At 38.7% G+C, this 142342-nt stretch overlaps 8 protein-coding genes and 1 long non-coding RNA gene across 12 annotated transcripts in view; 6 read left to right on the plus strand and 3 right to left on the minus strand.

Annotated features, from left to right (window-relative positions):
- LOC310718229 (transcription termination factor 1-like) overlaps nucleotides 1–4374 on the plus strand; it is a 16284-nt gene extending 11910 nt beyond the window's left edge. The window contains exon 10 of the mRNA XM_083526965.1: nucleotides 3904–4374. Coding sequence (XP_083383091.1) covers nucleotides 3904–4115 — 212 coding nt within the window. The 3' untranslated portion in view covers nucleotides 4116–4374. The remainder of the gene's footprint in view (nucleotides 1–3903) is intronic.
- An 84-nt stretch (nucleotides 4375–4458) lies between these two features.
- Nucleotides 4459–9945, minus strand: LOC310718212 (gelsolin-like). The gene is made up of 16 exons (XM_083526869.1): nucleotides 9793–9945; nucleotides 9382–9575; nucleotides 9133–9287; nucleotides 8886–9047; nucleotides 8638–8787; nucleotides 8377–8466; nucleotides 8152–8284; nucleotides 7743–8047; nucleotides 7101–7234; nucleotides 6815–6905; nucleotides 6248–6418; nucleotides 5993–6167; nucleotides 5784–5905; nucleotides 5058–5135; nucleotides 4917–4977; nucleotides 4459–4665 (listed from the first exon to the last, which is right to left on the minus strand). Exons 2-16 carry the CDS (start codon nucleotides 9572–9574, stop codon nucleotides 4496–4498), a joined length of 2190 nt encoding a protein of 729 aa, XP_083382995.1. The 5' UTR covers nucleotide 9575; nucleotides 9793–9945; the 3' UTR covers nucleotides 4459–4495.
- A 1412-nt stretch (nucleotides 9946–11357) lies between these two features.
- LOC310718605 (ras-related protein Rab-14-like) lies at nucleotides 11358–17831 on the plus strand. Its single transcript, XM_083527504.1, has 8 exons — nucleotides 11358–11496; nucleotides 12176–12234; nucleotides 12327–12380; nucleotides 13971–14148; nucleotides 14314–14380; nucleotides 15821–15908; nucleotides 16011–16041; nucleotides 16542–17831. The coding sequence occupies exons 2-8, from the start codon at nucleotides 12183–12185 to the stop codon at nucleotides 16717–16719; spliced, it is 648 nt and encodes a 215-aa protein (XP_083383630.1). The 5' UTR covers nucleotides 11358–11496; nucleotides 12176–12182; the 3' UTR covers nucleotides 16720–17831.
- A 3461-nt stretch (nucleotides 17832–21292) lies between these two features.
- Nucleotides 21293–34864, plus strand: riok2 (RIO kinase 2 (yeast)). 2 transcript variants are annotated; one of them, XM_083526997.1, is made up of 10 exons: nucleotides 21293–21484; nucleotides 22532–22670; nucleotides 22755–23086; nucleotides 23124–24010; nucleotides 26455–26543; nucleotides 27674–27865; nucleotides 28023–28115; nucleotides 28198–28593; nucleotides 28727–28823; nucleotides 34620–34864. In XM_083526997.1, the coding sequence occupies exons 4-10, from the start codon at nucleotides 23801–23803 to the stop codon at nucleotides 34779–34781; spliced, it is 1239 nt and encodes a 412-aa protein (XP_083383123.1). In that variant the 5' UTR covers nucleotides 21293–21484; nucleotides 22532–22670; nucleotides 22755–23086; nucleotides 23124–23800; the 3' UTR covers nucleotides 34782–34864. The 2 variants fall into 2 exon arrangements, with proteins under 2 accessions (XP_083383123.1, XP_083383122.1); XM_083526996.1 differs by having other exon boundaries at nucleotides 22755–22871; nucleotides 23835–24010.
- A 4012-nt stretch (nucleotides 34865–38876) lies between these two features.
- On the plus strand, nucleotides 38877–68933 carry epg5 (ectopic P-granules autophagy protein 5 homolog (C. elegans)). 2 transcript variants are annotated; one of them, XR_014531061.1, is made up of 46 exons: nucleotides 38877–39039; nucleotides 39347–39457; nucleotides 39591–40490; nucleotides 41407–41650; nucleotides 41755–41885; nucleotides 45197–45304; nucleotides 46056–46129; nucleotides 46354–46465; nucleotides 47444–47558; nucleotides 47787–47937; nucleotides 48050–48211; nucleotides 50260–50417; nucleotides 50667–50821; nucleotides 51969–52109; nucleotides 52415–52576; nucleotides 52671–52793; nucleotides 53812–54077; nucleotides 54218–54358; nucleotides 54649–54793; nucleotides 54922–55119; nucleotides 55583–55693; nucleotides 55833–55955; nucleotides 56263–56429; nucleotides 56540–56773; nucleotides 57191–57314; nucleotides 58495–58642; nucleotides 58921–59092; nucleotides 59700–59862; nucleotides 59978–60120; nucleotides 60270–60426; nucleotides 60781–60975; nucleotides 61170–61383; nucleotides 61528–61658; nucleotides 62645–62852; nucleotides 63582–63657; nucleotides 63760–63863; nucleotides 63973–64148; nucleotides 64485–64670; nucleotides 65409–65618; nucleotides 65707–65851; nucleotides 66006–66248; nucleotides 66397–66616; nucleotides 66721–66936; nucleotides 67251–67365; nucleotides 67645–67914; nucleotides 68028–68933. XR_014531061.1 is itself a non-coding variant. In XM_083526776.1 (45 exons), the coding sequence occupies exons 2-45, from the start codon at nucleotides 39401–39403 to the stop codon at nucleotides 67825–67827; spliced, it is 7707 nt and encodes a 2568-aa protein (XP_083382902.1). In that variant the 5' UTR covers nucleotides 38877–39039; nucleotides 39347–39400; the 3' UTR covers nucleotides 67828–68933. The 2 variants fall into 2 exon arrangements, 1 of the variants encoding a protein (XP_083382902.1); XM_083526776.1 differs by having other exon boundaries at nucleotides 67645–68933.
- Nucleotides 68934–81408: 12475 nt separating this feature from the next.
- dnajb5 (DnaJ heat shock protein family (Hsp40) member B5) lies at nucleotides 81409–95754 on the plus strand. 2 transcript variants are annotated; one of them, XM_083526534.1, is made up of 4 exons: nucleotides 81409–81500; nucleotides 83094–83344; nucleotides 85800–86437; nucleotides 93597–95754. In XM_083526534.1, exons 2-4 carry the CDS (start codon nucleotides 83134–83136, stop codon nucleotides 93828–93830), a joined length of 1083 nt encoding a protein of 360 aa, XP_083382660.1. In that variant the 5' UTR covers nucleotides 81409–81500; nucleotides 83094–83133; the 3' UTR covers nucleotides 93831–95754. The 2 variants fall into 2 exon arrangements, with proteins under 2 accessions (XP_083382660.1, XP_083382661.1); XM_083526535.1 differs by lacking the exon at nucleotides 81409–81500 and adding an exon at nucleotides 82026–82129.
- A 16200-nt stretch (nucleotides 95755–111954) lies between these two features.
- On the minus strand, nucleotides 111955–122271 carry vcp (valosin containing protein). The gene is made up of 18 exons (XM_083526853.1): nucleotides 122018–122271; nucleotides 121614–121730; nucleotides 119849–119960; nucleotides 118857–119029; nucleotides 118589–118731; nucleotides 118353–118483; nucleotides 117077–117208; nucleotides 116895–116997; nucleotides 116674–116807; nucleotides 116257–116392; nucleotides 115736–115848; nucleotides 113900–114064; nucleotides 113653–113775; nucleotides 113351–113563; nucleotides 112905–113213; nucleotides 112607–112762; nucleotides 112355–112509; nucleotides 111955–112256 (listed from the first exon to the last, which is right to left on the minus strand). The coding sequence occupies exons 2-18, from the start codon at nucleotides 121628–121630 to the stop codon at nucleotides 112151–112153; spliced, it is 2421 nt and encodes an 806-aa protein (XP_083382979.1). The 5' UTR covers nucleotides 121631–121730; nucleotides 122018–122271; the 3' UTR covers nucleotides 111955–112150.
- On the plus strand, nucleotides 114045–117174 carry LOC310718333. Its single transcript, XR_014531110.1, has 2 exons — nucleotides 114045–114355; nucleotides 114463–117174. It is a non-coding gene; the product is annotated as an uncharacterized lncRNA (long non-coding RNA).
- A 4794-nt stretch (nucleotides 122272–127065) lies between the features above and the next one.
- fancg (FA complementation group G) lies at nucleotides 127066–140970 on the minus strand. Its single transcript, XM_083526964.1, has 14 exons — nucleotides 140755–140970; nucleotides 139503–139587; nucleotides 137028–137153; nucleotides 136735–136925; nucleotides 132403–132538; nucleotides 132179–132309; nucleotides 131400–131546; nucleotides 131127–131287; nucleotides 130953–131016; nucleotides 130555–130874; nucleotides 130422–130462; nucleotides 130099–130245; nucleotides 129130–129244; nucleotides 127066–128985 (listed from the first exon to the last, which is right to left on the minus strand). Exons 1-14 carry the CDS (start codon nucleotides 140815–140817, stop codon nucleotides 128886–128888), a joined length of 1827 nt encoding a protein of 608 aa, XP_083383090.1. The 5' UTR covers nucleotides 140818–140970; the 3' UTR covers nucleotides 127066–128885.
- Between the last annotated feature and the right edge of the window lie 1372 nt (nucleotides 140971–142342).

A 142342-nucleotide genomic window follows, 5' to 3' on the forward strand; every position in this document is an offset into this window, starting at 1 on the left:
CCTGCCTGCACTCTTTTCTTTACTTCCCTAACACACTCTCCATTACTTTGCACTGTTGACCCCAGGTACCTGAACTCCTCCACCTTCTCCACCTCTTCTCCCTGCAACCGCATCACTCCACTGCCCTCCCTCTCATTCACACACATGTACTCTGTCTTACTCCTACTGACTTTCATTCCCCTTCTCTCCAGCGCATATCTCCACCTCTCCAGGCTCTTCTCAACCTGCTCTCTACTCTCACCACAAATCACAATATCATCTGCAAACATCATAGTCCAGGGAGACTCCTGTCTGACCTCGTCCGTCAACCTGTCCATCACCACTGCAAACAGGAAAGGGCTCAGGGCCGATCCTTGATGCAGTCCAACCTTCACCCTGAACCAGTCTGTCGTACCTACTGCACACTTTACTGCCGTCACACTGTCCTCATACATGTCCTGCACCACCCTCACATACTTCTCTGACACACCTGACTTCCTCATACAATACCACAACTCCTCTCTCGGCACCCTGTCGTACGCTTTCTCTAAATCCACAAATACACAATGCAATTCCTTCTGTCCTTCTCTATACTTCTCCATCAACATCCTCAAAGCAAATAAGGCATCTGTGGTGCTCTTCCTCGGCATGAAACCATACTGTTGCTCACAGATGGTCACCTCTTCTCTCAGCCTGGCTTCCACTACTCTTTCCCATAACTTCATGGTGTGACTGATCAACTTAATTCCCCTGTAGTTACTGCAGGTCTGCACATCTCCCTTATGCTTAAAGATCGGTACCAGCACACTCCTTCTCCATTCCTTAGGCATCCTCTCCCCTTCCAGAATCCTGTTAAACAATCTGGTTAAAAACTCCACTGCCATCTCTCCTAAACATCTCCACGCTTCTACCGGTATGTCATCTGGTCCAACCGACTTTCCATTCTTCATCCTCTTAATCGCTGCTCTCACTTCCTCCTTACTAATCCTATCAACATCCTGCTTCACCAACTCCACATCCTCCAACCTTCTCTCTCTCTTAATTTCCTCATTCATCAGCTGCTCAAAATACTCCCTCCATCTTCTCAACACACTCTCCTCACTAGTCAACACATTTCCCTCTCCATCCTTTATTGCTCTAACTTGCAGTACATCCTTCCCAGCTCGGTCCCTCTGCTTGGCCAATCGGTATAAATCCTTTTCTCCTTCCTTAGTGTCCAACCTCTTATACAGTTCCTCATATGCCTTTTCCTTGGCTTTCGCCACATCCCTTTTAACCTGCTGCCGCATCTCCTTGTACTCCTGCCTACTTTTCTCATCACTCTGTCGATCCCACTTCTGTTTTGCCAACCTCTTTCCCCTAATGCTCTCCTGCACTTCCTCATTCCACCACCACGTCTCCTTGTCTTGCTTTCTATTTCCAGATGTCACACCAAGTACTTTTCTAGCTGCCTCCCTCATCACTCCTGCAGTAGTTGCCCAATCATCCGGCACCTCTTCACCACCACCAAGCCCCTGTCTGACCTCTTCCCTGAACCTCACACTACACTCTTCCTCCTTCAGTTTCCACCATCTTATTCTTCTTTCAAACCTTACTTTCCTCCTCTTCTTCTTCGCCTCCAAAACCATCCTACAGACCACCATCCGATGCTGTCTAGCTACACTGTCCCCCGCCAACACCTTACAGTCTCCAATCTCCTTCAGGTTGCATCTCCTACACAGAAGATAATCCACCCGTGTGCACCTTCCTCCACTCTTATACGTCACCCTATGATCCTCCTTCTTCTTAAAATACGTGTTCACCACTGCCATTTCCATCCTTTTAGCAAAATCTACCACCATCTGCCCTTCCACATTCCTCTCCTTAAAACCATACCTACCCATCACCTCCTCATCACCTCTGTTCCCTTCACCTACATGCCCATTAAAGTCTGCCCCAATCACCAATCGTTCTTTCCTAGGTACACCATCTACCACTTCATCTAATTCACTCCAGAATCTTTCTTTCTCCTCCATCTCACAGCCAACTTGTGGAGCATAGGCACTGATGACATTTATCATCATCCCTTCAACTTCCACCTTCACGATCATCACCCTATCAGAAACTCTCTTCACCTCCACTACACTTTTATTGTACTCTTCCTTCAGAATCACCCCAACACCATTTCTCTTCCCATCCACACCATGATAAAACAGTTTAAACCCACCTCCAATGTTCCTGGCCTTACTCCCTTTCCACTTGGTCTCCTGAACACACAACACATCTACCTTTCTCCTCTCCATCATATCAGCTATCTCTCTCCCTTTACCCGTCATAGTACCAACATTTAAAGTACCAACCCGAACCTCTACTCTCCTACACTGCTCCTTTTCCTGCCGTCTCTGTAGACGCCTTCCTCCTCTCCTTCTCCTCCTTCGGCCAACAGTAGCCCAATTTGCACCGGTACCCTGTCGGCTAACGATACCTGTGGCGGTCGTTGTTAACCCGGGCCTCGACCGATCCGGTATGAAATTCTCATTTGTGATCCGCATATTTGATTTGGCACATGTTTTACGCTGGATGCCCTTCCTAACGCAACCCTCCCCATTTACCCGGGCTTGGGACCGGCACTAAGAGTACACTGGCTTGTGCCCCCTCTAATGGCTGGGTTTTGGGCCATTCAGGATGTTTGAAGACATAATCAAGCCATGATGCAATGACATCTTTTTATATAGATTTTATTTTTTTTTATTCTCCTCTTTAACATTTGCATAAAAAAAAAAGAAGCTGCTAAAGAAGCTGCTGTTCACGGAGTGCTGTATCCAAGCACTTGAATGGAAGGAAAAAAAATAGAAAAAGGTGTAAGGGAGCTCATTCAAGAATTTGGGAAGATTCACAAAGAGTGGACTGCAGCTGGAGTCAGTGCTTCAAGAGCCTCCACGCACAGACGTATCCATAGGTTACAACTGAGGCATTCCTTGTGTCAAACCACTCCTGAACCAGAGACAACGTCAGAGGTGTCTTACCTGGGCAAAGGACAAAAAGGACTGAACACAGTTGCTCAGTGGGACAGTGGTCTTTTCAGATAAGAGGAAAGAAAATTTTGTATTTCATTTGGAAATCAAGGTCCCAGAGTCTGGAGAAAGAGAGGCACAGAATACAAGTTGCTTAAGGTCCAGTGTAATGTTTGCACAGTCAGTGGTGGTTTGGGGAGTCATGTCATCTGCTGGTGTTGGTCCACTGTGTTTCATGATCCCTCTGCTGACCATCTTTATGGAGATGCTGATTTAATTTTCCAGCAGGATTTGGCACATGCCCAAAAGTTGGTTAAATGACCGTGGTGTTGGTGTGCTCGACTTGCCTGCAAACTCACCAGATCTGAACCCCATAGAGAATCTATGGGTTATTGTCAAGAGGAAAATGCGAAACAAGAGACCAAAAAAATGCAAATGAGCTGAAAGAAACCTGGGCTTCCATACCACCTCAGCAGTGCCACAGACTGATCACCTCCATGCAACGCCGAATTGAGGCAGTAATTAAAGCAAAAGGAGCCTCTACCAAGTATTGAGTACATATACAGTAAATTAACATACTTTCCAGAAGGCCAACAATTCACTAAAAGTTTTTTTGATTGGTCTTATGAAGTATTATAATTTTTTGAGATGGTAAATTGGTGGGTTTTAGTTAAAAAAATAGATTAAAATAAATACACTTGAAATCTGTCTGTCTGATGAATATGAGTTTCACTTTTTGTATTGAATTACTAAAATTATTCAACTTTTAATGATAATAAATTTAAGTAAGATGCACCTGTATTTAAACATCTAAAAAAAAAAATTGTTCAATTAATACATTTAAATTTGTTTCTGCATTTCAACTAAAAACCTCTAAAGAAAATACATCATGCTGAGTCTCTTACAACTTTTATTTTGAAATGTTTTCCAGATACCATTGACTTCCTGTATGAGAACATTCTGCCAAAACTTGAGCAGAAGCTGATGTCCTATCAGGACTTGGATGAGACTCAACATAAAGAAAATGAGGAGAGCTATCTTCTCTCAGACATATTCCAGGACATTAATGAGGATGAAAACGTTGATGATGATGAGGAGGAGGGCAAAAACAAAGGGAACAAAAGAGAAAAAGGAACTCAGTAGAGGACAAAAACACAATGGTTTCATGCTTAAATTTGTTTTTTAACAATGTCCAATTTTTGTATAGAATAAAATGTGTTCACAATTGAAAGTAATTGTTTTATAACTGGGCTTTATAAATATGAATTTTGGTAAAGATTATTTTAAATGTAAATCTTGTTTAGACCAAATCACCCACTTTCTAATGATATTCTCAATCATAATCATTTAGAGCAGTGTTGAGTATAATTCAGAAAATTAAATGTTTTCTTCTGATTGCAAATAGTGTGATTCATTGTGATTATTTTCACTACCGGACTGCTTATGCCCTTAGCAAAGAATGCACCAAATAACTGCAGTGTTTTTGTTTTTTTTATTATTTCTGAAATTTAATACCAACAGGTTCAGTGCATCAGATCAGCTGTTGCCCGTTGCAATGTGTCCAAACTCCAGTAATCATAATCCCATCCCAGGAACCACCCTGTGAACGTAGCAGGCTCAAACCCCTGTGATATCTTCACAACAGGAGTCCGCTTATCTCTGACTGCAGGATGGGTTTCGATGTATCTGACAGCTTAAGAGAAATTGGATCAAGTTAGCAATTAGTCATCATAGTCATGTGGGAAAATGTTTGTGGTAATTGGACTTTATGGGCTACTGTATTTGTAGAAAGCAAACAAATGTTCTAAATTAAATACTTTATCAGAGTTGAGAAAGAAGGAGTCAAATTGAATAAAAATATAAATTCAGCTAGTATATGAAAAAAGGTAATTTTAAAATAATACAATACAACCTGAAAGTCTTATAGGGGGAAAAAAAACAAACCTGATGCTACAGCTTCATTTTTTTCTTCTTCATTGGCCTCTTTTCCAATCCATACAAAAACCTTAGAAGCAAACAGAAGCATTAACACAGTTATAGCTGTACACAATTTAGCTTTGCTAATGGGGCTGCTAGAGCTTTTACCTCATCCCAAGTGTCCAGGATCATGACATCGTCAGGAGCCAAATCCTCTTGTGTCATCTCCCCTGGGACTTCCTCAATCTGATAGAAAGATGTTTTTTTACTGATAGTGATATGAAGTGATATGTGGCCCTATAAAAGGACCAGCAGAGGATGTACTTTCTATGCCAATTGAGGAAGTATAGTCTGTCACAGGAACTGTTAATACAATTCTACACTGCAGTCATTGAATCAGTCTTGTGCACATCCATCACCATCTGGTTTGGAGCAGCAACAAAACAGTACTGGAATAGACTGCAGCAAACTGTAAAAGCAGAAAAATCATTGGTGCTCCCCTGCCCACTCTCCAGCACTTCTACTTTACAAAAACCAAAAAACTGATAGGAAAAGAATTACTACTGACCCTTCGCACCCTGGACACAACCTCTTTCAACTTCTTCCTTCTGGCAGGTGCTACCGAACTTTGTTCAACAAAACTACCAGGCACAGGAACAGTTTCTTTCCTCATGCAATCACCCTCATTAACAACTGACCTTAATTCTATGCCCTGCTTCATATCACTAAATACTGTATTATAAAACAGTCACTCATCTCCATATGAAACACTATTACTGCTGTATATTGTACAAAAGACCTAGAGTAACCTCTTTATAATCTAATTCTGATGTGTGCGCCCCACTTCTGGCTATTTTAACCTCATAGAAATGGAAAGGTTGACAAGTCACTCACACGGAACTGTCCTGTTTTGTTAGAGCAAGCAAACAGACGGGGAGGATGAGTGTCCATTTTGCTCTTAAGCCTTTTAGATGTGCAGTATTCAGTTTTCCCTCCAAGGGCTTCCCAAAAGTCACCTTCAAATATAAGCAGTGAGCATATATAATAAACAAAACCATTTTACAATAGTCGCAACAGAATTTAAGTTCAGGCAGCTGCCATACCTCCTTCTTCACCTTCAGTCACTTCAGAAACCTGCACTCCTAAAATCTCACTGAGCTGTTTAGCTCCATGCTTCTCAACATCACTGCCACCTTGACCAACCCATAGCACAGAGTCTGATGGCTTCAGCAAAATGAACGCATCATTGGAATTAAGGTCAGAGGCCACTGGATTAACCTTTATTGGAAGGAAATAGATTTAATTTTCTTCACAGCCAGCCCAGAATAGACAATTTTTAATCCATTTTAACAACTTACTTCAACTGCTCGTGTTTTTCCAGCAGCATTGGACCTAACTTGAAAAAGACGGATGGGTGAAGCTTTTGACTGACCACCTTTTCTGGAAGTCCCACCTTTGTAAACCACCATTGGTTGTGTTCCAAAAAGACTCATGAGCTGGACAGGCTCCTTGCCTTGAATCACTCGGACCTAAGGCAAGGAGATAACTACATGAGTATATTTAACTCCATTTTCCACAATTTAATTAAACGGAAAATATAAATAGGTGCTTGTCAATCTGCTTGATATTTTCACAATGTCTGTGTTTTAGATGGTGATCATTTTCACTGAGGCACCTTATTGCATATTATAGTAAAGTGTAATCTTCCCAGCATGCATCATGATTTTGCATGCATCACTGTTATTTTGGGACTGAGGAACAGGTGTATGAATAAAGAATCATTGCAGAAACAAAGTACTAATTAATAAACCATGACATTATGAAACCAAGTCGTAAACAAGCTGAGCATTTAGTCAACATTGATTATAGGTTATATAAATCCATAAAAGACATCAAGTAATAATATCATCCTGTCGTTGTGTAACCTGCACTGCTCCTCCACCCAGTTCCTTATCCAGCTGAGTGGCCAAGATGGAGGAAGCTCCTTTCTCATCCTGGCTGGAATCCTCTCCCTGCCTGTGTTAAACAAAACATACTTGCAAAAAGTCTTTCAAGTAATTAAAGGACCTCACACAACAGTGTTAGCAATACCGTTATCTGAGCTCTTTGGATACTGTTACTTGTAACTTGAACAGACCAAGTGCCTGGTCCACACCCAAAGCTGGCCTTTCAAAATTAACTCATCACCGCCATGAGGAAGGTGTTGCTTACCAAATGTAGATTATCTGTCCCCGACGTTCCCCATGATGATAGTTGTACAGGATGATGTAACTGTCTCCTCCATAGAACTGCCCATAGGTTGAGGGGTCGATGTCCACTTTGTTTGATCCTTCAATACGCCAAATCTTCATACGCAAGTAACAGATATTGGTAAATATACATTATACACACACACTCGCTGGCCACTTAAATGAAAACTCTGGTCATTCGTACACCTTATCAAAATCAACCATTTATGTGGCAGCAGCAAAGAATTGAACTAAAATCATGCGAATACATGACAAGAGTTCATCCTTATTAAACAGAAGATTGAAAAAAAAAAAAAAAAAGTGGTTTTAAACCAATCAGCAAAGTTTCATTGAACTGATGTCCACTGTAGCCTTAGATTCCTTTATTTGGCTGACAGGAGTGAAACCTGATCTGGTCTTCTGCTGGTGTAGCCCAGTTCTACGCATTGTGCTGCTGCTACATGATTGGCTGTTTGGATAATTGCATAAATAAATTAAGCGTATAGTAATTCTAATAACGTAATCAGTTAGTGTAGATGTTTAATGTTAATAGTTCTTGTAGCATGTTCAATAACTTCTTTAATTATCTAAATCTGATTTTCCGGGTTATTTCATATATTTTCACCTCTTTCTCTCCATCCCCGTCGTCAAGCATCCCATGCTGAGCGGCCATAGCACTCGAGGCATGGAGCGTCGATGCATCAAAAGGAACTTTCTTAATTTTGGCGATCTTGTTGGACACGTAACCCTTTCCCATCCCTTCAGTCTGGGCAATGTCATGCCAAGATTTGAAGAACTGTTTGAAGAGAGGGGTCTCTCCATTTTCAGGCAGGATCTGAACCTGTGTGTGTTTTGGGTAGCCCATTTTTTTAATGAACTCTTCTGCAGCCTTCATCCCTGCACGCTTTTCCTCTGGGCTGGCTTCTTTACCTGTAATTGATTCATTAATACTTAATCAGTAAGGTGTCTTTCCTAACGTAAAAGGTGCACACTAGATCATAAACGGTTGTACAAAAGTAAAATTATTTTAAGACCTTTCCAGACAAAGATCTTGCCATTGCAACCATGGTCCAAGATAAAACAATCAGTCGACTCCAGTGCACCCTGAGAGAATGGATTCTCTGCTGCAACCATTGTGATGGACATATCCCCACTGGCATCTGACACCTAAGTTTTGGATATTAATAATTTTCCATTTATGCATTTTCAGTTAATATTAAGTCAGATAAAAAAAAATAAAAAGATGAATTGAGAATTACCTTGTATAACGTGGCCAACTTTTTATTCGTTGAATCCGTCTCAGAGTCATCACAGTTGGACTCAGGAAGTTCAGGCTTTGGTCCAAGAATCTTAACAATGCCATTATAGCAGTTTGTCATTTATGAAAATTATTTTGGGATTCAGGATGAGGCAAATAAACTAACACAGCTGAGCAACTGCTCTGAAGTTACTAGACATTATATGTTCGTACATCGCTTTCTGAATTCAATCCAATGAACAGTTTTAAAAGACCAACATACCTCCAGCATTTTTTCAGACTCCAACCCCTCCTCACATATATACAATGTTGCTCTTCCAGCTCGCTCGTTATCACGGATGCCCTTAGAAACATTGGTGGCTTTTAACCTTTCAAAGTGATTGCTCTTTGTGCCACACCATTGGTAGAGCTCCTGTGGTATATCATAACAAATGAAAGGGCAATTTAATAAAAAAGTAAATATCACAATTTGTAAAATCTAGCCCTGTTGGCATTCCACGAAGGCCTTACATCTCCAAGGTCCAGAATGAAACAGTCTCCCTGGTTGAAGCTGTCCCAGCTCACAGGAACCTCAGTAGCCCTCACCGTTCGCCTGCCTGTAACATGGAGGACTCTATGCCTTCCTGCTGCATTAGACACCACATGTCTAAACCCTGATGCCACACCACCTTGCTGCAATTTAAGAAAAACTCTGTAAAGTCATTGTCAGTTCAAAGTGTGCACAATTAATAATATTTATATGTACAGTCCTGCTTACCAAGTACTTTAGACCTGATTTGAAGTAACCTACAAATGTTTTAGATTCATATCCCTGGACCTCTCGATACTGAACAGGTGTTCCCCCAAGATAGTCATCCATCTGGACAGCAAAAATGGCTGCTGCAGCACTTTCGTCTATAGTGCAGGCATCACCTGGACAACAAGCGGAAATTAATCACTGAACTAGAACATAGGAACAAAATGGTCAATCGAATAAGTTAGAAGTATTTTTAGCTAATGGTCTCACCTTGCCAAAAATGAAGATCATATTGCAGACTATTTAAACGTTGCTTGATGGTATTGAGGACAATGTAGGTATCTCCTGTATAGAAGCTCCCGTACAGATTCTGAGGGAGTGCCACCAAATTCATTTTCTCTATCCTCCATACTTGCAGACCAGGCTTTTCTCCTGCCTTTTTAAACTCAGGATGATAAGCCATGCTTCAAAAGAGAGAATTGTGACTTTTAGACAGTCTAAATGTACACTCTACATGTACATTTTCCCAAATCCATGTAAAACCACCAAGAAGCTTAACTGTGTATTATCATAAGGCCCCACAACCTTTTGTGGAAGTCATTAATGCAGTAATGCTCAACTTAAACAAATACATCAAGCAAAGCAATCCTTTGTTTTACATATAAACTCTGATTATCCTACCTTTTGCTGATCTCAGATGGTTTTTGTGTTGTTTGAATGCACTTTTTAGGATGTGCCGAAGAGAAAAAGGAACAGCAGGCACTCCTACTTAACAAAAGTCTGCTTTCTCCATCACAATTAAAGACAAGCCACACCCATCACACTAATTTTCCACAGCCAGGTGTCACGTTTCCAGCCACCTTATCACTTTACACCTACACCTCTTTACTAACTTTTGCTCTTTTTTATTTTACGAATATACCTACAGAAACTTACTTTTAATACTCATTTTCTTTAATGCCACAAATACTTTTATCATCTGTAGCAACAATCAGGCCAATACTAGGGTATAAGTTTATGTGGGGGGTTCTGTAATTGAATTTTGTTTCAAATGCATGCATTACAACTACATTTGCATTATAGGTATTCTACACTTTATTTTCAACTGTGCATAATAAAAACATTTACACACGTCTGCTTTTCCAGCTTGCTTGTTATCATGAATGCCCTCAGAAACCTTGTTGGTGGTCCAAAGAGCGATTGCCTTTTGCCTGAGATCTTTTAGGGCTGCTTGACTGGTACCACCCTACCACCTTAAGGGTAAGAGGTAAGTATACCTCAAAGCTCTTCTCTGTTCTGCCACCGAAGTGGTAGAATTAACTTCCCCTAGATGTCTGAGCAGCAGAGACCCTGGCTATCTAGCACTATTGTACGTCACTCTGGACAAGGGCATCTGCTAAATGCTATAAATGTAAATGTTTGTGCCACACCATTGCAAGATTTTCTGGGGTACATCCTAACCAGTGGAGGGACACTTCTTTGATGGGATTACATAATTATGCCACCACGGCTTCCATCAGCATCCATTAATATAAAAATAATAAAAGTGTAAGTGTATCTGCAACCAAATGAATTTCTTCTCCTCTGTCATGAAAAACAGCAATGAAATCCACACATATATATTTGAGCTTTTGCAGTTTGATACACATGCGAGTTGCGAGTTCTGATTAGCGTGTGCTCTGACCATCCGATAAGAGGATGTGAAAATGCTGACGTGTTTGGACGCCTGCTAGAAGGCCTAGGAGTAACCAAAACACAGCTTCAAGCAACCTACGTACCTACCTACTTTTTTATTGTTAACCAGTGATCACAGTGCTGGCCTTACAGCAATACTTGATGTGAAGGCTGAAATCTTATTGGATAGAAATGTACGCTCTGTGGCGCAGCAGCAGCAACACACAATAGAGAAACTTTATGAAATGAAAAGGATGGACTATTGGGAAGAATTTAATATATATTCATAATGAAAAAATATTAAAAAGTGAAAGTGATTCTGAGAGGGTTTAGACCAGTAGAGAAGGCTTTTCTGGCCCTGATGGCCTTTCACTGATCCTAACAAATAAAAGGCTAAATAAATAATATGAATAAATATTTAATTAATTGAATGATTAATAAATATTACATCTATTTTATTATTGCACCATAGTGCTGAATAATATCATGCCTGTCATGGCGTGCCCAACATGGAGCCAATCAGGCTTAAGCTGGACCAACCACGTGACTTCCGGGTTTAGTCCGTGTGCGCCCCTCAACCTTCTCCTTTCCTCATGTCTGTCCACTAGAGGGCGCCGAAGTAACTGTTTTGAAAGCTGTGTAGGGAAGAAGGTGGACGCCATCAGTGTGCGAAAATCAGCTCAGGAGCCGGCTTGAGTTCATCATTTTAGGGTAAACGATTTTTATAAAAAATATTTGATTGTAGGATTCTTGAAAAATGCTCTCGGGGTGGTGCATATTGCAGGGTGTAACATCGTCGTGTTTCCTCCCTCCTTGAGCTCTGTGTGACGCTAGGCTAAGGAAGCTGAGCTGGGCTAAGACGTCCAAGATTCACGATTGTTACTATAGTTTAATAAATAAACCCGATATTGTATTTGATCGGACCTGAAACACTGCGCTGATTGATAATCCACCATCCCGGGTTCTTGTCATGACTGTGCCTTTATTGTACAGTGAAAGGTTAATAGCGAGACACATGCTAGGCTAGCTAGCAAGCTAACTAACGGCTATTTCATTTCACCGGCCTGCATCACTCATCTGTTTACGTGCACGACTTGCTTCATAAGGTGTCGGTTGGGAGGTTTAGTTTCCCCGACAAGTATTTGTGAGACTTCTTTGGACACGTAAATCATCTTTCAGTTGATCATTAAGTAAATATTTGGTTTTATGTAGCTATTTACAGCTTGTTAGCGCGCTAGGCGTTAGCCCGGCTCATGCCAAGACAATGGTTTGTCAGCTGACTAGCCTTCAGTGAAGCATCAGCAAGACTCCAATCTACCCTTTTTATTATTCCCATTTCTGTCATTTACATACCATTATTTATAAATACATCTGTTTTTCTACCCTACAGAAACAAAATGACGGCTGCACCGTATAATTATTCCTATATCTTCAAGTATATTATTATTGGTGAGTGCGTATTGAGATTTCCATCAGCCGTTTCAATGGATTCAGACTTTCTTTCATTCTTCCCTGACATGCTTTTGTGTTTAATTCCCCAGGAGATATGGGGGTTGGAAAGTCTTGTTTGCTCCACCAGTTCACAGAAAAGAAATGTAAGTAATGCTCCATGTTAATACATAATAATGCTTACAAACAGGTGAAAAGAAAAAATGAACCAGAGGAGCTTCAGGGTCTCGACAATCCACTCGACATGTCTGTGGAAGTGTACTGGAGGGATGAACGTGAAGATGTGCAATCTGTTTGTGTTTGCACGTCTTGATGTTTACAATGGTGGTCAGGGAGAAAAGATCTGTCGATACTGAAGGCCAGGGCAAATATTTTTTAATCCTTTCCATCCTTATTAACGTATTTATTGAGCCCCTGTAATCAAGAAGAGGGATGAATGTTTTATTGTAGGATGATGGAAATATATATATATATATATATATATATATATATATATATATATATATGATATCTCACACACAGAGTAGATCTTTTTAAGAGACAATACTATAGAAATGAAACGTGGATATATTTTAGAGTCGCCGATATGCAGCTTGTATAGCAGTTCAGATTTACTGTCCTCTGAAAATAACATACAGCCATTATAGTCTAAATAACTGGCAACTACAGTGACTACACCCTAAGTGTACAATAAAAGTAAATAAAACTGTACAGTAAATGAAATTGTTTATTATTGCAGGATTCACAGAACCACAACTTTGAAAATAAAGCGGCATCAGTAAAGCAGATCAGAGATGTTATTTTGTTTCCGTATTTATTTATTTATTTGGTTTTAATTACTATAAAATTATAAATGAGAGAAACCATGGCAACCTTAATTTGAATATAATGGTCGGTATAATTCAACATTTATTTTTGGCCCATAGGCATGAAAAAAATTTGTTTTGTGGCCCTTCTTAGAAAACGTTTGGGCACCTCTGATTTAAAGATAGACAGATTGACTGATAGATGGGGACAGACAGACAGACAGACAGACAGACAGACAGACAGACAGACAGACAGACAGACAGACAGACAGATAGATAGATAGATACTCAACAAACCTGCATAACTGTCAGATGTTCTCGATTCACATGTAGCTTGGCTAATCTGCTGGGTTGTTTTAGGGGAAGTAATAAAACTGCTCTTTTGGTATTTTTTTCTGTTCTGGTGTTAAAGTTCATATCTATAAAACAAATTGTGTGACTGTTTTAGATGCACCAATCATTTAAAGATATGTCTTTGGTACTTTCTAACACACGACCTCTCTGCAGTTCTTTCCCCACACATTATAGTCTGAATATCACTGCTTTATGCAGATCCTGTTTTTAAATACAAATGAAAGTAATTGAACAGATTTTGCCATCTTCAGATGCGACTTATATAAATGTGTCAGGTTTTCTTGTAACAAAACCTCAGTCCATCATATCTGTAGTACTCTGGCAGTTAGAGGTGTGATTTTCTCCTCTACTGAGAGAACAGACAACTCATTGTTTTGAAATCAGTTCAATAAGCAAGTATAAGGCCAGGTAGTGATTTTTGCCAAAAAACAGCTACTGTTTAAAAATCAAGGATTACAACCAACATTGAAAGCCCATCCAGTGAGGTTTTGTGGTCTCCATATGCACACATGTACAAGACGTTTCCAGTGTTGCGAGCAGCATGTGATGCATTGTGTGTGTTTCTATCGCGATCAGTCATGGCGGACTGCCCTCACACGATCGGGGTGGAGTTCGGCACACGGATAATCGAGGTGAGCGGGCAGAAGGTGAAGCTGCAGATTTGGGACACGGCGGGTCAGGAGCGATTCCGCGCAGTCACTCGCAGCTACTACAGAGGAGCTGCAGGTGCTCTCATGGTGTACGACATCACCAGGTAGTGGATTATTTACAGTAAAGCATTAAGGCGGTATCAAGTAATGACAGAAGCTTTCAGGATTAAAACCCCAATAATATAAAATCCTGTAATATTGTTGAGTGAATATTTCACTTCCTATCCCTGTATTTAAAGTGGTACGTGATGCTGTTGTTTTTTTTACAGGCGAAGCACGTACAATCACCTGAGCAGCTGGCTGACTGACGCAAGGAATCTCACCAACCCCAATACAGTACGTCTGCAGTAAATCCTGTGAAATGTCAAATCTTGTAGTAACGATATATGATCTGATGTTGAGGTTTTTTGGAGATTAATGTTTTTTAATTAATTTATTTAATTTTATCATTATTTAAAGTAAAAATGCAAGAGGAGAAGAAGGGAAGTCTTTAAGAATGCCACAAGTTTACTTATGTCATCAAAGTTTCATGTGGCCACTTTAAAACATATGTGGACTATCTAAAACATAAAACGATTTATTCTGCACAGATTGCTCATCTCCAGACATCTATTGTTGCATATTCTATTCATTCTGCTATTTAATCTCGTTTTCTACCCAGCCTATACGAAATAACTGTACAGTCGTCCCTCGATTTATCACTGTTCGAATCTCACGGTCCCACTTTATCGCAATTTTTAGTTTGGCACATGACTATTTTGTTTTGCGAATGATCCTGATTTCAGTTTGTCCTAAGAAATGAGTAGCATTACAAGAAACCGCAGGTTTCCGCTTATTAATTGGTTGTAGATGGACAGGATTAGAAACGAGTTTATCAGAGGGACAGCTCATGTAGGATGTTTTGGAGACACGGTGAGGGAGGCGAGATTGAGATGGTTTGGACATGTGCAGAGGAGGGACATGGGGTATATCAGTAGGAGAATGCTGAGGATGGAGCCACCAGGAAGGAGGAAAAGAGGAAGACCAAGGAAGAGGTTTATGGATGTGGTGAGGGAAGACATGCAGGTAGGTTGAAAGAGGCAGATGTATAGGAAGGGGGGGGGGGGGTTGCAGACGGATGATCCGCTGTGGCAACCACTAATGGGAGAAGCCGAAAGAAGATGAACTTTGATTCAAGCTTGAAAAGTGAAATGATTATGATGAATATAGTATACCCGAACATAAAAAAAAACACCAAAATACCTTTATTTTTGGCTCCCGTTTTTTATATTTGTAATAAATAGCTTTCTTGAATCTAGCTCTTGACATTAATTAAATAAAACGACATTAAATAAATAATTGCTTAGACATAATCCCACCATCTTAGACACTACTATCATCTTCTTCTTTTTTTTTATTTAAATTTTTTTTTTTTATTTTGTAATAATTGGGAAGTTTATTGTAGGCACTTCTATTGTTTTTTGTAAAATGATAATAGGCAGGTTGGTATGGAGAATGTGGTTTCTGAACCTGTTTGAAATTTGAGTATAAGAGTCGGTTATCAGATGTTCAGATAACTGCGTGGAAGGACTTTGCTCGAAAAACAGGGTGTCATAAGTCATTTTCTCAGTTGCCTTCATTGGCGTATCGATGTTCATTAATAAAAGTGTTGATTTTTTTTTTCCCATTCAATATTTCATAATTGGATCTGAACTATGACATTAGTGATGTTACAGCTATTAAAATCCCTTTAAACTCGTTAAACTGCACAGTCCTAGATAATGGTTTTCTCCCCAGGTGATTATTCTTATCGGTAACAAAGCTGACCTCGAAGCCCAGCGTGACGTAACATATGAAGAAGCGAAGCAGTTTGCTGAAGAGAACGGTAAGAGGGGAAAATCTGAACTTTACTCGTTTTTGTTGTTGTTTTTAATTTCACGTTTGGCCGATTTAATCATTTTAAAATGCCCTTTTTGTTTTGTAATAGGCCTGTTGTTTCTGGAGGCAAGTGCCAAAACGTAAGTTTATTAAACAGTGGAGAGTTTGGTCTTAATTGCAGTCATGTTTGTTTTGATGTTTCAGAGTGGCGCAATAGATCTTGTACAAGCTCATATTTATGATTTAATAATCATTATTTATTTGAATTCAAATTTAATTCCAATTTGTGTCAAAAACACCTAACTGAAAAACAGTTCTAGATTAGATGCACAGATCAGACATAACATGATGACCACCTGCTGAATATTGTTTTATCACATATGTCAAACCCCTCAGACTTGCCCATTTTTCCTGCTTCTAACATGTCAACTTCAAATTTTCACCCACTAACAGATGCCATGATGAGATAATCGGTGTTATTCACTTCACCGCTCATAATGTTGTCAAAATGTTATGCCTGATCGGTGTAATAATTGCAGGTTTAAAATAGTCATTTCTATAGCATGGGTTCGCTAGAATGTTTATAATTTAGCAGTGGTTTAATTGGTCTCTCATAAAAACGTGTTTCTCCATTGAACAGTGGTGAGAATGTCGAAGACGCATTCCTGGAGGCAGCTAAGAAGATCTACCAGAACATCCAGGATGGTAGTCTGGACCTGAATGCTGCTGAGTCAGGAGTCCAGCACAAGCCCAATGCTCCACAAGGTGGCCGACTCTCCAGCGACACACAGCCTCAGAAAGAGGGCTGCAGCTGTTAATGACCATGGAGACTTCTTTTTGTCTCTCGTTCCATATCTTTCCTCCATACCCACACCACAGCTCTTCTTTCTTTCTTTCTCCCTCTCTCTCTTTCTCGCTCTAGCTCTCTTTCTGTATGATCTGTATGCACTTCATAGTCTGATTGGTCTGATGCTCTTCCCAGTCGGATGAGATTAGAGTTCGGGGCTGGGCGACTCTGAATGATGGCGCGCAGGCATTAGTCAGCTTCTGCCATGTTCATGCCTCTCCCTCCCTCCCTCCCTTTTTTCCTTTCTTCACCATCACTTATTTTATCTGTTCATCATGCACACAACCCAGTGCACTCAGCAAACATTCACAGGAGGGCGAATCCTCCATCGAACACTAATGTAGATGGGAAAAAAAAGATGAGTTTATCAGCAAATGGGTTGATGTGCATAACTGTAAATGAGACATCTTATGTACAGGAGCTGTTTAAATAGTGGGGTAATTTAAATCAAATGAAATTTTGATATGCGTTATTCTCGTTTAAGTGGAAATGAAGTTAACGTTTAGGCAGAATCTGATTTTAGAATGTGCTTAAGAGAAGATGCATGATAACCTGTTATTGTACATTTTGTTAAAAAAAAAAAAACACTTTTAATTAGGATTTAATGCAACGTCACAAGTAATCAGTCACCAAATGTTTATCATTGTTTGTACCTACTCCAGGCATATAATATACATGTACTATACAGGATGAGTATTGTCAAACAAATGAAAGCGCCATTGTAAAAATCCAGATTTTTTTTTTTTTTTTTCTTTTGTTGGGTCGGTGTGCTTTAGATTCAAGAAGTTTTAAGACCTAGAACATTAAGAGTAATATATTAAACAGGACCTGCATTTGAGTCTGTAAAAACGTTTTTTTTTTTTTTTGCACTTTGTAAATGTTTTCAGTGGCCTAGCCCTTATTTTATTTTAGTCTTGACACCGGTCAGCCTGCAAAGCATCCCATGTACTTTAGAGTTCAGCATTTGTTGGTCCTCACGTTCAACATCCCCAATTTATTGTTTTCAGCATTATTTATGTCAGGAACAGACCAGCACTATTTAATCCTGTCAAAGAATGAAACTAAGTAGTTGGTAAAAACAAAGTAATTCCGCAGCATATCAACAGATCTTCTCAGTTCTAGTTTCAGATGCCTTATGATTTGTTTCCTCTTTTCTGTAAATCGTGTTCGGTCTGAAAATTGCAAAAATGTAAACGCGTCACTTAACCCTAAAAACAAGCACTAAATTCTAGGCTTTTCCACCCCTTCAGATGCATTCCTCCGCTGTGTGTGTATAACCTTTTTTTTTTTTTTTTTACACTGAATTTAAGAGTTATAAAGCGTATTGTCGTGTAACGAGCTGACTCTTGGTTCAGCGTTAGTTTCAACTAATTGTTTTGACAAAGAGTGGATTCATCTCATCGATCTTAAAGGCACCAGTTGACATTTTAACAGCCCACTTGCTAAGTAAAACAATAAAAAAATACTGCCTTTAACTAAGGAATGCAACACCAACCTGTTTCACATCACCAATTTTGTCATTTCATTGGTGAGGCATTTCAGAGGGGATGAAAATGCAAAAGGAAGTGCTCCAAAAAGTGATTTTTATTCGATCTATAGGTTGAAGTGAGACTTAAAAGGAGTAGATGTGAAATGTTTTTTTTTTCTGTTGTTTTTTTGTAAACTAAAATTGTCCTTTTTCTTTATCAAAAACCATTTTCTTGCTTTTCTCTTTAATGTCTCATTGACCTAAAAAAAAAAAAGTATATAACATTTTGCTCTGAAACCTGAGGTATGTCTTCTATCAGTGGCGTTTGTAATTATGTTAATAAAGACAATGCTGTAGACTGTCTTTGATTATGCTTCATAGTTGTGTCTTTCCCTAATTATATTATATTTTATATAAATAAATATATATATATATATATATATATATATATATATATATATATATATATATATATATATATATATATAATGTAGCTACACCACACACGTGATAAAAAATTTGCTATTTGGAAATATCTTCTGAGAGAAAGAAGTGCAGATAATCATCCTGCTTTATGTGCTGTAATTCTGGAACATTATCCATCTGAAGTGCACATAGAGCCCACAAGTAGCTAATGTTGACACAAACCCTGATGTTTTCCCACATCTGTTCTGCACCACCTTAGGGCAAAGCTAATAAACATTACGGTGGATTCCCATATATTGGGACAAGAGAGAAATCAGGATTGAATCAGGGTTCCTGTAGCAGAGAGCAGTGCCAAATTTGGTCATTTTTGATATTATGGTTTGGATTAAATGAGCACAGTATAGTATATAAATTCAATGTGAGGAGTAGACCAATGAGAATACAGTGTGTGATGACATCAATTGGTATTTTCTTGCACTGCTATTGTCAGTTAATGCAGGTTGTAGATAGCATGTGCAGTATGAAGTAATAACAATAATAGAAAACACAATTACACAAAATTTGTGTTAATTAAAAATTTAACTATTGCAAGTAATAACATCCAACATCTTTTATTACAGACATTTAATGGGGCAGTGGCCCAAACCAAAAAAAGGGTCACTAAGGGGGGTGGGTGCTTGTTAATACAAATTATTAATTTGTTTTAAATATACAATTAAAATAGAAGACAGCAAACTGTAATAATTTCAGACTTTAATGTAGATCAGCCGATTAGGGTAAAAGGGCACTGGCTCTAGCCACCGTTTTTTTATAATGACACCAGGTACAGTGTGCTACACTATAGTGTCAATATACTATTTTTTGACTTATCTTTTGTTTTGCTCATAAATATATTACAGTTGTAACGGTACACGAATTTGTAGCAAAATGTTTCAGTACAGGGCTTTTGGGTTGGTACACGTGTACCGAATGCCGTACTTTTTACGTGCTGAACAAAGTTTTTTCAGAAATGTATCAAGTGGTGCACATTGAATGCATTATTGTTGTTATTTTTATTATTAAACTTGAAAACCTACAATTGCAGAGGTATTAAAAAAATAATAATAAAAAAAAAACTAGAGCGAGAGCAGCGTCACTGTAGCTACTCGCTCCTTACCGGAAATAAGATTTGTTTTGTGCATACATGAAAACGCTAAAAAAATCCATAACGCTAGCATTTAGCGTTTTATGTCCAGCTTGAAGAATTTCTCTTCAAAACAGAAAATCCTGACAATTCTGCATAGCGAGGGTGTGAATGAATGAAGGATGGAAGGAATAAAGACATTTGTTAAAGTATACTGAAATAAGTAGAACAGTTAAGGAGTTCATCATCATCTGTATTACCCAAATGGGGTCTAACAAATGTAAACTATTTAATTAAATTTTTCTATTTCTTCTTCTTCTTTTGGCTTCTCCCGTTAGGGGTTGCCACAGCGGATCTTCCTTCTCCATACCCCCCTGTCCTCTACATCTGCCTCTTTCAACCCAACTACCTGCATGTCTTCCTTCACCACATCCATAAACCTCCTCCTTGGTCTTCCTCTTTTCCTCCTTCCTGGTGGCTCCATCCTCAGCATTCTCCTACCGATATACCCCGTGTCCCTCCTCTGCACATGTCTAAACCATCTCAATCTCGCCTCCCTCACCTTGTCTCCAAAACGTCCCACATGCACTGTCCCTCTAATAAACTCATTTCTAATCCTGTCAATCGTCGTTACTCCCAACAAAAACCTCAACATCTTCAGCTCTGCTACCTCCAGCTCCACTTCCTGTCTTTTACTCAATGCCACTGTCTCTAAACCATACAACATCTCAGGTCTCACCACAGTCCTATAAACTTTCCCTTTCACTCTCACAGATACTCTTCTATCACAAATCACTCCTGCTGTCACTCTTCTTCACCCACTCCACCCTGCCTGCACACTTTTCTTCACTTCTCTAACACACTCTCCATTACTTTGCACTGTTGACCCCAGGTATCTGAACTCCCCCACCTTCTCCACCTCTTCTCCCTGCAACCGCACCACTCCACTGCTCTCCCTCTCATTCACACACATGTACTCTGTCTTACTCCTACTGAATTTCATTCCCCCTCTCTCCAGTGCATACCTCCAGCTCTCCAGGCTCTTCTCAACCTGCTCTCCACTCTCACCACAAATCACAATACCATCCGCAAACATCATACAGAGACTTCTGTCTCACCTCGTCCATCAGTTTGTGCATTTTTTTTATTTAATTTAAATGTATTGAATCAATTTAATTGATTACTGAATAAATCAATATAATCAAAAAGTTTATTTTTTTTTTACAAAAAAACAGCAGATGAGGACTAAATGTGGAAAGGGATGTTCAATAATCACATAGGAATCTAATTTTCAGGTGAACTTTTTGTCCATATCGTGTATAACCTGAAGTGAATACTTTGCCATTGCACTGGTAAACAATTATTATCCATTTCTTAATTTATATTCTTTAAATATTGTTTTTAAATGAAGAATAAATATTTATTCAATCTTGTTCAGTTCGTCACATGGATGAAATATTCTCCAGACCACCAGGGGGCGGAAAAACCCTAGAGCTGGTTTAGCTCCAAACCCAACACGGTAGTAAACGTTGTGTTTATTGCTTCCGGTTTCTCCATGTGTTTCGTGTACGTGTTTGGGCACACATGTAATCTAAATAACAATAGATGTTTTTTATTCTCTATAAGGTCCTTGACTAATCTTTATTAAACACTATGGGGAAATTAAACGTCGTTGTGCTGAGATATCTGTCTAGGGATGATTTTCGGGTGCTGACGGCTGTAAGTATGTTGTTTTATCCTGTGTTAATAGGTGACATGGCTGATCTTTCTCAGACAGACATGGGAAAACTTATTTTCATTGAATGATAAACGTTTACATCTTTTGATTGTGGTAGGAAAGACCACCTACCCAGTTTTGCCTGCTTCATGGCAGGAAGGTGATATTGATGATCTGATTGGAGCCCATGTGTAGGACATGGGTTCCTCCAGGACCAGGGGTTTTGACCAGTGCATTATGATAAGCCTTATACACGTATTGTATTGACACCAGGTCTGGTATGCGCTTTTTGAGCATCACATTCCACATTTTGTCCCAATCTGCTCTTCTAATTCCCTCCCCTCTTCAGGGAAGATGTTCCACTAGATGTTGAAGTGTACTTGTGGCCATTTTTGTGTTCATCAGACATAAGGGTGTTAGTAAAGGCAGGTAGTGATGTACATTTCCAATTCATCCCCAAGGTGTTCAGTAGGGATTAGATCAGATCTTTATAACAGGCCACTCAAGATCTTCCTCTCCAAACCATGTAAATCGTTATGGAGCTCACTTTGTGCACACCACTGGAACAGATGTTGGGTTTGCAAGTTCAAGTGAACGCAGAAGTTTATTATTCTGCATCCTATACAATTGTGTGCCTCCTGTTTTTAGAGTAACCGTTTGAAGAAGAAACACATATGGCAGGGGTCAGATGTCCCAATATTTATGTCTATATAATGTATCCTATATTATTTTTATATTATTTCTATATTATTATCTTCCAACGACAGGTGAAGACCTACCTCTTCCTGAAACACTCGGACTAGCATGTATTTTCCCTGTTTGTTTTGTCTTTACCTAAAAAGTGTGCTATAATTCCTCTCAACACTATCTGGGCTGATGGTATCTTAAGTTTGCAACCAAGTGACTTATCGTTTATTTATTCATCAATGGAAATTTCGAAGCGCTTTCGTACGCCGCTCTGGATAAGGCCGTAAATGTATTCCTCCAAATGTTACAAATCTCAGAGTTTTAACCGCTGACTGTTTTTTTTTTTTTTTTTTTCTGACCAGGTGGAAATGGGAATGAAGAATCACGAGATCGTACCGGTCAGCTTGATCGCATCTATCGCGAGTCTGAGACACGGAGGATGCAATAAAGTTTTGAGAGAACTGGTCAAACACAAACTGCTGGCCTACGAACGCACAAAAAGTAATCCCCTGCATGCTGTTAGCTCTCAGTCTGTCCTGCAGTGAATTGTGTTTGAGATGTTTGTTTTTGTTTGTTTTTTTCCAGCTGTGCAGGGATATCGCCTGAACTACGGCGGCTATGATTATTTGGCTCTGAAGGCGATGTCCTCTCGAAATGTCATTTTGTCGGTGGGAAACCAGATGGGTGTCGGCAAAGAGTCGGGTCAGCATTTTCTTTTTCCTTCCAGGCTACAGGTTCCCGAACATTGTCCTAGACTATATCTTGTGTTGCACATTTGAGTTTTTATTTATTTTTTGCTGTAACACACTGGTTTCTGATGTGTTTGGTTTAGGGAAACGACTCCAAAGGTCAGAAGGATGGTGATTTCAGTCAGAGTTCTTTTGCATTGTGTTTTTGGAAATTTCACCCTGATAAGAGTTTAATACATCATTTTGACACACGTTCACGGTTCAGAACTCGGGGCTCGGAAAATGCGGGTTCTCGGTTGGAACGTAAAAGTTGCTGATCATATTAAAGTATGCGGGAATCCGAATGTTTAGGAACGTTAGGAATAACATTGCATGTTTTTACTAACAAATTTCATAAATTTTTTTACAACACGTTATTTTATTATTCATTTCAATGTCCATTACTTTACATTTTCTGTTGACTATCCAGCAAAAAGGAACCAACTTACTGGTGTAAAGTCTAGATGAATTCACTAAGGTACCATAACGGCTGCGAGGGTGCGTCTTAGAACGTAACCCCTGCCAGATCCGGAGGACCAATGTATTGCAATTATCTCATAATAAGCTTTTGTAGACTGTTTCATACCTGCCGCAGATAAGATTTTTCTTTCTCTTTGTCAGCTCTGAATCGTGGGTGTAAATATGAAATGTATTATTGTGGGGTTTTTTTGCTGTCAAATTAGTTTTTGTGAAAGTGATGGTCTACATTTATACACATTTATATTCATGTACACATTCAAAATCTGCCCTAAATAAACCCATTTATACTGCTGTAGTATTCAATGCTGATCCTTTTGACCTCCGTTAATACGAACTGACCAGTCTTCAGTGGCGTGTTTAGTACTGGCCATCATGCAAAGCTAAAACGTTAACTGAAGAGAACAAACGAGCTAAGAGTTCTAAATGAGAATACTTTTTTTTTTTTTCCCAATTCCAGATATCTACATCGTAGCAAATGAAGAAGGGGAGCAGTTTGCTCTGAAGCTCCACAGACTCGGAAGGACGTCATTCCGAAACCTGAAGAACAAACGTGATTACCACAAACACAGACACAAAATGTCCTGGCTCTACCTGTCCCGGCTCTCCGCCATGAAGGAATATGCGTACATGAAGGTAATTCTCATGACTTGATTTCTTGAATGCAGTATTTAAAATATGTGCAGGATTCAAGTGATTTAAAGCTTTTTAAGACAGAGATGGAGCAGGTTCTGGGGAAGTGTTACTGGTGTTTCGTGACTAGAAGTATCCTTTATGTGTATGTGTAATATATATATATACACACACACACAGTGAGGAAAATAAGTATTTGAACACACTGCTATTTTGCAAGTTCTCCCACTTAGAAATCATGGAGGGGTCTGAAATTGTCATCGTAGGTGCATGTCGGTACAGTAGCCTTTGTTTGCAATCACAGCGGTCAAACGTTTCCTGTAGTTTTTCACCAGGTTTGCACACACTGCAGGAGGGATTTTGGCCCACTCCTCCACACAGATCTTCTCTAGATCAGTCAGGTTTCTGGCCTGTTGCTGAGAAACACAGAGTTTGAGCTCCCTCCAAAGATTCTCTATTGGGTTTAGGTCTGGAGACTGGCTAGGCCACGCCAGAACCTTAATATGCTTCTTACAGAGCCACTCCTTGCTTATCCTGGCTGTGTGCTTCAGGTCATTGTCATGTTGGAAGACCCAGCCTCGACCCATCTTCAATGCTCTAACTGAGGGAAGGAGGTTGTTCCCCAAAATCTCGCAATACATGGCCCCGGTCATCCTCTCCTTAATACAGTGCAGTCGCCCTGTCCCATGTGCAGAAAAACACCCCCAAAGCATGATGCTACCACCCCCATGCTTCACAGTAGGGATGGTGTTCTTGGGATGGTACTTATCATTCTTCTTCCTCCAAACACGTTTAGTGGAATTATGACCCAAAAGTTCTATTTTGGTCTCATCTGACCACATGACTTTCTCCCATGACTCCTCTGGATCATCCAAATGGTAATTGGCAAACTTAAGACGTGCCTGGACATGTGCTGGTTTAAGCAGGGGAACCTTCCGTGCCATGCAAGATTTCAAACCATGACGTCTTAGTGTTTTACCAACAGTAACCTTGGAAACGGTGGTCCCAGCTCTTTTCAGATCATTGACCAGCTCCTCCCGTGTAGTTCTGGGCTGATTTCTTACCTTCCTTAGGATCATTGAGACCCCACGAGGTGAGATCTTGCATGAAGCCCCAGTCCGAGGGAGATTGACGGTCATGTTTAGCTTCTTCCATTTTCTATTGATTGCTCCAACAGTGGACATTTTTTCACCAAGCTGCTTGGCAATTTCCCCGTAGCCCTTTCCAGCCTTGTGGAGGTGTACAATTTTGTCTCTAGTGTCTTTGGACAGCGCTTTGGTCTTGGCCATGTTAGTAGTTGGATTCTTACTGATTGTATGGGGTGGACAGGTGTCTTTATGCAGCTAACGACCTCAAACAGGTGCATCTAATTTAGGATAATAAATGTAGTGGAGGTGGACATTTTAAAGGCAAACTAACAGGTCTTTGAGGGCCAGAATTCTAGCTGATAGACAGGTGTTCAAATACTTATTTGCAGCTGTATCATACAAATAAATAGTTTAAAAATCATATATTGTAATTTCTGGATATTCTTTTTTTAGATTATGTCTCTCACAGTGGACATGCACCTACGATGACAATTTCAGACCCCTCCATGATTTCTAAGTGGGAGAACTTGCAAAATAGCAGGGTGTTCAAATACTTATTTTCTTCACTGTATATATATTGTGTATGTATATTGTATATATAAAGAGTGCAGGCAGGGTGGAGTGGGTGGAGAAGAAAAGTGATCGCAGGAGTGATTTGTGATAGAAGAGTATCTGCGAGTGTGAAAGGGAAAGTTTATGGAGAATCTATGGGGTATTGTAAAGAGGCAGATATAAGACACCAGACTCAACAACGTAGAAGAGCTGAAGGCCACTATCAGAGCAATCTTGGCTTCCACAACCGTGGAAGACAGATCACTTCACATGCCACTGCAGTAATTCATGCAAAGGGAGCCCTTATCAAGTATTGAGTTCTGTACATATTCATTCTTTTCAGTAGTCCAACATTTCTGTGTCCCTGGTGGTCTAGTGGTTAGGATTCGGTGCTCTGGTCAGGGAACCAAACCCAGCCATTAGAGAGGCACAAGCCAGTGCACTCTTAGTGCCGGTCCCGAACCCGGATAAATGGGGAGGGTTGCGTTTGGAAGGGCATCCAATGTAAAACGTGCCAAATTGAACATGCGGATCACAAACACGGATGATCGGCTGTGGTGACCCCTAATGGGAGAAGCTGAAAGAAAGAAATCAATCTGTGTGTGATGAATCTATTTAATGAGTTTCACATTTGTATTGAATTACTAAAATAAATCTAACTTCTTAATGATATTCTAATTTATTGAGATGCACTATATGTATGTGTTTATATATAAATGTACATACATGTAAGACAAAAGTCTAGTTTTCTGTGCTAATCTTTTTCATGTGATAGAATATATTTAAAAGTGGTTTAATTGTTTACAGGCCCTGTATGACCGAGGCTTTCCTGTTCCAAAGCCAGTGGACTATAACAGACATGCAGTCGTTATGGAGCTTATCAATGGCTACCCTCTGTGAGTTGATCATTAAATTACTTATTTTTATTAAAAAATATATATATTTTATTTTATTAAATGAAAAGAATTTGGTATTTTAATTGAAACAACTTATCCTTAAGCATGTTGCTGTTATGCTCAAAGCTTAGATTTAGTATCATGTTTGAAAAAAAAAAGAAAGAAAGAAAAGGTAAATGAAAAATAGGATTGCAGGAAAAAAGAAGAATAATTTAGAAAATTGGTTGTGACTTAAGAAACAATAACGCATAATGCAGTAATATTAATGTTAACGCAATCAGGGACTATCGGATTATTTTTTCCCACGTTTTGAGCCCCGCGGCTTAAACAACGTAGCGGCTTATTTATGAATTTTTCCTGGGTTTTTCCCGGTTTCACAAACTTCAAGCCAAAAAACTGAACCCTATAACATTAGACCAATGAAATTTCCGAACGGAAACGAAAAAACGTACCTCACCTGTGTTCTGAGCTGCACGGCATCGGGAGAAAAAAAGTTTTTTTTAAACCCACGACGATGCCAAAACATAAACTCCCGAGAGAAATAGTTGTGAAAGGAAGGAGGAAGACAGCGAACAATGACTTTCTTGGTCGGCTACTGTGTAGATACAAGCCGTTGTAGCACGTTGAGTCTGGGTGAAGGGAGAGCTCACTAACTCCAGTTGCAACAGAAATCATATAAGCACAGACAGGTTTCCAAAACTCGTGCTTTTTTATTATTTTTTTGGCAACAGCGTTACGGGTTAGTCAAAGAAACTTAGAAATCAGCATCAGAAAATAATAAGGACATATTCCTCGGTCTTGCACACATGCAGTAATAGCGGAAAAATGCGGCGACAGGCTGTTCCCAAAATACCGCTATGCTCGTAAAGGAGCCACAACATATTTTATTTTGTTTTTTCACAGCAATTGTCCAGCAGTTACAATTTTAATTACTCTGTGTATTTATTGGCAGCTTACTCAAACCTCATATCAAGTCACTGCGAACGAAAATAAACCTCAGATTTAGGATGACGGCAGCAACTATTATCAGAGATGCTGTTATAAATCCTACAAGAGCAATGATTGAAATGATAAATTCTAATTTTTATCCACACACTATAGAATTAACAATCTTTCTCTTTCTGTGCCAGGTGTCAGGTGCGTGAAATTCAAGACCCTGACTCATTGTACAGTGAAATCATGGAGCTGATAGTCAAACTGGCCAATCATGGACTTATTCACGGAGATTTTAACGAGTTCAACATTCTGCTTGATGACAACGATCACGCGACGATGATCGACTTTCCGCAAATGGTGTCCACTTCTCATCCAAATGCCCAATGGTGATTCACTTTAAGTGTTTTAAGTTAGGAGTTCGAAAAGGATTTAACAGATGCATTTTTCTATTGATGTTAAAACTATGGAATTAAAATCTGTAGCTTTTTTTTTTTCTCAAAGTTAGAGTAAAGCTGTGCTTATTGAATTTCTCCCCCCCCGCAGGTATTTTGACAGAGATGTCAAGTGCATAAGAGATTTCTTCATTAAACGGTTCAACTATGAGAGTGAACTTTACCCAACCTTTGAAGATATCAGGTGATTATTTCACAGGTTGTGTTAACAAATAAATATATTTTATTTTAAACGATTTAGTAATTTGCTCTTTCTTTACTTTCAGAAAATCCTGCTCTCTTGATGTGGAGATTTCAGCCAGTGGTTACACCAAAGAGTTGCAGCAGGACGACCAACTTCTCCACCCAGCAGGTCCAGAAGGTGAAGAAGACCTCAGTGAAGATGAAGACGACGCTCCTGAAGCACCTGAGCCTGTATGTGAGGAGCCTATTGACATGGAGGAATACAGACATGCTATTCTGGAACTTGATGGCCTAAAACACACTGAGGAGCAGCATGGAGCGACAGGCTCAGAGAAGGAGGGCTGTTCTGACAGAGTTGATGATTTAGTAGATGACCGTTTCAGAACCCTGGAGAGCAATGAGGAGCTTGAGGAGAATGAGGACGAATGCCCGGAATTGGTCGATCTTTCAGCTTACAACAAAGAGTTCAAGCCTTTCAGGTAACATTAAACCAAATCATGATTGGAGCAGCAGTTGATTGCATTGAATCTCTTGCAGCAGTAAACAATGTTCCATGTGTTTATTTGGCTAAGCACACAAGCTGACCATGTTTGCCTGCTCTGATTTTTATAGAGATCAAGACAGCTTACTACATGTGAATGAGCACAGACAAAGAACAACCAGTGAGACATCTATTGGAAGTGTCACCAGCCAGTCCACAATTCCTCCAGTGAGTAAAGCTACCAATTTATTATTAAAAAGTGTGTTTGTGTGTGTGTGTGTGTGTGTGTGTGTAATATATATATATATATATATATATAAAAAATGTGTGTGTATATGGTATGTGATTTAGTCCCAATTTGCTCTTTGCAAATGGGTATTATGAAAGGCAGGTGCTGATTATAGGTGAGGAGGCCTGGGGTTAGCATTCCAATTCATCCCAAAGGTGTTCAGAAGGGGTTGGAATCAGAGCTCTATAGCAGGCCACTCAAGCTCTTCCTCTCCAAAGCATGTAAACCAGGTCTTCAAGGAGTTCACTTAGTGCACAGGGGCATTGTCATGTTGAAACAGATTTGTGTTTCCAAGTTCAAGTGAATGCAAAATGTTATTATAGCACATCTAAAGACGTCCTGTACAACTGATTGCCTCCAGCTTTGTGGTAAAAGTTTGGAAAAGAACCACCTATAGCAGGAAAGGGAAGGCAAAAAAATACTTTTGGAAATATAGTATATGTATGTATGTATGTATGTACAGTGGGTACGGAAAGTATTCAGACCCCCTTAAATTTTTCACTCTGTTATATTGCAGCCATTTGCTAAAATCATTTAGGTTCATTCTTCTTCCTCATGAATGTACACATAGCACCCCATACTGACAGAAAAACACAGAATTGTTGACATTGTTGCAGATTTATTAAAAAAGTAAAAAAACTGAAATATCACATGGTCCTAAGTATTCAGACCCTTTGCTCAGTATTTAGTAGAAGCCCCCTTTTGATCTAATACAGCCAGAAGTCTTTCACACCTGGATTTGGGGATCCTCTGCCATTCCTCCTTGCAGATCCTCTCCAGTTCTGTCAGGTTGGATGGTAAACGTTGGTGGACAGCCATTTTTAGGTCTCTCCAGAGATGCTCAATTGGGTTTAAGTCAGGGCTCTGGCTGGGCCATTCAAGAAGAGTCACGGAGTTGTTGTGAAGCCACTCCTTCGTTATTTTAGCTGTGTGCTAAGGGTCATTGTCTTGTTGGAAGGTAAACCTTCGGCCCAGTCTGAGGTCCAGAGCACTCTGGAAAAGGTTTTTGTCCAGGATATCCCTGTACTTGGCCGCATTCATCTTTCCCTCGATTGCAACCAGTCGTCCTGTCCCTGCAGCTGAAAAACACCCCCACAGCATGATGCTGCCACCACCATGCTTCACTGTTGGGACTGTATTGGACAGGTGATGAGCAGTGCCTGGTTTTCTCCACACATACCGCTTAGAATTAAGGCCAAAAAATTCTATTTTGGTCTCATCAGACCAGAGAATCTTATTTCTCACCATCTTGGAGTCCTTCAGGTGTTTTTTAGCAAACTCGATGTGGGCTTTCAGGTGTCTTACACTGAGGAGAGGCTTCCGTCGGGCCACTCTGCCATAAAGCCCCAAATGGTGGAGGGCTGCAGTGATGGTTGACTTTCTACAACTTTCTTCCATCTCCTGACTGCATCTCTGGAGCTCAGCCACAGTGATCTTTGGGTTCTTCTTTACCTCTCTCACCAAGGCTCTTCTCCCCCGATAGGTCAGTTTGGCCGGACGGCCAGCTCTAGGAAGGGTTCTGGTCGTCCCAAACGTCTTCCATTTGAGGATTATGGAGGCCACTGTGCTCTTAGGAACCTTAAGTGCAGCAGAAATCTTTTTGTAACCTTGGCCAGATCTGTGCCTTGCCACAATTCTGTCTCTGAGCTCTTCAGGCAGTTCCTTTGACCTCATGATTCTTATTTGCTCTGACATACATTGTGATCTGGAAGGTCTTATATAGACAGGTGTGGGGCTTTCCTAATCAAGTCCAATCAGTATAATCAAACACAGCTGGACTCAAATGAAGGTGTAGAACCATCTCAAGGATCTTCTTCTTCTTTTTCTTTCGGCTGCTCCCATTAGGGGTCGCCACAGCGGATCATCCGTCTCCATACCACCCTGTCCTCTATATCTGCCTCTTTTACACCAACTACCTGCATGTCTTCCCTCACCACATCCATGAACCTCCTCCTTGGCCTTCCTCTTTTCCTCCTACCTGGTGGCTCCATCTTCAGCATTTTTCTACCAATATAATTCATGTCCCTTCTCTGCACATGTCCAAACCATCTCAATCTCGCCTCCCTCACCTTGTCACCACAACATCCTACATGTGCTGTCCCTCTAATAAACTCATTTCTAATCTTGTCCATCCTCGTCACTCCCAACGAAAACCTCAACATCTTCAGCTCTGCTACCTCCAGCTCCACCTCCTGTCTTTTACTCAATGCCACTGTCTCTAATCCATACAACATCGCAGGTCTCACCACAGTCCTATAAACTTTCCCTTTCATTCTTGCAGATACTCTTCTATCACAAATCACTCCTGTCACTCTTCTCCACCCACTCCACCCTGCCTGCACTCTTTTCTTTACTTCCCTAACACACTCTCCATTACTTTGCACTGTTGACCCCAGGTACCTGAACTCCTCCACCTTCTTCACCTCTTCACCCTGCAACCGCATCACTCCACTGCCCTCCCTCTCATTCACACACATGTACTCTGTCTTACTCCTACTGACTTTCATTCCCCTTCTCTCCAGCGCATATCTCCACCTCTCCAGGCTCTTCTCAACCTGCTCTCTACTCTCACCACAAATCACAATATCATCTGCAAACATCATAGTCCAGGGAGACTCCTGTCTGACCTCGTCCGTCAACCTGTCCATCACCACTGCAAACAGGAAAGGGCTCAGGGCCGATCCTTGATGTAGTCCAACCTTCACCCTGAACCAGTCTGTCGTACCTACTGCACACTTTACTGCCGTCACACTGTCCTCATACATGTCCTGCACCACCCTCAAATACTTCTCTGACACACCTGACTTCCTCATACAATACCACAACTCCTCTCTCGGCACCCTGTCGTACGCTTTCTCTAAATCCACAAATACACAATGCAGCTCCTTCTGTCCTTCTCTATACTTCTCCATCAACATCCTCAAAGCAAATAAGGCATCTGTGGTGCTCTTCCTCGGCATGAAACCATACTGTTGCTCACAGATGGTCACCTCTTCTCTCAGCCTGGCTTCCACTACTCTTTCCCATAACTTCATGGTGTGACTGATCAACTTAATTCCCCTGTAGTTACTGCAGGTTTGCACATCTCCCTTATGCTTAAAGATCGGTACCAGCACACTCCTTCTCCATTCCTCAGGCATCCTCTCCCCTTCCAGAATCCTGTTAAACAATCTGGTTAAAAACTCCACTGCCATCTCTCCTAAACATCTCCACGCTTCTACCGGTATGTCATCTGGTCCAACCGACTTTCCATTCTTCATCCTCTTAATCGCTGCTCTCACTTCCTCCTTACTAATCCTATCTACATCCTGCTTCACCAACTCCACATCCTCCAACCTTCTCTCTCTCTGATTTTCCTCATTCATCAGCTGCTCAAAATACTCCCTCCATCTTCTCAACACACTCTCCTCACTAGTCAACACATTTCCCTCTCCATCCTTTATTGCTCTAACTTGCAGTACATCCTTCCCAGCTCGGTCCCTCTGCTTGGCCAATCGGTATAAATCCTTTTCTCCTTCCTTAGTGTCCAACCTCTTATACAGTTCCTCATATGCCTTTTCCTTGGCTTTCGCCACATCCCTTTTAACCTGCTGCCGCATCTCCTTGTACTCCTGCCTACTTTTCTCATCACTCTGTCGATCCCACTTCTGTTTTGCCAATCTCTTTCCCCTAATGCTCTCCTGTACTTCCTCATTCCACCACCACGTCTCCTTGTCTTGCTTTCTATTTCCAGATGTCACACCAAGTACTTTTCTAGCTGCCTCCCTCATCACTCCTGCGGTAGTTGCCCAATCATCCGGCACCTCTTCACCACCACCAAGCCCCTGTCTGACCTCTTCCCTGAACCTCACACTACACTCTTCCTCCTTCAGTTTCCACCATCTTATTCTTCTTTCAAACCTTACTTTCCTCCTCTTCTTCTTCGCCTCCAAAACCATCCTACAGACCACCATTCGATGCTGTCTAGCTACACTGTCCCCCGCCAACACCTTACAGTCTCCAATCTCCTTCAGGTTGCATCTCCTACACAGAAGATAATCCACCTGTGTGCACCTTCCTCCACTCTTATATGTCACCCTATGATCCTCCTTCTTCTTAAAATACGTGTTCACCACTGCCATTTCCATCCTTTTAGCAAAATCTACCACCATCTGCCCTTCTACATTCCTCTCCTTAAAACCATACCTACCCATCACCTCCTCATCACCTCTGTTCCCTTCACCTACATGCCCATTAAAGTCTGCCCCAATCACCAATCGTTCTTTCCTAGGTACACCATCTACCACTTCATCTAATTCACTCCAGAATCTTTCCTTCTCCTCCATCTCACAGCCAACTTGTGGAGCATAGGCACTGATGACATTTATCATCATCCCTTCAACTTCCACCTTCACGATCATCACCCTATCAGAAACTCTCTTCACCTCCACTACACTCTTACTGTACTCTTCCTTCAGAATCACCCCTACACCATTTCTCTTCCCATCCACACCATGATAAAACAGTTTAAACCCACCTCCAATGTTCCTGGCCTTACTCCCTTTCCACTTGGTCTCCTGAACACACAACACATCTACCTTTCTCCTCTCCATCATATCAGCTATCTCTCTCCCTTTACCCGTCATAGTACCAACATTTAAAGTACCAACCCGAACCTCTACTCTCCTACACTGCTCCTTTTCCTGCCGTCTCTGTAGACGCCTTCCTCCTCTCCTTCTCCTCCTTCGGCCAACAGTAGCCCAATTTCCACCGGTACCCTGTCGGCTAACGATACCTGTGGCGGTCGTTGTTAACCCGGGCCTCGACCGATCCGGTATGAAATTCTCATTTGTGATCCGCATATTTGATTTGGCACATGTTTTACGCTGGATGCCCTTCCTAACGCAACCCTCCCCATTTACCCGGGCTTGGGACCGGCACTAAGAGTACACTGGCTTGTGCCCCCCTAATGGCTGGGTTAGAACCATCTCAAGGATGATCAGAAGAAATGGAAAGCACCTGAGTTAAATATATGAGTGTCACAGCAAAGGGTCTGAATACTTAGGACCATGTGATATTTCAGTTTTTCTTTTTTAATAAATCTGCAAAAATGTCAACAATTCTGTGTTTTTCTGTCAGTATGGGGTGCTATGTGTACATTCATGAGGAAGAAGAATGAACTTAAATGATTTTAGCAAATGGCTGCAATATAACAAAGAGTGAAAAATTTAAGGGGGTCTGAATACTTTCCGTACCCACTGTATATATAGTTGCAGTTTTGGAGATTCTATGCCGCAGTCATCTAGACATCACAATATGTAAAACTCGCTCAAATCCTTACACTCGCCCATTTTTCCTGCTTCATTCACATCAACTTTGAGGACAAAATGTTCATTTGCTATGCTTAATATCCCACCCACTAACAGGTGCCATGATGAAGAGATAATCAGTGTTATTCACTTCACAGATCATAATGTTATGCCTGATTGGTGTATATACTATTGTTTTGGGTTTTTTTAATTGATGAAATTTCACACAATTTCTTCAATTTATGTAGAAAAAATGAAAATGCTATTAATGTTGCACCGTTATCAATAGGAAAATGTTATTCTATTTGTTCCCTGTAAATTTTACTTGGTTCACCTGTTCAGGAATATACATCATGTGTTTCTAGTTTCAATAAAGTCATTTTGCTTCTCATTTGACCACCTGATCATACACCAAAAATAACCGTTTACTATATGTTTTTTCTACAGTCTGTGATCAGGCAGAAAGTGAAGACACAGCTAACTAAGCAGCAAAAGGCTGCTCAGAGGAGACGTCTGCAAAAAGGAGAAGCCAACCTGGTGACTAAAGAGAGGAGAGAAAACCAGAGCAATATCAAGAGTAGCCTGGAAGCAGCCCAGTTCTGGGGATAAAGACATAAAGGACTGCTTTAGCACAACCTCATCTTTGATATCTTACAGCTGCATGCCTCATTTAATAAATCCTTTATATTTAACTCCTAAGTGGTCTTCATTTCAGCCGATTATGCCTAATGGGGTTCAGTTGCAGCAACTCTAAAATGCCACTGTATTGTATGAGTAAAGCAAGTACCTGTAAAAAAGGCCTATAATATAATCGGAGTAGGAGAGCACTCAATGAAGTTTAATACTTTAATGCATATACAAGACTTCAGATTTCAGAGCTTCATGTTTTAAGGAAGTATTTCCACTTAAACACTGTCTACACCGAAATTTCAAGTAAAAATATTTCAGTGACATTCAAATTCCTGAAATCTTTCTAAATTCTTTAGCACATCGTAGCTGCAAAAATCATTCGTTTTAATAGAATTAACAAAGGATTATATAGCCATTGTGCCAAAGGTGTTTAAAGTCACTTGTTTTTTTTTGTTTTTTTTACAAAAATAAAGGAAATGGTTTAGATTAATGAATAATATACAATATTTTGTATTGTACTAAATATCTCCCATCCTGGATTTTTGTATTAGATAGTTTAGATTGCTTTTATGCCAAGTGTTCATACTTTATGTATTTAACATTTTAGGAATTTTGTCACTCATTGATAACCTAAAACTAATAAAGGTGTAAAGAATGTCAGGGTTCAGAAGGCATCAGAATAAAAGTTCTAAAGAGTTTCTGACTGAACATCTTAAAAAAAAAAAATCTATTTAAAATCTATTAAAAAATACATTGCTGCAGTCTGCGTGGATTAGCAATATTGTGGCTCAGTAGTTGTTTGACTTCTGATCAGAAGGTCTTGAGTTAAAATCTCAGAAACCCAAGCTGCCACTTTTGGGCCCCTGAGCAAGGCCCTTAACCCCTAAGTGCTCAGTTGAATAAAGTTACTCTGGATAAAGGTCTGCCAAATGCTGTAAATGGAAATTAATGAAAATGTTTTCTAAAGGGTAAAAATATCCTGGTTCTTGATTTTAATATAGAGAAGCAAGATTTTAAATTTGCTGCTGTTGCTCCATAATGGGAAAATTCAGTTGAGATTTGGGCCGCAGCTATCGATCATTTTAGTAATTGAGTATTCTACAGATTATTCCATCGATTCATCAATTAATCGGATGAGAAGTACTTTTTCTTTATTAAAAAGCAGTACTAAGTATACAAGAGAAAATAAAGCAGGTATCTTAAAATGAACAAGTGATTTTCCTTTTTAGAAAAATGTAGCATTTTTATTGCTGAAATTGCAATCTGTAAAAACTAAACCCATTTAAGGCATTTCATTGCCATATTACATCAAAATGCAATTACCAACATATAAATAAAAATAAAAAAACCTAAATAAAAATACATTTCTAATTACTTTAAAAAGGGCAAACGCACTGTACGGTGTTTGTTTTCATTTTAAATTATCCCAAACTCTTTTCTTTGGCCTGAATCACTGTTTTCCCGTCCATTTTTCATTCTGCAGCATCTTCTGTGTAAACCTGTCCAGCGTGGTACAGGGTTTAGCGGGTGGCGTGTCAGTAATAATGGTCTGTAGGGAAACAGTGCGCCGTGTGTTGTGGACTAAACGATAAATAATATGCCTCTATGCCTTTTTGTATTGGAATTACTCGAGTTTGTGAATTTAGAGAAAGCGTACGACAGTGTGCCAAGAGAGGAGTTGTGGTACTGTATGAGGAAGTCAGGTGTGTCAGAGAAGTATGTAAGGGTGGTGCAGGACATGTATGAGGACAGTGTGACAGTAGTGAAGTGTGCAGTAGGAATGACAGACTGGTTCAAGGTGAAGGTTGGACTGCATCAAGGATCGGCCCTGAGCCCTTTCCTGTTTGCAGTGGTGATGGATAGGTTGACGGACGAGGTCAGACAGGAGTCTCCCTGGACTATGATGTTTGCGAATGATATTGTGATTGCAGGGAGAAGAGGTGGAGAAGATGGAGGAGTTCAGGTACCTGGGGTCAACAGTGCAAAGTAATGGGGAGTGTGTTAGGGAAGTAAAGAAAAGAGTGCAGGCAGGGTGGAGTGGGTGGAGAAGAGTGATAGCAGGAGTGATTTGTGATAGTAGGGTATCTGCAAGAATGAAAGACTGTGGTGAGACCTGCGATGTTGTATGGATTAGAAACAACGGCATTGAGTAAAAGACAGGAGGTGGAGCTGGAGGTAGCAGAGCTGAAGATGTTAAGGTTTTTGTTGAGAGTGATGAGGATGGACAAGATTAGAAATGAGTTTATTAGAGGGACAGCGCATGTTGGACGTTTTGGAGACAAGGTGAGGGAGGCGAGATTAAGATGGTTTGGATATGTGCAGAGGAGGGACATGAGTTATATAGGTAGGAGAATGCTGAGGATGGAGCCACCAGGAAGGAGGAAAAGAGGAAGGCCAAGAAGGAGGTTAATGGATGTGGTGAGGGAAGACATGCAGGTAGTTGGTGTGAAAGAGGCAGATGTAGAGGACAGGGTGGTATGGAGACGGATGATTCGCTGTGGCGACCCCTAATGGGAGCAGCCGAAAGAAGAAGAAGAAGAATTACTTGAGTTACACGAGGAGAGATACAGAGGTTATAAAATTATAATTTATATTTTAGTGCCTATAAATTTAGACTCTATGTTTATTCCTTTGAGCAAGCCAGTGGCTACAGTGGCAGGGAAAAACTCCCTGAGATGACATGAGGAAGAAACCTTGAGTTGTAAGGTTGAGTTGGAACTCAAAATCTGGTTAGCACTGAATGTCTATTCATTATATTTGTATCATTCTTGAGGTGTGGTGTTCAGTGATGTGCAGACTGATTGGCAGACAATGTAGATTAAATAAGACAGGGGTGATGTGGTCATATTTTCTGGTTCTGGTTCATCAGTGCTCGAAACCCAGCCATTAGGGAGGCACAAGCCAGTGCACTCTTAGTGCCGGTCCCAAGCCCGGATAAATGGGGAGTATGCGGATCACAAATAAGAATTTCATACCGGATTGGTCGAGGCCCGGGTTAACAACGACCGCCTCAGGTATCATTAGCCGACAGGGTACCTGTGGAAATTGGGCTACTGTTGGCCAAAGGAGGAGAAGGAGAGGAGGAAGAGTGGCAGGAGGGATTTGTGATAGTAGGGTATCTGCAAGAATAAAAGGGAAAGTTTATAAGACTGTGGTGAGACCTGTGATGTTGTATGGATTAGAGACAGTGGCATTAAGTAAAAGAGAGGAGGTGGCACTGGAGGTAGCAGAACTGAAGATGTTGAGGTTTTCGTTGGGAGTGACGAGGATGGACAGGATTAGAAACGAGTTTATTAGAGAGACAGCCCATGTGGGACGTTTTGGTGACAAGGTGAGGGAGGCGAGATTGAGATGGTTTGGACATGTGCAGAGGAGGGACATGACTTATATTGGTAGGAGAATGCTGAGGAAGGAGCCACCAGGTAGGAGGAAAAGAGAAAGACTAAGAAGGAGGTTCATGGATGTGGTGAGGGAAGACATGCAGGTAGTTGGTGTGAAAGAGGCAGATGTAGAGGACAGGGTGGTATGGAGACAGATGATCCGCTGTGGCGACCCCTAATGGGAGCAGCCGAAAGAATAATAAGAAGAGGTTCATCAGTGCTCGAATTGGGTCAAATCTTATTGGGGGGGAGTGGGGCACTCACAAGAGAAACAGTTTTTTATTAAAACTTTATTGGTATTTATAATATATATTCATTTCCTATTTATTTAAAGACACGTCATAAAACGTATTTTTTTAATATCATTAATACAAGTGGGCATTAAGTGGGGGGGAAAAAACACTGCATCAGTTTTGCTGTTTTTGTTTTGTTTTTTTGTTTTCCTGGGAAACAAAAGCGAATTGAATCACGTGACACCCAACGCCATAAAATACATGAGCCAATAAATTTTCAGTGTACGTATATAAACCACGCCCAACGTGAAGAGTTTGTGAACGTCACAGTTTAGGTTTTTTTTGCTATGCATATTTATTACGTCAGCATTTCATGCCGAATATACGCGTTTTTAAAAAAAAAATAAATAAATAAATAAAAAAATTGGGGGGAGGAAATACAAAAATTACGTTTTATTTTTGTCTCTGCTCGGCTGCCGTCGGAGGGTGGAGTGTCACGTGATCCTCTGGCTTGCGATAGAGTTCCCGGAACCAACGAGATCAAAACAAACACAGACAGCAGAAGATCCGAAGGAGGATCTTATTGTTGCATATATACTCCATTATATACTTGTGTCACTTATGGTGAGTGTTTTCATTTTCTGATGATTCTCAAATGATTTTCGAGCGCGATCTAAAGCAGTGAAACTTTAACTAACTGAGCACTAACGATATAGTAGATATTATTCTTATTATTTATTAAACAGGATGATAAATACTGGAATTAAGCGACGGATCGAAATGTTGTCAATTAATTATATGATTATAGAAATTCGGGTGAAAAATCAGATGGTTTATTGCATTATAAATAGTATTTTTTTATTGTTTTTGTACACAAAATAATTGGTGTTCATCACCTATTTTATCACCTATTCTTATTATTGATTCACAGGGAGATGTGTAGATGTAATCAGACTGAACCGTGGAGATCTAATGTCATGTAAAAATGGCTGAAGCTGTGAGACCAAAAAAATCAAAGGCAAAATCTTCTGTCAAGTTACAGGTAAAACAAACAAACAAAAAGCCCTATCCAGTTGGGTCAACTGGGTTCATCTTATCTAATTTCTTATGGTTATTTTCTTTGGTATAATTGTCCAGGTTATAAAATGAACTAACATATTCCTTTACTACTATAGGATAAAAAACAGTCTCACAGCTCAAGAAAAGCTGCTGGACCTGTGTTACGAATCCCTCCTTCCCTTGAACCTACGTCTGAATTTACAGATGTTCCTCTCTGTGTTTCCTCTGAGCTGCCTGCTTGTGCTCAAGAAACTCTAAAGACACAGCCTTTGGCAGACCAAAATGAACAAGAGGTGAAGGATCAAAACAAAGATGTTTTGTTTGATAGATCTGATGCTGTGGAGACATCCTCTAACACTGACTATACAGCATCCAAACCCTTATCACAAGACCCTACGGCTGAACTGGGCCAGTATTCTGCATCATCTCACTTGATTTGGTGTGAGCCAAAAATCCTTAGCGCTAAACCTGAGCCGTTGGATGTTTCATCCTTTTATCCATCACTCCCTGTATCATGTGTGGATCCCCAGTTCCTGGATGACATGTCCTCTGTTACTTCTGATTTAGCACAGTCATCTATGTTGCCCTTTGTGGTTGAAGCTGCAAGCACAAACCCAGTTGAGCAAATCAGTCCAGCTCCAGCCATCCTTTCTTTGGCTGATCAGGAATCTTCACCTCCCAGCTTAGTTCCATTGGAGCTAGCTAAAGTGGAGAGACTCCAGGAAAGGCTTTATCCAGAGCTGCCTAGAACGTGCCAGATGCTCCAGCCGTTCACCAGGGAGCAGCTCAGGACATGGGAGCCAGGTTCCTGGCTGGAAAATGTCGAACTTCATGCTTTAGAGTTCCAGGCCTTGGTTCATCAGGAAGGCCACGAGCTGCACGAGCTTTTGCTGAATTACTGGAGATGCCGAAAGCAGCTGGTGCAGGCACAGACTGAGTTGCAGGCGACCATTTCGGACTGCAAGAGTGCACAGAACCGACTGTGGAGCTTCAAAGATGAACAACTCACACTGCAGGTTGAAATATGTGTTTCCATTTAGAGTAATGATTGGTCAGTTATGTTTCTCTGTGGTACAAAAATAAATCGTAACTATTTCTATTGGTGTTGTTATTAACTAATACACAATGCTTTTGCATAAATATTCTCAACATCCATCTATAAACTTGAATTATTATAAAAGGTTGGTTTGTTGAACAATAAAAAACATAGAACTGTGTCTAAAATTTGCATACCCTCCAGATAAAATGAATTTGTATCATGATATTTGGGATTGGGTGTGTTTGGGTTTGAGATGTTCTTAATTATTGCAAGTAGCACAATAGTAGTAGTGAAAAGGACTGGGATCAAAAGGAACATCTCCCATTCTAAAAGGGATATACTTTATTCTAATCACCAACATATCCATTTTGGCTTTATATTAGCTTCATAAAAGCTCATTTTGTGTACCTCGTTATAATTCGGAGCCTTAGTTACAATATGTATTAGCAACGTGCTGAAATGAAAATGATTGAAAACGTTTTAAAGGTTCAGAGGAGCGTATTTGATGGAAAAATGAAACCTAAAATGAGCTGGGTTTTTTATTTCTGCATAAATCTGAATTATTTGGCAGGTATGACTTTAAAAATTAAAATTGAAATAAAAAGAAAGCAGATTTCTTGCATACTTAGATAGATGCCATATATTAAAATAGAAAAGTATTTCAGCGAAAAGTAGGGAGTCTTCTTTGTTGTTCTGGGTTATTCTCTTGTTGCTGGTTACACTCAATTCGAATTGATGTAGATTTATTGTAAATGTAAATTCAAGTTTGTTGTTTCATTCAGAAATCAAGAGTAAATTTTTGCACCTCACACGCTTATGATTGTGAGCTTGTTTTGATGTATGCATGTATGTATGTATAGAATGCTTGTAACACGGGATCATTTACCCCACAGGGTGTGTGTGCTGACCAGGCCAAGGTGTGTGGCTATCATCGCTTCCAGCAGGTGGTCCTGAATGAGGCAGTAGTAACTGAAGTGAAGCATCTGTTCAAAACCAAGGCTGATCTTCTCCACCAGACCATAGCCCTGCACTCCTATACCTCAGTCCTGTCTCGGCTGCAGGTTGAGTCTTACCTCTACAACCTGTTGAGCACCAACGCCATCACCAGAAGTGTGGCTGTGCACAAGATCGGCCCAGGCAAGGCAATTCTTACATATAGATTATAATCTACGTATCAGCTTCTGACCTGCCTAAGCAAAATATTGATACTGATACTGAAATATACCACTTGTCTTTTCTAGATGGTCCAAAGTCACAGATTTCTTCTCTGAAACCGTTAAAAGAAAGCATCAGTGTGCTGTTCAGCTTTACTCGTCGGGTTCTAGACGACGCTCAGTTCCAGGAAGACATTCATCTGTGGTTGCAGAGATTGGTAAACATGCTACATTACATCGTTTTATGTTTTTCATTGCTATATTAATTTATATGTTTTATTAGTATTATGATTCCGTGGACATAAATAAACAATATGTCACATTTACACTATAGAGAAAAGTATACCTTTTCCTGAATATTCCAGCCCTGGGAGTTTCTTCCCCAAGAGTGGAGGTTATTATAACAGCAGATAGGGACTAAATGTGAAATGGGCTGTTTAAAAAGCACATACAAATCCTATCTTGAGGTGTTCACAAACTTTTGTACATATACCGTATTTTTCGGACTATAAGCCGATACTTTTTTCCCACGTTTTTAACCCCGCGGCTTAAACAGCGAAGCGGCTAATTTCTGAATTTTTCCTGGGTTTTTCCCGGTTTCACAAACTTCAAGCCAAAAAACTGAGCGACATAACATAAGACCAATGAAATTTCCGAACGGAAACGAAAAAACGCACCTCACCTGTGTTCTGAGCTGCACGGCATCGGGAGAAAAAACTTTTTTTTTAAACGCACGACGATGCCAAAAGATAAACTCCGGAGGGAAATAGTTGTAAAAGGAAGGAGGAAGACAGTGAACAATGACTTACTTGGTAGGCTACTGTTTAGATACAAGCCGTTGTAGTGCGTTGAGTCTGGGTGAAGGGAGAGCTCACTGACTCCAGTTGCAACAGTAATCATATAAGCACAGACAGGTTTCCAAAACTCGTGCTTTTTTATTTTTTTTGGCAACAGCGTTAAGGGTTAGTCAAAGAAACTTAGAAATGAGCATCAGAAAATAATAAGGACATATTCCTCGTCTTAAACACATGCAGTAATACCGGAAAAATGCTGTGCCAGGCTATTCCCAAAATACCGCTATGCTCCTAAAGGAAGCGCAACATATTTGTCTTTTGTTAAAGCCTGTGTAAAGTACATTAGTGTAGAGTGTATAGAGACAGGTGCGGCTTATTTATGTAAAAATAAAAATATTTGTAAAATTCAGTGGGTGCGGCTTATATATGGGTGCGCTTTATAGTCTGGAAATTACGATAGTATACAGTGGTGTGAAAGTGTTTGCCCCTTCCTGATTTCTTATTTTTTTTGCATGTTTGTCACACTTTAACGTTTCAGATCATTAAACTAATTTAAATATTAGTCAAATATAACACAAGTGAACACAACATGCAATTTTTAAATGAAGGTTTTTATTATTGAGGGAAAACAAAATCCAAAACTACATGGCCCTGTGTGAAAAAGTGTTTGCCCCCTATTAAAACTGTGGTTTATCACACCTGGGATAAATTTCTCTAGCCACACCCAGGCCTGATTACTGCCACACCTGTTCACAATCAAGAAATCTCTTAAATAGGACCTGCCTGGCAAAATGAAGTAGACCAAAAGAGCCTCAAAAACTACGCATGATGCCGAGATCCAAAGAAATTCAGAAACAAATCAGAAAGGAAATAATTGAGATCTATCAGTCTGAAAAAGGTTATAAAGCCATTTCTAAAGCTTTGGGACTCCAGCGAACCAGAGTGAGAGACATTATTCACAAATAGCAAAAACATGGAACAAAATGACCCCAGGAGCACAGCGATGACTCATCCAAGAGGTCATAGAAGACCCTACAACAACATCCAAAGAACTGCATGCCTCACTTGCCTCAGTTAAGGTCAGTGTTCATGACTCCACCATAAGAAAGAGACTGGGCAGAAATGGACTGCATGGCAGAGTTCCAAGACGAAAACAGCTGCTGAGCAAAAAAAAAAAAATACTCTGTGGACTGACGAGACAAAAGTTTAACTTTTTGGAAGGTGTGTGTCTCATTACGTCTGGTGTAAAAGTAACCCCACATTTCAGAAAAAGAACATCATACCAACAGTAAAATATGGTGGTAGTCTGGTTGTCTGGGGTGGTTTTGCTGCTTCAGGACCTGGAAGAGTTGCTGTGATAAATGGAACCATGAATTCTGCTGTTTAACAAAGAATCCTGAAGGAGAATGTCCAAACATCTGTTCGTGACCTCAAGCTAAAGTGAACTTGGGTTCTGCAGCAGGACAATAAACCAAAACACACCAGCAAGTCCACCTCTGAACGGCTGAAGAAAAACAAAATGAAGACTTTGGAGTGGCCTAGTCAAAGTCCTGACCTGAATCCTATTGAGATGCTGTGGCATGACCTTAAAAAGGGGGTTCATGCTCGAAAACTCTCCAATGTGGCTGAATTACAACAATTCAGCATAGATGAGTGGACTAATATTCCTTCACAGTGCTGTAACAGACTCGCAGTGCAAGTTATCGCAAACGCTTGATGTCAGTTGTTTCTGCTAAGCGTGGCCCAACCACGCTTTTTTTCCCTCTCAATAATTAAAACCTTCATTTAAAAACTGCATTGTGTGTTCACTTGTGTTATCTTTTACTAATATTTAAATTAGTTGGATGATCTGACACATTAAAGTGTGACAAACATGCAAAAAAAATATGAAATCAGAACCAACACATTTCACACCACTGTATGTTACAAAAATTCAGCGATACATCAGTGACAGGAAAAAGCCTGCGTATGTACACCACCGGCACCTCTTTCTTCCAAGGAAGTGGTGTAGTGGTGCTGTTCTGAATATTTTTGCGATCTCTGCCCGAGATGAAAAAGAGAACAGAGTACTGAAACAGAGTTGATTTGATTGCGTATAATTGAGTAAACAGTCTAATGATGTAACATTTTCTCCTTTGTACCCAAAAATAGCATTTGGTCCTATGTTTTTTTTTTTTCTGTCATCAAATGGCTTGGTCACAAAGGCTTATGCAGGCCATTACATGGAGTTTTATGGTGCTGCAATGTAAATGTACAAATCTGCACTTGGTTTCTAGGGTATTTTTAGTGAAATTGATTTATTTTTGTATCTTAATAAAAGGCTGGACTTCATTCTGTTCAAAGAAGTGCTTTTTAACTATGTTTAATGACAAAATATACCAGCCATAACACTACACTCAACAATATTTTATAGAAAACAAATCTGGCCCATGATTATAGCTGGTAGATTACAGATACCCCACCACAAACCTCTTCTTTTTCAGCACTGTAAACACTAACATAATGTCAGTGTCATGATTATTAGTCTAGAGAAGTGTTAAACAAATACAGTGATTAAAGCACAGGAGGTAGTCACCAGTGGATATGCACCATCACTCCTATCAGATCTGGTCAGTTGCTTAATGCTTGTAAGTGATCACTATTAATAGATGAACAGCTCTGGAGTAATACAGGAATGTAGTTCTCAATCTCCCCCCTCAGACACACTTCATCATCTCTGTGTGTCACTCATGCAGGTATCTGTTCTTCATCGAGTGGGCTCAGCAGGAGACCATCTGTACATCCTAAACCATCTGCTGTGCTGTCCTGCGGGAATCAGGCAATGGGCCGTGCCCTTTCTACAGGTAGGAAGTAGCTTTTGAACATGTAAAAAAAGCTAATTGCAGATTCCTTTATCAGAGTTTCAGCAGGGTCTTAAAAAGTCTAAAAATAAAATCTAAAATTACTCATTTTAGGCCTTTAAAATCTAAAATTCAATGTTTTGAATAATTTTAAATTGGTCTTAATTTTCTAATCTCCATGTAATGCTGCATCTAATTCTTATTGAATTTCTACCTTTTTCACCCTACTGTTTTCTTTTTGTTTCTTTGTTTCCTTGGTGTTGTCATTTTTTTTTCGATAGTCCAAATATAGTTCTCTGTATTACAACTACAAATAAGACCAACATGAAACAGCCAATCAGTTTCCTGTTATTCATGTGAATCTCTCTTGAATTTTACCACACATGAAAAACGCATTTTATTTTTCAACTATGATTATAAACTATCTGAAGTTTAAATATGAAGCGGTGCTTGGCTTGAAAAAAAAACATTAATTTAGGGCTTGGTTAAGGCCAGTTGCTAGCAATGTATTTGTGTGTGTGTGTGTGTGTGTGTGTGTGTGTGTGTGTGTGTGTGTGTGTGTGTGTGTGTGTGTGTGTGTGTTTGATGTGATATAGGTCTTAAATTTTATTCTTAATGGTCTTTAAAAGGTCTTGAAAGTCATACATTTGACTTGGTGAAACCTTCAGAAACCCAGTTTAATAGCAGCTAAAATGTGGGGAAAGAGAACCTGGAGAAAGGTACTGATAAAATGTTTTAATATTTCTCTCTTTAGATCAAAGTGCTGGATAATCCATCTGGAGTTTATCACTTCATGCAGGCGTTGGCCATTCTCATGTCTCCAGTAAAGTAAGGGGCTCTGCCTTTACAGAGCAAAGCTCAACCGTTCACAGATTACCTTAGCATGCTAGTAGGGCTGCATTACATAATGGTTATACTCTGGTTTAGTTAGACCAGAATATCAACTATTTAGTATTGATGAATTGAGATGATTATTCTGATTATTAAACAAAGCTGTAGTGTTTATACTATAAAACTCTTTTTTTACACACTGATATTTCTGTGATATTCAGAGACCGGTCTGATCTGATGTGCCATATGAAACCCTGTGATGTAAGAAGTAACAACAGCTATTCAGGTCCTCCAACTAGTATCTGGACCCTTGTAGATGAAGGTGGAGAAGAGGTCAGTACGTTAATGCTATTTAATAGTATTTCTGTTACCTCCTTTGGATTTTGTTCAGACGCACTCTGCTGAGTTTGTTTTCCGTTCTCACTGTAATTCACATGCCTGCCTGAAACTAAACCACATAAGCCCCTGTCACGTAACAGTAGCAGCACAAGACAATCACAAGGAAATCACTTCTTCCTGTCTTCATTTACGCAACACACTCAGTGCACTGTGCTAAACGATTTAACAGTTTCAGTTTCTGTTACTCCAAATGCATGAGGGTATTTGTGCCATGGCCTTTCACTGTATGTTTTTTCCTGTAGATATAATAAAATTCATTTTTGAGTTGTCTATTTAGCTTGACAAAGAGGACATCTTCGAAGTGTTATTTGGCTTCCAAATTAATTGTATTCATTTTTTTCTGCTCTTAGGAAAGGATTTATGTTCAAATTAGGACATATTTTATTTTTTGTAGTGGAAAAAATTATTTTACTAGAATTTTTCACTTTACTAGAACAACACAAACAATTTTTAAGTTCCCTCTTATAAGACAAAGATTTTTGGATGTTTGCAGACTTCGTTTTTATTTAAATTCTAGATTTTATGGTTACATTTTGGAAGAAAAAAAAATCTAGAAAATAAATATTACAGTGACAACCGTGACAAAAGAAAAATGTAACCTACATTATGAGCAGAAAAGGGGATGTTATGTACAAATGTACAATTAAGGAGACACTAGGGTATTATTACACTAATCATTTCCTTTACATTTCTTTTCCTAGTCCTGTTTAGTCATAATTCTAAGTATATTAAGACATAGATCAAATAAATCTTTCCATCTTAATATTTTCTCTTTGTTTTGTATCAGAAAATGAAGGTAAAAATCTCTGTCTCGTGCATGTCGTGTCAAACTCTGTGAAAAAGCATTGCATTAACGGCCATATAATTATCAAGTCTATATTTTATCATAGAATTTTTTGTATCTGCTTTCAGGATGAAGACCCAGAGACAAACTGGCTGCTGTTATCAGAAGACGACCTCATTGCTCTTCTTTCTCAGTTTCCATTTGATGAACTTTTTAAACACTTACTCGGGATGTCCTCAAAAGGTCAGCTATTGTCAACAATCTGCACTCACATCAATTATTTGCAATTATGATCTTCATTTAATATGTTTGATTTTAAGTAAAAAATTTCAGATGCATTCACTTAAATAAATTAAACAAGCCCCGATCAAAAAAGATGACACCTGCAATCCTGTGGCATTCAATTTATACCGAGTTTCTTATGTTCTTTAAAGTGCACATAAATAAATGGTCCATGTATGAATTCTGCAGGCAATTACCAACCCCAAGCCACTACAAGTCAGAAAATGATGAAGATATTTGCTTTCGGCTCTTCGCTTGTCGAGCTCCTAGCTGTTGGCCTACAGACCTACAACCGAGCATGTTACAGACAATTTGTGAAGAGAATTGGTCACATTATCAGGTTAGCTTATTGTTTTTTTATTTTACCAGTTAATCCATTTTTTGCTATTCTAATTTGTCTAATATATCCAGCTGAAGAGTCCGGTACATTCTGTCCTGTCTTGCGTTGCTAGAATGACTCTGTGCTATGTGAGCGATCACTGGGCGCAGTACGTCAGCTTAACTGGTGTGAGCAGAACCACAATGCAGGAGCAGTCATTCTCCATGGAAAAACTGCAGGTGGAGTTTGACCATCTCTTTCTACGTGCAGTCTTGCATGTCCTTAAGGCTAAAAGGTGAGATTGATTTATACATGCAAAGGACCCCTGTCTTGTGTCAAATAATTATGTTACGGCTTAAGAATTTATAAAAATGTAGGCATTATGATTTCAGGAATATGTTACTAAAGCTAGCCTAACAATCTACTTGAAACAATACTTAAAATGTTTTACAGTTTAACACAGTGATATTATGTGATGTGAGATTTGAACCTATACACACCTAGGGCAGCCAGTGTAGCCTGAATTCTCATAGAAAACAATCATCCTTGTAGTAAAAAGTTTTTTTAACTGTTTAATCAATTACTACAAACCCATATCGAAAAAAAGTTGAGACATTGTGTAAAATGTAATTAAAAACAATAGCATGACTTTGTAGTAGAAGAGTCTAGATGCTGAACTGGCCTGCCTGCTGTTTAGACCTTTCAACATTTGAAAACATTTGGCGCATCATGAAACAAAAAATCCGACAAAGAAAACCCAGAACTGCTTAGCAGTTCGAATTCTTTATCAAATACATATGGTACATCATTTCTCTCCCAAAACATCAGCAACTGGTCTCTTCGGTACCCAGATGTGTACGGACAGAAAATGTGATGCTACTCATGGTAAACGTGGCCCTGTCCCAAATTTGTGTTGAAGCCATCAATTTAAAATGACCCTATTCTGTCTTTAAAATTTCCTGTTTCCTATGTTCTTAAATATGATTTGAAAATCATTGCATTCTGTTTTCATTTACATTTCACAGTGTCGCAACTTTTTTTGGAATTGTGGTTATAGATTTCTCAAAGCGTACGATAGGGTGCCGAGAGAGGAGTTGTGGTATTGTATGAGTAAGTCAGGTGTGTCAGAGAAGTATGTGAGGGTGGTGCAGGACATGTATGAGGACAGTGTGACGGCAGTAAAGTGTGCAGTAGGTACGACAGACTGGTTCAGGGTGAAGGTTGGACTGCATCAAGGATCGGCCCTGAGCCCTTTCCTGTTTGCAGTGGTGATGGACAGGTTGACGGACGAGGTCAGACAGGAGTCTCCCTGGACTATGATGTTTGCAGATGATATTGTGATTTGTGGTGAGAGTAGAGAGCAGGTTGAGAAGAGCCTGGAGAGGTGGAGATATGCGCTGGAGAGAAGGGGAATGAAAGTCAGTAGGAGTAAGACAGAGTACATGTGTGTGAATGAGAGGGAGGGCAGTGGAGTGATGCGGTTGCAGGGAGAAGAGGTGGAGAAGGTGGAGGAGTTCAGGTACCTGGGGTCAACAGTGCAAAGTAATGGAGAGTGTGTTAGGGAAGTAAAGAAAAGAGTGCAGGCAGGGTGGAGTGGGTGGAGAAGAGTGACAGGAGTGATTTGTGATAGAAGAGTATCTGCAAGAATGAAAGGGAAAGTTTATAGGACTGTGGTGAGACCTGCGATGTTGTATGGATTAGAGACAGTGGCATTGAGTAAAAGACAGGAGGTGGAGCTGGAGGTAGCAGAGCTGAAGATGTTAAGGTTTTCGTTGGGAGTGACGAGGATGGACAAGATTAGAAATGAGTTTATTAGAGGGACAGCACATGTAGGATGTTTTGGTGACAAGGTGAGGGAGGCGAGATTGAGATGGTTTGGACATGTGCAGAGAAGGGACATGAATTATATTGGTAGAAAAATGCTGAAGATGGAGCCACCAGGTAGGAGGAAAAGAGGAAGGCCAAGGAGGAGGTTCATGGATGTGGTGAGGGAAGACATGCAGGTAGTTGGTGTAAAAGAGGCAGATATAGAAGACAGGGTGGTATGGAGACGGATGATCCGCTGTGGCGACCCCTAATGGGAGCAGCCGAAAGAAGAAGAAGAAGAAGTGGTTATAGATTTCTCAGTGATTATATGACCATTTTTTCTTTCTTTCTAAGTGTATTTTGTTTTAAACCAACTGTATTTGTCAATGTTCTGAATTCTTCTATTTAAACACTGATCATCCTCTGTCTCTTTCACCACTATATATATATATATATATATATATATATATATATATATATATATATATATATATATATATATATATATATATATATATATATATATATATATCTCAGACTTGGCATCTGGCTCTTCATGTCAGAGATGCCGTATGGAACTCTGTCCAGCTCAATGCTATGGAAGATTTTTTACATCATGCAGTGTGCTGAGATGGATGGTTTGGACAGGCTGGGCTGCAGTCTGAGTGTAGAGAGCTGCATCCAGAGCCTTCAAGGTGACAGAGCTTTACAAACCAAAAGTTTCTAGCACAATTCATTTATACATGGCTAACTAACCAATCAGTGTTGGATTTCATGAATCTAATTGGACAGTGTTTGAATTGGTTGCCTTTTATTCCATAAAAAGAAAATAAGATTAATATAAAAAAAAAAACTAAATAAAAATAATGATTCAAAAAGTTTAACTTGTAATTTGTTTTGTTGTGGGTGTGTTTGGATTAATGTCGGTGTGCTTATCTGTTCAGAACAAATTCACCAGGAGAAGTTTGAGGCCTGGCTGTCAGAGATAAATAGTTCAGATGGTATTTGTTTGCTGACAGCGTTTGCTCACATGGCTCAACCCAAACGCACTGACGCAGACCCAGAGTTTGTTAGGACCATTGTGCTGGAGATTTACAAGGTGATTTCCCATACTCCCATACTCACACATGGGGCTTTTTCAGTATTCCAAAAGTGTGCATCCTATTAATCTTTATTGTACAATTTAGCAACAAAACAGATTTCTATGTTTTTCCATTTTTTTTTATTGTACGAGGTGGTATCAAAAAGTGTCAAGTCTAGTTTTGTAACAAGCCAACGCATGGTATCACAAAGCTGCATGCACAGCCACAGGGAGCACCGAACTTCATAAAACAGTTTGCAAAAAACATCATCCTGTGTACATCGGGAGCTGTGCAACTGGTGCGTTACCACATCTGCTATTCTGACTATGTGTGCACTTTGTCACCGAGCTCCCCTCAAACGCGAGGCTACTGCGGAAGATCCAGCTCAAAGGTCTCCGTTGTGAGACCATTATGAAGATCCAGCGTGATTCGCAGAAGGTGCTTGACATGCTTTGAAAAGAAGCCTTTCAGGACACACTGCAGAAATAGCAGGAACACTGGGAGCAATGTCCTGCAGTGCAAGGGGACTATTTTGAGGGGTGACGGCGTGTAAACATAGATAAAGTATTTTCTTGTAAACTTTTTGATACCACCTAATATAGCAGATGCAGTTTAGTTAGCATTCAGACACTCTTATCAAGAGTTAAAGGTTAGGGACTTTACTCAAGGGCCCATAAGTGGCAGCTTGGTGGTGCTGGGATTTGAACACATGACCACCTGATCAGAAGCCCAACATCTTAACCCCTGAGCTACCACCTCCCCTATTATTAGTCAGATGTTTGCAATCTTGTTCACATGCTCTAGTTTAGTTAGTTGAATGCAGCTCATTGAACCCCACCACCACGTGTTTAAGTCTTATTGAAGGCACGAAAAGCTCAAAATCTCAATAACAATGCTGGTTCACTGCTTTAGGCACTGATCTGAATCAGAAGGTTGTGAGTTCAAGCCCAGGCACAAACAAATAGACTTGTGTTCTTAAGCCTTTCAGCTCCACAGGCACTGTATTTATGGCTGATCATGCAGACTTCAGCTGCTATATATCAAAAAAAGGCTTTCACTGTAGTGTATTTGACTGTAAAGATAAATCCGCTGTACAACCTTTATTATTGCTGTTGCGAAATCACTTGAAAATCTGTTTAGGTTATGCTCTTTATTCTTTCTCAGGTGTCTTATGTGAGTGTGGCTACACGGGAGATCTTCTCTAAAGTGGGGAGAGAGTTATTAGCTGCTATAGCCACAGCTCACCCTGGTGTCATTTCCATTCTGCTTGAGAGGATGAAGAAGACAATCGACAAAGTGGGCATGGTGTGTGTTACTCCAAATAACTTGACTGCATCACTTTATTACCACTATGATTTAGGGATAGTTTTGTCCTCATTAAATAATTTACTGTTTTCTTTTTTCATAGTGATTAATTTCCAACTGATTAAAATGATGTTGGCAATAGACTCTACCTTAAGCTTATATCAAATGCACAAAGAAATCACAGATGACCGAAAATGTTATAATTCCTAGTTAACATAGAAGTCAGCCTTTTTTTTTGTTAATTAAAACATTTATTATTTCTAATATTCATCCAATATTTAATGTTATCTCCTCAATGTCTGCAGGTGTCCTTGTACCTGTTTAAGGAGCTTCCTCTGCACTTGTGGAGCCCGAATGAAGATGAGGTTGGAGTCATTAGGGGTTGGCTGCTGGATTACAGCCTCACTGCGGTGGAAAATAAATTGGCCTGTATTATCCTGGAGGGTCTTAACTGGGGATTCCAGCCTGTGGGTGAATTCCTAATCTGTTTTCCAAGAGAAAGTTGATGTTTGTAGCATAAATGTTGCTGTTTACATGTTTTTGTCTGTATTTTGTCTCTAGAGTGCTTGCCTTGCTCTGCCTGCTGCTTTACACAGTGAAGTGGCGTTGCTGGTGGTGGAGGCTTATCAGAAATACCTCACAGACAAACCGTATGCTGGGATCATCTCAGAAGGCCTCAAGCAGGTACTAATGCAGTTTATTTTTTTTAATAAACCAAAGTATGAACATGTTACTTTTACATGATCTGATAGGGGTGTAAAGGTAAACAAAATTCACAGTTCGGTATGTACCTCGGTTTTTAAGTACGGTTAGGGGTACATGTTTTTATAGACTTTATATTTGTTAATATATTATTAATATAATTTTAATTAATAATATTTAATATATTAATAATATATATTTATATCACAGTTTATTATTATTAACATTTCAGGACAACAGTTTACATTTAAAATTTTTTTTTAATAAAATGCCTGCTTGATCAAATAATATATAAAACAATATTTTTATAAAAGAAATTATATCAAAATAAAATAGAATAAATCTAATTCATGCAATACACTTTTTGTTATGTTGATTAAATTGAGTAATTGATTAAATTGAGTAATTGATTAAATTGGCACTAATTTAAATGACATTAAATAAATGGAAAAGTTAATTAAATAGTTTGCATTTGTTGTACCCATTTTTGGTAATACAGGTGTGTGTGCGTGCGTGTGCGTGCGTGCGCGTGCGTGCGTGTGCGTGCGTGTGTGTGCGTGTGTGTGTGTGTGTGTGTGTGTGTGTGTGTGTGTGTGTGTGTGCGCGTGTTTTACATTTAATGTTGAATTTTCTAAAGATATGATCAACTTAACTGTTCTACCTTTTTCAGTATACTTTAACAAATGTCTTCATTCCTTTTATTCTTCATTCACTCCCTCAGTATGTGGAATTGTCAGGGTTTTCTCCTTTTTTTTTAGGAGAAGACTAAACAAACTTGCGGTACACCACCTATAACTATGTTCCACACATGAAAAAGATTGCATTTGGTACACGTGCACTGAACCGAAAGCCCTGTAACAAAAAAGTTTGGTACGAATACGTGTACCATTACGCCCATGTTATCTGATATTTTTTCTAGGGTGGGCATGATTGTCATGAACTATTAATTATTATTATATAAATATTAATTATTATTATTGATTATTAACTTTTTCCTCAGATGTCGTATCTAGCCAACATAATGCGTCTGGGCCAGACTCCAGAGACGTCCTTTAACCAGTGGGCATGGGACTTGGCACTTCGGCTTAAGCTCCACACCAGTGAAAGGAATCCTCAGGGTGCATGGTGTCCATTGCCTTCCTCCGATGTGCCTAATATTCCGGAGGTCACGGACTCGCCCACCATGCACCCGGTGTTTAAAGCCATCAAAGCAGGCATCCCCATTGGCTGTTTCCTAGCTTTGGATATGACCACCATTGGGCACAGGTTTAAAAATTAAAACTGTTACAGCTTTACTGTTCAAAATCTGTGTTTTGATGTTAGTCCCTATCTGATATTTCCTCAGGTTGTTTTGTGTATAAATGTTATTTGTTCTTGGTTGCAATTGTTTTCTTTTTTTGCTGCAGTTTAGAGAAGTTTTGCAGTGAAGGCATTCCACTGCTGAAGACCTTGGTTCAGTCTCGCCACCTCAAAGCTGCTATCCATGTGCTGGAAAATATTCTACCCATGGTTTACCACTGCCCTTTCTACCTCCTCAAGAATGAACAGTTAGGAACCGTTTATTTGATCGTATTAAAAATAATAAATGCTTCTGTTTGTGATTTTTGTGCTGAATGTAACTATGAAGAGGCATTCTCATAGAACGTTGCATATGTTATAATAGTATATTAATTCTGCTGTAACTGTTCTGGTGATTCTACAGAGGCCACTATAAACCTGAATTCTCAACTGTGACCTTAAATATTATAAATGACATAAATAGCAGTAATTAATAATAAAAACTCAAATACGACTCTATTGGGACTTTAATTCTAATTGAAAATTTTCTGTCCAATAGATTTCTGAGTTGTATCCAGCTGTTTTTGCAGCTGGACAGTGGGACACCCCAGGGTGTGACGCAACAGGTCACACTCAAGGTGGCCCAGCATCTTATTGGCACCTCTAGTTGCGAGAACATAAAGCTTCTTAACAGTATGATCCAGGTAGGTTTAACTATTGTTGAAAATCCTTTTTTTGTAAAGTTCAGGAGTATACAGTATGATGTGTTAAAAGTCAATGCGAATATGTAAAAAACCTCTTTATAAACTCCTCTCTTTTTAATGTATTTCAGACTCACATCCAGGAGAGCTCAAAGGTTGGCAGAGTCGGCGCAGTTGCCGTTCTGGAATTCTGGATGCAAGTTTTAACCAAGCAGAACCTCTGGTACAGAGACAAACCCATTGTGTACCTTCTGGACCATCTGTGTCGTGCTGCTTTCCTCCACCAGCAGGAGGAATGTCTTCAGAAACTGCTTTACCAGCAGCACAAGGTAAACATGCCATTCCAATTTATATACGCCGACCAGGCTTAACTCTATGGTCTTAACATTCTGACCACCTGCCTTATATTGTGTTGGTCAAAACAGTCCAGACACGTCGAGCATTAACACAATTAACTTCTTCAGCAATTTGAGCTACAGAAGCTTATCTGTTGAATCAGACCACCCTAATGAACTTTTCCAGCCCATGATCATAAGGCTCAAATCCTTATCCTGATCATAATCCAAATCCTGGCCAGTTCTCCTGCTTCTAACACAAACTTTGAGGACAAAATGTTCGCTTGCTGCCTAATAAAATCCCACACACTAACAGATGCCATGATAAAGAGATAATCGGTGTTGTTCACTTCACCGTTTAAATTGTATAATGTCATAATGTTACGCCTAAACGGTGTATAATGAAGGGGAAAATAATGACAAGTTTTTATAAAAATGCTGTTTTATCTCCCTGCAGAATGCCCTAGGTTACCATGGCGATAAAGGTCTGTTGTCATCTATAATGGGTTGGATTGTGGCAGGAAATGTCACTCCTTCCTTTATCGAGGGCAATGCTTTGACTAGTGAGGTATGTGTATTGTGTTGTATAATAATTATTTCGCTTTATTGATTAAAACACTTCTTTCTTATAGCAAAATGGAAAAGTAGAAAGAGGTCTATTGTGAAGACAATAAGTTTATTAGTCGTACTCCCTCACATGTCTGTAGGTTTGGCTTGCTTGGCTTATATTAAACATGGAGTCCATCTTTGAGGAAGACTCTCAGCTGCGACGCTGTGTAGAGCATGAGCTAGTATCCAACCCTGCTCTCACCCCGGACCAAGCGCTCAAGGTTTACTTTATTCCTTCCTCTTCCTCTTCTGTCCATCCTGTGGTCCAGATTGAAATGTAAAATCCTTTTGGTAATATAGGAGATGGACAAGTTTTATTAAGGAAACTAATTATATTACCCTTGGCAGGGCATTATTGATTTTTAAATACTCTTTGCATTCAAGTTAAACATTTTAAAGTGTATTCATTTGTACATTTTAAAGGCAGGTGCTTAGTTAGGTTGTGAAGCAATTCGGTGTTTGTAGTGTACAAATCTGTGCACTGGATTGAATGGTTTAATTCTTTGGTGGATTATCATGCTCCATCAGAAGGCTCAGCTACGCCTGAAGCTGCATGTGGTGCCATGCCTGCAGAGGCTTATGATCTATCGGTGGGCTCAGCAGGCTCTGGCTACATCCGCAGATCATCCGCTTCTGCCTCTTATCTGGCAGAAATTTCTACATCTATACCTTCACCAGCCTGGCCCAGAGTTCGGGTGAGTTTTTGCTGTTACAAGTGTTACAACAATGCATTTGTAGCTGACTATTGTGCTAAAAGTCATCAAATCAATAAGATGGGCATGTTTCTTTGTGATATATTTTTTAGACTGGAAGCTAAAGGTTGCATTGGGAAGCGTTATTTCCACAGTGCTGTACACGTCACTCTTCTTAAGGATCTCAAGCAGCGGCTGGTGGAGGTGTGTGACTTTCACCATGCAGCTGGTAAGGCCCTGAAAGTACAGAGTCCATCCAGTGACACTCACGCTGAGGGAGAAACTACAACAGGAACCCCTATCACTCAGTTCATGACCTCTCCTGAGCTGCATGTTGAATTGGTTAGGTATGTCCACATGGCAGAGACACTTCTAAAATGGCATCCTGATTGACATGAAAAGAATAAAACTGTTTATCAAATAGTTTCCATTTTTGTTAATGGCATCTCAGTATAGGTATTGTGCGGTATCTCACAAAAGTGAGTACACCCCTCACATTTCAGGAAAAATTTTTAGTAGATCTTCTCAAGAGACAATACTATAGAAACGAAACTTGGACATATTTTACATTTGTCAAATGTGCAGCTTCTATAGCAGTACATATTTTATCCCAGTTTTATTTCTATAGTATTTTCCCTCGAGAAGACCGACTAAAATGTGATATTTCTTTTTATTTATTAGTTTTTGTACTGGTAGGGTTAATGTTTGTAAGTATTAGATCTCCTAATATAATAAAAGCCTTAAAATGTATTTATATTTTTTAGGCTTTTTAGTGCCTTTGCACTTTGGATGGACGATGAAAGCATACAGAAACAGGAATTGTACTTGCCCTCGCTGCCAAAACAGTATGATGCCCATCGACTAGCCACAATTATGCAGGGCCAGCAGGTAGGTCCCCTAATCCATTGCTATTAGATACTCATGAATGACTGTAAAAGTTTTTAAAGACTTTATATATATATATATTTATTTATATATATATATATATATATATATATATATATATATATATATATATATATATATATATATATATAATCATAATAATACATCTCTATAAATTAGAATGTAGTGGAAAGTTAATTTATTTCAGTAATTCAACATTAAATAAATTCAATGCACACAGACTGAAGTCATTTAAGTGTTTGGTTCTATTAATTGTGATTTTTAAATGATATTAAAGTGTGAAAACTGATCGATATCTATTAGTACTAGTAATAAATCATAGTACTTTGGATAGTACATTTGAAGGCAAATACTTTTGTATTTTTACTCAAGTGAAAGTTTAAATGGAGCACTTTAGCTTTTACTTGAGTAATATTTTAGGGTTTATCTCTAACTCGAGTACATGGTTTGTGTACTTCAAGTTTAAAATTAAACCGCTACAAGTGCCGCTTAAGAACTTTCCTTCAATATGCAATTAAATAAAGTGCAGTAAGTAAAAAAAGTGGCTTGAATTTCAAGGTTAGACACTGAGAATAAGAAACACGTGTTCTTTCAGCTCCTCATGGGTCTTGTTAGGCATGCACTTCTGATTTTTTTGTGAAATAAACCAGCGGTCCCCAACCTTTTTTGTGCCACGGACCGGTTAAATGTCGGACAATATTTTCACGGACCGGTCTTTAAGGTGTAGTGGATAAATACAACCAAATAAAATGATACGACCATAAAAACTGGTATTTTCTAAATATAATAATAAACACGAATCCACAGTGTTGTTTCTTGTTCATTTTGTTAGCGTGGGGGTTTGAAATTAGCGGTAATGTATTATGTGTTACCGGCCGGAGCAGCCCCTTTAAGAAGGTATCTTGGCCTGCATCAAGAGTGAGTTATAGACAGATGTGGCGGAGAGAATCCAGTCATTTTCCAAAATAAAACATCATTCAGAATCAGATAACAAATGAAACGGAAATAATGTAAGTTATGTATTAAGTTATGACCGGTGCCAGTCCACGGCCCGGGGGTTCGGGACCACTGAAATAAAGTGCACTTTTCTACAAAGTCGAGATAAGAGGATACAGATGAAGTAAAATGTAGCATTGACTCGTGTTTTCGTAATATGAAATAGGAGCCATGGATGGAGTATATGGACATTGAACGAGTTCAGCACGAGTTAAACGAAGTTCTTAACCTGTGGATAAAAGTCAAAAGTGAACCTTCATTCTCCCAGAGAAACAGCAGCTCCATCTTCACTGACTTCATCAATCCCCAGGCTGGTATGTTTATGTTTTGGTTTTTTTCTGTGTTGCACATAAAAAACATTATTTTAGTCAATATGAGCAGAGTGCATTATTTTACATTATACATGGTAATGTTGTTGACTTTAGTAAAGGTATGTAGGATTGCTCCAGCTTTAGTGGTGTTCCCTCTGCACTACCATACACACAAGATTAGATTTTTATTATTTAAGAGGAGAATAAAAAACATGATACTGTCCTTCAGATTACTTCCTCTGAATGTTACGTTCTCAAAATTTCCTTTTGCTTCCTTACAGCACGAGAGCGTATCCTCACTAACCTGAAGAAACATGATGCCCCACAGTGTGCCCTAATATTAGTTCCTATGAAGGCCCCAGTGCCTGGTGTCTCTACTGGCAGCCTGTCTGATATACACACATCTACTTCTCTCATCCAGGAAGATCTCACTAAACTGCAGTACCAAGCCAAGTAAGATATTTAAGCTTTAAAGCTATAAAGGAAGTTTCCTGTTATAGCAACTCTGATTGTATGACCACCCTTTTAATCAATTTTGCAACTTATTTCAGGTCATACCTTTAAAATTTCACCTACTATTATCATCATCAGATTTCTCATACAGTCAACTCCAGAATAATTTTGTATCATGTTTTGTAAAAAGAAAAAAAAAAGTACAAATAATAAACTAAGCAATTTCACTTAAACAACCGAAGAATCTACTTACTTAAAAGTAAATATAAAACAATGGTGAATGTTTTGTTATTACAGAAAATCTTACTTTTTTTTTCCTGAATTTATTTATTTATTTATTAAATTTTTTTTTTTTACAAATTTTGGATATTACTTGTTGCATATGCGGTTTATTTTATATTTTTAATATAGTAATCTTTGACCTTTTTTAAAAAAATTTTTTATGAAAAATGACCAAACTTCTTTTTGTATATTATTAGTATAAAATCATCTCAACACCATTTTTCATATTACGATTATTTTAAAAATTCTAAATTGTTTACGTATGTTTCAAATAGTTTTTACTTGATGTAAATAAAAAGTCTAATTAAAACTATATGTAACTCAGGTTAGCAGCAGTACGTGAGACGCAGCAGGTGGCGCTGGACAATGAGCTTTTGGAGATTTTGCCTCAACTCTATACCAACCGTGAGGAGCAGCTCTTAATGCAGCTGGAGTGCAGTGGTAAAGGAGGGCAGCCATGCCAGGGTCCTGCACATATAACTGTTAAGGTGTGTTATAAATGCATTAGTATATACCCACTTCTGAGCACATTTCAGTGCATTCACACATTGGGATTTATTTTCTGATATCCTGCTATAATCCACTGTTTTTGATGTTATCTAGTATGCAGGCCTGCACAAAGTGGAACCAGTGCAGAATCAGATACAATCCCTAAAGAGTGACATTAAGCAGCTTCAGACAGATGCAGTAAAGCCTCTTCATCAGAGCCTGGCTGAGGCTGCTGTGCATACTGAGAACTTCATAACGTCAGTACCCTGTTCATCCACACCACAGCCATTTTTTTTCCAAGTATTAACCAACACATTTAGTTTTGATAAATTGCAGCATTATTTTATATCGATGATCGTTATTAAAACTTCCCATCATCCTCTTCTCTGTATATCTCTTTCTTTAGGACCCTAGTTAATGCTTACAAGTTGCACCCATCGCCCGCCATGCAGAAAGTGGGCATCGCGGCCTTCTATCAAATTGTTTCTTTAATTTGTGAGGACACACAGAGACACCCGCCCACGCGCCAGTTTTTCACTTCCTGTGTGGAGATCCTGGGGCAGGTAGAGTCATTTATTTAGATAGATTTTTGGATGTTTATGCTATTTGAAGGGATGAACATTTTGGTTATACATGGCAGTCTAACCTCAAAAAAAAAAAAAAAAACACATGAACTTCACATTTCACACGTGGGCTTTTCACATATAGGACATGCATTTTTATTTTGCAACACGGAATTTTTCTTACATGAGTCATGTTTTCTGATTTTTGCAATTTCACAGTGAAATAAATACACCGCCATGTTTTAGTATTAGTAAAACTCAGTGTTAATGTTTTTATGCATATACAGAAATGTAAATTCACTAAAGCATGAAGTAAGTACGGATTACTGAATATCCTGATTTTCCTGCTCCCAGGTCTTTATTAGGGACTCTCAAGCAGAGTGTAAGCGCATGTTGAAGACCATCCTGCAAAACAGACGTCTGTGTAACCTGCTGTCTCCCTACTTTACTCCCAATGCCTCTCCCTCTGAACTAGTGGTTCAGTATAAAGAAGTGGTGGCAGCTCTGCACGCCGACAGTGGAGACGTCATTTTCATGCTCCTGACAAAGGTGCATCTTTTACTAACATTGTTTTTTTGTTGGGTTTTTTTTGCCATTCCTGTTAGTTTTGTCAGGTCTTTTAAACTGTAGTCACTCCCTAAAGCTGCAACTATTTACAATTCAGTTTGGGGTTTAACTCATTAACTGCATTACTGAAATAATTCATTGTTTTAATTTTCCCCTATTACGTCTCCTTCTACCAGTTTGACTTGGTTCAGTGGCTCTCAGCCAGTCAACCGGCTTTCACTGATCGCAATCGTCTGATAGAACTCATTCATTTGGCGCTTACAGCTTGTGGCCTACAGCCTGAGCCTGAGGTCCTCATGCCTTTTAACCTCTTCTGTAAGCACTGGACTCAACTGCTGGTTTATCAGTTTCCTGACCATTACAGCGATTTTCTCCGACTTTTCACACAGAGTGAGTAACATTTACTCGCTACAGACTCGGTACATCCCTAGATAAGAAGTAAATAAAGTGTAATATTGTAACATGGCAAAAGTCTACATTGTGTTTACATTTATTTTCTTTTGCCAACTACAAATGAAAATTCCTGAATGACAGGTAGCTCAGAGCAGCTTCTCAGCGCTGATTGCTGGAGGGCTTCCCTGAAAGTGCTTGGTTGCACTGTTAACCACAAAGATAAAGTGTCCAAAGCGTCCTCCACACGTTCGGCCTGTCTTTCTTCTCAACAGGTAATATAAAAGGTTCACATTTATTTACATGCACATGATAATCCTTTCTATTATTATAAAAATGATCACCATATTACTTTCCTTTGACTGCACAAAAGTGTGATTCAGAGCAGAGTGCCCTTTAAAACCCAATTGAACTTGTCATGCGGTAATCATTCAGCTCAAAATCACAAGCAGAAAAAGCTCCCAGCACCAAACTGTAAAACTAGAAAGAATAATAAAAAGTAAAATTGAGTAGACACAATAATGTGGTAAACAACTTATAAACACGGAGGACTTTAGCACTGGTTTCTCAATGAGGCATTTGCTGATGTTTAGGGATTATAATATACGACATGCTGTTTATTTCCAATTGTAAGACATTGATGATCCAAAAATAATAAGTTTAGATGTGTTTTAAATATATTTGAGTCTGAAAAGCTTCTTTTACTCAAATAATATATGCAAACTTTGTCTGTTTAGCTTACAATCTGATATTAGCATGAGGCATACGCTACATGGACGAAATTATTGACACATCTGACCTTTTCAGATGTACTGTATGTGGTTCTCCCCCAAACTGTTACCACAATGTTAAATTTTCATTAGCAATGCATTTTCCCTTCATTTAAAGTCGGAGACCGAAACCTGTTCCAGAATGGCAATATATATGAAGATATGCTTTACATGGGTTGGAGTGGTAGATCTTAAACGGCCTGCTATAGTGCATTGAGGTTATTATTAAGAGCAAATGTAAAATATGACGTAAAAAAAAATCTTATGGTCAGGTGTCCACAAACCTTTATCCCAATAGTGTATATTTAGCAGTAAAATGGGGAAGTATGGAAAAATTTTAAATGATTTTTAAATTGTTGAAAGTATTATCTTACATTTTTGATGCCATTATTAATAATAGTGCATTATTTTATATTTACTTGTCATGGTATGCCATCAGTGGCCTGGTTGCCCACCACACCCTGATCTCCACAATGTACTTTTCCTTCCAGGTCAATGAAACAATCGAATGGCTCTCAAACTACTTTCTTAAGCTCCGTCTATCTAAAGGAGACATCCGCAGCTTCGGCCTCCTCTCCAAATGGAGGCCGTACATTGAAGAAGTCAGGATGTTCTGGGAGTATCTTATCAGTTATCTCATTGATCTGGAGCTGAACAACTGCAGTAAGGAGCCTGTGGGGAGTGCAAGACTTCTCAAAGGTACAGCAATAACATTGATGAATGTGTCGATTAGAGTCTGAAATGCATTCAGGTTTACTTTTGTGATTTATTTATTTTTCTTTAGTTAGAATAATAAAGCCTTTTCCCTGGACAGTATTAATCTTTACAGTAAAAAAATCTGATTTTGCATGTGATTTCTTTTCAGAATAGCATTTATTTATTCATCACTTATAATATTAATTCGAATAGTTTGTGTATTTACTGTAACATTGCTACTGCAAATCACATTTAATGCTCTTAGATGACTAACATTGCAGTTTAGTATTCACCAACGTCAATTCCTTAATTTTCTTTTTTATTATTTTTTATTATTAATTAAACAATCTTATTAGGATTTAAGTACTGGGACACTTGGTCTTGTTTGGCTCACTTCCATTACATCCTCATGCTCTCTAAAGGAAAATAGCGACAGCAATATCTCTTTCTACATTCTTTGTAAAAGTAAATGTCAGAATTGTGATCTGTTTTTCTGCTCATCCTCACAACTAGTACTCACTCCAGAGCATTAAAAAAAAAATCTTGAGTGCAGAAATGCAATAAGAAATAAACACAAGGTTTTAAAAACCAAGAAATGCATTCAAGCAAAGATCTGATAACACAGTTTTACTATGCCTGCTATATCTAGAATTGGAGAAATGTGTCTTTCTTTGTTGCTGCTTTACTCTTGTAGTTATGTGTTTTAGTGTGTACCCTTTTGTGTTACTGCAGTTATTGAGGAACTCTACACAAAAATGAGCAAACTCTTTAGCCCCTGGATGTTGGTCCTGGACACAGATGATGCGAGGTATGCTCCTCTCCTGCTTACTCATAGTGTTGCATAAGTGTTCACAGTTGAAAAATACAATGACTGTATTTGATGCTTCTTTTTTTTTTTTTGTGCACATAGCAACCCCCGCTGTTCTCCCTGGCTTGAATCAGATACCACAGTAGCTGTCAGTCTGCTCAGCCTATACACAAAATTAACTGCGACATTGCAAGACAAATTCAAAGGTAAGGATGTCATGGTCAATCTACCGAGTGTATCAGTAAAATGGAGTTAATTCTTCTAATTCTCCTACAGATCACCATTACAAGTAACTTGCCTTTATTATTTGATCAGATCGCCTGTTGCCAGGACAAAAATGTGCCCTGTGGCTACATCTCATGCATTACTGCAAGACCTGCACCTCTCCGAAAATGCCCGAATATCTCCTGTATAATTATCACACTGAGTACAGCCAGCTGCTATGGAAAGATCTTTATCCAGACCAGGCACTAATGAACCAGTTTTTCAATGTAAGGTGCCTCTAATACATTGTGTAAAAGTATCACAGACTTGAGCTGTCTACTTAAATATATTTATGATTTACAACTTAAATATATACATGATTTAATACTTAAATGTATTTATGATTAACAATTTAAATAAATTCATGATTTACAACCTAAATATATTCATGAATATATTTAACTAGTAAATCATGTATATATTTAAGTAGTAAATCATGTATATATTCATGATTTACTACTTAAATTTATTCATGATTTACTACTTAAATCTAGTACATGAACTATAAAATGTTTGATTCTTGTTCTAAATCTCCTTTTGTAAATTTTGTTTATCTCCTCCAGGTGGAAAGAGGAAGTCCGAAGAGCTGTTTCCTGTTCATGGGTGAAGTTCTTTGTAAAGTCAACTGGATCAGCGTGTTAAGTGATGCTATGAGCCCACAGCCTAGTCCTGATGCACACTTGATGGTGGTCTATCTTTTTTACCTGATGGTCTTCTTAGCCAAAGAGGACCATCTTATTAGCAAACCGGTAAGTGTTCACCTTTATGTAATAGTTTTCAGTCACTTTATGAAAAATCATCCCCTTAAATAGACAATATATTATTATTATTATTATTATACTATTATTTTTGGGTTTTAATGCTTGATTGCAAAGTTAAAGTAACACAAAAGACTTTTTGGGGTGTTTGTTTTTGCCTTTGGTAAGAGCATCATTTAATGCTGGTAATGTGGGTTTTTTTTTTTTATGGAGGATTTTGAAGGTCATTTATATAATAGCCTTTGAAAACCTTTTAAAAATAACATTAATAACTGCATGTATATAACAATGTTTTTCATACTGTACAATATTCGTTTGGCAGTAATTTACATCCCGACAAACCAATTCTTCAGCTTTTTTCAGTTCTTGCACACTTGGTATTGTGCATCACAAACCTTTTAACTTTCACAGCATTTGTCAGATGTATATAAAAAAAAAAAATGGTGTGGAAACACTGATTAGTTTGCATTAGACTGGAAATCTATTCGAAACAGTTTGCACTTGGTCTGGTGTCTCATTTACTATCCTCTTCACCATCCCATGCATTATTCAAAACATAGTTGTGGCTGGTAAACAAGGCATTGGTTTTCATAGCTGTTCATTAACTAATGATGCACATGATAATGATTCTCATTGGCTGTATTACCTGGAACTGTTTGCATAATTTACACGCTTCACTATTGGAAACTCACACATATGGATATATGCTCTATTTTAATACTTTTTCAGGATTCCCCTCTTATAAGTCTTCTTGGCCAGTCAACATCTTTACCCTGGCACCTCATAGACATCTCCTCATACCAAAATGTCACAGGCTATGTGAGCACACACTACCAAGCTTCCCTTGTTCTCAGCCAAGAGACCTCCTCCCAATTAGTAGTTAAACTCCTCAAGATGGCTGCCGGCTTTGGATCGTCCTTAGATGGATTAAATCACAAGGTCAGCATTATTTATTTACACCTATTATAGACACACTTCTCTTCTGTTTATTTCTGTGATCTGGACGCACTGTTTACTTTTTCCGTAGGACATGACCTTAAAGTGCCAAGCTTTCCTCCGTCTGATGGTGCAGTTTCTGACTTCTCTGGATCAGAATGGTAACATCAGTCTAGCCTCGCTAGAAACCGAGATGGAGAGGCTTTTGGAGTACATTGTCATTTTCAACCCACCTGGTAAGAGGATTAGGCTTTTCATAACAGGGGGTTATTAAGTGTCATAGCCGAGTTTAACTCTGTATTTACTTTAATGTGATTTATTGTAATATTTCATGTAATAAAATGGATTGACTCTTGAGACCCCTGTTTAAGCATTATTGTCTTCCATCAGAAACGGACCTTCAGCAGAGACACATGGCCACCTGCAGTCTGTTTGCTGAGATGTTGACCCTACTGAATGGAGCAAGTGTGTCCACAGCGGAGCAGCTTGGCACAAAACTTTATTCCTGGGTAGAGAAAAAGGCTCGAAGTCCCCTGGTGTTGCCTCTACTCACTGCTGCTTGCAGATGCCTGGCCTCTGTGCGCCATATGACTCGCACCTCTGAGGCCTGCATACTATCCTACTTCACGGATGGTAATTTTCTCCCAACTAATTATGAAATATTACCTTTTTAACACTGTAAAAAAAAATACTTTTTGTGTTATCAAACATTTCTTACAAATCAGCAGTGTGTCATATTTTCTTTAATTTGGTTATTTCTAATTTGTTGGATCTTTTCTAGGTGGCTGTGTGGATCAGTACTCTGGCTGGGGGCCTATTCTGGGTTCTCTTCAGGTTCCTGAACTCACCGTGGAGGACTTCATCCAGGAGAGTCTGGCCCTCGGCAGCTACCTCACACTCTACGTCTACATCCTTCAAAAGCTCAACATGGAGCAGACGCTATTTAATGAGAAAAAGACTTTGATGTTGCTCAACTCATGGATCCACCACGTTTTTCCAAAGTAGCTATGTTCACCTTTGTTTGCTATAGATTGAGCAGTATGCATTTTCAGCATTGTTGAACCGTATATTATGTGAGTATGATTATATATATACATTATTACAGTGGTCCAGCAGATGAAGCCAAGGTGTTCCTGTGGTGGCACAAAGCCTTGCACCTGCTACAGGTCCAGGTGGATCAGGGGGACCCTTGTGGATTAGACACTCTAGTGCTCTCCATGATATCCTTTCAGAACCAGCTAGCCCAGCTGGGAGAGGAGAGGATCAACTCAGGCATCCTGGGAGCCATTGGCCTTGGACGCAAGTCACCGCTTTCAAACAGGCAAGATGCGTTTTAATTCAGTCATTTAAAATAGCGATGTTGCTGCACACAATTTTTTGTATTTTATTTTATTTTTTACACGGGGTGTATTTAAAAAGTTGCCATTTTTTGACAGTAACACCTTTAATGCTCCTTTTACCAGGCATATATAGGGTTCTGGAAAACCTGACAAGATCAAAATATTTTATGTTGGAAAAGTAATAAAGTGACTTAAAAATATGACTTTTGTTTTATAAAAAAAAGTGGTCAATTTCTGGAGTAAATGTAGAGAAATCCTTTATATGGTTTAACTGTTTCCACGTCCATTTTTCCAGATTTCGGGTTGTTGCTCGTAGCATGTCAGCATTCCTTCTGGTACAGGTGCCTTCAGAAAGCCAGTTACGCATCCATGCAGGAACAGAGCTGCAGCTCTCATTAAAAGCCCAACAGGTTAGAGCTTCAGGTTCAAGTGCTGGATAGACAGATGTGCAATAAGTCTATTTTTTCTGCAGGTTTTACTTTTTTTTTGTTTTTTTTGTTTACTATGTCCATTGTAAGTTTTACTTTACCTTAACCCATTGTGATATTTTATCTTTATTATATCTTTACAGACTAGTTTACAGAGCAGGACACAATCAGATCAGCCTGCTATTTATACTGATAAACATGTGCTAGTGAAATTTCAAAAGTTTCATTCTCACTGCAGATTTATTTTGTTTGTTTCTTCAGGCTGTGACATTGCTGGAGGCCATGTTGAGTAATAAGCAGTATTCGGAGATGCAGCAGACCTTAAACCAAGTCTGTCAATTTATCAGATACCCAGGTCACTGTCTGCGTGACAGCAACCGCCTTTTATCCCTGCTTGTCAACTCGCTGTACCCAGATCTGCATTACCTGGACATCATGCGCTAGTAAGGTCTGAATCACAGACTTATCAACCAAGTGCACTGGAAAGTGAGCACAGCAGGCTGTAACTGAATCATTTGTGCTTTAAGGGTGGTTTGTACCTGAAAACATTGTCTGTAAGGTAATCCAGAAGTGAGTAATGGTGTTTTCCTCACTCCCATTTAGCACCTGCCTTTCTTTTCATCTTTCCATTTTTTTCCCATTAGTTTTTCTTCATTGAAATCAGCCATCAGAACAATTCTCAAGCCTTAACTGAATGTTCCCTGTACTGGACTAATGATGTATACAGATGTTCTACAAAACTTTAAATTCTTTACCAGACACCATCAGTATTTAATTTCACCATTTTCCTGTAGTGAAATGGACAAGATTTGGGCCAAACCTGAGAGAGAAAAAAATATGATTTTTCTCTGTCAATCAGAGCCTTGAGTTAGATTTGATAGTACTGTGTAATGGAATTGAATCATAGTTGTGTAAAATTGCCTCTATGTTTGAATCACTAACTAATGTGGTGATTTAGGGCCAAATAAATGCCAAACCTATCGTGGCAGTCATAGTGGCAATTTCCAAAACTGGAAAAAATGAATAATGCAGTTCCCTGAAATGCAGGTGACAAATTTCAACATGTGCTACAGATTCAACTCTAGTATGAGATGTATGTACAGATGTTGATATTAATCTAGCATTATGTAGGTTTATATGTTTTTCGGAGTAGTCATGAAGGAGATTTCATTTTGCTCTGGTTACGAATAAATGCGTACAGTTTGTAGTAAGTAAATACTATACGAATTCACAACTGGTGAAGAGGCTTAAGATATGCTTGTTTTTGCCACATGAATTATTCAGCACTTTAAAGACTTGGGGAAACATTGTGTTATGCTGAATGCAGTCCGAAGTCTGGATGCAGTTCATAAAGATGTCATGCAGACTTTTAAGATTTTCAGTAGTGTGTTTTAATACCTTTTCTGTTTTATTCTTCAAACTAGATTTTATTTAAAACATTTATGATTGAAATTTAAAGATTGTTATATTTATGCCGATGCACTTTTATGTTTGATGAATTGAACTTCCTTTGGATGAGAGGAAATAAAATTGAGGTGATGGAAAAGGTCCTTTATGTTTGTCAAGAATATTTTCGATTTGTTAATCGCAAGATGTATTGTCATGGTTATACTTTTATTTTGAGCTTCAGCTGCTCTCATCTAAAGAAAAAGGTGCCCATGGTTTCATGAATAAACTGATTTAAAATGTTACAAGTTCAAGTTATCGATAAAAAGTGTCAGTTACAGATAAAGTTTCTATAATTCAAGTGTATTTTTTTGATAGAGATTTGTTCTGAGACATATTGATAGCAAAAAAAAAGGTGTTTTATACAAATCCATTGCAAACCTGCTGGAGGGCTGGGACTGGTGCAGAAACAATCCAGAGCTCCTGTAGGTAAATATACCTTTGGGGAACATAACTGTTTGGGGAACCGTAGCGAAATTTAGATTGTAAAGACCTTACTGTCATGAACACATTAAATTTGCAAGCGAGGACTGCTATTAGGATCCCAGCAACAAACTGTGCAGCTCTGGTGAATTTAATGCCCAGGAGGATTGAGTCAGTACTAAATAACAATGGTGCCTACACAAAATACTGTCACTTTGGACACAGATCACTTAAGGTAGACTCACTTTTGTTGCCAGCTATTTAGAAAATAATGGCTGTATGTTGAGTTCTTTTTCGAGGACAGTACATCTGTACTGCTAAACAAGCTGCACATTAACTACTCTAAAACTACTCTTTATATAGTATTGTCACTTGACAAGATCTACCCAAATGGCTACTGAAACGTGCGGGGTGCACTCACTTTATTACACTATACCATATTATACTGACATTATTTATTTTTACAAAAATAAAACCAAAATGGAGAAGCCATGTGTAAAAACACAAAGTACACCTTATGATACAGTAAATTTCAAATAATTGTGTTCTTAATACATCGGTCTTCCATACAATTGAGGATTTTCGTCTCATTCTTCTTTAAAATGTTGCTTCAGACCATGGAGGTTTGCAGACGTTTGTTTATGCGCAGCTCTCCTAAGGTCCTACCACAGCTTATCAGTCAGGTTGAGGTCCGGTCTTTGACATGGCCATAGCAACATTGATTCTGTTTGTTTTTTTTTCCCCAGCTATTTTGTTGTAGATTTGCTGGTGTTCTGGGATTCTGTTGCATGGCCCAGTTTCAGCCAAGCTTTAGCTGTCAGACAGATGACCTCATATTTGACTCTAGAATACTTTGGTATACAGAGGAGTTCCTGGTGGAATAAATGACTGCAAGTTAGTCCAGTAAAAGCTCACATCATCACCCCTTCACCACCGTGCTTGACAGCTTGAGGAGGTATTTGTGCTGAAATCCTCTGGTTGTTTTTTTAAGATAGAAGATGTTTTCTTTTCCACCGGCAACCCTTTAACATTTTCCATGCTAACTGAGACCTATAGAGTCTAAGATTAAACTCTTGGGCTTTTTTGCAATTTCTCAAAGCATTTGCACAGTCTGACGTTTGGGGGAATTTGCTGGCCATCCTGGGAAGATTGCAGCAACTGTCTTGAATGTTTTCCACTTGTTTTTAATCTTTCTCACTGTAGAATAATGAAATGTATTTAATTTGAAAATGTGAAAAAGACTGGAGACCCCTGCAGTAAGGTTATACTGTTTTTTCCCCCACACATGACATTTTCATTTTGGTTTTATTTTTGTACAATAAAAAAATGACTAATATGTCATGTGGTGTTCATCTGAGGTTGTATTATTTACCTTATTTTAAAACCGGATAAAGTCTATGTTTACTATAATGTGAACATCCATGGAATTCATAGCCAGAACTGCACAATTATACCTGGAATTTATATTCAAAGTTCCTGTATGTTGACATGCAGTTAACATATTTGGAATTGTTTAAAGAACTGATCCTGCTTCTCTAATAGAGGTTTAATGATCTGTGTTGGCTTTCCAAAAAAATAGATTAAAAAAAGCTTTGTCACCTCTCCAGGGCTCTGTAGGACACTTGGATAAGACTGGATGCACATTGTGACTGTTATTGGCACTGTATGTGTCTTCTTCGTTTTTTGCCATGATTTTTGAAGTCACGTGTGCAATTGTTAACGTAAAAGTGAATAGCCTTAGGCCATGTCTCTCAAATGTGTAAGAAAATAGATATAATATATAAAAAACTTATTTTTGCTTTCCCTGTCATAAATATTACAGCTGGTTAATTAAAATGTACATGTACAGTTTACAAGGTTTAGATTACAAGTAATTAATATATCACATATATAGTACATATATATAAATCATGTCTAGGAGGCCAGTGTTAAATGTTGTGACATGGAAGAGCCTGCAACTCATCACTGTATTACCCTATACCTACAGTGGTCAGGTTATTTAATGATTCTCAGGCAAGCAGTCTGATGACTGAATTTAATTATGAAGCAAAATTATGTACAATAGTAACCAAACAGCCAAACCTTGAATTTGTCAGAATGCAAACTGAGGGAACAATGTGTAGCCATACCACGTTTACCATCTTTGCTTTGGTTGCTACGGTGATGTGAATGACTGCAATCCAGCGAAAACTATACTTTTCTGGTCTTGATGAATCGCTACGAGTCTGGATCCCTTGACATCCAGCAAATTCAATCTGCAGCTCAGAACAGCAGTCTGGTGGCTTGATGCTATATCTTGTTGTTTGGCAAAAACGATAAAATGTCACAAGAAATCTTTGTTTATCTGCTGCCATGGTAAACTTTTGAAATCATACATCTTATCTCCTATATGTGAAGACGTATAAGGCTGTTAAGGGAAACCTGATAACACACCTCAGATACCGCGTCCAAGGGATGGATATCTGTAAAAATGTCAATTTCTTTACTCATAGACTTAGAAATACTAGACAGACTTGTCTTTCACTTTAGGAAGTTATGTGATGCAGACTGCACCCCCCACCGTCTTGGTTGCTATGGTTTTCTAAATTCTTTAGACAGCAGATTGGAGAGTGTGTGATGAATGTCCAGATTCTGTTCTTTTTTTTCACCGTCACGTCTCTCTCTTCAATTGTGACTCAGCACTATGTGTGAAGTCGACAGCTCAGTCTAGCACCTTTAACAACCTTCAGTGCGCCAGACCCAAACATTTAAACATATTACCGTCGTCTGATGCTCAATATAAAGCTCTGTATTGGTTTGTGTTGTTGAGATTTGGCCTTAACAGTTTACCATTGTACCATTGTGAGCAACCATTGTATGGCAGCAGTGAGAACAAAACACATGTTTATATATAAATTAGAAAAGCTTTGTCAAGTTGATCAGAGGTTCCCAACCCTGGTTTATTGAGTTATTGTCCTACACATTATCTACACAGGGTTATTCTTTGCTGTAATATACCCATTTCAACTCAGGATGGTCTAGTGATAACTAATGATTAGTTGAATCAGATGTTTTGGGAGGGTCTTTCGGGACCAGGGTTGCTTTTTTGATGGGATGCTACAAAGAAATCTTTTCTTTTCATAAGATCTGAAAACTGATGAGTAAGCAGAGCAAACAGCAATTCAAGAAAAACTACTGTGTTCTGTTATTTTTTTCTCAGAAAAAGGTAAGTTCTTTCTGCTGTTCTTCTCTGAAAATGTACTTCGGTGCTTATGAAATGTCTGAGAACTAGGAGCTAAGGGAAATCATAAATGCTAAAAAGCAGGTACGGAGCTTTGTGTTCGGGGTTTTTTTAACTCAACAGTAAAACATGTTCAGTTATTCTGTACTGCATACTGTCTTGGAATTAAATTCAATTCTTATTTTGTATATAGAGACTTGAATAATGGAAATTCAGACAGGGGTACAACTGCACTTTGCTTAGGGGTTTGCAAGATCACGGTTGGCCCCCACGCCCAAAAAAAGAGGGGCAAATGCAAGAATAAAAACATTACATGCAATAACACCATGTGCAGAGCCCCTATGCACTGCATATACTGCATAGCCCATTTTTGTGCCTCTGCATACAGACAAAACCTTATAGTTAAAATGTTTCCCCCTAATTAGTTAAGAGGGGAATACCTATGAATGCCGCTATATTGTCTGTTGTTTGGGTCGATAATGGAAGTGTAACTTCCAGTTAAATGAATACACAGATGTAACTGTGTACATCAATAATGACAAATAATTGTGTATAAATGTATCCGTCTGTAGTTTACAGTGCAACATTCTTGGGAGTTCTTAAACGAGTTTATCTGAGGAGAGAGGAGCCCTAAATAACTATCTAAAAAAAACGTTATGAACACCGAAGGCATTAATCATTATTTTTATATCAATAACACATTATATAGCAAAGTTATCTGAATATATTTCATGAACAACAGAAAATCTAACCCTAATCTAAATCTAATTTCAAATGGACATTTGGTGCAACCCAGATGAGGATGGGTTCCCTCTTGAGTCTGGTTCCTCTCAAGGTTTCTTCCTTATGCCATCTCGGGGAGTTTTTCCTTGCCACAGTTGCTCATCAGGGACAAACTTACTTACAAAGAACATATTTACTTTTAATCACCACATTATCTGTGTAAAGCTGCTTTGAGACAATGTTCATTGTTAAAAGCGCTATACAAATAAAAATGAATTGAATTTAATTGAATTAAACAAAATGATCACAGCAATATCTGAAATTAAAGTGCACCTTCTCTTGACATCTTGGGTTTTGTCCAAAACTGGCCCCTCTAGATAAAGGTAATGCCCCTCTAAATGATGTCCATTCAACAACAAATTTGGTATACATCATCTTAAGAACAAACTGGACAAAATACTTTATTTTAAACAAAACACCTTTAATTGGTTAACGATTCTGCCTGTGTGGCTGCCAAATAGAAAAAAAGACTTTGTCAGCAATGGCTTTGTGCACCGACACAAAACTTTGTGGGCATCTTCAAGGCTCTTCCTCATTCGAATTTTTTTTATTGTGTATCTTGGCCCCTAGAAATGCTAATTATTATTGTTGTTGTTGTTGTTGTTGTTAATACTGCTACTAGTACTACTATTACTACTACTACTATAAATTGTAAGTTGTTAATGTTACTAAGCCTGCAAATTACTAAATCTATCTTCGCATTGGCATAGTCTGCAGTGTTACATACATCTTTCTAAAGCCCCTCATAAAGATATAGAGACCCATTTCCTCTCAGCTAAGACCAAAAATAAGAGAATAAATCCACTGTTTTGGAGTGTCTTATGTAAATTCAACATGTAGCTTTAAATCCCATACACTGGATTTCCCTACATGCTGGAGGGAATAAGGTTTTTTTATTTATTTATTAGTATGCATAAGGCAGTGCTGCTCTAACATCTCCTCAGCAACGGCCGTGTGGGGGTAGCTGTAGTGCAATACTGAGATCCATCTCTCTTTGAACTTTGGAAATTAGCGCTCGTCATTGTGGATTTTTTCTCATTTGGGTTGAGAAACGGCCCACAGTCAAAAATCCCGAGGCAGCAGCAGTCCTGTGGGCAGCAACTGAAGATTTGCTCCACTTTACACCTACACGGACATCCGTGTATGTGTCATGGAACCTGACACACTCATAGCCTTTTCAGATGTTGCCTAACAAACAATAAATGAGAATATCTATCTATCTATCTATCTATCTATCTATCTATCTATCTATCTATCTATCTATCTATCTATCTATCTATCTGTCTATCTGTCTATCTGTCTGTCTGTCTGTCTGTCTGTCTGTCTGTTATCAGTATCTTATATCAGTATCTACAGAGTGCACCTATAGGGGATATATGTTGACATTGACCTATATATTGATATGTATTGCCTTTTTTAACATTATTGCAACTTTTTTTTAATCTCTTATTTATGTCTTTAATCAACCTTTTATCATTACTGATTGCTTTAGATTGCTGAAGGTGTATACTATATTTTAGAATTTTAGTTTAGTCACATTCTAATTAGTTACATTTGAAGTCTAGCCAAGGCATACATTTAAAAAAAAAATTTTATTACATTTTTTATACAGTTTTCCTGTTTGAGTTTCTATATATAGGCTTAATATAGCTTATATTGCATATTTTAATGGGTTGATTCTAATCTTCTCATGCCATATATTTTTAATTCACTAAAGCATAATTTACAGGAGTGGATACTAGCAGTCAAACATCTCTGTGATTTAACAATATAAGTGGATAATAGGCATTTGTGGGGGCCTATCGTTGTTACACTACTCATTAAAATACATATATTGCAATTCCAGCAAAGGTCTAAAGACATCCGAATGATTTTACAGGTGCCAAGCTTAACTTACTAGTTTTGAACATGAGAACCACCAAACCATTCAGGGGTTTGGCCTTTAAAGACATTACATGAGCTTAGGAATGAGCTGCCTCTAGGTTTATACTAATATACTAGTAATACATCCACATTACTTTGCATTTTATTACATGCTCTTGACAGCAGACATATGGAGACATTTAGTTGCTCATGGTTGATGAGTGACATTGTGGATGTAACGAAGGTTGCTGAGTCATATATTGTTTTAATAGAAGAAAAGTACCATGTAAATGACTGTCAGGTATTTGAGTAGGTGTACGCAACTTTCCGTTTGCACTTTACTGGTTTGCTTCATCAACATGCCAGTGGTTTATGTCTTCTAGGAAAATCCGTGCAGTAGAATTAGAGCATGATCAAATGGAATCCAAAATAGCAATGTGATTGGATCATTCAGTACATGGCTTAATCATAACATACCATAATGCAATGTCCCAACGACTGTGTAAAACCTTCCAAGAGGATATTTCTTTCAAGTGAACACTGGCAGCTTGGATATTTGCAACAGGGAAAAGCCAGAGTTTTAAGATAGCACAACCTAGTGTCATTCTTCATTTAGGAAACGTTGTAGTGAGTAACGATGACAATGATGCACCTGCTGGGTTTTCTTTTTGTGTGTGATCTGCCCTGAGCTTAAACTGAGTCTCAGTTTTCATGTTGTTCACTTTGCTGATTGAGTGCCAACTATCTAGCTTATAACCCAGTAGTTTCTTACTTACCTCTCTCTCTCTCTCTCTCTCTCTCTCTCTCTCTCTCTCTCTCTCTCTCTCTCTCTCTCTCTCTCTCTTCTCTCTCTCTCTCTCTCTCTCTGTGTGTGTGTGTGTACATACAAATACATATATAAATGAAATGAAAACTTTGGACAACATTTACTGAATCTTACAAAAAGCAGACCATAACCTTCCTAAACAATGCACTTCATTATATTTATATTTATATTGTATTGGATTACAGAAAATACTACACTCATTCACATGGTTCCCAATTGGACACTCAATCACATGTCATGCAACTGTAATGAGAGTTGTTAAACATATATGCACATATCACCACTCTCTCCTCTACAATACTCATGAACACACAATCTGATTTTTACCTTTAGAGAAATCTGACCTGAAACAGAGAAATGCCAGCGTCTATAAAGTAAATGTAGTTCTTCCACATGCTCATGCCCAATCAGTTATACTAGTCTTAAGAAATTTCTTAGAATTTGAATTCTACAAGGCTAAACTGCAGTTAACAATTTATATTTATTTAAATATTTTAATTAATATGGTTTATTTTTACTTGTGTTTGTCAGGAATTGACAACTTGTTATAGGATCAAATGTATTTCTTACCTTTTTTTTAATGTTTTTTTTTTTTTTCTCCAAAATATAGGAACCTGATAATTCCCACAAAGCAGCTCAAAGATAACCGTGATTGGCCAGTGTTGCTGTGATTGATAGGAAAGAAGTGTGTCATTCCTCCCACCCAGTAAACACAGCCAGTTTTGTTCTTTTGGTTCTTGGCTACAGACGGCTGTGGTTTCAACCTCAAAGATCTCCAATAGACTGAAGGTTTTTCTTTTGTATTTCTCTGGAGTAATATTGAAATACAGTTTTATTTCTAAAAACCTGCTCACTAGCCAATTTTGCTCCAAGCAACCATGCACCATTAAATATTCCAACTAAAACTAGGTATGTTGCAAGACTTGTATAGAAGTGATTGTTTGTTTGATTGATTGATTGATTGATTGATTGATTGATTGATTGATTGATTGATTGATCGATCGGTTCATTGAATATTGCAACACTGGCCAATCACAATATTTTCTATTTGCAGCTCTAAGCAAATAGCACTTAAACCGAAACTTTCTGATGATGTGTCATACATTTGTCTTTGCATCTAAAAATCTACCTTTAACTTTCCTTTTTACAAAGAGGTGCACACAGCATCAAATATTCTTGTAACACTGCATTATGTGTTCACTCTAATACCTCATTTTAGTTCAAGCTCTCAGCCAGATAATGGGCTTCAAGGGCCATGGCATTTTCAGTGAAAAAAACAAGCAGGCGTCTTTGATGGATTATATAACATCTAATAACAAAGGAACTTGACTGTAGGTAGGAAAAATGCAGACTAGTCTGTCAATAGGGGTGTCTACCGGAGAATGACTGTGAACACTATCCCATTTTTCTGTGTATATTGCATTGTATCTATTTTTAAAGACTCTTTATTCACACTGTGATTAACTAACCCTTATTATATATGTACTGCCAGTCGGGTAGATGAGTCACCCACAGTAGGATTTACATGATTTCAGTAGGTGGTACCCCATCAGAAAACTCTTACTGGATATACTGTGCATAACTACTTTGACACAGCTCTCTCTCCCACTCTTTGCATTTTTCTTTCAGTCTAGGCTGAGTCACAATGGCTCTGTAGTGCAAAAGGATAAATACTACTTTACTCACAGCGACACGCTCACGCCGACAATGGTCATTACTGCTTTAAGCTTTAGGGAATGATTTGTGTTTTTTTAGTAATTGTTCACTGTTTCTGGGTATGTTTCTAGTTCCTAAGTCACCTAGTGCAACATAACTGAACAAACATACATGTGCAAATGAGTGAAGTAATTTCTACTCTGGTCATAGACTACTCCATACAGTAACAGCTTAACAGTGTTCATGCATTAGGCCAAACCATCATCCACATTTTTACGAATGTTTTATTTTTCAAAGGGACTTACAAATGAGGTAGAAAATAACAGAAGTTGAAGGACTCTTCACCATCTTCACCATCTCTTCACCATCTCAAATGTCTTCTTCAAAACCGAGATGTCACTAGATGCATTTGACTAAATGCAATAGACATCTTAATTGAACTTTTTCACTTGTTTTGACAAAAGGGATACTTTCATATTCTTTTTATGCGATAGCATTCAGATTTCCGGAAACTGTTTTGTGAAATAAAAAATTGTAGAAATTTGTAGACAGGGGTAAAGCATAGAGAAAAATACTTATTAGAATCAAATCTGTACCCATAACACAATCAGGTGGACAAATGGCAACAGGACAAAAGCAAAAACCGAAAAACCTAATGACTAGAACTGTTGATAAAACTCTCTGCAAGAATTCAAAAGGACAAAGCAAAATTGTGCTTAGTTTCATAAATATCTTCTAATAATTACCTCATTTACCTCAACTTCATCTACAGTAATTTCAAGATGTTTAAGCTTGCAAACATAAATTTATGGATTGTGACAAAACAAATAGCTGATTCCTTTTGAATCAGAGGAGACCTTCCTTCTCTTCCCGTCACCCTCTTCTCTCTCTCTCTCTCTCTCTCTCTCTCTCTCTCTCTCTCTCTCTCTCTCTCTCTCTCTCTCTCTCTCTTTCTCTCTCTCTCTCTCTCTCGGTCGAGTTAAACATGCTCCTGAGGCTCCAGTGACCACTGTTCCTGCCCCTCTCCCCTCCGTGGATCTTCACACTTCTGTGCAGCTTGGGACGGTCTCTCATCAACACCTTGGGTGGCTCCATGTAATTCCGGAGTAGAACGGGTGCTTTGAGGATGGATTGGACTGTAGTTGGTGTCGGCGGTCTGCTGCACTGACTCAGGATACAGTTAGCTTCTGATCATCATCACTGCACCCCGCAACATTGTATATCTGCTTCAAATGGACATTTGGTGCAACCCAGATAAGGATGGGTTCCCTCTTGAGTCTGGTTCCTCTCAAGTTTCTTCCTTATGCCATCTCGGGGAGTTTTTCCCTGCCACAGTTGCTCATCAGGGACAAACATACTTACAAAGAACATATTTACATTTAATCAACACATGTTCATTGTTAATAGCGCTATACAAATAAAAATTTATTGAATTGAGACCGAAAGCAAGGCACCTCGGCTGAAAGCGAGGAGAAGAGTGTAAGAAATAAGGAGCATACATGTGAATACCACAACAATTTTGATGTCACACAGCTTAATAATTACAGAGGAAAGTATGAAATTGCCAATGACTTAAGAAACATAGACTTACTAGGTGACATGATCATAACAAGAGCAAGTGCTGCAATAAACACTGCATAGATGAAATAATAATAATTGTTGGTGGACATTTGTGAAGCTTGTAAAAACCTCATGGGGGGAATTCACAAGTCCAGTCTCTCTCATTACTAATGCTGGCGTAGAGTTGTCGAACAGCTGCTGTGACAAAATCATAAAATACAACAGGAACTGGGAATACCCTTCGTGTGTACTCCTGCTGTTGGTGTGATGCTAATGCCAGATCCTGACAAAATGTATCAGTGTCTTTCATTTTGTTGCATTGTGTCTAATATATGCAACGAGTTCAGACATTTAAACCACATCGTATGCAAAATGAATTGAATCTCTTAATTGAAAGTCAAATCTAAATTTTAAAGTAATGAAGCATAAAGTTTTGAAAGTGCAATAATGCAGATGCGATTTGTAGGGACCAGAGCAATGGTTTTCAAGCAAGATGCTTTTTTTTGTTTACAAAATCACAACCCACACAAACATTTACTAATACTAGTAATATTTATTGTTGAGTTTATTGTCAAGATTTTCCTGTTGGATCAGTCACTCGAAGTAAATTTATTACTATTGGAAAAATGTTTTGAATGATGAAAATGAAAGATTCTAGTGGTGTGATAATGTATATTATTAAAGTGGTGTGTAAAGAGATTAGCAAGATGATTTTCTTTTTCACCTCAGTTAATCATTTGTCAATTTGTAAAAGGGTTACTTCAGAAGTTTAAGACACATATCGGTCAGATAAACATGCTCCTGAGGTTCCAGTGACCACTGTTCCTGCCCCTCTTCCCTCCGTGGATCTTCCCACTTCGTCCTCTGGATAGTGTTCTCTTCGACTGGAGGCCAGCTGCACAGAGAGGCCTCCAGTCGTAGAGGACATACTTACTTTGTCCTCTTCTTGTTTGTCCCTTCCTTATCAGGGACAAACTTACACTTATAAAGAAGATATTCATTTTTTTATCACCACATTATCTGTGTAAAGCTGCTTTGAGACAATGTTCATTGTTGAAAGCGCTATATTAATAAAAATTAATTGAATTGAATTGAGATGCATCAAATTACAACAGATTTAGTGGTATCATTCAGTTTTGAAATTGCGTCATAACTTGCCACTCCTTATGTGTTCTCCTAATTTAAAGATCAGAAATAACCTTTTGGCTGTAATAAATAGGCAAATTATTATTGTACACAGTTAAAAAAAATGGGTTCATAAAGGAGACATGTCATTTGTTTTACACTGGCAAGTGTTCCAGCTGCACTGTAAGATTTTAATATTTGGTTAAACTTAAAAACAAGTTCATCTTGACTTAAAAATCAGAAGTAAGTTTAACCTGAAGATAACCTTTGTGTCAAGTCATAAAATTGTAGTCAAGACTTACAAACTAGAGCTCAACATCTGAAACTTGTCATGACAACTGGAGTTTATGAGAACAAATAAGTTCACATATCTTTTTGAGGCCTTCATATATTACAGTGTGGCTGCAAAACAAGAGATCCTTGTAATGTACTTTTTTACTCGCTTTTTTTCCTTCTTTTTCTTCTCCAATTCCGTTTTTAATGTATAGCGCTTTTAACAATGGACATTGCTCAAAGCAGCTTTACACAGATCAAAAGCTTATGAAATTGAAATGCACAAGTTTACTGCCTATTTGTTTGTTCATTATAAGATTATCCCTAATGAGCGGGCCAGTGGCGATGACAAACAGGATAAACTTGCTGAGATAGTTTGAGCAAGAAACCTTGAGAGAAACCAGACTAAATAGGGAACCTATCCTCATCTGGGTGGCACTGAATGTCCATGATAGTTTGATCATTGTGGTTTCCTTATAGTTCCTTTCCTCCTTCTTCTCTTCCTCTCTCTCTCACTCTCTCTCTCTCTTTCTGCAGAGATCTCTGTGACGTGCTAGATACAACCGAACCAAATTTGTCTTTATTTCCTTCTCTCCACAGGATTTCCTTACAGAATTCATTGCTTGGGAGAAGGAACAGGCAGCTGGGTTGTCAGTTTGCACTGAATGTTCTTACCTTCCTTAAAAAAAAAAAAAAAAAAAAAAAACAGATCAGTGAGTGTTGTGCACCATAATGCACATTTTAAAAAGTATTTACAGATGATGCATGCGGATAAAAAAGATGAAAGACTTCAGCCCATGTGAAATGTGATGCTGTGCTCTGGAGGCGGCTCATAGGGAATCACTGTAGCGCCCTGGACCGGTGGGCGTGGCCAAGCCAATGGAGTTCCATTTCCGAACAGCGGCAGCCGCCAGTCAGCAGAGCGTCGGTAAGGCAGACACGGTAAGGCGCGCGACTGTTTCCTTTTTGACCGGTTTTTTTTCCATCATTAATGACCGCTTTGGGAGCGATATAGGGTGTTGAAACAGATCTAATCAGAAATGTGCGGTTTAGGATTCGTGACTACTGCAGCGTGAGGGATGTCGAGGAAAGGAGTTAATCTGGTATAGGCGATTTCTTATTTATTAATAAAGATCATTAAGCAGAAATCATTGTCATGTTCAAGCTCATATGGCTTTTCTTTTTCAACATGATCTCCTTCTGATCACAATGAATGGACCCGTTATGTATCCTGAACATTTTTTCCTTTGGAAATTGCGGTTTTTATTGTAAGAGCTTAGTGAAATGTCGTGGTGCTCACTGGAATATGTATAAATAGATCATATGTAAATGCATGTATAAAGTGTCATATGATCATAAAAATCAATCATAAAACCATATATACGTCGGTAATCATTTAGGAGTTAAATCACTTAAATAATATTTGTATTTTCCGTTCATTTGGTTATTATAGATATTTATAGGCCTGTGTGCATTTGACTGGGCTTTTGTCTGTCTCCTGTGCTGCCTGGTTAAACAGCAAGAACGAGGACACTCCGTCCCAATATTTCGCAATCACTGAGGAAAACCGGGTGAGCACGAGACTCTTATGATTGTGACGTCACCCACTTTGATCCGTCACCGACCGATTTCCCTCTTCATCACTGTCGGTGTCATCACATGACATCCTACTTTATGTAAGAAGGACAAACTGTCCGAGCTTGGAGTAAACCCCCGCTATGTCCTGCAGACACTGCAGTTTTCCATCCTAGTTTGCCTTAAAATTCAAGAGCTTCATGGCACAGATTTTTGTCACACTCTCCAATCAGAAAATCATCCGGTCCTTATTTTTCCATTTAAACACCAATTAAGGGCGTGCACAGATCCCACAAAACTGGGTAGAGGATTACTCTTGGTACTTTAATACTGCTCTGATATGGAAATCTTCACAGTAACCAAGCTGATTTTTTTAATGCATGCTTTGTTGGCACGTTACTCGAAACAGGAGTGATGACAGCAGGCTTTGTGGACAATTTGTGAAGAGTTCTCTGTTAGATGTGTATCAGTCAGCACCTCACACATGCAGCTGAAACTTAGTCAGTGACTCTGTCAATTCCGATTCAACACCAGTCTTAGCAGTTCAAGTTATTAGACTAATTAGACTGAGAGTTTAGAAACTTAGACATGTTGCCTGCTGGTTGCTTAAGTAACCTGCCCTAACAAATTCTAAAATTGAATCAGGCATTGATATAAAACACTGTTACCTGTGACTTTAAAGCTGTAGAATAATTGACCAAATTCTTTTTTTCATAATTCAAGGTATGAAAACTGTTGGTGAAAAAATGTGTCTAATTCCACAATTGATGCTCTGTTTAACTCAAAACAAAGTCCAAATTGTGATAAAAAAAATTATTATATTTCTGATTTAATGATGATGGTCTAAATCCTGTAATTGCTTCATATATTGCTTTTTTCCAAAAGCAATGGCAATCTATTTATATTCTGTATGCCATTTTAATAGTTGAAGGCTAACTTGTCCTTCCCATTGCCCCTTAGCAGAAAAGGCTGGTTCCTGAAGGACATTATCATCTAAGCTATGGGCAAGGATTACTACAAAATCCTGGGCATTCAGTCTGGTGCCAATGAGGAGGAGATCAAAAAGGCCTACAGGAGGATGGCCCTCAAGTTCCATCCAGATAAAAACAAGGATGCTAATGCGGAAGAGAAATTCAAAGAAATAGCAGAGGCATATGAAGTCCTGAGTGACCCGAAGAAGAAAGCTATTTATGACCAATATGGAGAGGATGGTAAGTGGCACATGATTTTTCCGAGAGCCTATGTGGTTTTGCACTATGACATTTAACATCCCAGTGTCAAAAGCAGTAATAATACAATATATCTTTTATAACCAATGTAATACATGTTATTTTTAAGCATCATTGGGCCATATATTTATTTGAAAGATGTTGAAGATTGAAGATTTTCAGGATCACAACTAAAATTGATGTCTTTTCAGGACTGCCTATAAAAGCAAGATATCTATGGCATATACCTTTGTCCTGTGGCCTATCTTTCCCTGGTTGTATACATACTAGGAATCCTGCCAGAATGACTCATCTATATTTAGAGAGCGATATATTCTTCTTTTTTAGATATGAGCTGTTGAATCTTTTGGGGATATAATGAGGTTTGTTCTACTGCATCCTATGTGATATATACAGGATGCTGTAAGAAATTTGCAGACTATTTATTTTTTTATTTTTTTGATTATTGACTTTAAAGTTTTCCAGACTGTTTTTTAGGCACATGCCATTGCAGATAACATCCTACAGTTCGATATTTCATGGCTCTGTGGGGACTCATCACTAGTTTTAAGATTGTTCATCTTGAATATCTTTGCACCTTATATATAATACAATTGAATTGGACTTATTTCTGAACACATATGGGTGTTTCAGTGCATTGTTGGGTTGGTCTCATCCCTCAATGATTTGGAAGAGTATTCTGATTTCTGAAGTGTATTCCAAGGAAACACAAATTAAATATTAAATATATACAAATATAATATTCAGAGTGGCCCTATATTCTATGTGGGAGGAAAAGAGTTACACTAAACAGAGGTTAGCTGGTTTTTATTCTGTGGACCTTGCAGAAGCTTCATTACTTGTAATACAAAATGTAATGTCATTTTTAAAGTTGCAAGAACATAACACTAGCCAGAGGGAGCTTTCATTGCCACATTGGCATTATTTTCTGTTTCCACTGATTGAACTTACATTTTAACATGTAAATGCATAGTGACCAATTTATGCCTGCTAAAGGACAAGAATAGAAGTAAGGTAGGCTGTTTATTACAGATAATGTCTGTGTACTGTACTCATCTGTCTAAATGTGTGTTGTCTTTTCCCAGTATCCAAAATAGAAAGAGAGTGACACACACTCTTGGCAGGCTCCTTGCTAGAGAAGTATGAGCAGTTGCAACCAAATCAAATTTAGGTGCAGAGTTAACTGACATTTTCTAATTAGTGTTCTGAAATAGCTAATCTGCAAAATGATCACCTAAACTACAACTATAAAATGTGTACAACTGGCTTTACAGAACCTATGTCATATAGAAATGATATAAAAACATAAAATAATAAAATAAAGAATTGAAATCCGTCTTAAATCACGTACATATATTTTGTGCATACAGAGAAATTAAACAGTGTGGGATGTGTTGTTAATACTCAGATAATGTAGAAATATTAGGTGTTTAAAGATTAAAGATTAGGTGTCAAAGACTTTTGCACTCAGTGGTTACAGCTTAGACTATGCAGCAGCAGGTTGAGAGCCATCAGACGCTGCTGCAGTTTTCATGTGAGGGCTGAAACATTCTTTGAGAACAAAAACATTTGTCTTTTACTCACTGTGGTTGATTTGAAATTTCTGAACCAGTGTTTTGCAGGACACAAAGTTTTAGCATGAATTAGTAAATTACATTGAACAGAAGGTTGAACCCTGTGGTACACCGTTGAAAGAAATGTACTGCCTTATTGCCCATGCATTTCGTACAAGGGATGCCAATTTATTTAACATATACAGACAAAACATATACATCAAATATAGATGGGTGCCAAATTAAATGAAAAATGTCTTACTAAGGTGTAAGTCAAGCCATTGGAACAGCTTTAACCAACATTCAACATGTCTTTTGTATTGTGAGGACACTTTTATTCTAAAAGATTTTCGCTTTGTTGGTGATTGACAGCACTATCTAACATGTTGCTTAGAAATCTGGTGACTATGAGTCAGAATTAGGTAGGCTGTTTATAACTGGTAATTTATGAAGACAAAAGCATATGGGTTTTACATAATTTATACTAATCAAACCTCTCAGTGAGCCTTCATCCCCTGTGGATTGTGACATTGGAAAAGTTCTGGACAGAGTCCTTCCATCAGGATACAAATATTAAATCATAAGGGTCAGTGAGAATAGGTTTATATTGACATGCAGTGACCCTTTGCAAAATATTCGAGGAAAACTCCCCATTGAATAACAGAGCCACTATTAAAATACAAAAATGTCTTTAAATATCATAAAAGGCATTTGAAGTACAACAACATTTTGTTCATCGCTTTGGAGTGTGTTCCTAAAGGAAGTAGGCAAGTGGATGGTAAAGATGGTAAACAAATCTAAAAACGATACATACTGTATATCTAGAAACCGAGATGCTTTTATTTCCCAACATGTACCGTAAACATCTTATTATTTCTTCACAGGACTCAAAAGTGGAGGAACAGGCTCATCTAGTGGACCAGGCACTACGTATCACTACACGTTCCATGGAGATCCTCATGCCACATTTGCATCGTTCTTCGGTGGCTCAAACCCCTTTGATATTTTCTTTGGTTCTGGGCGTCATTGGAACACCAGCAATGGTGCAGGAGACCATGATATGGACATTGACATGGATGGTGATGATGACCCATTCAGCTCCTTCAGCCACTTTGGGTTCAACGGTTTAAATGGGTTCCATCGTGGGGCAGGTCGAAGATCTCGCAATGAACCTTTGCACAGCAGCAGCAACACAAGGAGAAAGGTACAGGATCCTCCAGTGGTTCATGAGTTGCGGGTATCTCTAGAGGAAATCTTTCATGGATGTACTAAACGCATGCGCATTACTCGCCGCCGCCTCAACCCAGATGGAAGAACCACACGGACAGAAGACAAGATCCTGAATATTGTCATTAAAAGAGGCTGGAAAGAAGGGACCAAGATCACTTTCCCTAAGGAGGGCGATGAGACACCTGAAAACATTCCAGCTGATATTGTGTTTGTGCTCAAAGACAAGGGACACCCTCACTTCAAAAGGGATGGCTCCAATGTCATATACACTGCCAGAGTCAGTCTTAAGGAGGTGTGTGAATTTTTTTTTTCTCTTTTTTGCAATATATCCAGGTACCTTGATGCTCAATAGGGGGCCAAAACAGAAGCTTGTTGGACATCATAGCACACTTTTTAGTAATATAGTAATATTCTGCCAGTTGAGATGTAATTCATGTGAGACCTAATAATGAGCAAATCCGAAAACAAGATGGCATAAACCAAAAAGTAAAGAATGAGCCGCACCTTGTCACCAAAAACTGTGTTTCAATACTAAATAGTTTGTCCATATAATATGTAGCTAAGCAAAAGCTTCTACAAATCATATTCTATATCACCAAATATATTTTCTGTATATAGAATTTCAAATCATAACTCATTTAATGGGATTTACACTGTAGTGTGTATTTAAACATTGTTTTCCATATGACATATATGACCCTAATTCCAAAAAATTGGGATGTGTAAAATCTAAATAAAATAAGAATGCAACAATTTTCACATCTGGAACACCCATATTTTATTTATAATAGAACATTTTACCATTTTAGTTTGATGGCCACAGCATGTCTCAAAGAAATTAGAACAGGGTCTCATTGTAGCCTCATCCCTTCTTTCAACAACAATCTATAAACATCTGGGTACTGAGGAAACTAGTTGCTGATGTTTTGGAAGAGGAACATTGTCCCATTCATACCTGATACAATTCTAGCTATTTAAGAGTCACGGACCCTCTTTGTCATATCTTTTCATTTTATGACGTGACAAATGTTTGCAATTAGTGAAATCTTGTACTACAGAAAGGCTCCTACAAAGCCATGCTGTTATTATATATTCAGTTTAGCATTGTCTTGCTGAAATATGCAAGGCCTTCCTTAAAAAATACCTTGTCTGAATGGAAGCATTTATTGTTCTAAAACCTAGTTATGCACCCCTATACAATCAAAGATGCAGGCTTTTGAACTGAGTACTGATAACATTGCAGGTGGTCCCTCTCCTCTTCTTCTCCTCTCAGTCCAGAGGACGCTGTGTCCAAGGTTTCTAGAAAGAATCAAAAATTTTAATTTGCCTGACCACAGAACAGTTCTCTACTTTGCCTCCATTTTAATGCCTCCAGTCCATTTTAAATGAGCTTTGGGCTAGAGAAGGCAGCAACGTTTCTGGATCATGTTTACATATGGCTTCTTCTGTGCATGATAGAGCTTTAACCTGCATTTCTGTGCCGCCTTAAGGCCCGAAGATCATGGGTATTCAATATTGTCTTTCTCTCTTGTCCCTTGTGCCAAAAGATAAGAGCCTTTCCCACATAAAGATTTTAAGAATTTTAACTGTTGCCAGTTAACCTAATTAGTTGCAAAATATTTTTTCAGCTTTCTCTTTTGAGTAAGACTTTTTTGTTTTGGCCATCAAATGCAATATTACCTCATTTTTTATATATTTAATTTTAACATTTTGTCAGTTTAATCATTTGTTTTTTTTTCTCTGTGTTCAGTTGTAAAATATAGGTTTATAAGATTGCCAAACTGTTGCATTCTCTTTTTATTTACGTGAGTACACCACCTGTTCTCAAGGGACAACAATAAGTTGAAGTTGAGTGCAGGTGCAACTTGTTTAACTCAGATGGTGTCCAGCATATGTGGCGACACCCTGGTGAAGAGAACCAAGAAAATTGTGTCTTGCCTACAGTCATGCATGGTGGTGGTAGCATTATGGTCTGGGGCTGCATGAGTGCTGCTGGTACTGGGGAGCTGCGGTTCATTGAGAGAAACATGGATTCCAACATGAACTGTGACATTCTGAAGCACAACATAATACTCCCTTCAGAAACTGGGCTAAACAGCAGTTTTCCAACATAATAACAACCCCAAACGGCCTTCCTAAGGAAGCTGAAGGTAAAGATGATGTCTCCAGTATGTCTCCAGACCTGAACACTATTGAGCATCTGTGGGGCATCCTGCTCATCTGGCGGAGAAGCGCCATGTGTCTAACATCCAGCAGCTCCATGATGTCATTTTGGAGGAGTGGAAGGGAATCCCAGCAACAACCTGTGCAGCTCTGGTGAATTCCATTTAAGCTGCACACTGGCTACTCTAAAATATATCCAAGTTTCATTCCTATAGTATTGTCCCTTGAGAATATCTACTAAAATGGTTGCTGAAATGTGAAGGGTGTACTCATTTTTGTGAGATACTTTATATATTTACATTCAGATAGAATAAGCTCAGCTGGCTTCTCTGAATTGTTGAGGCTCAGACATAGATTAGACAAATTTACTGTGGTCGTATTACTGGCAGCTGTCTTCCCAATTTTTCTCCTCTTATAGAAAGAAATGAGAGGCTTAGCTCATACCATGCCAGTTCTATCCATATTCATTACTGACCTTGTTAACCTCACTAAATCTTGGAGAAGAAAGAAGGAAAAGGAACATTACACATAATTCTAATATAACACAGAAGTGAATGTAGTATAGAATAATCACAGATCAGCAGTATCGTCTGTCAAATAAAAAGATTTTTGAGGTCCAAGCCTATCTTTCAGAATGGTTTTTCTCTACAGTTGTGATTCCAGGAACAAACAGGGATAATCTATTCCTGTCCTGTGCTGTGCTGTGGTGTGGTGCTTCAGATAAAACCTGATGTATAAGGGCTGGAAAGCTCCATGCTTTTGAGTGGTGCTAAATGGAGTCAGATTTTCTGCCTTGTCAGGACTCGTACTTGGTTTATACTCTCCCACTAAAGTGAGACCACAGAAGAATGTCATGTTGCAGTGTCACAGCACACAGTCCTCACTCAGTGAAATGGTCTAGCCAGCAAGCCAAGTGGATATAATTGCCATGCAAGTGTGTCACAGTCATGCATTGTGTTTTTTTGCTAGCTGGTTTAATTGCTAGTTGGCTACTTTGAAAAAATAAAGGAAAAATTGGGGTTACAAATTTTGTAGAAAGAAAAGGTAGCAGGTGGAGGTGAATAGGGTCATCAGATAGCTACATTTCTGATTGAAACCTTTGTTAAAAGGAAACACTTTTGAATTTTACAGAGGACCTTTTTAAGCTTTCTTTGATTTATTTTTATTTTTTTATGAAATGCAGACATGACATCAGTCTGCTTAACTCCTAATTAATCATCAAATCCTGAATAAATAAAATAAGAAAAATGAGTAATACACGCTTTCCAAAAAAAGGTGGTCTAACTCATCGCTAACACTTTTAGCCTCTCGCTTAATTATTTCACGATAGCTTTAATGGAGTGTTGAGTCACCACTCTGTGCATCAACATAATCACTTCTAATGCTGAACGAAGTGCCAGTTTTTCTTCACCTGACTGTCTGAAAGCTTGATCATTTTAGCAGACAAGTAAAATACAGCTATGTCTCCACTTCACTTTTGACAGCAGGTTTCTCATGCCAGCAAGTTAAAGATAATTTCAAGGAAACGTCTCCAGGGTCTGCAAGTCTGTAAGAACATAGCCTACTTTTCTCAAAATAGACCAGACTACATTTATTTTAATATCTTGTCTCAAACAGTTAGAATGTCCATTTTTATAGCTAGAGTGTCATAAAAACATGTTTTCATTTTCTGGATTCTCTAATCTATTCCAGTGTTTAATATCATTCCTAAAGATGGCATTAGATTTGCTGCTTCTCCTCATCGTACTCATTAGAGGCCCAGATTGAAACTTGATGAGAAGTTAACACAGCTCTAATATCACTGAGGCAATAAATTGGTCTGCCATCTGTCTCATTGTGTCTCATGGGCATGAGAATTTACCCATATATCTTTGTCAACCTGTTTATGATAATACAAATTTACTGATATAGACAAAGAGATCCCAGCTCATTATTCAAGTTTCAAGGTTTTTTGTCATATGTACAGATGTCAGTGACAGTTTGTACAATGAAATTCATAAGTAGCGCTACAGGCAAACTACAGCAATATTAAATATTGAACAACATAAAACAGAAAGAAGAAAAGTGAGAGAAAACAAATAATGAAGCATAAGAAAGTTATAATGTTTATATACAGTATATATATATATATATATATATATATATATATATATATATATATATATATATATATATATATATATATATATATAATTTTATGAATATTTACATATATAACATTTTAGCATGAGGTATTTTTCTGAAACTATGGAAGACAGAGGATAACAAGTAGAATGTATATATGTATATATTATAGTAATGTGCAAAGTACTGAGTGCAATGGTATTAAGAGTTCTGAGCATTAAGAATTGTGCGTCCCAGTGTGTTACACAATTATGTATGAAATTTATAACAAAGTTGGTTGGCAGTTGTGGTTTGCGTTGAGACTGTATTACAGTTCGTTGAGGATTCTGATCACAACTGCCAACTGACTCTGTTATACATACATGAGCATATCATCTTGGGGTGAATTAGTCTGTAAATATGATGTTAAACAAATAAGAAAGGTTTGGAGTTAGTAGAGTAGCCCTTCGGCAGATCGAGTGGCTTTAGGGATTAACGTCTTACCAGGAATTGGGTCTACGTTTAAGGAGCATTTTGAGTGTACTCAAGAGTACTGTTTTGAGTAAACTTTAGAGCCTCCTTGGTTACTTGGCACAAATGACCATGTATCACCAAGATAAATATAGGCTGAACCTGATCCTTTCTGAACACAGAAAAAAAACTAATATTATTTAGAATTATACAGAATGTTGATTCATTTTAGGCAGATACCCCATTGTTTGGGCCTGTTATGTCAAAGCCTAATACTTCATCCATTGTTCCACATTAGGCCAGTCAGGAAAATGCAAGGCATGCTGGCAAGGCCAAATGTTTGTGTGAGCCTCAGCCCTGGCCTGTTTAACACGGATCCCCTTTTGCTGCTGCCCTGAAGGAAAGAGCTGATGTCATTGCTAACACATCTCCTTATTTCTATGAGCAGCTGCTCCATAGTTCACCCAGGCTGTTTTGCTCCGCTATAATCACAAGTAACATTCGAAGTATGCCCCTTACTGAAAAGTGAACGTTTCCGAACGTTCCTGAACGTTCCCTTCAGAAGCTGCATTAGATATGTAATGGAGAGGTATGAATTTTGATCAGATATGCTGGGTCTAGGATTTAAAAAAGTGAAAAACTAAGACCAAGTCATTTAGTTTGAGTTAATTTTGTATATGCCAAACAAAGATCAGTGGAAACGAATGGTTCTCAAGTCTAGAAGATTCTTTTGTAGTCATGGAACGTTTTGACCTCTCTGACATACTTGCCAAGTATTTACAACCTCAACCGATTCTTCAGTTGCTCCATTAGGGCTGCAAAATGAGAACAGCAGCTAAAATTAACTTTGCACCACTGACCCCCCTTTACTACAGCATCCGACACACTCACTCAGATACCAGACTGTCACTAATTCCCACTTGCATAAACCTCTAATATTTCAGAGATTAAAACAATACATTCTTTACAAATGGGTCATCATAACGCATAGACTCTAATCTTTGTGCTTTTCTCTGTGTTCAGAAGTGTGATAAGGAATGTGTTTTTTGACCCTCCTTCCACAGACTTAGGAACAAATTTTAAGGGCATGAAAGGTTCAGGGCAGATAAGGATGTAGAAGCGCACTCTACAAAGCAAATGAAGTTCATAAATCAGTTTTCAGACATCAAATAAACATGCATTCATTAATAGTGACTGGTAGTGATAATATATGGGGACTGAATATCTATCAGCAGCTTGAGAATGAAACTGGGGGGAAGGCGATGCATTATATCATGAGGTCTCCTTGATGACACTGTGTTGGACAAACTATTCCACACACTTCAAAGCAGCTACATTTAATCTAATTTAGTGTTTTAAATCCAAATAACCTGCTGGGGTCATGCTGTTTAGATTTCTTCAAAAACCTGCATGATAAACTGAAAATGTTGTAACTGTGAAACTTTCATTTTTTTCAGGCATTTTGTGGAAAATAAAAATAAAATAATACACCTTGTCAACTATATTGTCAACACTCGTAACTATATTTCGCATGCTCCTTCTCAATTACTATTGATGACCTGTTATAATTTTGCCTTTAAAGCAGGCTGGAAAAATACAGTAATCCCCTGTTTATCACAGTGGTTACGATCCAAATCCACGCTTAACGGATGCCAACCCATAAATGCTATTTTATGTATACAGTACTGTACTCTATTGACATTTTACTTCATTTTATAATTAATAATTATATTTTTATTAATACATTTTATTATTTCAACAAAAAACTCCATAAAAACAACTCCCTATATGTTTTTTGGTCTATCGTGCTATTCGCGAGAGACCGGGAAAATCAGCTAAACAAATTAGTTACGTGGCAAATACAATTCCGCAAATAAACCGTGGGCAATTAAAAAGCGGGGGATTACTGTATCAATTCAAAGGCTGATCTGATCTATGAGGTTTAAAACTTGTGTAATGATTATCACTGGTTGCAAGAGTCTACACACTGGGCTAGAAAGAAATAAGCCCCAGCCGTGCTTCCTCATATTGTCTTGTGCTTTTTTTTTTGTAGTGCAAAATTTAATCTAATTTTCAGACTCTTATAAAGCTGATGCTGGAAACTCCTTTCATCAATACTTTTTTCTTTGCTAGTATGTACAGATGATCCCCAAGTTACGATGGTTTGACGAAGCTTTTTCGTTCTTACAATGACGCAATACATATGATGCGCGGCAGGCAAACGTAGCAGCATATGCTTCACCATCAATCCGCGAACGGGCGCTTGTCCTTTTGCCTGCTGACACATACATATATACTCGTTTATATAGTATGGTACTATAAATTGCTCTGTTTTGCTTTTACTGATCACTATTCTTGGGTAGGCAAGGCCACGTCTCAGGGTCATCGGAAAGCATCTCCATCATAAGTCGAGGACTACCTGTATTTTAATATGTATGTGGTTTGTCTGGGAATTAGGTCATGTAGAGGTTTGCCATACACAGCCATGAGAATAAGTTGTTCTGAAGATGGTATAAATGGGAGCATTAATAAAAACCTTTTGAATGACAGTACTTTTAGAATCAGAATACAGAATTCAACAGTGTGGCGGTATAATTAAAAGCAATATATGCATCATTATTTTAAATAGATTTCTTTTATTATTTAGATTTCTTTATTTATTTTTTGCTAATGTTATAACATTTGTCTAACATGATTATGTTTTCTTTCACCAGGCCCTGTGTGGTTGCACGGTCAACATTCCTACCCTAGACAACAGGATTATTACGCTGCCCTGCAATGATATCATAAAACCAGGAATCATAAAGAGACTGCGGGGGGAGGGCTTGCCTTTACCCAAAAGTCCGTCCCAGCGCGGGGACATGATAGTGGAATTCCAGGTGCGCTTTCCGGACAGGATACCTCCCCAGTCCAAAGAAATCATTAAACAGCACTTACCCCAGTCTTAAAGCCATTTCTATCGGATTTATCATCATTTCTATTTCAAGATAAACATTACCTTTCACAAACATTAATAACAATCCGAAGGAATGGAAAATAATCAAAAAGGACCGGAAGTCAACTTCATATTTTGTTACCCTTTTTATCATTTTTTGCCCTTTTGAAACTAAGTGGAGAGTAAATTAAGTTTTCTGTAAGACAAAAAGGGATTTTCTAAGAAGTTTGCTACCTTGAAGCCTATGGGTGGGTTTCATTCATGATCCTTTTCATATTCTACAAAAAAAATGTCCCTCCATAACAAACAGGAAGAATTAATTCCTATACATATTTAAAAAGAAAGCTTTATGTGGATGATGGTTGTTCTACTTCTTTTGCAGACAGTATTTTCTTTTTAACCTCAGATATTGTCCCTTCTTTCATCTGGTTTCGGACGCGTTTCGAATAAAGCCGAATTTTAGGATCACTGATTTTGGATTCTTTATGGCAGCGTTTAAGCACCAGCAAGTTGGATCATTTGATACTACATTTTTAATCTCAGAATCAGTTCAGCAGTCTAAAGGTGCTTTGTTGTCTGTGACCAGATTATTAGGTGCTGTAACCCATTGCAAATCTTTAATGGTGTGATCACAGTATCCTGAGTGCCTTAATACGGCTCCAACTAGCTCGGTTTTCGAGTCAGGTGATGTAATGAAAAGACCAGTCCTTTCACCACAATCCGAGGCCTATAATGGTACTGTAAACTCCACCGATTAAGCAAATATTATGTCATTGCAAGGTTAGCCTGCTCTGGCAGTGCTTTAGTGCCCTGTTTTTATTTGCTCATGTACAGATTTCATGTTCTGTGATTGGGAAATTTTCACATCAATAGTCTGTTGATTGCGTTACACTCTTTACAAACTTTTAGGATTCTCTTGTGTTTATTACAATGACTCATACTAGACATTTCTTTGAAAAATATCTTTCACAGTTTTTTCTTTTACAATCATTTATGGCAGGTTAAAGAGAGATATGAAAGTGAATATTAAATCGGTGTACAGAGCGAACACTTGGTGGCAATGAACATGTTAAGGATCCATTGTAGCTGTATATAAAAGCTTCCCTGAAACTCACATGAGCACTTTCTGAAAACTGTGAAGTCAGACGATGATGTTTAAAGTTAAAGTAGGTTGTAAACAAGTAACACATTGTATACTGTTCAGTACACACGACTGGTTTAAAAAAGTATAAGGTGCAATTTGCGTAAGAATATGCACAGAATAAAGCTGATTAAGACATTGCGTTTTAGTATGACTGCTGACATTTTACTGTTTTAGATGTGCACAATTTATAGCTAGTTTTCACTTGTTAAAGCAAAGATTTCTATACATTTGTATTCCGCATAAGGAATTTGTTATATAATGCCTTTTAGCTAAATAGCCAACATTTGAGTGACTGTTTTTTTTTTTATGGACAATCAAGTGTGAAATACATTATCTCTTATAAAATCTGAATTTATTATTTATTTGAAAATTACCAAGAAATTTAGGCCTGCCAAAGAACGCACAGTCCTACCCTATAAGTCTCCTGGCATGAAGTTACTTTTTATTTTAGGTCAATTTTACCCATGTTATTTACGTGTTCTTAAATATAATGATGTTGTTTTGAACATTTGGGCGCTCTCTTTATACGATATTAAAGTAAATCTAGCTTGCTAACTGAGATGGAAAAGGGCTTAACAAGTGATACTCAGTACAAGTGAAAGTGTGTGAGTGTACTGTGATTTTAAACAGTGTTCAGGCCTTTTGGACTGATGCTTTGGCGGGGCTGAAGCTTTTACTGAATGTGTTCTTTTTTTTATATATTATTTTTAGTAGTTAGGCTAAATGATGTACCTTTTTTGTCGTTAAGGGGTATTGTTTTGAAAGGCAAGAAATAAACCATAAACCATAACCATATGCGATTTTTTTTCTTGAATATCATTAGATTTTAAATACATACACATTTCTGTAAAGACTACCAGATGTGTACAGTAACGTTTGGTGCTACAATGCAATTATTATCTCTGAGATGCATAATTTTTCTGTACACAAATGTACAAGGTTGAGTCAATTGAAAATTATAAAACTTGAGCAAAAATTAAAAAGAAAAAGTACATTAAATTTGGGGCTGCAAAAGTAAAAAGGACTTATGTTCCATTGTTGTCCCTCTACTGTTACCTTAATCCTTATACATAATTAAATAAACAAACACACAAGCAAACATATTCAAGTTTTCACTTACACCCATATGATTACATCAAAATTAATACATGAAATATTATATAACTCGATTAACTTTCACCAATATCAAAAACATATACAAATATATTAATATGGAGTGCTCTTGTACATCATTCATTTGAAATAATTAGTTACAATGTATTCTCTCTTATTATATTTTTCTTTTAATCTAATTTTTAATGATAGGAACAAAATATTATTCATTAATTATTTAATTAACGATTTAACACTTTATGAGAACATATAAGAACATCTAGGACACCTTCTTGGCAAAAAATTCCAACAAAGTTACAAAGTAACAAAGACAGTGTTTTCAATAACTCTCAGACAACCAATATTGTCTTTTCTTCTTCCCGGCTGGCATGTTCATATCCAAACATCGCAGCTTATACAAGTTGCAGACGCCTCCATCCTGAGGCCCAGGGAGCAATCTGACTCAGTTTCTAAGCAAATTAACTAACAAAACACGGCTGAAACTGAAATTGGTGATTCAGCAGCTGAGATCTCATAACGAAGGTTATTGGTCCCCCAAGTAATCCAATTACTCTTCATCCACACTGTTTCTCATCACAGAAGCACAAGGATATTGCATCTTCAGAAACCTCTGTTATTCCCTGTTGGGCAGTCAGCGTATGATCTACAGCAGCAAATATTAAGCTTTTATAGAGATGAAGGAGAAGAAACATGGATAACACACAGGCTCAAATGAAGGTAAATCCAGTGTGAGAAGAGTGTGACAAATTCACAGAAATTCTTTGTTTTCCTTAAACATATGATGATGATTGAGAAACTAGCAGTGCATTATTGCTCTCCTGTATTTGACACGTCCATAAACATGTATTACACACCCTAAACATCTGCATCAGGTTGCAATGAAATATTAAATCTTCAGTTGTTAAACACAAAACAGGAATATTGTCTTGATTTCCTTCTAAACTTATTTACAGGGTCGTCAAGTCAAGTCAAGTCAAGTCAAGTCAAGTCAGGTCAAGTCAAGTCAAGTCAAGTCAAGTTTATTTCTATAGCGCTTTTCACAACAGACATTGTCTCAAAGCAACTTTACAGAAATCAACAGTTAAGGTGAATGGTGTGTATTTATCCCTGATGAGCAGCCTTAGAAAACTTTGAAAAACTCCCTTAGATGTTATGAGGAAGAAACCTTGAAAGGAACCAGACTCAAAAGGGGAACCCATCCTCATTTGGGTGACATCAAGAGTTTGATCATAAATCTCTCAACAATACAGAACACTGGAGAGTGAGAACTAACATGAGTACTGGAGTGTAAGATTAAAGGCCAACACACTTTGTGACAGTTTTCAAATATTCAAAAAATATTTTTATTGATTTAAAATAAGGGACAAAATGATTTTAAAAAAAGTTACAAAGTAATAAATTAGTTTATTACCCTTTTATCTGTGTAAAGCTGCTTTGAGACAATGTCCATAGTTAAAGGCACTAGAATAAAAAGTCAGACATGAAGGATCACTTTTATTTAATTATTATATCATCTTTGAGTCAAATAAAGAAGAAAACACATCAGGAAGAACCCAATAGCAAATTCTGAGCTAAGATCAATTTTATTAACTTTGACAAATATGTTAGTGGCAAATAGCTTGAATGTGCCGCTGATGATGATGATGATGATGATGATGATGATGATGATGATGATGATGATGATTAGCCCCCCAGAACAGTTCTGGTTATAGTTCAATTATTCAATGCTTTTTACTTGATAACTGTCACCCCTCAAGTAAATTAATGCTCTGAAGTGAAAAAGTAGAGCTGTGGAATCCATTGATGAACACTTATTTAAAAATGAATGACAGTTCACAGTATCATACCATTGTGTTGCTGAGGGCATGTGAGGACATGATTTAACATGTGAATTATTAAAGAATTAAAAATGCCAGTTTTTAATTAAGTCAGACTGTTGAAATAGGAATGTACAGTGTGCAGTTGTGTAACTTTATAAACTTATACATTCTTTTATAACCACTTCATCTGTGTCAAGCTACTTTGGGACAATTGTTCAAAGTGCTATACAAATTAAAAAATAATTGAATTTAATGAAAATAAATTTATAAATAAGGTTCCCTGGTGGTCTAGTGGTTAGGATGCGGCACTCACCACTGCGGCCCGGGTTTGATCCCCGGTCAGGGAACCAACCCCAGCCATTAGTGTTGCACAAGCCTTAGTGCCGGCCCCTAACCCGGATAAATGGGGAGGGTTGCGTTAGGAAGGGCATCCAGCGTAAAAACATGTGCCAAATCAAACATGCGGATGGTCCACTAAGGCGACCCCTAAAGGGATAAGCTGGAAGAAAGTTTAGTATCTTGTGAACATATAAGAAAGAAAACAATCAGGTCTGCTAATAGACACCACATTCATTCAGAGCTCTATAGCATGAGATCTTCCTCTCCAACCAATGTGTAAACCATATCTTCGTGGAGCTCACTTTCTGCACAGGGGCAATATCATGCTGGGTTTCCTAGTTGAAGTGAAGGGAAAATGTAATGCTACAGCTTCCGAAGACATCCTGCTGTATACAACTGAGTGCCTCCAACTTTGTGGTTACATTTTGGGAAAGAACCACACAAGTCCCAATATTGTTGTCTATATAGTGAATAATCCTAAAGAAAACATTAATACCAGTAAACAATGTGTGTTAATTAATTTACACTCTTGGTAAAAAGCTGATCCTGATTATAGAGGAGGATGTTTGTAAGTGCAACATGCTTTAAATATGATTGGATTGTTAATCTTTTACTTGACATATAAACTTAAACAGTGCTCTAGAACGTTCCAGCAGAGATTTTCCACTCATGTGGGATGGATGACGAAGACAGTGAGTTTGTGTGACCACATAAGGCAAGTGGGCTTTTGTAAGCTGCTGTGTCACACCTTTCTTGTTTTAGTTAAGAGAATGGCGATGCATGGCTGTGTGTTTGGATGATGAGCTGTTTGATTGTACATTTGCCTCTGTTGTGATATGCAACATTATGTTTTAAATATGGCTGTGTGATCAAAAAGCAAAGAGACTGTTTATTGCACAATAGAAATGGCTTTTAATGATGTTTTTAGCAATTAAAAGTGGATCTTTTGCTGCTTTCAACAAATTAAATAGATTTAAATGCATTTAAACGGATATTTTTTAATTCATGTTCTATGTTACTGACCTGAGAAGTTTTTTTAATTGCCTAAATGAAACAATATATATATTCAATGTACAAGACAGATTAAATCACTTGCCTTTTCCCCTACAAATAATTAGTAGTTTTAAATAATATTTTCATTAATTATGAAATGAAAGTTTTGGTGGTGGTGCTTCTATTCTAAATGACATGACGCTTGGCATTTAGAAATCCAAACTTTGTTTCTTATGGTCTGAGAGTCGTTCAGGTGTCTTGGTAAACTCCAGGTGTGCTGTCATGTGCCTTTTACTGAGAAGTAGCTTCCATCTGGCCACTTTACTACACAGGCCTGATTAGTGGAGTGCTGCAGAGATGGTTGTTGTTCGGGAAGGTTCTCCTCTCTCCACAGAAAAACGCTGGAGCTCTTTCAGAGTGAGCACCCTGACTAAGGCCTGGCGGTTTGGTAGTTCCAAACATTTTTTTTCATTTACGGATGATGGAGGCCACTTTGCTGATTGGGACCTTCAATGCTGCAGAAACATTTCCGTACCCTTCCCCAGATCTGTGCCTCGATACAATCCTGTCTCGGAGGTCTACAGGTAATTCCCTGGAATTCATGGCTTGGTTTGTGCTCTGACATGCACTGTTAACTGTGGTACCTCAGACAGGTGTGTTTTAAATTACAAATAATGTCCAATCAACCGAATTTATCACAGGTGGACTCCAATCAAGTTGTAGAAACATCTCGGTGATGATCAGTGAAAACAGGATGCACCTGAACTCAATTTTGAGTGTCATAGTAAAGGCTGTGAATACTTAGTTTTTGTTTAGTTTTATAAATTTGCAAAGATTTCAAACAAACCTCTTTCCTTTTTCGTTAGGGGGTATTGTTTGTAGAATTTTGAGGCAAAAATTTAATTTAATCCACTGTGATTATTTTCCGGATGCACTGTACATGTACTGGTTGTTCAGGTGCTGTTGAGCGCCCTCTGCAGGCGGATTACATTCACATCACATGTAGTCATTCAGTGCATGAGGAATATAGATTTTTCTGACCACAGTAAAACACACAACCCTGCATAAGAATTAAGATAGAAGGACTTTTTAACCAACCACCATACATATGAAACGAATTGAATGTATAATATCTCTCTCTAAGAAGCTGTAATTTAATTATCCTGATCTAGCAAGTCCATAATATTAAATGAAACAGAAGTAAACAAAGGTCTATTACAAACTGGTTTTTAACTTTAAAAAATATTTCTGGTGAAAGGTATATTATATAAATATTATAAATGTGTATGTTTGTCAGGTAGCAAATAATCACAGCAGCCCTGCCATGGCCTCTCCTATCCCAAATATAGCCCTCTTCAAGTCCTACTGCCAACAAATAAACCTATTTTAAGACATGAACTGAATGAACTTGTCCTCATTTGTGAGAAAGCCCACTTTGTACGCATCACACACACACATCAGGTGTGAGACTAGAGAGGAGAAATCCGAATCCTTTTACGAATTCAAATCCTTCTGAATCAGTCAATGAACGGATCCAAGTCTCTTGAGTCAGTAGGGATTCTGCCTGCTTTTGCCATTGAATTCCACTAGAGGGCACTCACCGAATTCGTGGACTCAGGACACGTATAGAACCCGGGACACAGAGTCGCTTTTGTTTTTGTCCATGCAAAATGTTTTCTGAAAAAATTCTACAGCTACTAGTTATTTGCTAACTATAACGTATACTATGTACAGCAGGGCCGGTTCTGGGCAATTATAATAGGGTGGGCTGGTATAAATAACAAGTGGGCAATCAGTGGTAGTGGCCCCAACACCTAATCCAGTTCTCCCAGTAAATAATATTTACAAAATTAAAAAAAAAAAAAAACTAATTACTAACAGTAATAACAGTGAAAACAGTGAATAAAAGTTGAAAACTGAACATTGTTTTAATTTGATGTTTTGCTTATTATAACTAAATAAAACTTTAATTCAGGGTATTTATGTATAAAAGTGTACTTTAAAAAAAAATGGCTAATATACATATTTAGTTTTTTTATTTATTGAATTTAATAAAAAAACAATATATAACCTTTTTCTTGGCGATTTTTTATTTTAAAAAGATATTTTTTTCCTCACTTTATTACTTTATAACCAACAACAACCTGAAACTTTATTTGTTTTGTTTATCAGTTATATTTTCCTGTCTAGCTAAAGTTCTGTTTATCCATCCATTCATCCATCCATCCATCCATCCATCCATCCATCCATCCATCCATCCATCCATTATTATGTATTTGTCATGGGCCAAGATCTCTAAATTCCTCCTACTTTATAACATGATGCGATGATAAGGGCTTAGGATTCTTGACAGTGTGGAGTAAGAAGTCTCACATGATGGTAAAGACACCATTTATCAGGTCTGCAGCCATGGTCATGTGTGCTATAGATTAAATGAATGAATAAATAACAGTGAGAGTAGAGAAAAGGGAGAGGTTAATCTAAAAGAAAAGAAAAAAAAACCCATCAAAGCACAGAGTTCTAAAAATTTGAAATTTATCAGTTGTCAAAATATGTCAGAACCCCACCCTCTCAAAGAGGGAACTGACTTTGGATTACACATTGTTTTTCCAAATAGAACGTATCGATTGATCTACTTGTACCTTTGTCCACAGAGAGTGCAGCATAAGACAACCTGGAACCCCTCAGCCTTAGCGAACGGTACTCTGCCTCTCAGGGAATCTTTTTTGTGCTTTTAGTTTAATAGGATATAAATTATCATGCCGCAGCAAGAGTTCTTACTAGGTCAAGAAAATACGATCATATAACCCCAATCTTATCGTCCCTACATTGGCTTCCTATTAAGTTTCGAATAGACTACAAACTACTGCTACTCACTTATAAAGCACTAAATGGTTTGGCTCCCATGTATCTATCCAGTCTTTTAACACGCTACAATCCGTCACGCTCCCTGAGATCTCAAAACTCTGGGCTTCTAGTAGTTCCTAGAATAGCAAAGTCCACTAAAGGCGGTAGAGCATTTTCACATTTAGCTCCTAAACTCTGGAATAGTCTTCCTGACAGTGTTCGGGGTTCAGATACACTCTCCCAGTTTAAGTGTAGAATAAAAACATATCTTTTTAGCAAAGCCTACACATAACACACATCACACACATCACATCACAACCTTGTGCTCCAGAACATCTGATCACATGGACATTATCAACTTGTGCTGTTAATATCATGAACAGCAGCTACTCTAATTCCTCTCCACTGCTTCTCTTTCTCTCCCCATCCCGAGGCATCCTGAGGTTTGGCCAGCTCCAGTCACGTCCCACCTCGTGAAGATTATGGACCTATGGATGATCATGGAGAAGTAGATGCCGAGTGTTTAAAGGCCCTGGCATGGAGAAGCTGATGCTGGATCTATGATGATCACAAATTGTTCTGTATTGTTGAAAGATTTATGACCAAACTCTTGATGTCACCCATATGAGGATGGGTTCCCCTTTGAGTCTGGTTCCTCTCAAGGTTTCTTCCTCATATCATCTAAGGGAGTTTTTCCTTGCCACTGTCGCCACGGCTGCTCATCAGGGACAAACGCACACCATTCACCTTCACTGTTGTTTTCTGTAAAGCTGCTTTGAGACAATGTCTGTTGTGAAAAGCGCTATACAAATAAACTTGACTTGACTTGACTTGACTTAGGATATAAATTGTGAATTTTTGTGATTGCAATGCCCAAATGTGAAAACTTCAGATTGAACTGGAATTAGGATCTCTATTTAGGATACAATCTCTAATGGGCATTAACTCACATACCTATGTTTAGCTTAAGACCTGACGCTGCAGAAAGCTATTTTATCTGACCAACTGCTAAGGACATTTGGCAAGCATCCCTTAAGAAAAAGGTGATGTCTGCCAACTGACTAATAATGATTTGTCGATTAACTGCAAAGAAAGTAGATATAAATAGGAAGAGATGGGACATGATTGTCAGACTCCTCTAGATAAACGAAAACTTGGAGTAGTGCCATTTTTTTTCATTGATTGAACAACTTCCATTATTATAAATGGTTTTAATTACCTTCCAAAACCAAATCTATACAAGGATTTAATAATAAATGGGTGCACCAAAGAATCAAAAGACTTTCTTGTAGAAATCAAAAAACAGAATGAAGCTGTTCTCATGTGTCAATTCTAAATAATCTAATAGATCAATAACCAACATGCCTTTTATTATAAACCAGATTGTGTCTTATCTATTACACAAATTGTACAAATCTTGTATCTTTTTTCAAACACTGGAGCTAACATTTTTTATTAAGTAAAGATAGAGGACCCCAATGGTCATTTAAAAGTAGATATTTTTGGCGTGTTGGGATTATCCAAAAATATCTACTTTTAATTGACCACTAATTGACAAATTCCGTTCTAAAAAATATCTCCCTTTTACTTAAAATGGTCGATGAAAGTCCTTTCCCCAACTCTCGCTCAGGGTTTAGTTTCTTTAATCCCAATGGAGCCAGGTGATTTATTGTTTTTAAATTCTGTGATAGAATTGTTTATCTCTAATAAAGTAATTTCACTATCACAGAATTCTCATTTCTCGACTTGCTATGTTTAATAGTTATCTTAAATAATTGTCTTTGCGCTGTCTCGTGTTGTCTTTGCGCTGTCTCGTGTTGTCTTTGCGCTGTCTCGTGCTGTCTTTGCGCTGTCTCGTGTTGTCTTTGCGCTGTCTCGTGCTGTCTTTGCGCTGTCTCGTGTTGTCTTTGCTCTGTCTCGTGCTGTCTTTGCGCTGTCTCGTGTTGTCTTTGCGCTGTCTCGTGCTGTCTTTGCGTTGTCTCGTGCTGTTTTTGCGTTGTCTCGTGCTGTTTTTGCGCTGTCTCGTGTTGTCTTTGCGCTGTCTCGTGCTGTCTTTGCGCTGTCTCGTGTTGTCTTTGCACTGCCTCGTGCTGTCTTTGCACTGCCTCGTGCTGTCTTTGCACTGTCTTGTGTTGTCTTTGCACTGTCTCGTGTTGTCTTTGCACTGTCTCGTGTTGTCCTACACTGTCTCGTGTTGTCTTTGCACTGTCTCGTGCTGTCTTTGCGCTGTCTCGTGTTGTCCTACACTGTCTCGTGTTGTCTTTGCACTGTCTCGTGCTGTCTTTGCACTGTCTCGTGTTGTCTTTGAACTGTCTCGTGTTGTCCTACACTGTCTCGTGTTGTCTTTGCACTGTCTTGTGTTGTCTTTGCACTGTCTTGTGTTGTCTTTGCACGGTTTGCACCAGGTTGCACACATGCACTTTATGTGGCGAGGACACTTACTAGTCCTTATCCCTGTGTTTTCTGTTTCTGTGATTGTTGTTTTATGATGTTTTATGTAGCATCTGTGTTCTGGAGGAACGTTGCTTCATTTCACTGTGTACTGCGTCAGCTATATATGGTTGAAATTACAATAAAAGCTTCTTGACTTGACTAGACTCTAGAAACGCACTGAATAATTGCATTGGTAATGTTTACCATAAAAGAAGGGGAAGCGTGCATTTGCTTGAGGTTTATTAGCAACAGTCCCATTAACATTTAAAGAAGATTTTTTTGAACAATTCTTTTCTAATGTAAAAAAGTCAGATTTAGAATCAGATTCATTTGATTCAGAAAGTAGCTTTGGTGAATTAAAAAAAAGGTGCAATTTAAGACGCCACCTTATATTCTTCTGCTCTTCAATTTCAGCTACGTACTTTACGCTTTTAAATTTCAGCATCTACTTCTGAGAACAATATGAATCTAGCGCTGAAGCTCTCATCCAATATTTTGCTCCTTCAATGATTTATTCTTCTCGTTAACATCTTCAAACCTTTAATTTCCACTAAGAGGGAGACCTTGAGAGAGTTGGCTCTATCATCTGTAAGAGGATTGGCAAGAATATTATTATAAGTCAGTATTATTGGTATTATATTATTTGTATTGTATTATACAGTCTATTTGAGGCTGCTTAGAGAGGTCCATGCTGCTCCTGGTGTAGCATCTCTGCTGTAGATATGTTTCTCTCCAAATCTCAACATTAAATTGTATTATAAAAACATTAATTGTAGGCTGTAATCAATTGTCGGAGGAGATCTATCCCAATTGTTTTTCAAAGCCATATTAAAATCTTCACCTATAATAAGTATAGCATTTGGATATTTGTTTAACCAAGTCAAGACTTGACACCATTGCTGCATATTTCCATTAAAAAAAAACAAGTGTTTTCTTTAGATAAACTGTACCCATATATTTTCAGCAAAACCGAGGTGGTCTGACCAGTAAAATCACTATCAAAAGGAAATGACCCTCAGGGTCACTGACAGAGTGTAATATCTGGCCAACAATGTTATTCTGAACAGCGACACCTGCTGATCGTTCTGTGCTCTGAGACATCTATAGGTCACAATGCTTTTTAACAAACTAAGAAAAGGGCTTTGTGTTTAACATTATTTCTTAATCCCCTGGCATTAAGATAAATGAAAGATAACATTGATAAATGGACAACAAGATACAATTATAAACTTAAAAATAAGTACAAAGCGAACAATTTAAACCTGACTATTGGATCAATACAGAGGTGGGAAGTAACGGAGTACAAATACTTCATTACTGTACTTAAGTAGATTTTTTCTGGTATCAGTACTTTACTCCACTATTTATTTTTCAGACAACTTTTTACTTTTACTCATTACATTTTTACACAAATATCTGTACTTTTTACTTCTTACATTTTCAAAACACACTCGTTACTTTAGTTTTAATCCACTGATTTGGTGAAATATTATTTTTTTATTTTCACTGCGCGCTGATTTCAGCCGAACAACCGATTTCCTGTTACTGCGCGTCTTTTTCACTCCGCTGGTGTATAAAGTCCTGACCCTCACTCACCACAGAAGGCAGTAAGAAGTTTGGGGTGAATGTGGATGAGACAGAGGGAGTCAGTGATGAGAACATGACTGAGAACAGACACATTCCTGATCATCATCATCTTTTCTCTACTTGTGTTCTATATGTGGATCTTCAGCCTGGATACATTTATTAGGTAACAACATTTTTAATTAGTTTTGTATATATATATATATATATATATATATATATATATATATATATATATATATATATATATATATATATATATATATATATATATATACAGTGAGGAAAATAAGTATTTGAACACCCTGCTATTTTGCAAGTTCTCCCACTTAGAAATCATGGAGGGGTCTGAAATTGTCATCGTAGGTGCATGTCCACTGTGAGAGACATAATCTAAAAAAAAAAATCCAGAAATCACAATATATTATTTTTAAACTATTTATTTGTATGATACAGCTGCAAATAAGTATTTGAACACCTGTCTATCAGCTAGAATTCTGACCCTCAAAGACCTGTTAGTCTGCCTTTAAAATGTCCACCTCCACTACATTTATTATCCTAAATTAGTTGCACCTGTTTGAGGTTGTTAGCTGCATAAAGACACCTGTCCACCCCATACAATCAGTAAGAATCCAACTACTAACATGGCCAAGACCAAAGAGCTGTCCAAAGACACTAGAGACAAAATTGTACACCTCCACGAGGCTGGAAAGGGCTACGGGGAAATTGCCAAGCAGCTTGGTGAAAAAAGGTCCACTGTTGGAGCAATCATTAGAAAATGGAAGAAGCTAAACATGATTGTCAATCTCCCTCGGACTGGGGCTTCATGCAAGATCTCACCTCGTGGGGCCTCAATGATCCTAAGGAAGGTGAGAAATCAGCCCAGAACTACATGGGAGGAGCTGGTCAATGACCTGAAAAGAGCTGGGACCACCGTTTCCAAGGTTACTGTTGGTAATACACTCAGACGTCATGGTTTGAAATCATGCATGGCACGGAAGGTTCCCCTGCTTAAACCAGCACATGTCTAGGCACGTCTTAAGTTTGCCAATGACCATTTGGATGATCCAGAGGAGTCATGGGAGAAAGTCATGTGGTCAGATGAGACCAAAATAGAACTTTTGGGTCATAATTCCACTAAACATGTTTGGAGGAAGAAGAATGATGAGTACCATCCCAAGAACACCATCCCTACTGTGAAGCATGGGGGTGGTAGCATCATGCTTTGGGGGTGTTTTTCTGCACATTGGACAGGGCGACTGCACTGTATTAAGGAGAGGATGACCGGGGCCATGTATAGCGAGATTTTGGGGAACAACCTCCTTCCCTCAGTTAGAGCATTGAAGATGGGTCGAGGCTGGGTCTTCCAACATGACAATGACCCGAAGCACACAGCCAGGATAACCAAGGAGTGGCTCTGTAAGAAGCATATCAAGGTTCTGGCGTGGCCTAGCCAGTCTCCAGACCTAAACCCAATAGAGAATCTTTGGAGGGAGCTCAAATTCCGTGTTTCTCAGCGACAGGCCAGAAACCTGACTGATCTAGAGAAGATCTGTGTGGAGGAGTGGGCCAAAATCCCTCCTGCAGTGTGTGCAAACCTGGTGAAAAACTACAGGAAGCGTTTGACCTCTGTAATTGCAAACAAAGGCTACTGTACCAAATATTAACATTGACTTTCTCAGGTGTTCAAATACTTATTTGCAGCTGTATCATACAAATAAATAGTTAAAAAAATCATACATTGTGATTTCTGGATTTTTTTTTTTGAGATTATGTCTCTCACAGTGGACATGCACCTACGATGACAATTTCAGACCCCTCCATGATTTCTAAGTGGGAGAACTTGCAAAATAGCAGGGTGTTCAAATACTTATTTTCCTCACTGTATATATATATATAGCTGTCAAAATTAAAATTATTTTAAACGGCACGAATTTTTTTCCTTTTTTTACTTAGATATAAAATAAATAAATAAACTTCAAATAAAAATATTTTTAATCAGTAAACTTTTGTTTTATTTCTGAGTCTCAAATCAAACACCAAAATCCGCCATGATTCTCACAATTTACCCTCTAGGTGGCGTTTTGTGGGTTTTTCCCTCATAATGGCGACACAAACTTAAATTACTGTCTTAATTGATCGTACAGATAAAAACAATATATCATTTAAATCTGTAAAATGTCTATAATTTTATATATATATAAGCTTCCTGACTTGACTTGAAGAGGTGCATTTTCTCCGGTATCACCTCATTAACTGTCCGTGTGGAAACATAGCAAAGGCTCTAAATGATGTCCACACATCTCTGCACTAATATAGCCTTTATATTTAATCACTGTACATATGCTTACATATATATCACATGCTGTACATATGATACATGTTTAACACCTCCAAGCTGCCAGTTTTGGGCACCTGAGCAAGCCCTTAACTCACTACTGCTCATTAAATAAATGAGATCATTAAGAGTTGCTCGATATAAACACTTCCAACAGGAAGTGGCTATATCTCGCTATCTTTGTCTCTCTGTTTTCTCTATCTAATTGTCTCTGTGTCTCTTTTAGTAAATGTCTCTGTCTCACTGTATATGTCTCTCTCTTGCTGTCTCTCTATTTGTTTCTCACTCTTTCTAAAGCTGTGTCTGTGTCTCTTTGTCTTTGTCTCTGTCGTTCCTGCTTATTTACATGTCTAACAAAGTTTTGAGTTTTGAAGTAATGCCATTAGTGATCTATGATGAAAGACCTCCCTGGTTCGATTCTTACCTCTAGTTTCATATTGAACATTATAAGAAGTTTTTAAAAACAAAACAATGAAAGATCATTAAAATTGGTTGGTGGCAAATCATGGTATATCAGTGGTGCAAGTGTTGGAGATGTGGTTCTTGTACCTGAGTCACTTCTCATAGACTTCGAGTTACTGAGAAAAGTTTTGACCCTCTACCATCATAATCTAAGAGAAAACACTGGTCTCCTAACGATAGAAAAGCCAAGAGTCCAATAAGCAAAGGCTTGTTTGCTTCTCCTGTGTTGGTGTAATGGTCAGTGCAGTGGTCGCTGCTATCTGACTCACCCGGTTTGATTCCTACCCCTTTGCTTTCATTTAAATTGTTTAAAAAGTTTTTAAAAAAGAACCAAAAAAGGTCCTACAAATCAGGTTCTTGCAGGAGATCCTGTGGCTCAATTGGAAGAGCTTTACCTCTGGGTTGAGAGGTTGCCGGTTCAAACCCCGGCCAGGGCTCAAAATTAAGAGTGTGGAAGGTTCCGGTGGCTGTAGGAAGGAAGGTGTCAGAAATGGCTGCGTGGAAGGTTGGATGTGGTTTCGGAGGGCGTATCCTGAAGCAGGGGGGCAATATCCGGGCATCTGCCCCCCCGGTCTCTGAGTAGCTGAAAACAGGGGGTTATGAAGCAAAAATGTTCAAAAAAGTATCGACTTAGTTTTGCATATATAGGGAAGAATTCTGCCAAAAACCTATCACCCTTACTTTTTTTTGAGGCTGTGAAGCAGCAAGTATTCACATCCTTTGTTTAGGGTCAACTACCTCATTGCTCACCAGACACTACTTTCCACACAGTTTACCCAGTGTGGGGACAAGCCAGATTCGAACCAGCAACCTCTGAGCTCAGAGGCAAGGCTTTTATCACAAAGCCATCAAGTCCCACAACACACCTTCCTTTTTTGGGGGGTTTATCATTTGTTTCATGCTTCAGAGCAAGAAATTCAGACCAGACAGAAACACAGAAAGCATGATTCGAACCCTGAACCCCACCAAAAGCAAGAAACCTGATTTAACCCACTGAACCATCAGGGAAGACAGGCCAGGAAAGGAAGGTTGTTTAGAGCAGGTCTATCTACCTTTAAACCGTCAACACAAGAATATAAAGCTAAAGAAAGATTTAGGAAGCAGGAACATAACCTACATCGCAACTAGCAGGCAGAAAGCAGGATTTAAACCCTGATCCTCACCATCAGCAAGGCACCAGCCTTAACCCACTCAACCATGAAAGAGATCAGACTGGGATGCATGTTTAAATGAGGCACAAGCCTTAAACCTCTGAGCGACCACTGCTGAAATGCATGTGTGCTTTTTGGAGGGTTCATACTTTGTTTCATGCCAGCGCAGTAAGAAAGAAGGCATGTAGGACTGGCTTTGAAACCTTATCACCAGCATGGACTATATTAAGGACCATGTTCAGGCACAAGCCTTAACCCACTGAGCTACCACAGAAGTGCCTTTTTCTTTGGTGAAGTTATCTTTCATTAAAGACCAGGAAATCAATAAATTAATCCAACACAGAAAGGACAGAATTGAAATGTTTTCAGAGGGGACACGGTCCAGAAGTTTTATTTACCAACACAGCAACCAGGAATCAAACATTCAAACTGATCCTTGTGGGGATACTGACATTAACCCACTAGGCTATCACATCCATCCATCCATCCATCCATCCATCTATCTATCTATAATGTGAGGTCCAGTTAACAGCTAAAACAGGTAAAAGTAATAACTACTTTTTACTTAAATACATGTCAGAGCCAAAACTTCTTTACTTTTACTTAAGAAAAAAAGTTTAATTAGTACTTCAACTTTTACCCAAGTATTTTAAAACATGAGTATCTGTACTTCTAGTTAAGTAAAGGATGTGTGTACTTTTGCCACCTCTGGATCAATAAGAAACAGGCTCAGATGACCATTATAAGTCCATAAATTTAAGTCCAGCTGTAATACTTCTGAAGACCATGATGACAACTTATATGTTTTGTAATAATTGGTGGTTTATGAAAACGAGTATCACATTCGACTCCGCTCCACAGATAAATTTCCACAAATTCTGCTCCGATATTTTTCCGCCTTTTTCTCTTGCCACAAACTCTTTAGTCTCTCCTGGTCCGATGAAGTCAGATCCTCTGCATAGCGCAGGTTATCATTAAGAAATTGGGCCTTTTTTCCAGCTTTCCACAAAGTATCGCGGACAACCCTTGAGGTAAACAGCATGATGATGGTATCGTGTTGTCTTCTCTTTTTCCAAAACGATGCACCGTGCAAACGTCAGGGAATTTACTTGACCTCGGGGCATGTCTGGCTGTAGATACGAATTACTGTGGATCTGATGTCTTCGCGGTTAGACTCGTGTACCCCGAATAATCTTTAAGTTCCATCTACGAGAGTATCTATTAAAAATCTAAAATGAGGGTTTCACTAGTCCCCATGAGACTCTCGAGATTTAAGCCTGAAATCTACATCTTTCACATTCTTGCTCAAAAGTCTTTGATCTTGATAGTATTAGCGTTAATCATTCCTTTAAGAGCATCAGAGTGATAACCGACGAAGAGGGTGGAAATGGAAGCAGAATCAGCTTTGCTCATCAAGATCTCATGCAGCTCCATACCAGCGATGTTGTCTTATCACTCCTTGTGTTTTTTCAAGTTCAAGTTTTTTTGGCAAGTTTAGAGTTATCAGTTGAAATGTAATATGCAGAGAGCATTGAATATTGGCCAAGAGCTCTTAAAACTTCATCTTAGCAAGGCGCGATCTTGGCACCTGCCCTCCCAGACAGACGCACCTTCCGGTCCAGCTTCCGCCTTCACATACAATTGGGGTTATTTTTGTGAACTTACTTTATTTTTACATTTTCAAACTTGGAATACATATGCTACATTCATAAAAAGTGAAGTAATTATCAATCATTTCCCCCCATTTTTGCAATCTTTCAAGTAATCATTCAATTCTGTTGTTAAAGCTGCTTGTTTAGATTGTGAAGAAGGAATGAAGTTAATCTACCAGGTGTATTTATTCATTTTAACAGGCCCCCACCAACAGTACATCAAGGTTCTGCAATAATAATCCTTTCACAAACCAGAGCAAATTACAAGCAGCTACATGCTTTTATTTTCCAACGGGGAAAGGAGAGGAGAGAGGAGGATAATATATAAAAAACGAAAAAACAAAGAAGCACAGAGTCCTACAAATGTGGAAATTATCATGGGTTTCGTTGCTTTTTTTTTTTTTGTACACGATGGCCTGTACTGAAGAGATCAACCATGAGGTCACATTTATTCAAATTATCCGTAAAGGTCATCATCGTTGTCCTCGTTTAAGACAGCCCCTCCACTGCCACCTGCAGAACCTTGACTTGGTCCACCTCCAGCCTGATTACTGGAAGGGAATCTAAGAGAAAAAAAAAAAAAATAGAATAAATTATTTTCACAAAAAACAAAAAAATAAACAGCTATTTTATGCGTGTTCTAGCTAAGAAAGGATTTTACCTGAAGCTGCCAAAGCCTCTGCTCTGCTGCAGGGTCTGTGCAAACATCTCATATTTGCGAATGTCATTATCGCTGACTGAGCGACGGGCAAAACGCATAGCTTCCTCAAAGTGGTCCTTTCTGATCTCAGGCACTGGGTCGTCCTCCTCCACTTCCTGAATTTAAAAAGAGACAGAAGATTGGACATATAACCGCTAAAAAGCCAAACAAGATCACAAAATTAGTAAAAAAAAAAAAAAAAGTGTCACCCACCATAGCTGATGGGTTCGTCTGCCTCTCACGTTCCCTCCTGATCTCGTTCTCGATGGACTCACGAATAGCCAGTTTGCAGGCTCTCTGGCAAATTTCTGTCAAGTCGGCACCAGAGAACCCGTTGGTCATCTTGGCCAGGAAGTCCAAATCTACTTCCTGAAATAAGAGAATGCAGAATTACAAAAACAAAACTATACAAGACTTGATGCTTTTAAGTGACTGCCACTGATTTAGCTCATTTTTGCCACTTTTATAACCACACATTATAAATTGATAAAGCACTGAACAAGTGTTGAACCTTTGCGATTGGAGACTTCCTGAGGTTAGCTTTAAGTATGGCCATGCGGGATTTCTCATCAGGCAGTGGGATGTAGATAAGCTGATCCAGACGGCCAGGCCTGAGAATAGCAGCATCGATGATATCCGGTCTGTTGGTGGCACCGATGATGAAGACATTCTTCTTGCTGGACATACCATCCATTTCGGTCAGGATCTGGTTAATGACACGGTCAGCTGCTCCACCGCCATCACCCACGCTTCCACCACGGGCTTTAGCGATGGAGTCCAACTCATCAAAGAAGAGCACGCAGGGGGCAGCTTGACGAGCCTGAAGAAGAAAGGCGGGTTGTTTTATACAAAATAAATAATTCAATCACCTTTTATAGATCATCTGATCTAGAATAACAAATGGATCTTGGTTATATTTAGAACACACATTTACCCTTTAAATTGAAAGTTTCTCACCTTATCAAAGATCTCACGAACATTAGCCTCAGACTCTCCAAACCACATGGTCAACAGTTCAGGGCCTTTAATGGAAATGAAGTTTGCCTGGCACTCATTGGCAATGGCCTTGGCCAGGAGGGTTTTACCACAACCTGGCGGCCCATAGAACAACACACCCTTGGATGGAGTCATACCAAACTTCAGGAACTTGTCTGGATGCTCCACTGGATACTAAATAAAAGTGAAAAAGAAATTACACTCCAAACAGTGCAAATGACGATATAAATCTTATGAACCTGCATGGGGATAAGATGGATTACCTGCACCAGCTCCTGCAGCTCTCTCTTGACATCATCCAGTCCACCAATGTCCTCCCAGGTGATGTTGGGCACCTCAACCACAGTCTCACGCAGAGCTGATGGGTTGCTCTGGCTCAGGGCCCACTGTAAAGTACCATGAAAGACTTTGAGCTTGCATATTATTTTAGCCAAATCTGTAATTAATGCATCAAATAAATGTATCATAACAGATTACAGTACGCATATGATTGTTTTACAATCTTCATACCCTAAAGTCATCCATGGTGACAGCCAGTGAGTTCATGACCTCTGCATCGATTGTTTCGTCCTCCAGGTCAATGAGGTCCATCTTCTTACGAATGGCCTGCAGTGCAGCCTCTGAGCAGAGGGCAGCCAAATCAGCACCCACATGGCCATGGGTCTCGTTGGCAACCTGAATAACAAACATCAAGGATTAACAGCAGCAATTACATTTGGCAGTTTACCAGTTTAAAATACTGAAATAAAAGTTACATAATTGCCATGTGCTATGATTTACCTATTTATATACAATTACAGGGGCAATTGGAAAGAATGGACGGGGGGGGGGATAAATATAGTGGTGTGAAAAATTGTCACACTAAAAGTAAAAAGATACAAGTAAACACATAATGCAGTTTTTAAATGAAGGTTTTTATTATTGAGTGAAAAAAAAAAATCCAAAACTACATGGCCCTGTGTGAAAGTGTTTGCCCCTAAACCTAATAACTGGTTGGGCCACCCTTAGCAGAAACAACTGACATCAAGCGTTTGCGATAACTTGCACTGCGAGTCTGTTACAGCGCTGTGGAGGAATATTAGTCCACTCATCTATGCTGAATTGTTGTAATTCAGCCACATTGGAGAGTTTTCGAGCATAAACCCCCTTTTTAAGGTCATGCCACAGCATCTCAATAGGATTCAGGTCAGGACTTTGACTAGGCCACTCCAAAGTTCATTTTGTTTTTCTTCAGCCGTTCAGAGGTGGACTTGCTGGTGTGTTTTGGTTTATTGTCCTGCTGCAGAACCCAAGTTCGCTTCAGCTTGAGGTCACGAACAGATGTTTGGACATTCTCCTTCAGGATTCTTTGTTAAACAGCAGAATTCATGGTTCCATTTATCACAGCAACTCTTCCAGGTCCTGAAGCAGCAAAACCACCCCAGACAACCAGACTACCACCATATTTTACTGTTGGTATGATGTTCTTTTTCTAAAATGCGGGGTTACTTTTACACCAGACGTAACGGGACACACCTTCCAAAAAGTTAAACTTTTGTCTCGTCAGTCCAGAGTATTTTCCCCAAAAGTTTTGGGCAGACCTTTTTTGCCCAGTCTCTTTCGTCATGAATACTGACTTTAACTGAGGCAAATGAGGCCCGCAGTTATTTGGATGTTGTGGGGTCTTTTGTGACATCTTGGATGAGTCGTCGCACTGTGCTTTTGGGGTAATTTTGGTCGGCAGGTCACTCCTGCGAAGGTTTTCCACAGTTTCATGTTTTTGCCATTTGTGAATGATGGCTCTCACTGTGGTGCTCTGGAGTCCCAAAGCTTTAGAAATGGCTTCATAACCTTTTACAGACTGGTGGAAAGTAATTGAGAGCTCATTTGTTTCTAAATTTCTTTGGATCTCAGCATGATGTCTAGCTTTTGAGGATCTTTTGGTGGTCTTCGCTGTCAGGTAGGTCCTATTTAAGAGATTTCTTGATTGTGAACAGGTGTGGCAGTGATCAGGCCTGGGTGTGGCTGGAGAAATTTCTCTCAGGTGTGATAAACCCGTTTTAACAGGGGAACAAACACTTTCCTTGCCCTGAATGTTGTGTTCACCTGTTATCTTTTACTAATATTTAAACTAGTTTGATAATCTGAAACATTAAAGTGTGACAAACATGCAAAAAAAAAAAAAAAAAAGGAAATCAGGAAGGGGCAAACACTTTCACACCACTGTACATGCATACACACACACTCAACTTAGTCTAATTGCGTTCAACACGTCCCATGTCAATTATATAATAAACATTCACTGCACAAGTCTTACTAGTAAATGCAAATAACCACCCAATATATTCTCCCACACAAAACACAAACCTGCTCCAGATCAACATCATCAGCCAGCTTCATGTTCTTAGTGTGAATCTGCAGGATTTCCAATCTTCCTGTAGCATCAGGAATGCCGATATCCACCTCTCTGTCAAAGCGTCCTATAAAAGGAGAAATGGTTGATCAAATATAAATTTAAGTGTTCTAAATAAACAAGTATACTTAAGCTGTCTAAAATGTCATTAATTCCTTTAAATGACAACAATTCACTTGAACTACAGCACTTGGAAACCAGCCAGAGAGTTGCCAACAATACAGAGTGGAATGAGGAATCAATCCTTCTCCAGTGAACATCTTAAATAAGAATTATTTCCTTTAGACATCTTATATAAAAAACCTCCAGGCCAAAAGAACAACAAACCATAATAAATTAATACTTTAGCATACAACCTAGATGCATACAGCATTTCATTTTGCAAACTTCTGTCTGTTGTAATATTTTGCAGCATCGGTTCAAAAGCTGGGGGAAAAATAAAGGCCCTTAAAAAAAAAATATCTAGCAATTTTACCGAATCTCCTGAGAGCAGGGTCAATGCTGTTGGGTCTGTTGGTGGCAGCCATGACGATGACGTGAGCCCGCTGCTTCAGTCCATCCATCAGGGTAAGAAGCTGAGACACGATGCGCCTCTCTACTTCACCGTGAGTCTGAGGAGACCAAACCAGATCAGGTTACTACAACACAGAAACTTCCCACTGCATAATACAGGAGCAGAAAACCCAGCTTTTTAAGGCAACACCGAGCCAAAAGGTCATGAAACTCAAACTGTGTACAACAAACAAGTACACATTAAATCAAATAAACGCGTTCATTTATCCCTCTATTGAAAAAAAAAAAAAAGTCAATGCAATTATTATTGAAAGACAAATAATCTATATAAAAGCATTTTAGCAAAAATAAACACTCATCCAACACAACAGTTCCTCACCTTCTCTCTCTTGGGTGCAATTGCATCCAGTTCATCAATAAAGATGATTGCAGGAGCGTTCTTCTCAGCTTCTTCAAAAGCTTTACGCAGGTTGCTCTCAGACTCACCAGCCAGTTTACTCATAATTTCAGGGCCTATGGCAGCAAGAACATAAAAACATTAATTATCTACAAAGATTAAGAGCATTTACACCAGGATTTCAGGGTTCATAACTGTTTTACCGTTGATCAGGAAGAAGAAAGCTCCTGTTTCGTTTGCGACAGCACGAGCAATCAGAGTTTTTCCAGTTCCGGGGGGACCGTACAGAAGAATACCACGTGGAGGCTGAGCCACAAAGTGAAAATCAATTAATCATCACTCAAATCTGAGATTAAAAGTGTCTTAAATATGCTTGATTCCTTACTTTCACACCAATGGCCTTGAAAAGTGCAGGGTGCCTGAGTGGCAGCTCCACCATTTCTTTGATCTGAGCCAGCTGCTTCCTCACACCTCCAATATCATCATAGCCGACTTCATTCAGAGATTCTTCCTCATCCTGTCAAAACAACCAACATTTGTGTTAAAATGCTGCAGTTATATTTTGCCTCCCAAACCCGACATCAAATACAATATCATATTCTGCCATTACCAACACTTAAAAATATATAAACACCCTAAGAAAGCAAAGCATATAAAGTGTTCTATGATGTTTAGACCATTTAAGCTTTTTGGCAATAAGTAGTCTGAAAATCCAGACAGTTAAAAAAAAAAAACGCTGCCAGATTGCTCTAAGTAGACATTTTTAATTGTTGCTCAGTACTGAAGTGATATTGTAGTAAAATAAACATGACAAGATCAACCAGAAACCACAACTCTCATGGATCACTTATAAATCGTTGTTTGCCTGCTTAAAAAAAAATAAAAAAATACAAAATAAAAAAATCGTGCCTTCAGAACTTTGATCTGATGCATACTATATTTCTGGACCTGAGAGTAGGTGTGTAATCAATTGCTTGAAACTGAAGTCCTTTTATCAGCTTTCTTAATTATGCTGTTAAACAGTAAGGACCAAAGAGAGAAAAATTGGAAAGGGTAAAAAAAAAAAAGAAAAAAAAAAAAGAACAAAAAAAAAACTTTACATACTCTGTGCTTAGGATGGGTTTGAGCTGAAGATCTTGATTAGAAAGGTTTGGACAGTGGTTTTGAAAATAGAATCTTACAGTTCATAAAAACCCTTTGTGCTCCTGCACAGTATAAGGACATTAAGGATAATTTGACATTTGCCTTTAATGCAAAATGTTCTAGACAACATTTTACCTGGGCTGCAGTCTAAAAATAAAGAAGCAGTGTCAGAATTACACTAATCTTTATGCATGAGAATAGGAATAGAAACAACAATGGTAACTGAGGAGCATTGTAAGTTTTGTCTAAACAATTACATTCCTTAATCTGCCTACCGATTATTAGTAATAGTGACCAAAAATAAATAAATAAATAATAAAAATAATAATTGTTTCCCTCTCATAGTTTCTTCAAAATGTTTATTTACTACTAAATGTTTAAATACATGCATTGTTTCTACGGTTGATTTGGTTCTAGTACACATGGATTTAATATCCAGAATAGATCAGGTGGATCGGTGCAGGAAGCCTAAAAGCTTTGCTTTGCGTGAAGATGCAGAACTTGTACATTTCTCTTACCTCACGCTTAATAGGTTCTCCTTCACAGTGAATGACAGTGTCTGGAGCCACTATACAGTATGGGCTAGGGTCAGTCTCCACCACTTTAAACTCAACAGCACGCATGCCTCCTCTCACCAGGAAGATATCACCTATTGAAAAAAAAGAAAAACCCTTAACAAAGAATGCAATTATGTGTTCTATGAAGAAGGTGTAACAAAATAAATAATTTTAACTACATATAAAATGATGTTCACCTTTGCGGATTGGCCGGTAAGCCTCTAGGAAGTAAGGCTTTAGATACACCTCAAATAAGTTGCCAGTTATTCCCTCCACTGTGTCATCAATGGGCAGAACATGGATCCGTTTCCCGTACTTCACATCTGGGCATGGCTGAATGCTAACAAATAGAACACAAAGGATATCTTTACATATATTTTGACTGCAAGAGCACACGTCTAAACTGTAATATTGCAAAACATCACAAATCACTGAAAAAGATTTTTTAATAGACAGCAGTGTTACCTGATGACATCTCCGAGGCGAACCCTGAGGTTATTACGCACCACTCTGTTCATGCGCACTTTCTCATCTGAGCAGCTATCATCAGACAGAACAATGCAAACAGTCTCCCTCCTTTTTTTGCCCTTCATCAACACAGTGTCTCCCCTGAAGAGCTGAAGCTCATCCATCTTGGCCTGAAATTGAGACACATTGCATCAAAATCAGACACTTGGGATGAACATCCATCTCAGGTGATCTGATCACAAGTGGAAAATGTTTACTGCTTGTGTTCTGGGATTTCATCCAGCTTCCAGTGACTGATCAAATTTCATGCCGTAGCTTTCCTTTGTTTTGTCTGTAAAGGTGGCTAGCAACATAAGTAAATTATGGAACAAGTCACACTTGCTAAAGTGGTTTTAATGGGATTTTCTTTACTCCTTACAGCTTAAGTAAATTTGTAAAGCTGCAATTTTACTTTATTACATTTAGACATGATGAAATGTTCACATGCCAAATGATGGGTATAGTACGCCAATTGGCAAACACCATAATAAGATGCCATATTAAGAGTGCTTAATAATGAGAAATTAAAAGCCATTTAGGATTTTCTAACTAGGTGCTTCGGTGATTAAACTACACAATCCTGTCCAAAGTGAACAGATTAACATGCACATAGGAAAAACTACTACATTGAACTGCTACAAAATATCCTCTTTATTTTTAGTTATAGCCATAAGTAATGCACTTTGAGAATTCATTACAAAACGGCCTAATAAAAATCAATATATTTTACATGACCTTTATTGGACAAGTTGCACAATATGTGTAAGTGATTCTGTAACATTTTGTAGTCCCTGATCAGACCACTGTAGACCATCTTCAAGAACCATTTCACACAGGTACACTTCTCTGCCCACTTGTGATTCTATCATCTGAGACAGGTGCTAATACAAGGTTTGAATGGTGTAGTATTTGCTACCAAAAACAGACTGTTTTATTGGCCATGGGCATACCTGAGAGAGGGAGACCACACTGTTATCTTCATTGATCGATTCATCAACAATCAACCTGTTGGGTCTGTTCTTTTGTTTTAGAATGGCAGTAGAAAGATCATCATTTTTAGGTCTGTGGAGGATCAAGCAAAGGATACAATAATTATTCACATACTAGCAAACAAGAATATAAATAAACAAAAGCATATTTAAAAACAAATTAACCTGGCAACATCACCCTATTTCACTGAAAACGAAAATGAAAGAACTATTAAAAGACCGACGCAGTTTCATAATGTCAGTTCATTCAAATGCACAAGATTAGATTTTATTTTAAACAAAATCAGTGGTGCGAAATACACATGTGGCCCAAACAGAGCTTCACTCCAGATCTTTTTACTCTTGATTGATTAGTGAATCGAATCATTTGGCTCGGTTCAATAATAAGAACCAAATGGCAAACGGATCACTACCACTTTTCCCCTAAAGCAGAAAGTTTGCAGTATTGTGGCAGTTGTTTTTCGTCTGATGAATACTGAAATACTTCAGTCAGATTTTCCCTTTTTTTTTTTTTACATTGACTAAACATCACCACTTCAATTTATATCATCGCAAACAACATTAACATGATCCCCTTTGTTTCATTCACACAGCTGACAACAAAAACAGACACTCGACGGTTCGCGGAGTTTCGCGAACCGTAGAGTGTCGACTCGTTTATAAACGACTCACCATGAGCCGTTTATAAAGAAGCCTCTATCGACATGTACACCAAATAATCATCACAAAATAGACTCCAGGCTGGATTAATAAATAAATACACGTGGACTAATACAGTTTACTATTAAATACATCGAGCTTTCGGGGCCGCTCCATCTTTGTGAGCAAGACTGTCAAAAGCAAGGGTTAGCATTACGTGGCGTGAACGAACCAATTTGGAAATCATAAATTATAGCTAAGTAGCGTTATATAGATTATTAAAAACGTCAAAATGTTAATTTGATAACAAAACGCCCAAAGTGTAGTGAATACAGCCGGAGAGACTACAGGCTTTATCAGTACACGATGGCCGAATGACACAGCAAATGTCTGGGCTTGAACCTGACCCTAAATCTAGCAGCAAACAAGAACCAGGGTGAGAGTGAAAACCACCGGGGTTTAGTCTGAAAATGAAGTAAATCTGATTTATTCGGTAAATTATAGTGCTATTTATTTTTATTTTTTGGGAAATTGACGCTCAGCTTTATATCACGGATCAGCTCGAAGCTAAAGCTAGTCGCGGGTTTGTGTTGAATAAAATAAACAATATCAACGGATTGGTGAATATTCATTATCGGTGTGAACAAAACAATTAAGACATTATATAAACGTTTATTTTTATGTAATCACATTCGGACATACTATCAAACAATGACTTAACAACATGCCTGATGCCGGTAGGCCAAAGCCTGACCCAGAGAATGACTCAGTATCGTTGGTTAGCTAAGAGCTAACCAAAGCTAGCACATCATTGTAACGGGAAGGTCTTGCCTGGCAAACGTGATGTATAAAATATAATAATTTCGAGCTTTAAAATAAAACTATTATCTACATATAAAGCTCATTATAGCCATTTTACATGTAAATGAGTGAGCGGTTTAACGGCTCAGCCTGGGCCATCAGCAGCGCCGCTAGCTAGCTAGCCTAGCTCCGGCTAAACTGCGACGCTGAACACACAACTTTTAATACGCGCACAGAAAAAAAGACCTGAAAATTCTGCGTGGGTTTCATTTATTTTTTTACTCACTCGCCGCCCGAAGCCATCCTCCACTTGAGACGCTATAAATAAGATGCAGAAATGTAGCCTTCTTAAAGAGTCAAGTCCAAGCTCCGCGACAGCACTTCTTCTTCTTCCTCTTCACCCCTGCAATGAATTTCAAAACGTCAGCTTAGCTTGCTAACATAATCTGCGGAAAGACGCTACACGGCCACCGACCAATCAGACAGAGGTGTAGGTGTTAGGAAGGTTTCCTCTCATGCTCGATGGACCAATTGTAAGAGAGTTTCACTATCTGGTGTGCGCTAATCAGGAGATTGTATTCGCCCCAGCGTGTCAATAAAAACACGGTACAGGATTCAGAACACTCAAACTTTACTGGGTTTATAATTGATCGTATGTGATTCTTGCTGTCATCTGGTAGGTAGACTGACCTGCTATTTGGTAGGTTGAGCGATGCTGAATGACCTGCTGTTCAGTAAGCTGCGATGCTGCTATTGCTAAGTGTTCTGGCCTTTTATGCTCTTGATGGAGAACGGTGCAATGTGATGTCAGAGGCAACTTATCATGAGGGGTAAACTGTGTATCTCCCTCCAGTGGTGAAGCGTCGAAATATAACGGAATGGGATCTTCAACTCTGCTTACATCCAGCGCTACCTCCGATCCTTTACTCTATGCCACAGTCTCTAAACCATGGGCGTAAACAGTTGAGTTCCCCCTCCCCTTCCTCACAGTGATTTGACCCACTGCCTGCTTTCCCAGTTCATCTCACCTACTCTACACACACGAGTCAGGTGTGTGTCTGCGACTCAATTAATATTCAACTCCATTAACTAGGGTATTTTATTTACTTTAAATAAAGCGATTCTCTTTAATGTAGTAGATGCAGACTCACTTACAAATTAGTTGCGGCAAAAAATGCTGATTACCGATTTAATTTTCCACGAATCCGCTATATTAGCGATTAAAATAGCTTTACAATAGCTTGTAGCATAGTCCACTGCAGCTAACACGCCAAAGCCGTTTCCCATGCAGTGTTTTGTTTGGGACGACTTGGCATAATGTTAACATTAACGGACACAATTAGCATATTGTTTATCTGTGCATTTACTAAATGAGCACTGTGCTACGTCTGAACTGACCCCACTGTATTTATTTGTATAATCAATTTCTATTCTGTTCTTAAGTGTCTTAATTAGTTTTAAATAAAAATTTAAAAAAAAATTTAACTCCTTGTTTTGCTTTGTCTTTGAACCTGAGAAAAACTTTGAAAATAACCATATTGACACAGTCTCCATGATACAATCTTGTTCTTCTTCTTCTATCAGCTGCTCCCATTAGGGTTTGCCACAGTGGATAATCCGTCTCCATACCACCCTGTCCTTTACATCTGCCTCTTTCACACCAACTACCTGCATGTCTTCCCTCACCACATCCATAAACCTCCTCCTTGGCCTTCCTCTTTTCCTCCTTCCTGGTGGCTCCATCCTCAGCATTCTCCTACCAATAACTCATGTCCCTCCTCTGCACATGTCCAAACTATCTCAATTTCGCCTCCCTCACCTTGTCACCAAAACGTCCAACATGCGCTGTCCCTCTAATAAACTCATTTCTCCATGATACAATAATAATGATAAAAGCAAAGTTGTTCACTGTGGGAACACTGTGTCTTTATAAGTACAATTTTACTGTATTATTTTTGTCCCCATTAAAAATTGCTCATGAGAAATTTTATATTTATTACCTGTGTGCACCTTCCTCTACTTTTATACGTCACCCTATGATCCTCCTTCTTCCTAAAAATAAGTGTTCACCAATGCCATTTCCATCCTTTTAGCAAAATCTACCACCATCTGCCTTTCTACATTCCTCTCCTTAAAGCCATACCTACCCATCACCTCCTCATCACCTCTGTTCCCTTCACCTACATGCCCAGTAAAGTCTGCCCCAATCACCAATCGTTCATTCCTAGGTACACCATCTACCACTTCACCTAATTCATTGGTAATCATTGGTAACCCAGGCCTTAACCGATCCGGTATGAAATTCTTATTTGTGATCCGCATATTCGATTTGGCACGTTTTACGCTGGATGCCCTTCCTAACGCAACCCTCCCCATTTATTCGGGCTTGGGACCGGCACTGAGAGTGCACTGGCTTGTGCAAACATAATGGCTGGGTTGGAATCCTTTCCTACACTCCGGCCCCCAAATATGCATGGCATATTCCAAGTTAATAGTCTGTTGGTTTGATCTTAGTGTCGTCCTCATCAGCTATCTCTGGTATATTATTGAGATGGGTAAAAGGCTGTGTGTATAATCGACCCTTAACGTTGACCTCTGCAGACCTTACTTGTCTATCTGCTCCAGGAAATGTCCTTATCACTCTCTCAATCAACTAAAGGGCTCATGGTAGTTCGGGACCAACCATCATAACAACAGGCCCAACTGCAAGGGTTTTAGTCTCTGCATGCCATTTGTGTCGTAGCTGGAGATTTGGTAAGTAGTGTTTTACGAAGTTTGACCAAAAATGATCAGTAAGAACTTGACTTTGTCTCCATCTATGTCATCCTATGGATTAATCAGCGGAGTATGTCACTTAAGTAACCCAGCCATTAGGGTTGCACAAGCCAGTGCACTCTTAGTGCCGGTCCCAAGCCCGGATAAATAGGGAGGGTTGCGTTAGGAAGGACATCCAGAGTAAAGCATATGCCAAATATGCGGATCACGAAAGAGAATTTCATACTGGATCGGTCGAGGCCTGAGTTACCAATGACCACCACAGGTATCCTTAGCCAATAGGGTTATTGGGCTACTGTTGGTCAAAGGAGGAGAAGGAGAGGAGGAAGGCGACTACAGAGACGGCAGGAAAAGGAGAAGTAGAGGAGAGTGGAGGTTCGGGTTGGTATTTTAAATGTGGGTACTATGACTGGTAGAGAGGGAGCTGATATGATGGAGAGGAGAAAGGTAGATATGTTGTGTGTTCAGGAGACCAAGTGGAAAGGGAGTAATACCAGGAACATTGGAGGTGGGTTTAAATTGTTCTATTATGGTGTGGATGGAAAGAGAAATGATGTAGAGGTGATTCTGAAGGAGAAGTTTAGTAAGAGTGTAGTGGAGGTGAAGAGAGATTCTGATAGAGTGATGAACAAGAAGCTGGAAGTTGAAGGCGTGATAAATGTCATCAGTGCTTATGCTCCACAAGTGGGTAGTGAGATGGAGAGAAGGAAAAATTCTTGAGTGAGTTAGATGAAGTGATAGAAGGTGTACCTAGGAATGAACAATTGGTGATTTGGGGCAGATTTAAATGGTCATGTAGGTGAAGGGAACAGAGGTGATGAGAAGGTGATGGGTAGGTATGGCTTAAAGGAGAGGAATGTGGAAGGGCAGATGGTGGTAGATTTTGCTAAAAGGATGGAAATGGCAGTGGTGAACACGTATTTTAAGAAGAAGGATAATTATAGGGTGACGTATAAGAGAAAGGTGCACACAGGTGGACTATGTTCTATGTAGGAGATGCAACCTGAAGGGGATTGGAGACTGTAAGGTGTTGGCAGGGGTTGTAGCTAGACAGCATCGGATGGTGGTCTGTAGGATGGTTTTGTAGGTAAAGAAGAAGAGGAGAAGAGTGAAGACTGAAAGAAGAATAAGATGGTGGAAACTGAAGGAGGAAGACTAGTGTAAGGTTCAGGGAAGAGGTCAGATGGGCTCGGTGGTGATGAAGAGGTGCTGGATGATTGGGCAACTACTGCAGAAGTGATAAGAAAGACAGCTAGAAAGGTACTTAATGTGACATCTGGAAATTGAAAGGAAGACAAAGAGACATGGTGGTGGAATAAGGACGTGCAGGACAGCACAAGGAGAAAGGGCAAAACAGAATTGGGATCGACAAAGTGATGAGAAAATTAGGCAGGAGTACAAGGAGATCCGGCAGCAGGTGAAGAGGGATGTGGCGAACGCAAAAGAAAAGGCATATCCTTTTGTACTGATTGGCCAGGCAGAGGAACCGAGCAGGGAAGGATGTGCTGCAAGTTAGATCAATAAATAATGGAGATGAAAATGTTTTAACAAGATTGTTTAACAGGACTTTGAAAGTTGAGAAGATGCATGAGGAATGGAAAAGAAGTGTGCTGGTACCGATCTTTAAAAATAAGGGAGATGTGCAGACCTGCAGTAACTACAAGGAAATGAAGTTGATCAGTCACACCATGAAGTTATGGGAAAGAGTAGTGGAAGCCAGGCTGAGAGAAGAGGTGACCATCTGTGAGCAGTAATATGGTTTGATGCCGGTGAAGAGCACCACAGACACATTATTTGCTTTGAGACTGTTGATGGAGAAGTACAGAGAAGGTCAGAAAGAGTTGCATTGTGTGTTTGTGGATTTAGAGAAAGCGTATGACAGGGTGTCGAGAGAGGAGTTGTGGTATTGTATAAAGAAAGTCAGGTGTGTCAGAGAAGTATGTGAGGGTGGTGCAGGACATGTATGAGGACAGTGTGACAGCAGTGAAGTGTGCAGTAGTAACGAGAGACTGGTTCAAGGTAGAGGTTGGACTGCATCAAGGATCGGCTCTGAGCCCTTTCCTGTTTGCAGTGGTGATAGACAGGTTGACAGACGAGGTCAGACAGGAGTCTCCATGGACTATGACGTTTGCGGATGATATTGTGATTTGTGGTGAGAGTAGGGAGCAAGTTGAGAAGAGCCTGGAGAGGTGGAGGTAAGCCTTGTAGAGAGGGGGAATAAAAGTCAGTAGGAGTAAGACAGAGTTCATGTGTGTGAATGAAAGGGAGGGCAGTGGAGTGGTGCGGTTTCAGGGAGAAGAGGTGGAGAAGGTGGAGTAGTTCAGGTACCTGGGGTCAACAGTGCAAAATAATGGAAAGTGTATTAGAGAAGTGAAGAAAAGTGTGCAGGCAGGGTGGAGTGGGTGGAGAAGTAATAGCAGGAGTGATTTGTGATAGGGTAGGAGTGATTTGAGAAGGGTATCTGCAAGAGTGAACGGGAAGTTTATAGAACTGTGGTGAGACCTGCGATGTTGTATGGATTAGAGACAACGGCATTGAATAAAAGACAGGAGGTGGAGCTGGAGGTAGCAGAGCTGAAGATGTTAAGGTTTTCGTTGGGAGTGATGAGGATTGACAAGATTAGAAATGAGTTTATCAGAGGGAGAGCACATGTTGGACGTTTTGGTGACAAGGTGAGGGAGGCGAGATTGAGATGGTTTGGACATGTGCAGAGGAGGGACATGAGTTATATTGGTAGGAGAATGCTGAGGATGGAGCCACCAGGAAGGAGGAAAAGAGGAAGGCCAAGGAGGAGGTTCATGGATGTGGTGAGGGAAGACATGCAGGTAGTTGGTGTGAAAGAGGCAGATGTAGAGGACAGGGTGGTATGGAAACGGATGATCCGCTGTGGCGACCCCTAATGGGAGCAGCCGATAGAAGAAGATATCTCAGTAAAAAAAAAAAATGGACGTTGTAAATAAACGTGTGTTTCGCTTAAGGTTTTAATTTAGCCTCTTTTATATTTATTACTTATATTTTTTATAAAAATAGTCAGAAATGCGTGCTGCATTAATCACGCATAAATTAAACAAGTGCCCTTAAAATTAATTTGCATTTTGACAGCCTTAATCGATATATTAATACAAAACAAGTAAACATTTATTGTTACCCAATAAATGTATCTGGGCTGAACATCCACTATATTAGAAAACAAGCAGAAAAAAAAATTATGATCAGGTGATCAGGAATGTTTCTTTTCTTAGTCACGTTTACTTCACTGACTCCCCCTGTCTCACCCCAGACTTCTTGTTGCCGTCTGCTGCCGCCTGTTGCTAGTTTTGTAAACTAGTCTACATCTGTGGTGTGTGAAAGCCAGGAAATTATACACCAGTGAATTGAAAAAGCTGCACAATGACCGGGAATCGGTTGATGGGCTGAAAACGGCGCAGTGAGAAGAGAAAATATTGACATTTCATTAAATAGACTTAAACTAAAGTAACAAACCTGTTTTGAAAGTGTAAGAAGTAGAAAGTACAGATATTAGTGTAAAAATTTAATGAGTAATGTAATAAGTTTCTGTAATGTAATGTAAAATGTTGTCCTGAAAATAGTGAAATGAACAACTGGTACCAGAAAAATCTACTTAAGTACAGTAACGTATTTGTACTTCGTTACTTCCCAGCTCTGTTCATAATAAATGTACACATATAAACAGTAGCGATAATCCATCTTGGAAAATGACGCATGCTTATATTCCACTTTCTCCAATTTGATGCCGCCACCAGAGCTCTATTCATATTCACTTAATAACCCAGTAAACTAGGAAAACTCTATGCAGTGGTGAGTGCACAAATCACGAAGTTCAGTTAAAGTAGAGATACACACTAAAATATTACTCCAGTAAAATTGCTCCCTTAAAACTTTCACTTACCTAAAAATGCAAAAGTATTTGCCTTCAAATGTACTTAAGTACCAAAAGTACTATGATATGTTAAATGGCTATAATGTTGCTATTATCATTTTTGTCTCAAAAATTATAATTATAAAAATCTTTTAATCAACACAGTTTATGTGAAAAGACTCTGTTACTCTTAGCACACCAATCTATTAATAGTACTATATTATTAAGTGAAACACTGATTGATATCTATCAATATTGTGCAAATAAGGCCACAGGTGTTGTGGCAAGTTCGAGTCAGGAGATTCTTCCATTACTTATTCCTCTCAAAATGTTCTGCTTGCTGTTGAACTGACGCTGAACTGTATGTTGGTGATAAGAAAATACCACCAACTGGCAATCAAAACAAATCAAAACACAGGGCTCGCTTAAACCTGATTGGTGGCTTGACCAATTTTATACTCAATAAAAGGGACAACTGATTTTGTAAAATGTTTTTGTGTAAAAAATAAGATATTTGACTTCGATATGTAGTGAAGTAAAAGTCTCCCCAAATGGAAACACTCGTACCCCAAATGGAAATAACTACAGAAGTGCAGATATGCAAAAAAGCTACTTAAATACAGTAACGAATTACATTTACTTTGTTACTGTCCACCACTGCTCTTATGTCCATATGCTAATATATTCACTAATGATGCAAATAACCATTTTTAATTTAATACCATAAGCATGTATTTCAAAGTATTAACAATTCTGTAAATAATGTTAAATAAACTCATAAAATATGTATTTCTTAGTTGATACATTCTAATCAATTCCACATGTTGAGGTTCAATTCTGATCCAATAAGTCTGCATGTTGGTCCGACATACACGTAGGTATGTATGAATGAAATAGGAAATATTAACAATTCTGTATAAATTCCTCGATTTTCCTCTTCAGGCTGCTCAGGTCAAAAGCTGTAGGATCCTCATTACACGTTTGAAGATACAAGGGCAGATCTCTAGAATACAAATAAAAAAATTAGTAATGTGTTGCCTAACACAAAAGTATCAACAAAGAACCAGTTACAATCCTTACCAGACTGGTTTTTGATTTGTAGTTACACACAAAACATACAAGACCGACGGCGGATTCGGTAGCTTACACTGGTGGTGTTGACTGTGTGAAGTTAAGGATTTGCTTCCACATGGCTGCTGCCTCCTGCTTGCGGTCCAGCCTCCACATGATCTCCACCATCCACATTTCAGTCTCCTTGCATCCTGGTAAAATGAGAGCCAATTTTGTGTGGGGTTGAGAATGTTTTTACGTAATGATGTAATTCGTAAGCAAATAAGTCGACTTTTCAGTAGTAGATCAATGCTAGATTAAAAATGAAGACTCACTAAAAATCATATTTATATTAGACTAGGGGAATGTTAAGGTCCCAAAAATATAATGTAAAAACATTATTATAAATACATTATTATTATTATATCATACATAACCTGCTTATCATAAATAGAAACTGAATGTCACATTGATGGAATGACAGGTACAGTGGAAACTCGTTTTGCGAATGTAATTCGATCCAGATTAATATACTCAAACCAAATCATACGTATAACGATGCGAATTTCCGCATAATTAGAAATAATGGAAATTCGGATAATGCGTTCCATGACCCAGAAAATATTCATATAAAATAAACAATACATTACAACATACAGTAAAATAATACATTTAAAAGTGATATTTGTTGTATTACTTTATATTGTAACAACAATAATAATCTTTAAAAGAAAAATTAATTAGAGGAGAGTCTCTCTTTAGGAGAGATGGTGTGAGGAAGACGAGGCGGAATGGAGAATAAGGGTAACTGCTGGGAAGGAGGTGAATCGCCATGGGAAGGCTTTCACTATCTTTACTTAGTCTTTCAGTTTTTTACTCACTTGGATCTCATTTTTTTTTTAACTTTGACTAAAAACCCATCTAATGAAACTTCTTGGCTGTTGTCGCGGAGTTAGGAAGCGTGCGAAAAGAACCAACGTACCAGCGCAATGTTCGTATAACGAAGCTTCAAACGTATAACCAGACAAAATTTCATGGATATTTTTGTTCGTATAACAAAACTTACCTGGTGTCGCCTGAAGACTGAGCTGAAAGTCCCTTAAAGCCTCCTTCAACTTGCCTCTCTCTACAAAACACACCGCTCTAAATGAAAGTGCTTTTCCTTTAAGAGCTTCCAGGAATGTCACTGTTTTCTCAACCCCAGGATCTTTAACTGCAAGGGACATATTTTTTTAAGTGACTGCAACTGTATTAGAATGAATCTCATTACATACACAGGAGCAACAGAAAAATAATCAAAAGCTCTAGATCACTATTTACATGCCACTCATAAAAGGGAGATAATTAATTTTATGCCATCCTGTAAAAGAAGGAAATATTTGGGCTTGCCTTTTTGTTTAATGCACACTTTTACAAGTTGATTGATAGCTCTGCAAAGAAAATATGCAAAGAATATATATGACGAGTAAAATAATCGAACTAAATGGCACTCAATTTAAACAGCTTCAAGATCTTTTTTTACCTAGTAAAATTGGTCAACGCCTCTTTTGTATCTTTGAGTTGTAAATGAGCCTGCCCTTGAAGGTAGTAAGCAGCTCCAGACCACAGAACACACTGCAGTTTCTCCTCTTGAGAATCAGCTTCCAGCGTAAGAGGTACGAGTTCTCTGAAAACTAGTGGTGAAATCAACAAACTCTCTGGGATGAGGTCAACAGTTTTAGCAATAACCTCATCACAAATAGCAAGGGCATCCCAAACGCGTTTGGCTTTTAAAAGGGCAAAGGCTGCTTCAAGGTAGATCGCTGGAATTCTTGGAAATGACGAGCCATCTTCCACAGGCATCTGCATTGTTTTAGATTCGCATGTCATTATATATAGTGAGTGATATTCAGAAAATCATAATTGAAATGGTTCACTCACTTGTTTTGAGTCTGACTGCAAAGAAGCCAAGAGATCAAGATAATATTCAGCTCCTTCTGAAGTCCTAAAGAAAAGTTGGACATACATGTTTGAGAATAGCATTTTTTTTTTTACAGGTTTATGAAAACACAGAACTGTGGAGGAATGGAATGGTCTTAATGTTGGTGCACTTGCCTGTCACTAAGTACACATCTATGCCCCAGTGTGTGTAGTATATAAAGAGTAGATGGAATTTGACAGATAAATTCGATTTGTTCACTACCAAGCAGCATATCAGGAGATATCAATGGCATTGATGAATTTGATGGATTGCTCTCAGCATGCAACATTACAGCCTGTGAACATAAGTAAATGAATAAAATTGTTATATTGAATTTTATAGCATGTAATATATTTTGTACTAGAAATATATATGGAATATAGTTTGTCTGTAGTAAGATCACTTACAGAGTGCAGGAGATGTAATGCCTCTATTTCTGCATTGGTGTTACTCAGCTGTTTGTATACTAGTGAACTCTGATAAAGAGCCCTTTGGCAATTAAAGTCCACCTCCAAGGCCTTTCTGTAACATTGAAGAGCACTCTGGGGCTTTTGCTGAAAACACAAATAGTTGTACACAAATGTTTCACAAACTTCAAGCAAATTATGAAATAATGTTTTCAAGAAGTCGCAAAAATGTCATACGTATAATACAGTCAACCCCTTGGAAATTTGCGGGTTCTCATTTGCAACCGACAGCAAGTTGCGGATTATCTTAAAATTCGCGTGAATCTGCGGCGGGACCGTATGTTCAGGAACGTTAGGGATAACATTTTAAACTATGTATTTGGTCAAATACTGTAAACTATAAAGTGACAATGTCTAAATTAATTCACTAAGGTACCATATGGGCTGTGGGGGTGTGTCCAAAAATTCCGATTTTTGGGAACTTCGGAATTCCGCGAGTTCCAGGGGACCACTGTATACAGATCTAATGTCCAGTTGCCATGGTAACCAAGAAAGATTTGTAGCCAACACGAGTCTTTAACCAGCTAATCAACAATGCTTGCTAAAATGTATCAGGGATGACACAATTTATGTACTTACATTTACTCAAAACATAAAATCCCACATTGATATAACTAGATAACATCCCTCCAACTGAGTGTGTATGTGTATATTTATAAGGATATTAGAGATGAGAGTGGAGAAATATGTGGAGATTTGGCAGTGCAGTGACTTTTTACCAGCTTGGCATAGCAAAATCCTGTGAGCATGTGAACATGAGCCAGAAGCGCTCTGGATGAGGGCTGGGTGGCAGCTTCCTGCAAAACCCTAAAAGCCTCAACATATTTCTCTTTCTTCATCTGCTCAACTCCTAAAACACATATACATTATTACATACCCATATGACAGATTAAATCATTTTAGATTTTTAGTTTGACCGCACAGAGCTTAAACAACAATATACCAATAGAAATGAATGTGCACACGTGCAAAAGCTCCTGGAGGTCTTTGGTTGCTAAAGCAACAAGCAGGGAGGCGTCTTCTTCGATAGAAAGAGTGAGGTTTCGGGTTTCTGCAAGCAGATCCCCTGACGATGTGCTCTGTTTTAGGAAGAAGAAGCAAGATGGTTAAAATATTGCAATTTTTTATTTATTTTTTTTTATTACAAAATCTTAAATTAGGAGGAGGAGGAGGAGAGGAGGAAGACGTCTACAGAGACGGAAGGAAAAGGAGCAGTGTAGGAGAGTGGAGGTTCAGGTTGGTACTTTAAATGTTGGTACTATGACGGGTAAAGGGAGAGAGGTAGCTGATATGATGGAGAGGAGAAAGGTAGATATGTTGTATGTTCAGGAGACCAAGTGGAAAGGAAGTAAAGCCAGGAACATTGGAGGTGGGTTTAAACTGTTTTATCATGGTGTGGATGGGAAGAGAAATGGTGTGGGTGTGATTCTGAAGGAAGAGTACAGTAAGAGTGTAGTGGAGGTGAAGAGAGTTTCTGAAAGGGTGATGATCGTGAAGGTGGAAGTTGAAGGGATGATGATAAATGTCATCAGTGCCTATGCTCCACAAGTTGGCTGTGAGATGGAGGAGAAGGAAAGATTCTGGAGTGAATTAGATGAAGTGGTAGATGGTGTACCTAGGAAAGAACGATTGGTGATTGGGGCAGACTTTAATGGGCATGTAGATGAAGGGAACAGAGGTGATGAGGAGGTAATGGGTAGGTATAGACTTAAGGAGAGGAATGTGAAAGGGCAGATGGTGGTAGATTTTGCTAAAAGGATGGAAATGGCAGTGGTGAACACGTTTTTTAAGAAGAAGGAGGATCATAGGGTGACGTATAAGAGTGGAGGAAGGTGCACACAGGTGGACTATGTGCTATGCAGGAGATGCAACCTGAAGGAGATTGGAGACTGTAAGGTGTTGGCAGGGGACAGTGTAGCTAGACAGCATCGGATGGTGGTCTGTAGGATGGTTTTGGAAGCGAAGAAGAAAAGGAGGAGAGTGAGGACTGAAAGAAGAATAAGATGGTGGAAACTGAAGGAGGAATAGTGTAGTGTGAGGTTCAGGGAAGAGGTCAGACAGGGGCTTAGTGGTGGTGAAGAGGTGCTGGATGATTGGGCAACTACTGCAGGAGTGATGAGGGAGACAGCTAGAAAGGTACTTGGTGTGACATCTGGAAATAGAAAACAAGACAAAGAGATGTGGTGGTGGAATAAGGAAGTGCAGGAGAGCATAAGGAGAAAAAGGTTGGGGAAACAGAATTGGGATCGGCTGGGTGATGAAAAAAGTAGGCAGGAGTACAAGGAGATGCGGCAGCAGGTAAAAAGGGATGTGGCGAAAGCCAAGGAAAAGGCATATGAGAGGCTGTATGAGAAGTTGGACACAAAGGAAGGAGAAAAGGATTTGGCTTGGCCAGGCAGAGGGACCGAGCTGGGAAGGATGTACTGCAAGTTAGAGCAATAAAGGATGGAGAGGGAAATGTGTTGACTAGTGAGGAGAGTGTGTTGAGAAGATGGAGGGAGTATTTTGAGCAGCTGATGAATGAGGAAAATCAGAGAGAGAGAGGGTTGGATGATGTGGAGTTGGTGAAGCAGAATGTAGATAGGATTAGTAAGGAGGAAGTGAGAGCAGCGATTAAGAGGATGAAGAGTGGAAAGTTGGACCAGATGACATACAGTACAGACCAAAAGTTTGGACACACCTGCTCATTCAAAGAGTTTTCTTTATTTACATGACTATGAAAATTGTAGATTCACACTGAAGGCATCAAAACTATGAATTAACACATGTGGAATTATATACATAACAAAAAGGTGTGAAACAACTGAAAATGTCATATTGTAGGTTCTTCAAAGTAGCCACCTTTTGCTTAGATTACTGCTTTGCACACTCTTGGCATTCTCTTGATGCCTACTTTGAAGAACCTACAATATGACATATTTTCAGTTCACTTTTTTGTTATGTATATAATTTCACGTGTTAATTCATAGTTTTGATGCCTTCAGTGTGACTCTACAATTTTCATAGTCATGAAAATAAAGAAAATGAGCAGGTGCGTCCAAAACTTTTGGTCTGTACTGTATATATATATAATATATATAAACTTTTGGTCTGTACTGTATATATAATATATATATACAGTACAGACCAAAAGTTTGGACACACGAGGTGTGTCCAAACTTTTGGTCTGTACTGTACCTGTAGAAGCGTGGAGATGTTTAAGAGAGATGGCAGTGGAGTTTTTAACCAGATTGTTTAACAGGATATTGGAAGATGAAAAGATGCCTGAGGAATGGAGGAGGAGTGTGCTGGTACCGATCTTTAAGCATAAGGGAGATGTGCAGACCTGCAGTAACTACAGGGGAATTAAGTTGATCAGTCACACCATGAAGTTATGGGAAAGAGTAGTGGAAGCCAGGCTTAGAGAAGAGGTGACCATCTGTGAGCAACAGTATGGTTTCATGCCGAGGAAGAGCACCACAGATGCCTTATTTGCTTTGAGGATGTTGATGGAGAAGTATAGAGAAGGACAGAAGGAATTGCATTGTGTATTTGTGGATATAGAAAAAGCGTACGACAGAGTGCCAAGAGAGGAGTTGTGGTATTGTATGAGAAAGTCAGGTGTGTCAGAGAAGTATGTGAGGGTGGTGCAGGACATGTATGAGGACAGTGTGACAGCAGTGAAGTGTGCAGTAGGTATGACAGACTGGTTCAGGGTAAAGGTTAGACTGCATCAAGGATCAGCCCTGAGCCCTTTCCTGTTCTCAGTGGTGATGGACAGGTTGACGGACGAGGTCAGACAGGAGTCTCCCTGGACAATGATGTTTGCGGATGATATTGTGATTTGTGGTGAGAGTAGGGAGCAGGTCGAGAAGAGCCTGGAGAGGTGGATGTATGCGCTGGAGAGAAGGGGAATGAAAGTCAGTAGGAGTAAGACAGAGTACATGTATGTGAATGAGAGGGAGAGCAGTGGAGTGATGCGGTTGCAGGGAGAAGAGGTGGAGGAGTTCAGGTACCTGGGGTCAACGGTGCAAAGTAATGGAGAGTGTGTTAGAGAAGTAAAGAAAAGAGTGCAGGCAGGGTGGAGTGGGTGGAGAAGAGTGACAGGAGTGATTTGTGATAGTAGGGTATCTGCAAGAATGAAAGGGAAAGTTTATAGGACTGTGGTGAGACCTGCGATGTTGTATGGATTAGAGACAGTGGCATTGAGTAAAAGACAGGAGGTGGAGCTGGAGGTAGCAGAGCTGAAGATGTTGAGGTTTTCGTTGGGAGTGACGACGATGGACAAGATTAGAAATGAGTTTATTAGAGGGACAGCGCATGTAGGATGTTTTGGTGACAAGGTGAGGAAGGCGAGATTAAGTATGGTTTGGACATGTGCAGAGAAGGGACATGAATTATATTGGTAGAAGAATGCTGAGGATGGAGCCACCAGGTAGGAGGAAAATAGGAAGGCCAAGTAGGAGGTTCATGGATGTGGTGAGGGAAGACATGCAGGTAGTTGGTGTGAAAGAGGCAGATGTAGAGGACAGGGTGGTATGGAGACGGATGATCCGCTGTGGCGACCCCTAATGGGAGCAGCCGAAAGAAGAAGAAGAATTTAAATTTAAAAACATTTTTCAATCACTAAACATTTGCTTTACTGATGCCCTGAGGATATTTATTGGTTATTGGTAAATTTAGGGATGACAATTTCCTGAAACACCCCACCATGCTGCTACATTCTTTGGTTATTCTATCCTATTCTATGCCATGTTAACATTTTGATCAAAGAACAGCTTTCCACATATAGAATAGAAAGAAACGCAAAAAAAATGTTAACATGGCAGAGAAATTTACTCCCCATTCTGTTTTCAGTCAAATTGAATAGAAAGATTTCCCTGGGAGGTGATATAGGGTACTTATGGCTTTCAATATATTTAGAAATGCTTTCTATTTCACAAGCTGTTTCTCTGATGCATTCCAGGGTCAGATTTGTGTACAATGTATTTTATATATATGTATATATAAAATGAAATTAAGACAGCTGGGGTGGGTTTTCATTTTTGGTGGTGGAGGGGTGGGAAGGTAGTTATTGTAAAGCTGATATCTGCACTATTTTTGTTCTTTTTTTTAGAAATAAAACTATAAATCCGTTCCATCAGGTTACTGTCTGAGATATCTCCAAAGTTATATATGAGCAAAATGATTATAAAGTTATAATGGCTAAATGTGCATACAACCTTATTAGACAAACATTTTTAACACTGTAAATGACAATGTCTGTTCTAATGCCATAAGATTTTACATGACATACTTTGTGATTAACATGCAGAAGCAAATCCAGGACTCCATCATAGTTGCGTTCCGAAAGCCAGACCGCCCACTGAATCAGGAGAAGTTTGTGGATCCATGGCTCATATGCCATACCACCAAAAGTCTTCAGCACAGCTTGCCATAACGCAACCAAATCATAACTGGGAACCTGCTTGTGTACAGCCTCTAATGCTAGAAACCACAAAAAAGTAAAACAACAAAGTATTTATAAACATACAATTCCCATCTGCAAATTTTTTTCCTACAACAATTAATACATGACTTTACATTTACCTCTTATTAGGATATTGGTGATGCAATCCTTTGTCTCTTTTGGTGTGCCGCAACTCAGAGAAAACAGCAAAGTGTTGTATGAAATGGTGATTTCAAGCTTTAGGTGTCTTGTTTGGGCTGCCACACCTGTTAAAGGAACATCATAATACACCAGTTTTTCTATTCAACAATAAGGTGGCTTTATTGTAATAACTCCCATATACAAAAAGTACAGTACACGGTTAAACAAAACAACATCCCTCCAGGACTATAGTGCTACATTAAACAACAAAGCTACATAGGGTTAGTTTATTAGTGTGCAGAGGTGTGACCTCGTAGATGGGGTGAGTGGCAGCTGCTGTTCTTAAAATAGGTTTTGGCAACCTAATTATGAGCTGGGATTACATCTGCATGACAGACAGACAGACAGACAGACAGACAGATTTTTATCTGTCTGTCTAACTATCTATCTCCAGTTGAAACCAGATATTTACATACACTTCAGATAAAAACACAAAAACTTTTATTTCTTTACTGTCATACATTAAATCAGAGTAAACTTTTTCTGTTTTAAATCAATAAATGTTAACATATTTTTTGCATTTGTTAAATGTCAGAATCGAGCGAGGGAGAATTTGTATGTATTTTTATTTTGACTTTCATCAAAGTCAGAAGTATACATACACTAAGTTTATCGTGCCTTTAAACAAAAAAAAAAAACCTCCAGATGATTCCATTCTGAGCTTAAAAAGTCTCTGAAAGGTTAATTGATGGCACACCTGTGGATGCATATAAAGGCACACCTCAAACACAGAGCCTCTTTCTTTGACATCATGTGAAAATCAAAAGAAATCCACCAAGACATCAGAAAAAGAATTGGTGACCTCCACAAGTATGGCTCATCCTTAGGTGCAATTTCCAGATACCTGAAGGTCCCACGTTCATCCGTTTTTTATACGCAAGTATAAGAAACATGGTAATGTACAACCATCATACCGCTCAGGAAGGAGACGGATTCTGAGTCCTTTGTGGGCAGCACTGAAAAGGCGAGTGCGAGCAAGAAGGCCTACAAACCTGACCCAGTTACACCAGTTCTGTCAAGAGGAGTGGGCCAAAATTCCAGCAAACTATTGTAGAAAGCTTGTGGAAGGATACCCAAAACGTTTGGCCCAAGTGAAACAGTTTCGGGGCAATTCCACCAAATACTAAGGAAGTGTATGTATACTTCGGACTTTGATGAAAGTGATAATAAAAATACATAAAAATTCTCCCTCGCTCGATTCTGACATTTAACAAATGCAAAAAATATGTTAATATTTATTGATTTAAAACAGAAAAAGTTTACTCTGATTTAATGTATGACAGTAGAGAAATAAAAGTTTTTGTGGTTTTTTTCTGAAGTGTATGTAAATATCTGGTTTCAACCGTATCTATCTATCTATCTATCTATCTATCTATCTATCTATCTATCTATCTATCTATCTATCTATCTATCTATCTATCTATCTATCTATCTATCTATCTATCATACAGTGCGTGTTAATATATTTGAAAAACCTTTTATCTTTTATGGTTTTTGGGAGACCCTTTTGTGTTCCTTTGCAACAAACATTATTGGAAGAACGTCTTTGCACAGATGAGGGAACAGATTTTAGCTCTAACAGAAGAACTTATGTAAGAGACTAAAAACAGGAAAGAAGATTTTAGCTGAGTGCCTCACACCCAAAGATAAACATTGAGATGAAAGGTTTGGGGTTGTTTTGGAGCAGGGAAGGATGGAGACTAATTCCGTGTAAAAGGAAAATTGAACCAACATGGCTACCATTCCATACTTCCACACCATTCAATTCCATCTGGACTGTGGCTCATTGGAACCAACTTCACTATACAACAAGACAATGACCCAAAGCCTACATCCAATGTTATTTAGAGAGCAAAAGTCGCTGGAGTGTTATTTATCATGGAATGGCCTGTACAGTCACCACAATGAAATCCTACTGAACTGCTCTGGAATAAACTATATCACAAAGAAATCTCTAACTAGTGAAGAACATCTTTGGCAAGTTTTACACAAGGCAAAGCAAAGCATTTTTGCTGAATGTATGGAGAAGAGAATGTGCAAAGCTGTTGTTCATGCTAAAGGAGGATTTATCAATGAAAATAAAGTTGAGCATTTGTATATTTGGATATTTCTTTGGTCAAAGTAAATATTTATATCATAAAATTATCTAGTTTGTTGCACATAAACAAAAGGAACGTGTGTTTCTAAATATTTTGAGCAAATCTCTTTGAAGTATTTAGAACTAAAACAGTTACTAGAATTATTGTGAATTTTTTTGCAGCTTATTGTTAATAAGTTGACAATATTTTAACAGTGCATTAAACAAGACACGAATCAGACAACATACAAATAATACAGTTACTATATCTAAATCGGAAACTAGTTGGTTATTTTTCTCTTGAACAACAATAAAGAAAATAACGTATCACTCTCACCTTGAGCTTTTTGCTGAAGTTTCAGCCACTCTGAGTAACAGTGTTTCCGTATGTCCTGAAGAAGCTGCCGGTGACTTTCATATTCCTGAATCATAACAGCATCATCATATTATCTGTGTGAAGCTGCTTTGAGACAATCTTCATTGTTAAAAGCGCAATACAAATAAAAATGAATTGAATTATTGAGCTCCTTATCAAATATGCACCTCCATATCAACTTCACACACCCATAACTTCAGCACCACTCACATTACCATAAACCTTTTAAAAGCTTTTTTTTTGCACATCTTTTCTGAACTGATGCTATATTGCTCTTTTGCACAACATTTTTGTTTACATTTTGGCTACTGTTCAATTTTGTACACTTTGTCTTGTCACAACAGGTTTACTGGCAGAGCTATTTTGTGTTTTGTCCTGCACTGTCTTTTTGCACTGTATTGTGTTGTCTTTGCACTGTCTTGTGTTGTCTTTGCACTGTCTTGTGTTGACTTTGCACTGTCTTGTGTTGTCTTTGCAGTCTTGTGTTGTCTTGCACGGTCTTGTGTTGTCTTGCACGGTCTTGTGTTGTCTTTGCACTGTATTGTGTTGTCTTTGCACTGTATTGTGTTGTCTTTGCACTGTATTGTGTTGTCTTTGCACGGTCTTGTGTTGTCTTTGCACGGTCTTGTGTTGTCTTTGCACGGTCTTGTGTTGTCTTTGCACTGTATTGTGTTGTCTTTGCACTGTATTGTGTTGTTTTGCACTGTCTTGTGTTGTCTTTGCACGGTCTTGTGTTGTCTTTGCACGGTCTTGTGTTGTCTTTGCACTGTATTGTGTTGTCTTGCACTGTATTGTGTTGTTTTGCACTGTCTTGTGTTGTCTTTGCACTGTCTTGTGTTGTCTTTGCACTGCTTGCACCAGGTTGCACACATGCACTTTATGTGGCGAGGACACCTACTAGTCCTTATCCCTGTGTTTTCTGTTTCTGTGATTGTTGTTGTATGTAGCATCCGGGTTCAGGAGGAACGTTGTTTCATTTCACTGTGTACTGTGTCAGCTATATATGGTTGAAATGACAATAAAAGCTTCTTGACATGACTTGACTTGACTTGAACGGTTGTATCCAAAACGTCTCCCTAACAAACACTATAGACACTTAATAGTGTGGAGAACTCATGTTTTTATAAACACTGAAGTGCGCTGATGGAGGGAGTCAGGAGTAATTAGGTAATTCACCCTACAGCAGTTAGCTGAAAGAGCTAATAACACATACCTTCCACTTTATGGCGACCTTATTATTCTCCTCGGTCCATCTGTCAACCAAAGTCGGAGGCATATCGGCGGATATTTAACATAATCAAACCAAAAACTACTTACAACGCGAATACATTATTAACAATTTCTCGCGATTTGAACTTTCCCTCCAGGGGCCATAGCTCCCTTCGAAACCCTACTGCACATGCGTCAAAATCGCCCCCTCCACTCCACGCATGCGCACAGTGGTAGCGCAGTTAAGTTGATCAAGCTCTGCAATATGAACTTTTCTCATAACACAAAATTCAGTTTTGCAGCTCTGTCATGAATAATATTTAATATTCTGGTGAAAAAGGTTCATTTGTTTTGCTTTCTTAAAAAAAAAAACATCATTTGCACAGATCATTTTTCATATTGAACCATAATAGACCATATAACATATTTATATTAATATTATAGCATTATTATAGAATAGAGTGAGGGGCAGTAAATGTTAAATCTACCCAGATATAAAATACCAGACAATCACCCAACTTCCCCTTTAAATCCAGACAAGATCAGACCTTATACACAAAATGTTTTATCGAGCACGTGTTGTAATGTTGTAATATTGAATTGAACTGAATTGAACTGATGACGTTCAAACATAATTGCTCTTTACAAATATCTTCTTCTTCTTCTTCTTTCGGCTTCTCCCATTAGGGGTCACCACAGCGGATCATCCGTCTCCATACCAAGAGGTCTTCCTCTTTTCCTCCTTCCTGGTGGCTCCATCCGCAGCATTCTTCTACCAATATAATTCATGTCCCTCCTCTGCACATGACCAAACCATCTCAATCTCGCTCCCTCACCTTGTTCCAAAAATTCCTACATGCGCTGTCCCTCTAATAAACTAATTTCTAATCTTGTCCATCCTCGTCACTCCCAATGAAAATCTTAACATCTTCAACTCTGCTACCTCCAGCTCCACCTCCTGTCTTTTACTTAATGCCACTGTCTCTAAACCATACAACATCGCAGGTCTCACCACAGTCCTATAAACTTTCCCTGTTCACTCTTGCAGATACTCTTCTATCACAAATCACTCCTGCCACTCTTCTCCACCCACTCCACCCTGCCTGCACTCTTTTCTTTACTTCTCTAACACACTCTCCATTACTTTGCACCGTTGACCCCTTGTACCTAAACTCCTCCACCTTCTCCACCTCTTCTCCCTGCAACAGCACCACTCCACTGCCCTCCCTCTCATTCACACACATGTACTCTGTCTTACTCCTACTGACTTTCATTCCCCTTCTCTCCAACGCATATCTCCACCTCTCCAGGCTCTTCTTAACCTGCTCCCTACTCTCACCACAAATCACAATATCATCTGCAAACATCATAGTCTATGGAGACTCCTGTCTGACCTCGTCTGTCAACCTGTCCATCACCACTGCAAAACGGAAAGGGCTCAGCACTGATCCTTGATGCAGTCCAACCTTCACCTTGAACCAGTCTGTTGTTCCTACTGCACACTTCACTGCTGTCACACTGTCCTCATACATGTCCTGCATCACCCTCACATACTTCTCTGACACACCTGACTTCCTCATACAATACCACAA

The sequence above is a fragment of the Silurus aristotelis genome (genome assembly GCF_946808225.1).
Source record: "Silurus aristotelis genome assembly, chromosome: 23".
NCBI classification, from domain to species: domain Eukaryota; kingdom Metazoa; phylum Chordata; class Actinopteri; order Siluriformes; family Siluridae; genus Silurus; species Silurus aristotelis.

What these genes read in the sequence shown, in the direction of transcription:
- LOC310718212 (XM_083526869.1), bottom strand. Translation starts at nt 9,574, where the DNA reads ATGGCTTATCATCCTGAGTTTAAAAAGGCAGGAGAAAAGCCTGGTCTG. An exon ending in ACGGGGATGGAGAGAAAGAG is followed by an intron (nt 7,235 to 7,742) that starts GTGAAAATATAT and finishes TTGCGTATGAAG; the next exon opens with ATTTGGCGTATTGAAGGATC. An exon ending in TCCTGGACACTTGGGATGAG is followed by an intron (nt 4,978 to 5,057) that starts GTAAAAGCTCTA and finishes TTTGCTTCTAAG; the next exon opens with GTTTTTGTATGGATTGGAAA.
- LOC310718605 (XM_083527504.1), top strand. Translation starts at nt 12,183, where the DNA reads ATGACGGCTGCACCGTATAATTATTCCTATATCTTCAAGTATATTATT. An exon ending in ATGGTGTACGACATCACCAG is followed by an intron (nt 14,149 to 14,313) that starts GTAGTGGATTAT and finishes TTTTTTTTACAG; the next exon opens with GCGAAGCACGTACAATCACC. An exon ending in GCAGTTTGCTGAAGAGAACG is followed by an intron (nt 15,909 to 16,010) that starts GTAAGAGGGGAA and finishes GTTTTGTAATAG; the next exon opens with GCCTGTTGTTTCTGGAGGCA.
- riok2 (XM_083526996.1), top strand. Translation starts at nt 21,419, where the DNA reads ATGGGGAAATTAAACGTCGTTGTGCTGAGATATCTGTCTAGGGATGAT. An exon ending in ATTTTCGGGTGCTGACGGCT is followed by an intron (nt 21,485 to 22,531) that starts GTAAGTATGTTG and finishes TTTTCTGACCAG; the next exon opens with GTGGAAATGGGAATGAAGAA. An exon ending in CTTATCAATGGCTACCCTCT is followed by an intron (nt 26,544 to 27,673) that starts GTGAGTTGATCA and finishes TTTCTGTGCCAG; the next exon opens with GTGTCAGGTGCGTGAAATTC.
- epg5 (XM_083526776.1), top strand. Translation starts at nt 39,401, where the DNA reads ATGGCTGAAGCTGTGAGACCAAAAAAATCAAAGGCAAAATCTTCTGTC. An exon ending in TTCTTAACAGTATGATCCAG is followed by an intron (nt 54,794 to 54,921) that starts GTAGGTTTAACT and finishes AATGTATTTCAG; the next exon opens with ACTCACATCCAGGAGAGCTC. An exon ending in TCTCATTAAAAGCCCAACAG is followed by an intron (nt 67,366 to 67,644) that starts GTTAGAGCTTCA and finishes TTGTTTCTTCAG; the next exon opens with GCTGTGACATTGCTGGAGGC.
- dnajb5 (XM_083526534.1), top strand. Translation starts at nt 83,134, where the DNA reads ATGGGCAAGGATTACTACAAAATCCTGGGCATTCAGTCTGGTGCCAAT. An exon ending in TGACCAATATGGAGAGGATG is followed by an intron (nt 83,345 to 85,799) that starts GTAAGTGGCACA and finishes ATTTCTTCACAG; the next exon opens with GACTCAAAAGTGGAGGAACA. An exon ending in CCAGAGTCAGTCTTAAGGAG is followed by an intron (nt 86,438 to 93,596) that starts GTGTGTGAATTT and finishes TTCTTTCACCAG; the next exon opens with GCCCTGTGTGGTTGCACGGT.
- vcp (XM_083526853.1), bottom strand. An exon ending in GAGAACCTATTAAGCGTGAG is followed by an intron (nt 117,209 to 118,352) that starts GTAAGAGAAATG and finishes TTGTTTTGACAG; the next exon opens with GATGAGGAAGAATCTCTGAA. An exon ending in TTTCTTCTTCCTGATCAACG is followed by an intron (nt 116,808 to 116,894) that starts GTAAAACAGTTA and finishes TTGCTGCCATAG; the next exon opens with GCCCTGAAATTATGAGTAAA.
- fancg (XM_083526964.1), bottom strand. Translation starts at nt 140,817, where the DNA reads ATGCCTCCGACTTTGGTTGACAGATGGACCGAGGAGAATAATAAGGTC. An exon ending in AGGTCGCCATAAAGTGGAAG is followed by an intron (nt 139,588 to 140,754) that starts GTATGTGTTATT and finishes GTTATGATTCAG; the next exon opens with GAATATGAAAGTCACCGGCA. An exon ending in AGTGTGCATTAAACAAAAAG is followed by an intron (nt 130,246 to 130,421) that starts GCAAGCCCAAAT and finishes TGTCCCTTGCAG; the next exon opens with TTAAAGATCCTGGGGTTGAG.